A 144,179-nucleotide genomic window follows, 5' to 3' on the forward strand; every position below is an offset into this window, starting at 1 on the left:
TTCAAGTCCATGCTTGTTTGTTAGTATTTTTGGTGGGTAGTTGCTTACGGAGATCAAGGTGCAAAATTATGTACAGTTCATCCTATATTTACAATAGAGGACTTAGATATATAAATACATTACTGTAATACAATGAGAATTATTATACTTAAAGAAGTATTATAGAAGCACCAAAGAAGCAGTTCTAATTCTGCTTTAGGCAGACTGTGAAGTCCTAACTGGGGTCAAAATTAAACTTTATTTTTCAGGACCAGAAAGATTTACCTTCCTTTATCCGCTTTGATGAAGTATATATTAAAATCTGGCACTTGAAAATTTGGTTTTTGTGTTTTCTTATAGTATTTGGAAAGTTCTTTATACCATCTACATGCAAGTCATTACAACAAATATAACTTGAAAGTATTTCTCCTAATTTGTGCTTTATATTTTCATCTCAAGAATATCTTTCAAAAAGTAGAAGTTTTTTATTTTTATTTTTATGAAGTCCGACTTTTCATTTTATTCTTTAATGGATTGTTTATTTGGTGTTTTTACCTAATACACAATCAGAAAGATATTCTCTATGTTTTATTCTAAAACTTCTACATTTTAGGCATCCGATTTAAGAATGATCCATTTTGACTTAATTTTTTATATAATATCAGGAACGGACAAAGTTATTTTTGGCATATGGATATACAATTGTTCTAACAATTGAAAAGATTTTTTACTATATTTTTACACATTAGTTGAAAATCAATTTACCATACATATGTGGCTCTATTTCTGAACTATTTACTCTGTTCCATTGATCTAATTGTCTATATGCCAATACCATATCATTCTGAGAAATGTAACTTTTGAATAAATATTAAAATAAAGTACTGTTGGCCCTCCATCTTCTTCTTTTTAAGTCATTTTATATATTTTATGCCCTTTGCATTTGCATATGAGTTTGAGTGCAGGTTGAAAATTTCTTCTAAAATTCTGCTTGTAATTATATTAGAAATGTACTTAATCTATACATGGATTTGAGGAGAATTAACATCTTAACAATATTGAGTTTCAAACCTATGAAAGACATGGGGAAGGGAAGCCACATCAATGACCAAAAATACCGTAATTGGAGAAAATGCAGAGAGAGTGGGTCCAGATTAGATATGCAGATCGGTTTATTGCTTGCAAAATGAAGGAACTCCTGATTGATTGTTTTGACTTTCACAAGGAAGTTTGAGACAATGTTTTAGTTCTTGCAGGTGAAAAGTTACAGAATATAGAACTGCAAATTTGCAGTGTGAGGAGAAAGTAGGAACTAGTTGCTTTGGAGACAGAGAAATAACATACTAGCGAAATGTGGGAGAACTTCCAGGCAGTGTTGAAGAGCTCTATGAATTGAAAGACCTGTATGAAAGTCAAAGGGTCTGTGTGATTTTTATCAGACAATATTTAATTGTTTACCCTAGTACAGGCACCAGATAGTTAACAATTTGATTGAAAACAGGCTTGGAATTTAGCCGTTTTATGTATAAAGAAAGGTAAGAAAGAATTGAGCTTTTAGAGAATTTGTTGTAGGTGAATTATGTGAATGGGCCAGAGTCAATGTATTCCTAGTCCCTGTCGGGCACATAAACCATGTTACTGAGAGACAGAATGTATGTCTGGTGACTCTGACTTGATGACATCTACATGATGATGCTGCTGAATACTTATATACAACTAGTAATTGGGGAACTTCTACTTTAATGGCTGCGTTTGGCAACCAGGTCCAGTGAAACAGGTACTGTACCAGCAGGATCCATGATATTAACAGAAGCAAATATAATAAAAATAGTAGGTAATATTTATTAAACACTTGTGTGCAAAGCACTAAACTAAGGCCTAAACCCACTGTACTTCCAAACTTGTCTTACATAATTTTCACAAAATCTTGTGATGCATTATTATCATCACTCTTGTTTTTTTTTTTTAATTGTTGCTTTTCTCGTAATAACTCTGAGAGAGGTTACATGACTGGCCAAGGGCAAAAAGCCTGTACAATACAGAATTAAGATTTTAAAAACTGCCATGTCTATAGTCCATGAATATCTTGCTATTGTACTGCAAAAGAACTGGATTCCAGCTTTGTGATTACCTGGTTTTGTGACTCTGAGAAAGGCACTTATTACTTTAAATTTTCATTTTCTCATTTGTGTTGTAATAAACACTCTAATGTCTCTTTGCCTGTGATATGATCTTTCATTTTCTAAAAAGTTATCCTAAAGAATTTTCCATTAGGAGCATGAAAAAAACTCCAGGTAACTATACTGTAACATAGATATGGCACTTTAGATAATGTTTGAGATTTTACATTAACATTCACCATTAGATTTCATATTTTACTGTAATTCTTCACAGTGCAAATCTAGTAACTATTTAAACTCAAGCTTTCTGTTATTATAAACATAATTTTCTCTTATTTTTACAGTATAGCATACTTATTGCTATGGCATAATAATTCATGTAGTCATGACAATTAAGGAGCTATTTGAGCTATAGTAGCAAAGTCTGCACTCAAAATATTTAGTGATGCCAACATATTTATAATAATACACAATTCGCAGAGTATTAAATTGACATAATGTTTTATAATATGAGAAGTTGGTGCCAAAATATCTTGCATTTCATACACAAGATGAAATATAATTGCTTGCATGACACATCGAAGTACTAGATTTTAGGCTCAGAAATTAATTGTTGAAACAGGGCAGTAATTTATTTTTGAGAAAGTGTCATATATAAAATCAAGCACATGCATTCCCTAGGTTTCTTATGCAATTTTTAGTCTAAATATTATGGATGCTCTCTCTCTCTCTCTATATATATATATGTATATATATATATATAAAATCAAGTATATAGTGATATATAATATACAACACAGAGTAAATATATTGCATATATTCTATATTAAATAGTTATATATAAATATAGTAATATTTTTAGTATCAGAAATATATATTCGCCTGTAAGGATTTATATATATATATATTCCTTCTGCTTTGATCTTCACTATACATTCTAGGAACTCAGTGCAGCTCATATTGCCTCCTAACTCTCCAAGTTTATAATAGAAAGAACATAAACTTAAGTTATTATATTTATTCATGTTATGATTCCCCAGAAATTGCCACAATATTATATGTGAAGGAATAAATGCCTTTTCTCTCAATTGCATAAGGTTTGTGATTTGGGGTTATAAGTTACTAGCTTGGCTTATATAGTAGCTTATAAAACAGAATCATGAAGACCAGAGTCTCCACAAATTACAGGATGCTAATACTCTTCAAACAATGAAGTACTTGGAAGTATACATTGTTTGCCCTGGTTGAAAATATCTAATAGATGTTGTTTATAGAATATCAGGGCTACATATTCAGGTAAAATGTTTGTGTCAAGTGGAATGTATGTGACTGCAACAGAGCTTGGGTGCTACTGAAGTTCTTCATTTCCTACTTATGTCCCTGAAATATTTGTTTTTTCTTCCTGAAAAGCATACAAAGGGTCCAAATAGATAGATAATAGGTACTTATTAGACAAAGACTTAGACCCATGTGGATATTCTAAATTGATTTCAGTAAACAATAAGAAATTAAATTTGTTAGTACATTTTATTACCCTCTGAATATTCCTCAGAATCATTCACTCAGAGACAAAGGTAAATGTATTTAATGTATACCCACATTGGCATGAAACTGTACCCAAACTAACCAGTATGTAGATTATAAGTAAAAGGTAAAAGTTATTAATGAATATATATGTTTTATAATAAAAGACTATAAATGATCTCAGAATAATAATGTTCGTCTCATTTAATTATGTACATTTGAAAATAAGGCTTTAAGAATAATACAATTTCTAATTTACGGTCTGTCCTGATTTACAAAAAAATTGTTCAAAATGATTTATGAGCATGCTTCATATGTAAAGACAAATCCTATATATCTGATGTAGACCTAAATTTCAAAATGCTATCTTGTGCTAAATAGCAATAGATCACACGGAAAATTCTACCTGGAAAGAAAAGACCAAGAGATAATACAGCTCTGTGGCTATAAGATGTGATGACTGAACTCATTTAATCAAAGTTTAAGTAAAAATAGTGTTTACAACTTAGATATATCTGATACCAGCAATGACTTCAGCAATATAGACAGAATAATATCAAGAATTTCAAATAATCATAGAACAGAAAGAGACCTTAAAAATTGTTTTGTTCCATCTCCTGTCAGGAAATTATGTATCATTGAAGCTATTTAACTTTACCTTTACCTTTACTTTTTTTTTTAGAATTGCCCCCAATATCTTCTAAAATTTAATACAGAATGTAAAAATGCTTATTATCCATCAAATGTATCTGTTATGTTTTGAATTATTTTTAAACAACCATATAAAGGACTTTGGAAGAGACCAGCTGGAAATATATCTCATTTATTTTATGAATAAATATGAAAATTATCTTTAGTATGAAGTAAGTATTGTTTTGATACCATCTAATTTGTGGAATAAATTTCCACTCTAGTTCATTGGTGCTATCTTAAAAATCTTTTAATGGAAAGTTATAAAATATGAATAATTCAGTCACATACATCAGTAAGTTTTTTTATTCTGCAATTCTTCAAATGGAAATAATAATAAAAGGGTGATAAATTTTCACAAAGGTGTTGACTAAAAGTATATGTTTCAAATTCTGGATGATTACATATTTAGCAAGGATGCATAAATTAATGCATATTTTTAAAAAAAAATGGCCGGGCGCGGTGGCTCACGCCTGTAATCCCAGCACTTTGGGAGGCCGAGGCGGGCGGATCACGAGGTCAGGAGATCGAGACCATCCCGGCTAAAACGGTGAAACCCCGTCTCTACTAAAAATACAAAAAATTAGCCGGGCGTAGTGGCGGGCGCCTGTAGTCCCAGCTACTTCGGAGGCTGAGGCAGGAGAATGGCGTGAACCCGGGAGGCGGAGCTTGCAGTGAGCCGAGATCCCGCCACTGCACTCCAGCCTGGGCGACAGAGCGAGACTCCGTCTCAAAAAAAAAAAAAAAAAAAAAAAAAAAAAAATGCCCAACACTGATATTCAATGGAATTCATTCCAGCATTGCAGCTGAAGAAGACAGCTATGGAAATAATGAGCAACAGCAAAGAAAAACAATGTTTTTTTTTTTTTCTTCTCTCTGAGCCAATAAGTATTTCCAGGGAAGAAGACTTTAATTGGTTGCTGCAGCCAAGGATAATGGGAGATAATTTCTCAGATCCATCTCCCCAGCCAACTAAAGTTGAGGGATTTATACATGAAATAGCTGGGAAGCTCAGAAAGCAGGAATTAGGGAGGGGTAAGTAAGGAAGCAATCATGATGGGTGAGGGTTCTGGCATCTCATTCTCTGGATGCGATTAACAGTAAGTTTCACTTCCTTGCCTGAGGATTGGTTTCCTGATGAAGGAATTTAAATGAGACAAATATAAATTTTAAGTTTTAAGACTAGGAAGGGCCAATTTATATGTTTATTCAAAAAATTATAAGTGTTCGTTCTATGAGACAATTGTGCCTTTTCATTAGGAGATAATGAAACTATCTCCGTACCACTTTTTGGAAAATGACAGTTATTAAAAATATCCTCCTTTAAGGAATTTTTAAAAGACAGTAAAAGGATCACTGGATATTTATTTTTTGTAATCTATAGGATAAAACATGGCAAGAAATTTAGCACCAAACAATCAGAGACAGAAAGTATTATGAAATGCTTACTATTAGAACAAAAATCAAAAACCCTTACACATTTTCTAGAAACTTGAGAAATTAGGGATTATTTCATTTAAAAATAATTAGAAATCAAAATGAAATACATGAAGTAACAGGTTAAAAAATAAATTTGGAAAAATAATTCCCTTAAAAAGAAATGGAAACAATATGGTATCAGAATTCTAATAGCTTACAAAGAAAAAGGCTTTCTGATTATAAAGGTAATTGTCAAATATTCTTTTTCATCACTACATTTTAAACCTTCTCTGTCATTTGATATCTTTGGCATAGTTCTTATCTTTTCTGATGAATTTTATTTGTTTATAAGCAGTCTCATTTTCAGGTTTAAGAATATATAATATCAATATAATGTAATATCAATACAATCTAATATAAAAATTTCAATCTCTCATGCTATTTAAAGTGCTTCCCACTTTGTTAAATTCCTACGCAATTCTCACCTACTCTCCCAGCTTAGGCCTGGTCTAGGCTCTGAAATTTTCAGGAAGAAATGTCAGCACAGATCATTTCTATCCTCTTTTATATTTCACCTTTTCCCATACTCTCTACGCACTATTTCAGTCCTCCTGCAGAATCAGGATCAGAGGGGACATGTGATGAAAAAGACAAAATTGTATGTGGCTGACGCTATTATTACTGTTCTTCAAGTCTCCTGGCAAGGCAACCTCTAGCTAACTTCTTAAATCTCCCCCATGCATTCCTTGGACAAGTCAAACAGCCTTTCTAATAAAAAAGGAAATCAGCCTTTCTGATTCCCTCTGGTAGGCAAATCTCTTTTAGAGATTCTCAAATTGCCTGTTGAATGACTCAGGCTTTGGTGTCCATGTTGTCCTTGGGAAAATGTTTGCACCTTTGCTTTGCATAACTAGGAACTGAAAATGCAAGATGCACCCACCGCAATCCTCTTCATTTCTTTTTTAATTCTTTTTATTTTAATTTTTTTCTATAAGTTATGGGAGTACAGGTGGTATTTGGTTACATGAGTAAGGTCTTTAGTGGTGATCTGTGAGATTTTGGTGCACCCATCACCTGAGCAGTATACACTGCTCCATATTTGTAGTCTTATTCCTCGCTCCCTCTCACTCTTCCCCCCAAGTCCCTAAAGACCATTGTATCATTCTTATGCCTTTGCATCCTCATAGCTTAGCTGCCATATATCATTGAGTACATACCATGTTTGCTTTTCCATTCCTGAGTTACTTCACTTAGAATAATAGTCTCCAATCTCATCTAGGTCACTGCAAATGCATTAATTCATTCCTTTTCATGGCTCAGCAGTATTCCTTTATATATGTATACTGCGGTTTCTTTACCCATTCTTTGACTGATGGGCATTTGGGTTGGTTCCACCATTTTGCAGTTGTGAATTGGGCTGCTGTAAACATGCGTGTGCAAGTATCTTTTTCGAATAATGACTTCTTTTCTTCTGGGTAGATACCCAGTAGTGGGATTGCTGGATCAAATGGTAGTTCTACTTTTACTTCTATAAGGAATCTCCACACTGTTTTCCATAGTGGCTGTACTAGTTTACATTCCTACCAGCAGTGTAGAAGTATTCCCTGATCACCACATTCATACCAATACCTGTTGTTTTATTTTTTTTTTTATTATGGCCATTCTTGCAGGAGTAAGGTGGTATTGTATTATGGTTTTGACTTGCATTTCCCTGATCATTAGTGATGTTGAGGATTTTTTCATATGTTTGTTGGCCATTTGTATATCTTCTTTTGAGAATTGTCTATTAATGTCCTTAGCCTACTTTTTGATGGGATTTTTTTTTCTTACTGATTTGAGTTTGTTGTAGATTCTGGATATCAGTCCTTTGTCAGATATATAGATCGGGAAGATTTTCTCCTACTCTGTGGGTTGTCTGTTTACTCTGCTGACTATTCCTTTTGCCATGCAAAAGCTCTTTAGTTTAATTCGGTCCGAACTATTTATCTTTGCTTTTATTCCATTTGCTTTTGGGTTTTTGGTCATGAAATACTTGCCTAAGCCAATTTTTGGAAGGGTTTTCCCAATATTATCTTCTAGAATTTATATAGCTTCATGTCCTAGATTTAAGTCCTTGATCCATCTTGAGTTGATTTTGTATAAGGTGAGAGATGAGGATCCAGTTTCATTCTCCTACATGTGACTAGCCAATTACCCAGCACCATTTGTTGAATAGGGTGTCTTTTCCCCACTTTATGTTTTTGTTTGCTTGTTAATGATCAGTTGGCTGTAAGTATTTGGGTTTATTTCTGGGTTCTCTATTCTGTCCCATTGGTCTATATGCCTATTTTTATACCAGTGCCACACTGTTTTGGTGACTATGGCCTTATAGTACAGCGTGAAATCAGGTAGCGTGATGCCTTCAGATTTGTTCTTTTTGCTTAGTCTTGCTTTAGCTATGCGGGCTTTTTCTTTTTTCTCTGTCTCATTTTTTTTTTTTGGTTCCATATGAATTTTAGAATTGTTTTTTCTAATTCTGTGAGGAATGATAGTGGTATTTTGATGGGGATTGCATTGAATTTGTAGATTGATTTTGGCAGTATGGTCATTTTCACAACATTGATTCTACCCATCCATGAGCATGGGATGTGTTTCCATTTGTTTGTGTTACCTATGATTTCTTTCAGCAGTGTTTTGTAGTTTTGCTTGTAGAGGCGTTTTGACTCCTTGGTTAGGTATATTCCTAAGTCTTTTTTTTTTTTTTTTTTTTTTGCAACTATTTTAAAAGGGGTTGAGTTCTTGATTTGATTCTCTGCTTAGTCGCTCTTGGTGTATAGAAGAGCTACTGATTTGTGTACAATAATCTTGTATCCAGAAACTTTGCTGAATTCTTTTATCAGTTCTAGGATCTTTCTGCAGGAATCTTTAGGGTTTTCCAGGTAAACTATCATATTGTCAGCAGTGACAGTTTGACTTCCTCTTTACCGAATTGGATGCCCTTTATTTCCTTGTCTTGTCTGATTGCTCTGGCTACAACTTCCAGTAATATGTTGAAGAGAAGTGGTGAGAGTGGGCATCCTAGTCTTGTTCCAGTTCTCAGAGGGAATGCTTTAAACTTTTCCCCATTCAGTATTATGTTTGCTGTGGGTTTGTCATAGATAGCTTTTATTATATTAAAGTATGTGCCTTGTATGCCGATTTTGCTGAGAGTTTTAATCATAAATGGATGCTGGATTTTTGTTGAATGCTTTTTTTTCATCTATTGAGATGATCATGTGATTTTGGTTTTTAATTCTGTTTATGTGGTGTATCACATTTATTGACTTGCATATATTAAAGCATCCCTGCATCCTTAGTATGGAACTCACTTGATCATGGTGGATTATCTTTTTGATACGTTGTTGGATTCAGTTAGCTAGTATTTTGTTAAGAATTTTAGCATCTGTATTCATCAAGGATATCGGTCTGTAGTTTTCTTTTTTGGTTATGTTCTTTCCTGGTTTTGGTATTAGGGTGATTCTGACTTCATGAAATGAATTAGAGAGGTTTCCTTCTTTCTCTAATTTATGGAATAGTGTCAAAAGGATTGGTAAAAGTCCTTGTCCAACAGTAAAATATCACAATCCTAGACATGAATGCACCTAACACTGGAGCTCCCAAATGTATAGAACAATTCTTAATAGACCTAAGTAATGAGATAGACAGCAACACAGTAATAGTAAGGGACTTCAATACTCCACTGACAGCATTAGGCAGGTCATCAAGACAGAAAGCCAACAAATAAACAATGGATTTAAATTATGCCTTAGAACAAATAGACTTCACAGATACGTACAGAACATTTCATCCAACAGTTGCAGAATACACATTCTATTCAAGAGCACATGGAACTTTCTCTAAGATAGACCATATGATAGGCCATAAAACAAGCCTCAATAAATTTAAGAAAATTTAAATTATATCAAGCACTCCTTCAGACCACAGTGGAATAAAACTGGAAATAAACTCCAAAAAGAACCTTCCAAACTATGCAGATACATAGAAATTAAATAACTTGCTCCTGAATGAACATTGGATCAGAAACAAAATCACGATAGAAATTAAAAAATTCTTTGAACTGAATGACAATGATGACACAACATACCAAAACCTCTGGAATACAGCAAAGGCGGTGCTAAGAGGAAAGTTCATAGCCCTAAAAACCTACATCAAAAAGACTGAAAGTGCACAAATTGACATTCTAAGGTCACACCCCAAGGAAATAGAGAAACAAGAACAAACCAAACCCAAATCCAGCAGAAGAAAGGAAATAACCAAGATCAGAGCAGAACTAAATGAAATTGAAACAAAACAGCACAAAAGATAAATGAGACACAAAGCTGGTTCTTTGAAAAGATAAATAAAATTGATAAACTATTAGCAAGATTAACCAAGAAAAGAAGAGAGAAAATCCAAATAACCTCATTAAGAAACAAACAGGAGGCATTACAACTGACACCACTGATTTACAAAAGATCATTCAAAGCTACTATGAACACCTTTACACATATAAACTAGAAAACCTAGAAGAGATGGATAAATTCCTGGAAAAATACAACCCTCCTAGCATAAATCAGGAAGAATTAAATAACTTGAGCACACCAATAACAAGCAGTGAGATTGAAATAATAATTTAAAAATTATCGACAAAAATGTCCAGGACCAGACGGATTCACCACAGAATTCTATCAGACATTCAAAGAAGAATTGTTACCAATCTTCTTCATTTCTTTTCTTCAACCATGACAGGCATTCCTATCTGACTTCTGTTTTTCACTTTTTTGCATTCTGATGTCAGGCACAAAACCCAGTGTTTCCTGTTGCACAGGCCATGGCTTAGGAAGTCTGTTCAGACTTGCTTAGATGGCTAAGGCAGTAATGGGTATTTGGGAAGTCTTCAGAGCACTATCTTCAAAGAAATTCTCACTCACTGACAATTTCTATTTAATCTTTTTTCATACTCTTATATTTAAGATAAAATTTGGTGATGAACTGTAAGGGCTGCCAAACCTTTTCTGAGCTACTGTTTTGAATCTCTAGCAAAGATGTTACAGTAGCATTCTTTAGGACTATTCTCTTCATTCTGGGGCTTCAGCTGTTATATCTAGGTAGGAAAAGGCAAATTTGAGCATTTTTAAAATAATGGGGTGTTGGTTAATTTACAAATGGACACTTTATTTTTGTTTTCTTTAATTATAAATTGGTTCAACTTTATTAAAGACTAGTTTGGTATAATTATAAATTGTTTCAATATTATTAAAGTCTAGTTTGGAAATATGTATGAAAATATAATGTGACAAAAATAGACAACACATTGATATTCTAAAGAAAATCAAATATTGTACCTAAAAATTATTTGACTAATTTATACATGTATAATTGTAACACTGTGACATTAATAATTATCATCATATTAAGTATACTATTAAAAATAACCTGATGATAATGGATTACTTTCTATATCATCTTTAAAAATTAATTAATGTGAGTATTACAACTAAAAGTACCTATTCCTTAAATAGTTTATCAAATGGCTGCTTTAGATTGTCCCATTTGTTCTGCCTCTTTTTTGGCAATCTAACTAGAATCCATAGCAACCAGGGTATCCATAATACAAAACAGGCTGGCAAGTGGGGACTCAGTCTATGGCCATGAAGTTTTTGCACTGCATAACTCCAGATGACATAATTCATGTAGATATTAATTGAAGGAGTCTCCCTACATGTGTGCACCACAGCAGCTCTGCTGTCCAGTAATATTTCTGAGGATTGTCAGATTATAATAACTGGAAATAACTGGAAATCTCAAAGAAAATCTAACCATTCAAAGATGTAGGAGCCCTGTTTGATTTAAGTGTGACATTGGCATGCAACTCCAAAAGAGAATGCAGTTAAATACTCATTAAAGAATTTCCAATCCTTGTATTTGAAGCAAGTTTCAAGTTCAAGAGTTAAGATGGCCCCTGTTCAAGGGAAAAAGGCAGTGACTCCTCTGTAACTGCTATGAGGTTAATTTTTCATTCTGATCTCTGATTTATAAATGAAGAATAAATAAATAAATAAAATAATCCCAGAAGAGCAGTAGCACTACCATACTTGGTTCATAATGGCCAAACCTGTTTATAGGATTCCAACCTTGTTCTTCAAGCTATTCTTCCTTTCTTTTTGGAATATGCAGGTGATTTTTATTCTATAAGAATTCCAAAAATGAGACAAAAGATCTCAAACCCCTTTATCATAAGAATGGATTTTAAGTTGCCAGGACATAACACAAAATTCATATGGTGTCCCTGCATATGGATGGTTAATGTGGCATGCTGAGGCTGCTGCTGCTGTGTTTCCCTGCAAGGAGCTGCACGCTCTGAAGCCTCCTGGCTCTGAGGACTCAGAGGCTGCTGGCTCTGCTCTGCTGTGTTGCCCACCAGGCCTCACCATGTTATTTTTCCAGGATGCAGATTGTAAGGACGCAGGTGGTGGTGAGATTTCCTTTTAATTAAGGTATAAACAAGACAGAGTTATTGATCTTATAGTGCCAATTTAGCAGCATCTAAGTTGAAGTGTCATGCTCAGTTTCGAGTGTGTGATTCAAAAAAGCCCCATTTTCTGCATGTGAGGAGAATAATAATTAAGAGTATGGCAGACTGCCTGTGTTCAGATTTTGTCCTCACCATTATTGCTGTACATAAATGAGTGAGTTATCCAACTATTCTAAGCCTGAGATTTCTCATATTTAAGATGGAAATAAGATGATTAACAACAGTATCTAGCATTAATTGAGTATTTATGCTTTACAGCTCCATTGAAATAACTTTATATTTACCTCATAAATAGCTATGCTGAGTAGGTGCTGTATTCTCCCTAATTTTGAGAGACATATACTCACATCATTATTTATTATTCTCCCAAAACCCAAATCCTGAAATATGAAACCAGAATTTATTTTCAATCATAAACAAACACAGAGTCACTCTATTTCTTAATCTGTAACACAAACTCTGGTGGACAACACAGCAGAGTAAAGACATGGTTAAAATATCTTTACTCCATGAACTTGGAGTTCATGAAGCTCCAAGAATGTGGATGAGAAAAAAAAAACACGTATTTTATTTCACACATCTTTACTTGAAGATTAGCATTTGCTATTGTAGATGATAAGAGACAGTAGTATTAATGTATCTATGAATTTGTCACTAATATAAACCAGACATCTCTCAAAATAGAATCTAACTTAGCACTACCTCAAAATTGCAGTATCTACTAAACCCACTACTTGATCTTGTTACTGAATGTATTAATAAAGATGTTCATATGCTACTATATCAAGGGTTTTATTTGGTATTTGAATGACTTTACTTCGGTGTAATTGTTTTTCATTTTGTAATCCTATGCATCACTGTGTCTTCTGCTTTGTTTATAATTATTCTAGCAAGTTCAATAACATATTCAATAGGAACTATACTGACACATAGTAACACATGCTTATATATGTTAGACAAGCCCATTACATCCTCACACCCACACGTACACTTACATATTTAATTCTTAATGTTAGTGTGTATGCGATATGCTACCTGAAGAAATTTCTAGGAGTGATAAATACAATGCTTAAAATCTTAATTATGTCCACAATATTACTGTGAGAAGTTTGTTTTCATTTTTTAAAAACTATTATATTCTCTCTTATGTTCATTTATAAGCTGAATTGTGTCCCCTATATGCTATATTTATATTTACATATATATATATATGTAAAATTCCTAACTCCCAGTACCACAGAATGTGAGTGTATTTCTTGATAAGGCCATTAATCAGGTGTTTAAGATAAAATGAGGCCTTACAGTGGGCCCTAATCCGATCTGACTGATATTCTCATGTGATAGTTAATTTTATTTTTCAATGTGACAGGTCCATTGGGTGCCCAGATATTTGGTCAAACATTATTTTGGGTGTGTCTGTGATGGTGTTTATGGATGAGATTAACATTTAAATTGGTAGACCAAGTAAAACAAATTGCCCTCTTATGTGGATAAGCCTTATTCAACCTGTTGAAGGTCTCAATAGAACAAAAAAGCTGAGTAAGAGAGAATTCACTTTGTCTGCCTAACAGTTTTGAGTGGGGACATTGAATTCTTCCCGCCTTTGGACTCAGACTAGAATTTGCACTATCAGCTCTCCTAATTCTCCTCCCTTTGGACTTGAACTGGAATCGTACCATTGAAATTTCTGGGATTCCAGCTTACTGACTGCAGCAATTGGGTTTTGTCACTTTCATAATCATGTGAATCAATTTCTTATGATAAATCTCTCTATTTCTATCTCTATCTGTGTGTGTGTGTGTGTGTGTGTGTGTTTGTATGTGTGTGTATCTCCTTTTAGTTCTGTTTCTCTGAAGAAGCCTAATACGTCTTATAAGAAGTGAAAATTTGGACACACAAAGAAGCACCAGGATTGCATACTTACAGAGTAAAGACCATGTGAGGACACAGAGAGGTGGTGGCTGTCTGCAAGCAGAGGAGAGAGGCTTCAGAGGAAATCAACCCTGCTGGCACCTTGACCTTGGATTTCTAGCATTCAGGACTATGAGAAATGAATTTCTGTTTTTTTAAGCCACCTAGTCTGTGGTACTTTTTGATACAGTTCTAGCAAACTCATACAAGTTTTGCTTATTAATAAATTATATACTCAGAAGAATAACTACAAAGAATACAAAAACCTGAAGAAGGCCAATGGCACGGTACTCCAAAAGCAAAAGCTAAAGTTCCATGTTCTCCGATTCAGGGATATATAGGAGGACCAGCAGCTGGTATCCAGGAAGCTGTCTGATGACACAGAGGACTTTTCTAATCTGCTGTTGATTTCCTCCTTTAGTGGTGGCAAACAGAGAAAGAGGGGGCAACATTTTTATGTTAAAATTCTAACCCACAATGTGATGGTATTAGGAGATAAGGCCTTTGGGAGACAAACGGGTGAAGAGGATGAAGCCCTTATTAATAAGATTAGTGCCTTTATGATAAGGGGCCCCAGAGAGAGCTTGCTTCCCCTCTCTGCTCTTACCACTATGTGCAAATATAATAAGAAGACAGGCTTCTGTAAACCAGAAAGAGTACCTTCATTGGACACCAAATCTTCCAGCACCTCGATCCTGGACTTCTCAGACTCTAGAATAAAGTGTGAAATAAATGTTTGTTGTTTGACCCAATCTATTGTATATTTCTTAGAGCAGCCCAAGCTGACTAAGACAACAACTGCATTAGTCTGCTAGGGCTGTCGTATATAATACCATGGACTCTGTGGTTTAAACAACAGAAATATAACTTCTTACAGCTCTGGAGGATAGGAAATCCAAGATCAAGGTGCCAGCATGGTAGGTTTTATTCTGAAGCCTCTTCTTTGGCTTGTAGGTCACTGCCATTTCTTCATGTGCTCCCATGGCTTTTTTGTATGTATGTGTATACTTCTCTCTCTGATTCTTCTTATTAGGCCACCAATTCTATTGGATTAGGGTCCCATGTTTATGACCTCATTTAACCTTAATTACCTTCTTAGAAGTGCTATATTCAAACAAGTTGCATTGGGTTTAAGGCTTCAGCATCTGAATTTTGGAGAAAAAAAAGTCAGTGCATAGCACCAACTGAAAAACATCTGAGACATTTGTCAGTTAATGCCTGCCCACCATTTATCAATTGTTATTGGAAGATGGGCATTTACTCCCCACACTTCCAAGTTTAGTTTCCCTGTGAGCAAGTTCCCGCAGCTAAAGAGAAGGCACCGAGAAAAAAAATGGTACCCCTTATCAAGATAATATGGGGCACAATATCAGAGTAGGTTTGAGCTTTCAGGAGGCTGTAAACCACATCACAATTGAAATCAGAGATGAGCTGATGGGGTATGCCAGGTGGCACAAAAAATATTATGATCATTATATTATGGACCTCATATGTTTGGAAAGGTGGCAGCTGTTTTTCAGTTCATGTGGGCCCAATAGAAGTAGGCTTTTCATAAACGGAACATGGATTTATCTGGAATCTTTGAGCGCAGGCCATGATAGATTTGTTGGAGACTTCAAAACTAGTGAGGATTTTCTCTTGTAAGGAGATAAAAAATTAATTCTTTCAATCAGTATAACTCTCTTGCTAATTTGAATTAGAAGTATCCTTCCACATCTCCAGGGATTTCAAATTCCTTCATGGAAAGCCAGGAAAAGGGAACATACAGTAACTTATATGTAATGTAAGATTAATTCAATATTGGTGATTTTAAACTGTGTAGAGGTTTTGTTTACATTACCCCTTTATTATTTATTTTATTCAGAAGCATATAATTAGTTATGTATGACATTGCATCATACTATTAAGTGTATAAAACTTTGGCTTTGAGATTGTTAAAAATAAACATTTTAGATGGCACCAGATCCCAAATTCTACCCATTAGCTTTATTATTATTATTTTTTGGAAATGTACAATGAAGTACAAATTTTAGAGAAACTTGAACTCAGATCATCAGAACACAGCACCTCTCTCTGTGACCCATTCCTATTAGCCACCATCATTTTGATTTTAGAAACTCAGATGGTTGATGTGTGATAAAGTTTATAAAAACACAAAGCTCATTGCAGAAGCCTTATTTTGTAAGCATGAATTGTATTTTGGACCTATTAAAGTTTAACATATTTTATAAATATTTAAAGAAGTATTGCATCTGTATACTCTGAAACTAGCAATTGCATATCTAAAAAATCTCAAGAGGAAACAGAATTTCAAAAATCAAATAAGCCCAAGCAAACAAGAAGCTAAAATAATACACACACAAATGGGATTTGACTTTTTAACTCCGAATAGAAGCTGGAGGAAACAAGGAAGATATAAGAAATCTTGGTGGTCAGGCTAAAGAGAAAAAATTGAAGTATGAACATATCTCAGTACTCTAAGGGTTATATCAAGAAAGAGAAGATAATATTATTTTTACTATTACAGGAACATAAATGCTGACTAGCATGCAAGTAAGTTTAAAGTGAGAAGAAGGAGATGGTTCATGGATCTCAGGGAGCTTGGATTCAAGAAATGAATGAAATATCCTCATTAAAGTCATGGTATAGAAATATTCTTTGATGAAAATAATCTATATTGGGTGGTTACACAATGAATTAGATATAATTGGGAAGAGATTATGTGTTATATCACAAACACATACTTTAAGCAGTGTTAGATGACTTTCAAGATGATGTAATTATTGGAGGAGGAAGGGAGACCATGGCATGTTTCTTCACAGAACATGTCTGAGAAATTTCTTGGGTTATGAGCCCAATGGAAGTTATAGCTGAGACTACCTAAATGGGAAATAGGCAGGGAAACAATAATATAATCCAGCATGTGTTTGATTTTTGTCTGATGGAATGGAACCAACTGCTCATAAGTATTATATTTAGTTAGATGAAGATGGAGAGATTTTGTTCGAATAATAGATTACTTTTTCAGACCCCAAAATTATTAACTTCTTATCTTACTCTGTGAGGAATCCTACCTAAGGGAGGAATGTATTCAGAAAGCAAAACGTCTGAGTTTGAAATAAAATGAAAAGAAATGGTAGGAATGCATGTAATGAAGGAATCAATGTTGGTTGCACAAGTATCAGAAAAATTAATGGATACACTTAGAATAAATATCCTAAAACTCAGCAACCTCTATTTGAAGGAAGTGAAGAAACAATGCAAGTACATGAAAGAAGTATTTTGATCCTCACTGGATAATTGAGGTTATAGGATTTGAAGAAGGCTTTTTAAATTGTTTTTTGTATTTCACTTTCAATTGCATTAGTGATCATTTTCTAAAAAATGGTAACTAATAATATTTAAAGCAGACTTCCTTGCTTCTTTTTAATATTAGTATGATGTAACTGCACACTGTCATTTTGGCTATTAGTACGAGCTACACATTCCTCACTCTGCTACATAAGAATACATATACTATAATATTTTGAGAGAATTTCCTTATTAAGTATGGCATTGGATTTTATTGAGTTTTTTTATGTCTGTTGGAATCATTAGTCCTATCCATATTTTATAATGTATTGATATTAATATCAATATTAAATCATCATTAGGTTCTTGAGCTAAATAAATATTTGACTATGGTAAATTATTTTAAGAGATTACTTTATTTTACATGTTAATATTATATTAAGGAATTTAGCATCTACATTCATATATGGGATTTGTTTATACCAGTATTTCTAAAATTCTATACCATAAAACTGTTGTTCTTAAAGGTATTTGCCAAAAACAGGGTCCTGTAGTTCAACAGATGTTTCAAATTCTGCTTTATCTAATCTCTCAAAATATATGGTATACTCACATATTAAATCCTTCTATAATCTTCTATTTAATCTTCCATCATTTTTAATTTTCCATTATTTTTCTCTTTTTCTATTCTTCTAAGATTTGCCTAGATTATTGTTTTAACACATCTATCTTTTCTCTAATAGAATATGCGTAGTAGGTAGAATTTTGATTCCCATGACCTTTGCCATCTGGTGTCATGCCCATAAATATGTTACAATACATGGTGAAAGAACTTTGCAGATGTAATTGAGTTCCCTTAAACTAGGGAAGTTATTCTGGATTACCTAAATAGGTATGAAATAATCACATGAGCTCTTAGAAGCAAAGCTTTCTCCTGTATATGAGCAGAGTTGAAGTCAATGGAAAAAGCAGAAGTCAGAGATATTCATCACATCACTGCTGGTTTTGAAAATGGAGGGGGCCACAAGCCAAGGGATATGGGAGGTCTCAAGAAGCTGAAAATAACCCCTGACAGACTGTTAGCTCCCTGGTCAAGGAAAGGTGCACCTCAATCCTACAACAGAATGAAATTGAATTCTTCCAAAAACCTGAATAAACCTGGTAGTGATTCTCCCACAAAGCCTTCAATGAAGACTACAAATTGACTGACATTTTGAATACAGCTTTGTGAGACCCTTAGCAGAATATTCAGCTCAGCCCATCTGAACTTCTGAAATAAAGAGCAGTGAAATAACAAATGGGTGTTATTCTAAGCTGCTATGTATGTGGTAATTTGTTATGGCAGCAATAGAAAATGAATGCAGAATGTATAACACAGGTATACTTTGGAGATATTGTGGGTGACCAGGTACATTGCTAATAAGCAGTAATATTTTAAAAAGAATATTTTTTCTAAACAGTAAGTTTTAACCATGAGCTTCACAAATTCAGTAAATCATGCTATAAACAGATGTGTTGTCATCTAGGCTTTCTTATTCCCTTTAGAGAGAACATGCAGTGCAGATTTAGCATAAATCTTAAGGGCCCTAGAGTTTCTGGGATGGTAAATGAGCATTGGCTTCTACTTAAAGTCACCAGTTTCCCCTAAGGAGAGAGTTAGCCTGTCCTCTGAAGCTTTAAAGCCAAGCATTCACTTCAGCTTTCTAGCTATAAAAACCCTTAATGGCATCTTCTTCCAATGTATGGCTGCTTTATCTACATTGAAAATGTGTTTGTTTGTTTGTTTGTTTGTTTAAGCATAGCCAATCTTCATCAATGATCTTCTGCATACCTTGAAGCAGCTTCTACATCAGCACTTATTCTTCACATTTCACTTTTATGTTATGAAAATGGCTTCTTTCCTTAAACCTCATGAACCAATCTTAGTTAGGTTCAAATGTTTTTCCGCAGCTTCCACACTTCTCTCAGCGTTCACAGAACTGAAGAAATTTAGAGCCTTACGGCGGATTAGACTTTGACTTAAGAGAATGTTGTGGCTAGTTCGATCTTCTATCCAGGCCACTGAAACATTCTCCATTTTGGCAATACATTTTACTTTCTTAAAATTTGTGTATTCACTGGAGAAACACTTTTATTTTCCTTCAAGAACATTTCCTATGCCTTCACAAGTTGGCTAACTTTTTGCACAAACGGCCCAGCTGTCAACCTGTTTTAGCTTTCAACATGTCTTTCTCAGTAAACTTAATCATCTCGAGCTTTTGATTAAAAACACAGACATGTGACTCTTCCTTTCGCCGAACACTTAGAGGCCATTGGAGAGTTATTAATTGCCATAATTTCAATATCAGTGTGTCTCAGGGAATAGGGAGACCCTGGGAGAGGTCTTGAGAGGGAGAGAGACAGAGAACAGCTGGTCAGTGGAGCAGCCAGAACCCACACAACATTTACTGGTTGAGTTTGCCTTCCCAGAAGAGTATGGTTTGTGGCTCACTAAAATAATTACAATAGTATCAAATACAGATCACTATAATAGATATGATAATAACAATAATAAAGATTGAAATATTTCAACAATTTCCTGTTATGTTACATAAAGACACAAAGCGAGCACATCCTATTGGAAAAATGGTGCCAATAGACTTGCTTGACTCAGGGTTGCCACAAACCTTCAATTTATGAAAAATGAAATAGTTGCAAAGTGCAATAAAATGTGGTATGCCTGTACAATTTTATTGAAACAATAAGTAATACAGAAACAAACTTTAAAATTTAATTGTGTTAAAATAGGGAACTTAAACTTGAGAATGCCTATAGAGAACAGTTTTAGGTGTAGTACGATGATGCTAGACTTTACTTAAGAGATAAGGAAAAACCTAGAAATGAATTCATACATTAAATTATAGTTTAAGTTTTAGGTTAACACATTTAAGTAGTTACGTTTAACTGTATTTGCAACAATTGAGAGATTGCATATGAGAAAAATAGCTCATCTTCAAGAGATTCTCCTACTTTTTACATTACAATGACATATTCAATGTATAATGATGACGGTGATACTACTCTATAGAGTATACAAATCATGCCTGTTGAAAAGTATTTCACAATTTTGGTATTTACTGGTCATCGAAGCATATTTATTCCAATGAAAATAATGTCTGTGAAATGCCCATCAAAGCATTTCTGCCATTTCAATATTCCTTTTCTGAAATCAAATCTTTGGGTGTAATAAAATAAGTGAGAACATTTTTAAAAAACTATTATATAACATTTTTTGAAAATTATTATATTTAACTATTGTTATACATACCACATGAGCCAATTTTTGGTGAACGTTGTTCCTACAATTGCTATTGAAAGATTTAAAAGTTTTAAAAATTATTCCAAAGCAGTTGCAAGAGATGCTATTCAAGGGAAAGAGGGAGAGAAAGAGAGAAAGAGACAGAGGCAGAGAATGAGAGGCTCACTCATTTTTGCCTTCCTCCTGCCCTATAATTTGGAAGGCACAGCTGAGTTCAGCTGCAAGTCAGTTGACAGGACAAACTGGGAACTACAGCCAGCAGAAATCAGCCCTTATGCCACAGAGCAGAGCAGGCATGAGCAAGAAATGGAATCAACAAGAACAGGGCAAGTTTGGGAACAAATGACAAATCAGTTTTTGGTGAATTGCTTTCAGGAAATAAGTTAATTCACATCATAACCAAAATATTGGGTACAAAATAATGACAAAGTGATATCTTTCCTGAGCAATAACATATACACATTTTGATTGATACATACAACTTTATATTTTTTGCAACTTGCTTTAATGTGATAATCATTTACATCTTAAAATTATGCAGTTTAAGAATTTTAGATAGTTTTTTAGAGATCATTTAATACCCAATTAATAGGTGAGAAATTTGAAAATGGGAGAACTTAAGTGATTTTTCAGACCCTCATTTTCTTACTTTCAGTTATAGGTCATATCTACCATACTGCATACTCTCTTTTATTTTTTATTTTTATTTTTTGAGACAGAGTCTCACTCTGTCACCCAGGCTGGAGTGCAGTGGCACAATCTCAGCTCACTGCAACCTCTGCATCCTGATTCTCCTGCCTCAGCCTCCCAAGTAGCTGGGATTATAGGCACCCGCCATCATGTCTGGCTAATTATTTTTATTTTTATTTTTTAGTGGAGACGGGATTTTGCCATGTTGGCCAGGCTGGTCTTGAACTCCTGACCTCAGGTGATCTGCCCACCTCGGCCTCCCAAAATGCTGGGATTACATGTGTGAACCACCATGCTCGACCCATATTCTCTTTCAAAAGTTCTGAGGAAATATATGGTTAACTTATAATAAGTGATACACAGATCATATAGGTGAGATTATAGCAATATTTATACAAAATGTGCATATGAATTCAATTTAAGAGAATTGTGAATACAATCTAAAATCTACATGTTATATATAATACAAGTCTATAAAATACATACAAAATGATAATTACACATTTTAAAAGGCGTGTCATTGATGGTCCTGCTAACCCATTCTTCTGACAATAATCTGTCAGTAGAAAACTACAAATCATTTGTATTGATAATGTTTTCTGTAGCAATTAGAAAGCTTAAACATCATTCCATTTGTAACATGTAGGACACTTAATTGAAACCAATAGAAATCTTAGCTTATTTAAACAAAAAAAAAAGAAAAAGAAAAAGAGTATTGTGTAGCTCAAAAATTCTGGAAAACTATGCAGAATCTATTTTGGAAACTGAGTATCACAAAAAGGAGGTTATGGAGCCAGTCACAGCCAAATCATGCTGCACAATTAGGATGGCGAGAGCAATGCTGACTCTGAAGCTGCAGCTGAGCCCTGAAGTCCATAGCTTGCACTGGGACACTTGGCTCCGAACTGACACTCTGCCAGCAATGCTGGGCCTTAAAAATGTTTGCTGCTACTGCTTCATCGAGAAAGGAATCTCTGTTGCCTCTCATTATTTGCATCACTTAATCGTAACTCAAAGTAGGCAGCTGATTGGCTAAGATTAGTTTAGTAACCACTGGGTGTGAAATGCTTAGTAACTACTCCCCAAAATATCTGGAAGAACCTTTTGAATTGAAGAGGCAAGAAAACTACATACTACATTTCTGATACCCTTTTTTGCAGAAAGGATACTTGATACTTCATTTAAAGCTGAGAGTTGTGTCTGTATCTTCAAGACTTAGATTCAGAGCTGAGTTACTTGGCTATATGAGGAAGCCTCTTTGCTGATACAGATCATGTAGTGATGGTGTGCGAAGTCCTAGACAGCAGCAATTTGATTCAACAACATTCTGACAGTGGTGAGAGGCAGAAGCTCTCTTCTCTACACAACTCTATGGTGAGATTTTGGGAATCAGTCCTAGAAGCGTAGCCTTTAATCTTCTTAATGCTGCTTTGGGCCACCTATGCCTCAATAAACTTCTTCATGTTTAAATATGGTACAAACAATTCTATTGCCTGTAAATTGAGAATGCTCATTAACATAATAAATGGAATCTGTCGTAGTTCCCTGTTACAGACTCCAAGAAAATAAGAATTTACAGATTGTTTCTCCGGGTTTGTTTGAAGAGTGTGAGAATCCATTAACCTTAGAAAAAGGGACTGGACTCTGGAATTGCAGGACACTCAAAACAGTTACATTAAATCCTGCGGTTTCCTGCATGAAGTGTATTGAAAACAACCTTTGGGGCATCAAGTGGCTGGTGCAGTAAACAATTATGGGGACTCACGGAATACGTATAAGAAGAGAGGAGTAGGTCAATTGCTTATAATTACAATCAAGAATTTAAGGTGAAAATATTAGGCTCAAAGTACAAATTCTCAGCTCAATTCAGAGTACAAGAAGACATGGACAATCTTATAGTGTCATAAAATATTCTCTCATCTTTGTTGCTGCAGGGCTTACATATCTGAAATTCAGTTGAATTCAGACAAAATTCAAGTGATATAGTGAAACGGAGTTTGTGATGTCAACTTGCCTAAGGTAAGTAGAACTAAGGATCCCAGAATTCCCTCGCAATGGTTTCCATGTTTTTGCCCCTCCAAAATTCATGTTGAGACTTAATTCCCAAAGCAACAATGTTGGGAAGTGGAGCCTTCTGAAAGATGTTTAGGTCATGAAGGCTCTCATTTTCATGAATGGATGAATGTCACAATGAAAAGAGCTTGTCAAAGTAAGTTCACTCTCCTCTGCTATTCTACCATGTGAGGAAAAGTGTTCCTTCCCTCAGGAAGCAATAGTATTCAGCTTGCTATCTTGGACACACAGAGCAGGCTCTTACCAGATACCAAGCCTGTTACAGTGCCTTGATCATAGATTTTTCAGTATTCAGAACTAGGAGAAATAAAGTATTGTTCTTAAAAATTACCCAGTCTGTGGTATTCTACTACAGCAGCAGAAAACACATTAAGACATCCTTTTTGGCATGGTTCCATGTTACAGTTGCTCAAAAGAAAAATTTGCAAACAATTTGGAAAGCAGAAAAGAGTAACAGTAACCATTACTCTCAGGAGGCCATTATGGATAGAGGTGATAAGAGACACATGTAGAAATACTAGCAGATTTCAGCTTGTCTTTCTTATCTACTTGGAGACAGACAAATGCAGGAATACCAATAGATTGCCATTTGTCCTCACTACCCAGCACTCCATGTCCAAATTTTGTTTTATTACGGTCCCAGCTGACCCATAATAACTCCACAGTCATTCTCATCAGGTGCCTTTAGCAGCCCTCTCTGACACACCTGGCAATAGGAGGCTGGCAAGTGAACTGCCTTTCATCCTTTATCTTCCCTTTTAGATCCTTGCTTCCCCAGCTTCCTCCACAGTAGTGCAAGAGAGTATTCCTATTTAAAAATCCTTATTCTATATTACTTATAGTGTTTTGCCTTTCTGACTGCAACTTCATTGACACATCTTGCAAAAGGATATCGTCTTTAGCCTCATCTCAACAAACCCTCATTACCAATCTAGAGCCCAGTGTCACTCCATGGACCATATAAAGTCAATATCAGAAGCAAATTTTTGAATATCAAAAGAGCTGCAAATTTCCCACTTATATTGGCACAAATTTGAGGAATGTGTGTAGGGATTGATTTTGTTGGGGGCTGCACAAAACAAAAAGGAATAGAACTTAAAATTGGGTTGAGTTTATCAATATGGGTACTCCTAAATGAATTGCAATGTATCATCTCATTTTGATTAATAGGGGATGATTCAAATCATTTGCTTGGCTGGTTAATTAAATCATAATCTCAGCATTTGCCTATATTGAACTTAGAAAGAGATAAACACAATTAATTAACCCACTCATTAATTATGTCCACTAAGGGGGCCAAAATAATCCCCCTTAATAATGACATTGACATATATTTTGAGTAGGGTCAATATCCTTGAAAAGTACTTTAGTAACTCTCATGGCCATCAGCTTTCCATTACTTAAATAAGTTTATATATCCAGAAGTCATTGAGTTAATATATCCAGAAGTTTGATATCTCTATGGAAACACCCTACAATATCACCAAAATCTTATTTCCGGTTTTGTATTCAGTCAAGTTATAGTCTCATGTCAACAAAAATTGTCAACATGTCTACTGATTATTGAATGCTGACTTTAGAGAATGTTAATCCCCGAGTCACAGAATAAAGACATCTAGGGTTCAGGTGGTAAATAGAGTTTGGCCTGAGTCCATCTATAGTGGTGTGGTGATACCAGGAACCCATTATGTATTGGTAGCAGACATGTGGACTGCCCTTGCCACGGTTGATCCCATTATATCACCACTACCTGCCCAATCTGCCAACGGCAGAAACCAATACAAATCTTAAAAAGACATCACAATTAGAGTAAGGGGAAAATGTAGGATCAGCCAGCCACTTGACTACATATATATATTTGTTTTTTTTTTTTTTTTTTTTTTTTTTTTTTTTTTTTTTTTTTTTTTTTGAGATGCAGTCTCACTCTGTCACCCAGGCTGGAGTGCAATGGCATGATCTCGACTCACTGCAACCTCTAACTTCTGGGTTCAAGCAATTTTCCTGCCTCAGCCTCCCGAGTAGCTGGGATTACAGGCATGTGCCACCACATCCTGGCTAATTTTTGTATTTTTAGTAGAGATGGGGTTTCACCATGTTGGTCAGGCTGGTCTCAAACTCCTGACCTCGTGATCCACCCACCTCCGCCTCCCAAGTGCTAGGATTACAGGCGTGAGCCACCGCGCCTGGCACACTTGACTATATTTTTATTTATTTTTTTACTATCTTCTACCATGGAGGAAAGAATCTGTTCTCCTTAAAATAGATATTTGCTCTAGATATGGGTTTGCCTTCCCTGCATACTGTGCTTCAGTTGTAATGCTAATCACAGAATTACTATAAATGTCATTCTAAGTTATGCTACTTTATACAGCTTTGCTTCTAAGCCAATAATAACTCATTTTATAGCAAAAAGCATGCTCTAGCATTGAGAAACAGCTGGTCATGTAGAAAGATGTAATGACTTACTGAAGATTCAGTTAGTGTCAGGTAGGAAACAACTTGTGAGCTTGAGTTGCTTTCTGCTAACATGAGATATATATTATGCATTAGTGAATAGAAGATTGTTTCTTCAGGAGTCTGAGGAATCAATAGGTGAAATAGAGGGGATGCCTCTGACTGTTCTGCCTAATTATCAGTGTCTCAACTTTTTGATTCCTGAGAACATGAAAAGAGTTACATTGTACTGGGACCTGAGACTGACATTTGACAATATTGGGTCAATTGAACTCAAGACCAATACACTGAAGAGTTGTGTTGATCGAGGTGATTAAAGTGGTTTATCAAGAGAAAATGAGGTTTCTGCTACAAGATGGGGATAGGGAAGAAAATACATGTAACCTAGAGAACTCTCTTAAGCTATCTCCCAGTATTTGTCTAATAATAAATGATAATAAAGGATCTGGAAAATCTAATCCAGGTAGGAACATCAAGATATGAAATATTTCAGAGAAGATTTAGGTTACTCACTAAAGGAGGTGCAAACTTACAGAACATTGTCAGCATGAAGAAACTTTTCAGCGTGATACAATTTTTACTATTGTGTTGACTGTTTCATAGCTGTATACATATGTGTAAATTACCAAATTGTTCAATTATAACATTTACTTTCTATTAAATGTCAATTATTAGTAAAGCTATGATTTTAAAATAGACAATTTTATAATCTTATGTCTATTAAGGAAATTAGAGTATTTAAAGATATTCCTACAAATAAAACTCCATGTCCAGTTGTCTTTACTGATAAACTCTATGACAATTTTAAAAGAAGAAATAATGCCATTCAATTCAATTCTACACAAACTTTTCCAGAAAAATTAAATGGAAGAGAATACTTTTCCTTTAAATCACAAGGTAAGCATTACCCTTATTAAAAAACAGTTTCAGAAATTATAAGAAAATAAAACTACATAAACATAGAAGTAAAAGTATTACCACAAAATTTCAAAATCAAAGCCAACTATATATACAGGAAATACACCATGATTAAAAGAGATTTATCCCAAGAATGCAGTTGTTTTGACATTTAAAAATTAATTAGTGCAATTTATCACATTAGCAAACTGAGAAGAAAAATCATATAATTATCTACATGAATATGGAAAAAGCATTTTACACTAATACTTATTCCTATGAAAATTTCCAACAAATAGAAACAATATTCTTCAATATTAAAAGGAACATTTACCAAACCTTGCAACTATCTGCAGATCCAATGGTAAGATTTCATACCTCTTTATAAACTCAGGAACAAGGCAAGGATGTTAGCTCTCTCACCACTTCTTTTCAATGTTGTACTGGAGACCTAGCCAGCACAAAACAAAACAAAACAAAAAAAACAAAAAAAAAAAAAAAGAAGAAAAAAAGAAAGAAATGAAAAAAAGTTATCTAGATTCATAAGAAAAAATTAAACTCTTTGCACTTTCTTGTCAATGATCTGGTAATCATTGAAGAAAATCCTATGGAATCTACAAAAGTAGTACTTGAAATAATATGTGAGTTTAGCAAGTTTGCAGACTACAAAACAAGAGGATAAAAATCAATTGTGTGTATATCTGTGTGTGAATAAAATAATCTGATATTGATATTTTTAAAAGCTACCATTTTTTATATTTAAAAATATTATTCCCTTGTTCCAACCTTCAGTATTCACATACTAAAAAAAATAAATAAACTAATAAATTTTAATGACAAAAGGGAGGTTTTTCACTGTCAGGGAAGAAATAGGAAGTAAGATAGGACAGACAACTTCAATTAACTCTGTGGTAATGAATTAGAGTCAGTCATATATGTACAAATTCATATTGATTTCAGTTTACATTCTAATGGATGGCTACAGAAATAAATATTGATTTGTATGCATACATGGATTACTAAACATACATATATTTTTTAGCTGTATATGTTGGGGGGATCTAGAGAAAGCAGCATTCGAGTGGCAGTGAGCATGCCAGCACCTGGATGTGGTTTCCACATCCAATTCTTCAAAAGGAGAATTGGGGCTTCCTGGAGAAATGGATGACTTAAGGGCTGGGGCAGGAAAATTCAAGATGAGACTTGAGCATCCTGTAATACCATGAAGTAAGGGAGTGTTAAATGAAACAAAAAAAATGAGGGCATGCCAGACGGATACAGGTACAAGCTTTTGTGAGTGCCCAATGGTCTAACTGGTAACAAAATAAAGGACAATAGTGTTGGATTACAATCCATGGAATAATAGGTGTTTCTACCAGTCATACTTATATAAATAAGTAATTAAATAATGGAATGAATAATAAATGAGAGGGCAGGATAAGAAGGTGTCTAATGTAGATATTGTCTAGTTGAATTCTCACATTGCTTTAGAGGTAAGTAATATATTCTCATTTTATATTGGAGAAACTGTAGGGTCAGTGTAGTTGGTTACACAACTAGTTTGAGGAAGTACAAACATAGTAATTCATGTGTTTCTACTTTAAAAATCACCCTTTTATTTCAATATTTTCACTCTTTTTAGCTGATCCCTGTTAAAAGCTTTTTTTTCTGAGTAAAAATTGAATTTATAAGGTATACATTGTGTTTAAGAGAAAAAAAAATCCCTTCATTTAGCACAGGAGTAGCTTCTTGCAGTTCTCCATGTGAGAGTTGGAATTTTATGTTCAAGAAATTAAGAATCTCCGTTTTCTACATATTTGGTCATGGGAGAACCATATCTCCAATTGCACATACGGTACTAACATTAGGTGGTGTGAATATTTGCCACCTGCTGGCTTTTAGATTAGAGGTATCCACAATACTGTGTCTTAAGAAAGCATTTGTGTTGACCGTGTTCCCACAGACCAGAAAATAAAATATTTTTTAGTGCTATTTATTTCGCCATTTATTTTATGACATGTTCTATTAAATTCCAACACTAAAAGTAGCCATATGCATTTGTGAAACATTGCTCTGTTTATAACAATATTTCTATTTTTAGTGACCTGGAAATATTTGAATCTGGAATATAAAACAACTTTTTATTTACTGTGAGGGATTCACATTTATTTGTTTTGTTTTACATGAAAAAGGGGGATACTATTTTACTCAGGAAAATATGTATAAGATATCTCTTAAATATATTATACAAAACTGCCTTTAGTCAGCATTTCTTGGTGTCAAATGTCTAGTATCTGATGTTTTATAATAGATGATAAAGTCTCTACTATCAAGTTACCAAAAAGTTATAAAAATAACTACAAAAATAATACTAGGTGTATATGTGGGAAGTAATTAAAATAAAACTAAATATTTATTCCTAATAAAGAAAATTTGAGGATTAAGTTGAGAGTAAGCAGGCCGCTTAGATGTTTGGTAATGGAAATAGACATGCTTTTCTAAATCTCAGCGTCCACATTAGTAAAATGTAGCAACTTACAGTACAGTACCTACTTCATGGAGTAATGGTGAGAGTGACATGAAATAATAAAAGGATCTTCAAAAATCCAGATAAAGGCATAAGCAAAAAGAAACATAAATTTGTAATCTAGTTTTTTGAAGAAAGACCTCTGAGAGGGAGTTAAATTATTTACATAGTTTACAGTTAAAGTTCTGTAGAGAAAACATCAAATCCTATCATTGCTTTCATTCTGTGTATAACACTATCTTTAATCAAAATCTATGACTTTGGTCATAATATGTAAATTGTTTGAATAAGGAGATATTTATTCTTGTCATTTATTTATTAATTTTGTAAACACCTGTTTTGTCAAATTTGTTTATGCTAGGTCTGGAAGCTGTAACAACAAACTATTCTATTTGTCTTGAAAGAGGTGGCAGTTTCAAGAAGTAACAACTTTAAAACAAATTATAATTTATCTACTACATAATAATGTGTGGAATAGAAATTTCCCTCAGAGAACAAAACAAGGAGCCTCACCTAATTTAGTACTCACATACCAGGGAATATTTTCTTTCTTTAAGAAAATATTCTATGTCGAGGGCTAGAGGTGATTAAAAAGTTAGCAAGATAAAGGGCAGGGACAGGGATGGACAGTGTCGGGAAGAGAGACAAGAATGAGTGTTCCATTGACAGAAGCTTAGACACGGCCTAACAGAGAGTGACAATGGGAATCGTTGGAAGAACCACAACCAGAATAGCACTGTAGAAATGTTTACAAGTGGCCATACTAAGAAAGAAATAGGGAACAAATATTAAAAGGACTTATAATCATTTGTACGGAAATAGAGCTTAGTATCGAGATTAGGGATATTTTTGAAGTGGTAGACTTAACGAGGTGAGGTGATATAATTAGCTATGCAGAATGGCACACAGCACTGGTGATTGGTTTGGACAAGTGTTGGGGTCATGTTCTAAAAGGAGGCGAATTTTTCAAGGGGGCTGCAGGGCACTGATGAGATTACCTTTTAGCCTACTGAATTTGATTGGCCTACTTTACATCCCAGTGAAGATGTCCACCAAGAACTTGGTCTGGAGCTCAACAGAGAGTTCTTGGAAGGAGACACAGATTTAGCTCATCATATTATATGAGTAATTTAATTCACAGGCAGTACATTACATTTCTCATCAAGTTTGGGTCTAGCAATAATGGAAGAGTGCCTAGAAGTCTCAAAAATGTATTACATAGTCAGAAAAATAGTTCCAAAGGGATAATTTGAAGTGTCACATCAGCAAAAGGAAAATAAAAGGAGTATAATGTCAATGATGTTAGGGACAAAAATTATTCCAAGGTGTGAGTATTCAACCATCTCAAGGGCTACAGAGACGTCTGTAAGACGAAAAGTGTGCAGTGGATTTAGCCACTGTGTGCTGTTCATTAAGTCGGTAAATTCAGTACTGTAAATCTGAAAGCAAGGGTAAAAGAGCACAAGGGTAGTAGCATTTGCAGTATTCAACTCACAGTAATCAACTCTAAGTCAGTCACTATTGAATATTTGTTGAAAGACTGCAAAAACATGAACTTGTTTATCAATTCTTAGAGCATAGAACTTAGGTTTAAACTATCGAGCTTCAAAGAAAGTGTTCTAAAACAAATTTAAGCAAGTATTCAGTAGGATTGTGCAGTAAATAGTTTTCTCTGTCTGGACTAATATCATATAGATTATATTAACTATATCAAGGAAAGATGAAAGTTCTCATGCAGTAAGAAATCTTATAGGAAAGGTTTTTAAAATGGTCTGGTAGGCCTACTCAGGTAGAATGTAGTGATTGAGATAATAGTTTCAGACTTTGATTGTTACATTATTAAAATTTACTTGCAATATCAAAAATTATTACCTATATGATATTAACAGTTTACCTAATTTTTCTAAGACTCTAAATCTCAGTGTTCACTTTATTAAAATGTAACAACTGATACTACAGTGCCTACCTCATGGCGTTATGGTGAGGAAGGCATAAAATAATCCATAATAAAGCACTCATAAATTAATGTCTGACATATGCTAGAGTCTCAATAAATATTTGCTCTATTGTTGTTATTATTGTTTATGATGAATCACCATAAAATCTTCTAAAAGATTATATCTTCAATTAAATGGCTAAGGGAATGTATTATGCCTGAGTAAACAAAAATCACTTCTTAGTTGTAGTTTATTATAATTATTATCATTTGTGAATTCAAAAACTTTTTTTTTGAGACTGGGTCTTGCTCTGTTACCCGGCTTCAGTGCAGTAGCACAATTATAGCTCACTGTAGCCTCAACCTCCCAGGCTCAAGTAATTCTCCTACCTCAGCCTCCTGAGTATCTGGGATTATAGGCATGTGCCACCACACCAGGCTACTTTTTTGTTTGTTTTTCTGTAGATACAGGGTCTCACTGTGTTATTCAGGCTAGTCTGGAACACGTGGGGTCAACAGATCCTCTTGCCTATGCCTCCCAAAGTAATGGGATTACAGGCATGAGCCACCATGCCAGGCCCCAGATTCTTATAGAGTAAAATAATTGCATATATAATCCCTGCTTCCTCTCCATCTCTCCAACATGAGGGAACAAACATAAAACAAGAAGTAACAAAATTTATCTATTGTAGCCTTTGCCCTCTGCCCAAGTATAAAATAACTGGAAACTGAAAGTTTCATTTCTCACAGAGCATTTGCTTCAAGCAGGAAACTTTATTGTCAGGACTAGCATCCTCAAGGATGTTTATTAGAGTGAGAGGCTTCATTTATTCCTCAGATTATTTTTACAGTCATTCATACTGATTTCACTTTGCTAACAGTGTGGAACTTCAGGTTACTTTGAGTTCCCCAGAGAGTTAAAGACTACAGGGCAGAAGAAATTGCCCCCAATCAATTTATCTGTCTTTCCACTATTTTCAATATGTTTAGTCCTAAACTGAAACACATTTCAATAATATTAAATTATAGAAAATGATAAGAAAATCTGTATTTATGTTGTTATGGTAAGCAGATATAAACAGCATATAAAAAGTGTCCATTTTTACTGTTTTACATAACTTTAAGTAGCTCATAAGTTTTCTGTTCAAACTTTTTGTTTGTTTGTTTTACCACAGGCCAAATGAAACCATTTTATTTTTAGTTTATGTTTTATAACTTTGTTTTGGAAATCATCACCTATAAATTATTCATAACAAATTCCTATTGCTCAGTCTTTTCATGAAGCTATCCATAATATATTATGAATGCTTCTGTTCAAAAACATTTTAAGAACAGAGACTTTATAAAGATGTGAGGAATGGAATCCATTAGATCATTTTTGAAGAAGTAATGCAGTGGCAACACTAGCAAAAAGAGAATGATCACCAACTATAATGATGACATATATACATATATTTTAGGTGTTTATTTTTTTTTTTACTATTAGGTTCTGACTATAGAAATTGCAATAATAAATCACATTGATTACAGTTCTTAAAATAATTTTGTTTTTAATAAACTTTATGTGGAAACAGAAAATACATTTGGACACTTTGAAGAAACTTTGCAGTAATATGTTCTTTCACTTTTCTTTAGTTTACAACTTCAGCAATGCCCCATTCTACTGCTATCAATATACTATATTAGTCCATTTCCACACTGCTGGTAAAGACATACCCAAGACTGGGAAGAAAAACAGGTTTAATTGGACTTACAGTTCCACATGTCTGGGGAGGCTTCAGAAGCATAGCAGGAAGCCAAAGGCACTTCTTATGTGGCAGCAGCAAGAGAAAATGAGGAAGAAGCAAAAGCAGAAACCCCTGATAAACCTATCAGGTCTTGTGAGACTTATTAACTATCATGAGAATAGCAGGGGAAAGACCAGCCTCCATGATTCAATTACCTCCCCCTTGGTCCCTCCCACAACACATGGGAATTCTGGGAGATACAAGTCAAGTTGAGATTTGGGTGGGGACAGAGTCAAACCATATCACACATTGTTACATTTCTTCCCTGTTTTATAAACCTCTAGTTTAGTCAGTCAGAGAGATGGATTTGAGACGGAGCTCCTATCTCTTCAGTTGCAGCACCAGATTAAAGAATTCTTCCTTGGCAATACTTGCGGTCTCAGTGATTGGCTTTCTCTGCGATGAGTAGCAGGACCTAGCCTGAATCCCTGATGTTTTGGTAACAAATGTGCTAACAACTCCCAAATGTGCACCTCTAGCCAGACTTTTACACTGAAATCCAGACACATCTATACAACTGTCTACAAATTACTTGTCCAACTTTTAAACTCCATTTGTCTCAAACCAATCTTCTGCTTCTCTCCACCAAAACCTACTCCTCTCCTCATCTCTCTAATCTCAATAAAATCTCTTTACTTAGTTCACAAGTCTTAGAATCATTATTTGGTTTCTTTCTTTCATGTCTACAAATAAAATAAATTAGTAAATCCTGCCAGATTTTTCCTCAAAATATTTTGAGAGTCTTACCACTTTTCGTGACTTACATTTCTACCACTCTATACAAAAATATAATCACCTATGAACAGGACACCTATTAACAGTCTCTGGACTGTTCTTCCTGCATTTATTCTTGTCCCTGTAGTCTTTTTGTTGTTGTTGTTTTTTATGTGGCAGCCATGACGAGTCTCTTAATAAATTCAATAATATAATGCTATGTTATAGCTATTCAAATGGATTCCCGTCCTAATAGAATAAATATCAGAATCACTTAAAGCAGCTTACAGAATTCAATTTCATCTACTTTTCTCAATTTATTATCTGTCAAAACACTATCTCTCTTCTTCAGCTACATTTGTCTTCTTAGGTTTATTTAACATGTTAAGCATGTTCTATATCTTAGCCTTTGAACTCATTCTTTTTCTCTTTTTGGAGTGTACTTCCTATGGATATGCACATGTCTGGTTCCTTCAACTCTTACCCTTTAAGTCTTTTTCTTTGTATATCTATCTTTGTACACATGTATATAGATATTGTATACAAATGCTTTATTGTCTATATATTCTCACCAAATGTAGCAGGTAAGACAGTGCTAATAATTCCTGATATATAAACAATTTTAATACATTTTGAATGAACAGATAAATGAGGAATTTAGTTCTGAGGCTCATCTTATCATTTTGGGAATTTGTATATGGTCTTCCTGATATTTTAAGTCATGTTTTTTCCTAATGGGATTGGACTTGGCTGCTCTCACAGAAGACCTGTGATTTCCTGGCCAGAAATCTGTGCTCCAGCCTGTCTATGAAGAACTTCACCCTGAATCAAGTCTCACCATCATTAATCTGGCTAGGTCATCCTACACCTTGGAAGGTGGAATTAATTTAAAATTCAATGATGTCTTCTCTGCATTCAGATGCAGGTGGTGATATATCACCATCTAAACAGAGAGGTGACTTGTTTTTGTTTTAAATAGAGTTTCTTTGTTTTAAACTCCATCAAGAACCTATTACATATTCATTTATTTGGGCAGGTTTGATATAAAAGGTTGTAGATGTCACAATTTTTCATGTCTCCTGGTGTAAATTAAGTCTGACTTCTGATCTATTTGGGTGAATGTCATAAAAAATCATTATTACTAAATAAACATATTGAGATATGTAAGTAAATAGCAAATTCAGGATTAGCTTTTTTTTTTTTTTTTTTTGAGATGGAGTGTGATCTCTGCTCACTGCAACCTCCGACTCCGAGTTTCAAGCAATTCTCCTGCCTTTGCCTCCCAAGTAGCTGTGATTACAGGCACGCGTCACCAAGTCCAGCTAATTTTTGTATTTTTAGTAGAGACGGGGTTTCACCATGTTGGCCAGGATGGTCTCGATCTCCTGACCTCGTGATCCACCGGCCTCGGCCTCCCAAAGTGCTGGGATTACAGGCATGAGCCACCGTGCCCAGCCAGGGCTAGCATTTTCTTACCATTTTGCCTTTTTATTCTAATAACTTTTGAGCAAAACTAAACTTTTAACAAAATGCCATTTTTAAAATTCTGGGATTAATGATTCCGAATTTAAAAATCATACATACTTGAATTTTTTTGAAATGAAATAATGATATATGATCTCAATACATCTTAATAAAACTACAATGAAAGTAGAATGCTGCTGATCGAATGATACATGACATGTACTATATCAATTCAATTGGAAAAGATTCACTAAATAGTAATATTGAATTGGATTTCTATTTGGAAAAGAATGGTGTATATAAAATAAATTTCAGATAGATTAAAGACAAAATTTTAACATTTAGATTACATAATCAGAAAATGATTCTATAACCTATGAAGCAGTAGTCATTCTAGATGAAAATTTAAATCTGTAACCCATGAAGATGAAAAATTCTATTAGTCATCTATATCTGCATAATAAACACCTCAAATCATGGTGTCTTTTTTTTTTTTTTTTTTTTTTTTTTTTCCAGACTGAGTCTCTCTCTGTCGCCCAGGCTGGAGTGCAGTGGCGTGATCTCGGCTCACTGCAAGCTCCGCCTCCTGGGTTCACGCCATTCTCCTGCCTCAGCCTCCCTAGTAGCTGGGACTACAAGCGCCCGCCACCACGCCCAGCTAATTTTTTTGTACTTTTAGTAGAGACGGGGTTTCACGGTGCTAGCCAGGATGGTCCCGCTCTCCTGACCTTGTGATCCGCCCACCTCGGCATCCCAAAGTGCTGGGATTACAGGCGTGAGCCACCGCGCCCAGCGAAATTATGGTGTCCTTTAAGAAAAGAAGTATGTGTTATTATTCATGCTTCTGTTGCTATCTGTTAGCTCTGCTTGTCAGAGTCAGACTTAATTGATCTTGACTGAACTTGCTTCTGTGCGTGTTATCAAATATTAGATGGCCTGGGGACTGGCTAGTCCTTAGCAGCTTCAATTTCAAGGCAGAAAGTAGACTATTGGCTGAAGGAGCAGAAGTAAAAGGGCCACTTGTCTCTCCTCATCCAGTAAAATAGTCTGGGCCCGCTCACATGGTAGTAGCAGGTTTCTAGAAGAATAAGCTACAGTGTGTAAAGCTTTTTAAGGCTTAGTCTCAAAACTAGAACACCATCTTTTTCAGGAAATTCTTTTGGCCAAAATAAGTTACAAAGTGAACCCATATACAAATTGTGTGGAAATATACTCTACTCAATAACAGAGGAACTGAAAACTAGGTTGCAAGGAGTGTGGATAGAGAAAATGATGAAGAATTGGGGCTATTTTTGCAAGCAGTTTACTATAATACATGCAATTTACATACCATTTCAAAGTTTAATATCACTAATACACTTAGAATTTCTAAACTAAAGAAAAGAAATTTGTTTTAATTAGAAGAATACTGGAATTCAGTTCATAGAAAAGGCAATATAGGTAGGCAATGATCCGAACATTTTTTTCAACCATATTAGAAGTTGCTGAAATGCAAATTTAGGAAATGAAATACCAAATTTTCAAATAGACAAAAACAAACAACTCACCTAATAAACATAAGGAGTGAAAAATGTAGGGACCCTAATACACATCATTACTATATTGACAGAAATGTAAATGAGTAAAAAACCCTTCAGAAAGAATTTAATACACTTATTAAAATTCAAAAATGGTTGTATATTTTGATCTCAGAATCCTCCTCCATAAATTTACTCCATAGAAATAAATCAGTTTATAGTTTACTATATTTTACAATGTTTTTTAATGGTGTTTATTGTTCAAATAAATATAATTTAATCTAAATATTTATCAAAAGGAAGGTGATAGAATAAATAATGATACTACCATAAAATAAAAAATTTTGTAACAACTTAAAAATAATAATAAGTTTTACAAACATGGATATATGATAATAACAACCCAGTAGGATCTACAGAATGGTGAAATAATGATAATCTTTGTAATAATTTTGAATAAGCTAGTTCCCAATTGAAGGAGGTGAAAAACTTATTCCCTACCTCACAGCAAATACAAATATCAATCAAAATAATTTTTACATCTAAATATAAAAAAACAAAATAATACAATTCTATAAATAAAATAGGAAAATATCTCTTGACCTCTGGATAGGAAACATTGCTTGAACAAAAAACATTTCCCATACAGGAATAGATATCAAAATTGAACACAATTTTGAAAAATTGAAACAAAAGAAAGAATCACAGCTTATGAATGATAGCATTAAAATAATATGGAATAGAAAGAAAAAAGTCACATAATAGGAGAATATTTACACCAAAAAATAACAGAAAATTTCACATCTAATAATATTTTTTAAAGTGCTACAATTTAAGAATAAACACCAAAATAGAAAAACAATTAAAAGCCTTAAACAGGCATGTCAAAAAGATTAAATATATTAATCATTATTATTTATTAGAAAAATATAAATTAAAAGCTTCAATACCTACCCCCACCACCACTCTGTAATGTTGAAAGAAAAAAGGGGAGGAAGTAAGAAAGGCAGAAAGGAAAGGAAGAATGTGGAAACAAAGGAAAGAAGGCAGGCATGGAAAGGAAGGAAGGAAAGAAAAAGAAAAACAGAAGGAAGGAGGAGAATGAGGGAGAGAGGGAACAAGAGAGAGAGGGAGGAAGAAAGAGAACAAAATGCTACTAAGTATTGGCACAAATAGGAATCATGGCAAATTGCTGAATATATGGTGATTACTCACTTTGTAAAACTAGAACTTTCTATGAACCTTAGAAATATGTGGTACCCCTATGACTTAGCAGTGTTTATCCTAGACATATACCCCAGAAATTTATACAAATGCAAAGAAAGAAAATATTTTAATAATGTCCATAGAAGTATTATGCTAATAGTCACAAACTGGAAACAATTCAAATTTTCCTAACCAGCAAAATGCTTGAAAAGTGAACATGACTTCCTAAGATGGAATAATATACTACAATAAAAATGGAGAAAAACGGTAAAAAAAAAAAGCCACATAAAAATGATGCATACCATGTTATTGTATTTTTAAAATAAAAAAGAGAGTATTAGAGATACAAACTCAGATGGTAAAATCATAAGGAAAAAGAAAAAATTGCTATAAAAATTAATAAAGAGAGTATTTTTGTTAGGAATATTGGTGAGTAGGAGAAAATGTGAGAAACTTTTAGAGTTGTTAGTAATGGTCTTTTATATAATTTTGTGCTTATTCAAGTGTCTGCTTTGTGATAAAACATAGATCTGTTTTCCTTTTTGTTCAACTCTTAGAAATATAAACCATTTTTCACATTATAGAGGTTACAAAATTTAGCTTGACCTCTTATTCTCTGAAGCGGTTTTATAAAAAAAAGGCAAGCATTAATATTCTAGCATTAAAGGATTCACAGTATGAAACAAATGATGTTATTATCTTTATTCAATAATTGATAATAGCTTAGTATTTTACATTTAAAAATATTTGTTATTATGAATTCCATCTACTCAATCTCTATGACAAGGAAAAAAATGCCTTAGTATGTTGATGGCAGAAATGTTGGAGCACATTTTTTTCTATAAAAGAGAAATTGAGCTTTAGTTTCGTTGAATGATTTGGCTTAAGATACACAGATACTTGGGGGCAGAGACAGAAAATAAAGCAAGGTGCTACAAAGTCAGTGTGTTACTAATATATAGTACAAGCTTTCCATAATATAGATATGCCCAAATGTCAACTCTTCTATATGTTTATACTTCCTGTGCCTCTATAAAATTATTGTTTGCAGTTAACCTCTTCATGCTTTCTACAGATTTTCATATCTAACCAGGTTGGATTATGGGGAAAAGAAACAATAGACTTTAAATGTTTGGAACTGGCTAGAAGAGTGACATATAATTAAGTTAAGAAAAGATTTGATGAATAGAAAACAGGAATACTAGTTGCTCTGTTAGTCAATTTAAAAGTGTCAAATCTCTGGAAGGAATTACCTTCAGCAGAACACAAACTTATATGGATACTATGGACTTCATTGGCACAACCATGTAAACTGTCTATATGTACATTTTTCCTCTCTGTTGGAAGGACATTTTGTAATTCCAAGAGAAAATTTGATATTTAAATATGATTTGAATTGAAATGGGGCACTGGAAATAAAAAAATAGATACTATTCACAAATTATTAAATGTGATAGAATTAGCGACGTTTCAAATTCATCTTATGTTTAACATAAGTGGAGTATTGACAGTTTTAAACAATTTCTTATTATTCTTAAAAATCATTTATTTGATGTTGATTTTATCTTAAATATTACCCTCCTATATATTTCACTTCTCATCCAAAATTTTTTAAAGAATAACCCACTATTGTCATCTCCATTTCCCTGGCTTCCAATCATTCCCCAGTTTCTTTCAATCAGCTAACTGCCCCACCCTAATTGTGCTGATTGCTTAAGGTCTTTTTTTTTTTTCTTATAGTTTTCTAATCTAATGGAATAGCTCATCATGTTTCACTCTTCTGAAAGTAATTTTTCCAAAGTTATGTGAAATTATAACAAAGCATTACTTATGAGCTTTTATATATGTTAAATTTTTTCTAAAGTTGTGTTTTTACATTTTTATTTCAGTAAGAACATTTAACATAAGATCTACTCTTAAAATTTTTTAAATATAGAATACAATATTGTTTAGTATAGGTACAATGTTGTACAGCAGATCTCTAGAATTTAACCATCTTGCATAACTGAAATTTCATATCCATAGAAGGGCAACTTCCCCCTTCTTACCACCCAGCTCCTAGTAGCTGTAATTCTATTTTCTCCTTTTAGGAGTTGGACTATTTTTGCCTCATATAAGTGGAATGTGTCCTTTTATAACCAGCTTATCACTTAGCATAATGTCCTGAATCCATGAATTCCATGATGCCCCACATTACAGCATTTCCTTCTTTTTAAATGGTGAACAGTATGCAATGTGTGCACATACCACATTTTCTTCATCCATTCATCCATTTGTGGACATTGTTTCCACATATTGGCTATTGCAAATAATATGGTAATAAAATATAGGAATATGAATATCTTTTTGAGATTCCAATTTCAATTCTTTTCTATAAATATCCAGAGATGGGATTGCTAGATCATATAATAGTTCTTTTTATTTTTTTAAGGCTACTTCCTACTGTTTTTCATAGAGGCTATAACATTGCACATTCCCATTAATAGTGTACAAGAGTTAGCAACTTCTCCACATCCTGGGAATACTTATTATCTTTTTCTGTTTATAGTGACCATTGTAACAGGTAAAAACAGGTAAAGTGATATCTAATTTTGGTTTAATTTAATTTGCATTTTCCACATGATTAGTCATGAGTATCTTTTCATGTTGGTGATTTTCATGTCTTCTTTGGAGAAATGTTTATTCAAGTCCTGTGCCCAGTTATTAATCAGGATTTGTTGTTTTGTTGTTTGTCTGTTTTGTTTCACTATAGATTTCTCGGAGTCCAATCTATATTTTGAATATTAAGCGTTTATTAGATATATGGCTTGCAAATATTTTCTCCCATTCTGTAGATTGCCTTTTCACCCTATTGTTTCCTGTGTAGAAGCTTTTCAGTTAATGTAGTCTCAGTTGTCTATTTTAGCTTTTGTTGCTCACGCTTTTTGTGTTATATCCAAGAGAGCATTACCCAGACCAATGGCATGAAGCTTTTCTGCTATGTTTTCTTCTAGAGGTTTTACAGTTTCAAGTCTTAAGTCTTTAGAGCATTTTTTTCAATTGAGACAGGGACTTGCTCTATCACCCAGGCTGGAGTGCAGTGGTGTGATCTCGGCTCACTGCAACCTCTGCCTCCTGGGTTCAAGCGATTCTCCTGTCTCAGCCATCTGAGTAGCTGGGATTACAGGCACCTGCCACCATGCTGTAGTAATTTTTTTGTATTTTTAGTACAGATGGGGTTTCACCATGTTGGCCAGGCTGGTCTCAAACTCCTGACCTCAAGCGTCCGCCCACCTCAGGCTCCTAAAGTGCTGGGATTACAGACGTGAGCCACCGTGCCCAGTCTTTAATATATTTTGAATTGATTTTTGTATATGGTGTAAGACAAAAATAACTAATGGGTACCAGGCTTGCTACCTGTGTGATGAAATGGTCTGTGCAGCACACCCCCACGACACTAGTTTACCTGTGTAAAAAACCTGCACTTTTATTCCTAAACTTAAAAATTAAAGAAAAAAAAAAAGAAAAGAAAAGAAACCATGGGCCAATATCCTTGGTGAATATAGATGCAAAAATCCTCCACAAGATACTGGGAAGCCAAGTTTAACAGCACATTAAAGTGATCATACTCCATGACCAAGTGGGATATAACTCTGGGATGCAAGAATGGTACAACACACGAAATTAAATTGATTAGAGCACATTAGTAGAATGAAGGATAAAATTATTTGATCATCTCAATACAGGCAGAAAAAGAATTGGAAAATATTAACACCCTTTAACAATAAAAACCCACTCTGAACAAACTAGGAATAATAGAAAATTATATCAACATATTAGAGGCCATATATGAATATCCCACAGCTAGTATCATACTCAATGGTGAAAAACTGAAAGCTTTTACTCTAAGATTGGGATGGAGGCAAGGATGCCCACTCTCATCATTATATTCAACATAGTACCGAAAGTTCTAGCTGGAGCAATTAGGCAAGAACAAAAAGACAACTAAATTGGAAAAAATGAAGTAAAATTATTGGTTTCCAGATGACATGATATTACATTTAGAAAACCCTAGAGAGTTCACACATACACACACACACACACACACACACACACACGCCATTAGAACTAATAGGTCTAGTTACAGAATATAAAATCAACACACAGAATTCAGCTGTGCTTCTATATATCAAGTCACTATCCAAAAAGAAAATTAAGAGAATAATCCCACTTATAGTAGCATCAGAATGAATAAAATATTTAGAATAAACTTAACTGCGGAGATGAATGATTTGTGCAGTGAAAACTACAAAACATTGCTGAAAGTAAGTAAAGAAAATACAAATAAATGGAAAGTCATCATATGTAAATGGAGTGGGGATTTGATTTTGTTAAAATGCTGATACTTCCCAAAAGAATCAACAGATTCAGTGCAATTCAACAAAATTCCAATGGCATTTTTACGGAAGTAGGAAAATGAAATTCCAAATTTCATGTGGATTCACTAAAGACCCTGAATAACTAAACATTCTTTAGAAAGAAAAACAAAGCTAGATGCATCACCTTTCCTGATTTCAATCTATATTACAAAGATACAGTAATTAAAACAGTATAAATCTGGCATTAAAACAGACATATAAACCAATGGAAGAAAAGCAAGTCCAGAATTAAAATCTTTGACAAGGGTACCAAGAATGCACAATAGAGAAAGGATGCCTTGAATTCACCTCATCAATCCACCATCTTTTATCATGATAAATCCTATTGTATTTGAAGCCTCAGCCCCTAGGCTTTATACTTTGGAATCCTTCTCTTTATCTCTCACGGAAACAGGCTTCTACTACTTTGCAACTTATTTAGAAATTAATACTTATTTAGAAATTAATAGTTTTGCCATAATTTTGTAACTTCTATTTATATATAAGAATAATTGATTCATTTTTAAATTATTCATGTAACAAATATTTTTGAAGATATATGTTGGCTAGATGTTGAGAATATTTCAGTTTTGAATCCTAAACACAGAAAAATTGTATCTTTAAAAAATATTTGTTATTTGGATAAGAAAAATGAATTAACTATTCTAAAATTCTGCCACCCCTTAAAGTTAGAACCTAAGTAAAATTTTAAATTACTTTATAATAACTTAATTTGACAGACATCTACATATCATCTGATGTGTTCAGTATTTATACTGTCTAGTAGATTCTTTTTACTGCTTGTCTGGAAAGAATAACATATTTTACTTTTCTTAACTTCTAAATATAAGTTTAAGAAATATCAAAGTAAATTCTAGCAATATTTGTCATGATTCACTGAGTATGTAAATGTAAAACATTCTAAGAAAAAAATGTTTCATTAGGAAAATGCAATCAGTCTTCATGTACCCAAAATCATTAGCACAGCACGATACTATTCAGTGGTTGATTAAAAGTATATATTAATATATTTGTATTAATTATATGTGCTACTATGTTACATTGTGCAATGAAACCAGAAGGAGATATTTCTGACTTTATACAAGACTCTTTTATGCGGTAAAGGCAAAAATTTAGCATTCAAAGATGTCTAGTTAGTAGAAATCGATGAACAGCAAAACACAACAAATGTATTGTTTTATTGAATAACTTGTTAATGAAGGAAATCTCATATATAAACATTCATGGTTAAATATGACATTTTAACAGTAGCTGCTTTCAAACTAGCACAAAAATATATACACAAAAATTAGAGAAACCATACAGTTACTAAAAACCATAATGGATAAGGCTTCCAGAATTTAAGAGACGGTAATAACATATAATGTCCAATTACATATAAGATTATTTTTATTACATGAAAATGAAAAATCACATCTAGATATTCACCATGAAAGGGAATAGATGATCACAAGATTCTTTATACAACCATTACTCTCTCATCCCTATATCAAAACCATTATTCCTAACAACTAAAGATATTTGTATATACGTATTTTCCATGTGGGCTCTCCTTCAGATATTGCTTAAATATTTTTCTGCAACATCTTTCTGTGTCCACTCTGAAGCAGACAGAAGGGAGTGTTGTTGCAGAGGTTAGAGGCAAGAGTACAGAGAGTTTCCACGATACAAATGACAAAATATAATAGGAACAAAGAAGATTTTGGATTCAACATTTGAAACTGAAAAAAATAAACCATAGTTACAATATTAGCTGCATGCCAGAAGAATGGAAAAAAAACTGAAAAGTGTAAAGGCAGCTGAAATAAGCTGATTTCTGTTCACACCAACTTGCAGTTATAGATTTCAGAAACTTGTTTAACCCCACAACAGAGAAATGACCCAGGCATTATGCAGTTACATATATGTTTATACACAAACATGAAAATTGACAAACAAAAAGTTAAATAGGATTTCCTTTGTTAGAAGGTAATTACTGAAAATTTTAAAAATAGGTATAAAGAAAAAGTATTTTATTCTATGAAATAGCCAGCAGAACAAGAAGAGGAAAATAGAAATTTAAGGACTCCTAAAAATTATATTGGTAAAGTTTTTGCCCATTTTTAATCAGTTTTGGGATTTTTTCCATTTGCTTTTATTTTTTCATTGGGTTACTTGTTTTTTGTTGTTGCTGTTGCTATTGTTGAAGGAATCCTTATGTATTTTGGAAAACAACATCTTGTCAGATACACATTTTGCAAATATTTTCTCCCATTTCACAGGTTGCCTTTCCACTCTGTTAATGGATTTCTTTGCTGGGAAGTAGCTTTTAGATTTGGTGTAATTCCACTTGTCTATTTTATTTTTGTTGTCTGTGCTTTTTGTGTCATAGCCAAGAAATCTATATCTACAATTAATATCAAGAAGCTTTTCCCTTATGTTTTCTAAAATAGTCAAAATTATAGAAGCAGAGAATAATATATTAGATGCCAGAACCTGGGAGTGGGGTGGCAGAAATGGGGGAGTTGTTCAACACACACACACAAAAGGGACACAAGGAAACTTTGGGTATTCAAAATATGTCTATTACCTTCATTACAGTGATATCATAGGTGTTTGCATATGTCTAAACTTATCAAATTGTATACATTAAATATGTGCAGTTCTTTGTATATCAATTGTACCCCAAGAAAGCTGTTTAAAAATTACATTGAAAAAATCTAGCCCTAAAGATCCAAAAAAAAAAAAATGTTATGAACTCATGTGGTATCTCAGTGGATCCCAAGAAGACCTACTGTTTATAAAAAGGAACAGAATGCTATAAGAAGACAATAATCTGGAATGAAAATGCTCGGAAAAAGATAAATAGGAAGAGGGGTAAAATAAATAAGATTTTCAAAATAAAAATATCCAAATTATAATACACTGGATTCAGGAAATAATAAAACAGGAAATGCTGGAAATTAGACAAATTATTAAGAAAACAAACTTGGATAAATAACCTAAAAGGCAGAAAAGGGATACAGAAAAAAAGTACTGGAAAAGAGATATACAGAGGAGGAGAATAGAGATGAAAATTGTGGCTGCTATATTTTCCTTCAAAAACAGACTAGATGCCACTGCACTAAGAAACTGTTAGAAAGGACAAATAAAAAGGAAAGAAAAAGAGATGAGTGAAGGGAAAACAAATCAGAAAATGTTTAAAGTTCAAGAGCAGGGGAGAATCCTGAGAGCCACATATAGTCCCAAGACCCCTAGAGCCCTCAGACATCTGGGGTGACACTTATAAACAAACAGTTAAATAAAGTCATTGATTTGAAAAATGAACTAATAAAAAATTGTCAGAAATTTCAGATAATACCTCATAACAAGGTAAGGCTAGTTTATAGACCTGAATGAAAGGAATGCTCTGAATAGCTTTTTATATCAATGTCAGATAGCTCTAGAGAAGTAATAAGACCAGATTATTTTTGAAAAGTCTCAGAAAGAAAATACGTGTAAGAAATTGATGGAACCAGAATGTGTGGGGTAGATTCAAGTGATGATTGACAGTGAGCATCAGATAACAGAGAAGAGAACAAAGGAAATAAGGAGATAGAACTTCCAGCCTGGAGGTTCCTGTGAAGCAATCGGCTGTCCATAGCTCAGTTGTCCATAACTATAAAAGCAGTGTATAGTCATAAGTGCAAGTTGTGAATGCACAGGCTCACCCACCAGCATAAGTCAGGTCCTGTTAATCTATTCATCATGTAACATAGCAACCACCTAGCGCAAGACATAATATTCCTATCAGTTTTAATGGGCCAAATAGAAAGTTAGAGCACCGAGTTATCAGGAAAATCTTACCAACCAGAAGAATTCACTTTCAGATGATTTCAATGTTAAATGCTATCCATGCTTGTGATTTTAATATTCTCACTTTTCTTCAGTGAGTCTTCACTATTTTAAGAGGGAATATTAACGGCTACATTGTATGTCTGTGCACATGTGAGGACTAAATATATGCAAGCATAATTTTGAATACATCTTAAATATAAAGCCTCTAAAATATTGACTAAACATTAATGTGCCCAAATTCTGAATTAATTAATATACATATAGCCATTAAGCTGAGGTTAACTACCTGCATAGCCAGGGTGCAGATATAATATGGGCCACATTAGAGCAAAACAGATTCACAGCTCCGTACTCATAATCATTGAAAAAGAACACTGTGCCTCTGAGCACCCTCAAAGAGCAGATGAAGAAGCCAGATTGTTGCATTCAAGCAAATTTCAAGGTAATAGAAAAGATGGAAAATGAGGATTTAAGAATTGACAATTAAGTGAACGAAATGCTCAGAGGTAGCTAGAAAGTGACAAAGGCAGAATTTAAATCCAATACTTAGAATTATGAAGATAATCTTTTAGTTAATTAAATACAATATATTTAAATTCATTATACCTTGTGTGAAGACGGCCAACTAGACAAAGCCAGGAGGAATGTCTCCCACTGAAGGACCATGACATTGGGAAGAATGATACATTCTGATCAGATCGTCAGAGAGAAGGCAATAAGAGTGGATGGATGGAGGCTGCAGACACTGAACTGAAGGGAGAGGAGGCTGGGAACCTTCTGCAGGGCTGTCAAACGCCAGGACCTGCTCCTGACCCCCAGCGACTCATAAAGAGGGGGTGAGTTGAGCAGGTGAGGGGGTTTCCCACTGTCACCATGAAATTCCTCAACACAGGAGAAGCGATGACCACCACAGACACTTGAGTTGTCAGGGAAAGCAGTTTAGAGAAATGACAGAGGCAGGACTCCAGTCTATATAGAGTCCAGAGGGTTTGGCACAGGAATGTCTGTGGTGGAGCACAGCAAGACCCTCAAAGCTCATCATGATCCTCTAAGAGACTTTAATCTTGGGGTGAGTATCAGTCCTGGAGAGAAGGGTAGTCTTGCCTATAAGACAGGGCCAGTTCAATCAGAGCACCTCCCTCTCCGCCAGCGTCTCTTAGGGTCCCAGCCTGGCTGCACCCACTTACACTGCCACCTTGGAGATGCAACCAGGGTGCTTCCTGGAGGGCCACATCAGAGCTTCTTTGCTAGCAGACCTCACCTAACTGTTGGAGAGCTCCAGCTGACTGGCCCCTGCCATTGCACATCCATCCACCAGGATCCTCAACCCACTGCAGTCTCTTCCCGCCACTTTGCCAGCATGCACTCACTCATAGACCATTCCCCACTGTTTTGCCAGTGTCCCCACGAGAGCAGACTTCACTCCCCTTCCCTTGATGGCTCATGTGCATGCACACCCAGCTGCCCAACCCACCCCTGCCAGTGCTGCTGCCGGCACAAGTATGTGCCCAGATGCCAGAACCCCACACCCAGTATGCCATCACCACTGGGGTGAGTGCATGCACAGACACTAATGCCCCCTACTCTGGCCCCACTGCATGCATCCCACCACACTGCTGTGTCTAACAGGATGTGCGAGTGAGCATGGATTCTGCTGCCACCACCTGTAAGAAGTGCTTTGGCCAGCACCCCAACATTGGAGTGTTGGAGCTAGCAGACTGGGAACACATCAGCTTCTCCTGTGCAGCAGATTCCTAACCTTGAGGAGCCACAGAACAAAGCTGTGGGTCCAGTACCAGCCCTGCATAGTTAGAGCATGCAGCCCAGGAGTGCTGAGCTGAGCAGTTGGTCCCATAAAGTCTTCCAGAATTAAAGCCAGTAGACCTAACCTACCTTATACCATAATCAAACTGTCAAACTCCCAAGGGCATCAAAGAAGGAAAAGCAAGAAAAAAAATTCAAAGCACAGGTACTTCAAAGATTAAAGGAACATCAGCCCACACAGTTGAGAAAGAACTAGAGCAAGAACTTTGGCAACTCAAAAAGCCGGAGTGTCTTCTCACCTCCAGGCTATTTAACTAGTTCTGCAGCAATGATTCTTAACTAGGCTGAAATGGCTAAAATTACAGACACCATATTTAGAATATAGATAGGAACAAAGATTATCAAGATTAAAGAGAAAGCCAAGACCCAATAAAATGAATCTAAGAAATACAATAAAATGACACAAAAGCTGAAAGATGAAATGGTCTGTTTAAGAAAGATCAAACCTGATCTCATAGACTGAAAAACAGCCTACAAGTATTTTTTAATACAATTGCAAGTATTAACAACAAAATAGACCAAGCTGAAGAAAGAATCTCAGAGCTCAAAGACTGGTTCTCTGAATTAATTCAGTTAGACAAAAATAAAGAAAAAAAGCATTTAAAAAATAGAAAAATAAAGAAAAAAGCATAGAAAAGAAAAAAGCATAAAAAAGCTTGAACAAATCCTCTCAAATATGGGATTATGTAAAAAAAAAAAAAACAAATCTACGACTCAGTGGTGTTCCTGATAGAAAGGGAGAGAAAGCAAGCAACTTGGAAAACATATTGGAGGATACTACCCATGAAAATTTCTTCAACTCTGCTAAAGAGGCTAACATTTCAAATTAAGGATATACAGAGAACTCCACTGAGATACTATACAAGAAGACTATCCTCAAGACACGTAGTCATCAGATACTCCAAGGTCTGCAAAAAAGAAAAAAAAAAGTATTAAAAGCAGCCAGAAAGATAGGGAAATTCACCTACAAAGGGAACCTCATCAGGCTAACAGTGGACATTTCAGTAGAAACCCTACAATCCAGAGGAGATTGAAATCCTATATTCAGCATTCTTAAAGAAAGGAAATTCCAACTAAGAATTTCATATCCAGCCAAACTAAACTTCATAAATAAAGGAGAAATAGAATCCTTTTCAGACAAGCAAATACTCAGGGAATTTATTACCCCCAAACCTGCTCTACAAGAGGTCTTTAATAGAGTGCTAAATATGGAAACAAAAGACTGTTACTATCCCCCTCAAAACCACATTTAACTACATAGATCATTGATACTATAAAGCAACTACACAATGAAGTCTGCATAACAACCAGTTCACATCAGGATGACAGGATCAAATACACACATATCAATATTAACCTTGCCTATAAGCAGGCTAAATGTCCCCACTTAAAAGGTACACTGTCAAGTTGGATAAAGGAAGAAGACCCAACTGTAAGCTGTCTTCAGGAGACCCATCTCACATGCAGTGATTCCCATAGGCTCAATGTAGATGGATGGGTAAAAATCTACCAAGCAAATGGAAAACACAGAAGCAGGGGAGGCTATTCTAAATTCAAACAAAACAGTTTAATATAACAATGATTAAAAAAAAAAAAGAAAAACATTACATGATTATATAGGGTTAAATTCAACAAGACTTAACCATCCTGAATATATATGTACCCAACACAGGAGCACCAAGATTCCTAAAACAAGTTCTTAGAGACCTACAAAGAGACTTAGATAAGCACACAATAATAGTGGGAGACTTCAGTACCCCATCAACAGTATTAGACTGATCGCTGAGACAGAAAACTAATATTCAACACTTGACCAAATAAAACTGACAGACATCTTCATAATTCTCTGCCCCAAAACAAGATAATATATATTCTTCTCATCTGTACATGGTACACATTCTAAAATCAACCACACAATTGTCCATAAAACAATTATCAGCAAATTTTAAAAAACCAAAATTATGCCAACGACACTCTCAAATTATAGCACATTAAAAACAGAAATCAACATTAAAAGGTTACTCAAAACAGTATAATTACATAGAAATTATATAATCTGCTCCTGAATGATTTCTGGGTATGCAATGAAATTAAAGCAAAAGTCAAGAAATTATTTGAAACTAATGAGAACACAGATACAACATACCACAATTTCTGTGATACAGCTAAATCAGTGTTAGAAGGACTATTTATAGCAGTACATGCCCATATTAAAAAGTTAGAGCTCAAATTAACAACCTAATATCATACCTTGAAGAACTAGAATAACAAGAGCAAACCAACTCCAAAGCTAGCAGAAGACAAGAAATAACCAAAATCAGATCTGAAACAAATGAAACTGAAATGAAAAAAATATACCGAAGATAAACTAATCTAGATATTGGCTCCTTGAAATAATAAATAAGATTAATAGACTGCTATCTAGACTAATAAAGAAAAAAAGGGAGAGAAGATTCATATAAACACAATCAGAAATGAGAAAAGTGACATTACTATCTACTCCACAGAAATATAAAAACCCCTCAGAGACTATTACAAAAACCTTTGTGCACAAAATCTAGAAAACCTATAAGAATTAAGAAGATTCCTGGAAACATATAACCCCTTAAGATTGAACCAGGAAGAAATGGAAAACCTGAACAGACCAAAAATGAGTTACAAAATTTAATTGGTAACCAAAAGCCTTCCAGCCAGAGAAAATCCACAACCAGAGGGATTCACAGCCAAATCTACCAGACATATGAAGAAGAAATGGTACCATTCTTACTGAAATTACTCAAGAAAATTGAGGAGGAGGCACCAGTCCCTAACTCATTCTATAAGGCCAGGATCATTCTGACAGCAAAACCTGACAGAATTGCAACAACAATAACAACAACAAAAAAAGCATCAGGTCAATATCCTTGATGAACATAGATGCAAAAACCTCTACAAAATACTAGCAAACCAAATCCAGCAGCACATCAAAAAGCTAACCCATTATTATTAAGTAGGTTTTATGCCTGGGGTGCAAGATTGGTTCAAAATATGCAAATCAATAAATAATTCACCACATGAACTAAAAACCAAAACCACATGATCATCTGAATGGATTCAGAAAAGGGTTTCAATAGCATTTGCCATCCCTTTATGTTAAAAACCCTCAATAAACTAGTCATTGAAGGAACATCCATCAAAATAATAGGAGCCATCTATGACAGATTCACAGAAACATCATACTGAATGGGCAAAAGCGGGTAGCACCACCATTGAGAAACCAGAAAAAGACAAGATTGCCCACTCTTACCACTCCTATTTAACATAGTCTTGGCCAGAGCAATCAAGCAAGAGAAAGATATACAAGGCATCCAAATAGAAAGAAAGTCAAACTATGTCTGTTTGCAGGTGATATAACTTGGTACATAGAAAACCTCATAGTCTTTGCTCAAAAGCTCCTAGATCTCACAAAAGACTTCAGCAAAGTTCCAGGACACAAAATCAATGTACAAAAGTCAGTAGCATTTCTATACGTCAATGAGATCCATTCTGTGTGCCAAATCAAGGATGCAATCCCATTTACAATAGACACACACACAGACACACACACACACATACACAAATAAAATACATGAGAATACAGCTAACCAAGGAGGTGAAAGATCACTACAATGAGAATTACAAAACATTGCTTAAAGAAATCAGAGATGACACAAACAAATGTAAAAACATTCTATGCTTATGGATAAGAAAAATCAATATTGTTAAAATGGCCCAAAGCAATTTACACATTCAATGCTATTCCTGTCAAACTACCAATGACATTCTGCACAGAGTTAGAAAAAATATACTCTAAAATTAACGTGGAATCAAAAAAGAGCCTGAATAGACAAAGTAATCCTAAGCAAAAAGTACAATGCTGGAGGCACCACATTACCTGACCCCAAACTATATTACAAGGCTACAATAACCAAAAAAGTCTGATACTGGTACAAAAACAGACACATAGACAAAAGGAACAGAATAGAGAGTCCAGAAATAAAACCACACATCTACAACTATCTGATCTTCCACAAAGTTGACCAGAACAAGCAATGGAGAAAGTACTCCTTATTCAATAAATGGTGCTGGGATAACTGGCTAGCCATATGCATAAGATTGAAACCGGACCCCTGTCGTACACCATATATAAAAATCATCTCAAGATTGATTAAAGATTTACATTTAAAACCTAAACTTATAAAAATTCTTGAAAAAAAAAAAAACTAGTAAACACCATTCTGGACATACGCCCTGGCAAAGATTTCACAATGAAGAGACCAAAAGCAATTGCAACAAAAACAAAATTGATATATGGGACCTAATTAAACCAAAGAGCTTTTGCGCTGTAAAATAAACTATCAACAGGGTAAATGATCAACTTATAGAAAGGCAGAAAATATTTGCAAACTATACATCCAAGAAAGGTCCAATATCCAGAATCTATAAGAAACTTAAATTCACCTGCAAAAGTAAAAAAAGACTGCATTAAAAAGTGGGCAAAGGACATGAACAGACAATTTTCAAAAGAAGATATACACACAGCCAACAAGCAAATGAAGAAATACTCAATATCACTAATTATTAGAGAAATTCAAATCAAAACCACAATGCGATACCATCTCAAGCCAATCAGAATGGCTATTATGTAAAAGCCAAAAAATAACAGGTACTGGTGAGGTTGCAGAGAAAAGGGAATGCTTATATACTACTGGTGGGAATGTAATTGAGTTCAGCCATTGTGAAAAGCAGTTTGGCAATTTCTCGAAGAACTAAAAACAGCACTACCATTCCACCAGCAATCCCATTACTGGGTATATATCCAAAGAAATAGAAATTATTTTATCAGACACATGCACACATATGTTCAGCACAGCACTATTCACAACAGCAAAGACATAAAATCAAGTGGAATGCCCAACAGTGGTAGACTGTATAAATAAAATATGGTACATATACATAGAATACTATGTAGCCATAAAAAAGAACTGAGATTATGTCCTTTGCAGCAACATGGATGGAGCTGGAGGCCATTATCCTAAGCGAACTAATGCAGGAACAGAAAACCAAATACCAATTCTCACTTAAAAGTAGGAGCTAAACATTGAGTACACATGAACAAAAAGAAGGGAACGACAGATACTGGACCCTACTTGAAGGTGGAGGGTGTGAAGAGAGAGAGGATAGAAAAACTACCCATTTGGTACTATGCTTATTACCTGTGTGATGAAATAATTTGCACACCAAACTCCGTGACACAAAATTTGTCTATATAACAAAACTGCACATTTATCACTGAAACTAAAAGTTAAAAAAATAAGTAAAGGTATTTTATATAGTAACTACCTCATTTATCTGCATGTCAGTATTTCAGACAACTCAGATGAGAAAAAAATAATTGTATGTTAAAAGCATCTCTGAGCAACTAAAAGTTCCTAATGCATAATCTTACGCAGCATACTCAAATTATATTAGTAATATTGTTTGACAAATGAATTTTTTTTTTTTTTGAGACGGAGTCTCTCTCTGTCGCCCAGGCTGGAGTGCAGTGGCGCGATCTTGGCTCACTGCAACCTCTGCCTCCTGGGTTCACGCCATTCTCCTGCCTCAGCCTCCCAAGTAGCTGGGACTACAGGCACCTGCCACCACGCCCGCCTAATTTTTTTGCATTTTTAGTAGAGACAGGGTTTCACCGTGTTAGCCAGGATGGTCCCGATCTCCTGATCTCGTGATCAGCCGGCCTCGGCCTCCCAAAGTGCTGGGATTACAGGCGTGAGCCACCGTGTCCGGCCTAACAAATGAATTTCGTAGAAAAATTATTACTTTCTGATATTAGACAGCTGGGGGAGTAATAAAGTTGAGCCTGTTCTAGGTAGCCAGACTATCCATACTCTAGAACTTAGATATGTTCCTTACAAAAGTATTTTACACATTTTAATTTTTTTACTAAATATTTTATTTTAACAAGTTTTTGTTATAACACGTGAAACAATGAGAAGATGTGTAAATAGGCAAATAATCCTCCACCCACACATCAAACACACCTGCTTCATAGAAGTAATATAAACAGACTAGTGAATACAATCCTATATTTTCCATGCTGTGTGTGTGGTTTGTGTACATACACACTGGGTTTTGGAGGAGCTTAAAGACAACAATATAATGCTATTCATATTTCACTGATACCTACTTTTTCCAATTATTTTATTTTAGGTATCATTTCAGGTAATCAACCCAGATTTATTGTTTCAAAGCTGTAAAATATTATATAACAGAAATGAATTTCTTCAAACATTTCTCTATTTTGGGATATTCAGAACATTTCTAATTTTCACAGTGCAAACAAATGCACCTACTTCTACCCTTATTTCTATTTAATAAATTTCCTAAAATTATCATGATGAGGCAAAGGACAGTCAAACTTTAAATTTCAATATTATTGATATATTGTTTTTCAAACAAATTTCCAATGTCTTTAAATCATGACATCATTGTATACTGAAAACGTGTTTTTCCTACTAGTATGCTATACCTATGAGATCTCATACATCATACATATGTGCTACTATTTCTAGCCTGATTTAAATTGTATTACCTATTTTTTTTCCAATATCAGGTTTTTGATTAAGTAAATTCATAATAATTTGTAATGTCTGGTAAAAAAAATATATAACCCACCTAATATTTCTTTTCCACATGTATTGGGCTCTACTACATGTTCAGCTGAACAAAATAACAAAATATGGGAAACTATCAGGTATGTATTAATTTTTAAATTAGTGAAATTTAAATTTATTATACTGGAAAAAAGACTAAAATTCTGATTGTAATTAGTATTTATTAATTTTGACATATTCCTATTTAATGTTATTGTCTTTCAATTCAAAAATATCCTGTCTCTCTACATTTATATATACATTGCTTTGTTCTTTAAAAAATAAATTTACATAGCTATCCACATATGTTCTGTATATGTCTTTTAACATTTGTTCCTTAGTATTATTTGTTTGGCCATTTGTTTTTAGCATTATGTTGAATTTTGTTTTTTTCTACCTCATACCCTAGCCATTATTTCTGATAAGATTTTAGCATTTTAAACACTTAATCTTTTCAAAATACATATTATTCTATTGTTTGCAAGCTAAAGTGTGGCTTTATTTATACATGTGAAAGATAATAAATACTACTTTTAAAATATGCAAAATGTTTGGTCTTGCATGTGAAATAAATTAAGGATCATATGCTCCATGTTCATGCCAAGCATGTTCTCCATATGAATGCCAGTTTTAAGAAAATAGTATTTCTTAGAAAAGCAACTGTGTTATCAGCATATTACCCAAAATAATGATGAATTATCCTAGAGAGTTAAAAATAAATTTTTGTATGAGTTCAATTCATTTTTGTCTTCACATCAGTTTGTTACAATTACGTGTCTTTTTTTCTTTTTGTTTCATATAAGAATATGAAGACTATACCTTTTATTTTCAATACAAACCATTTACTTTCAGATATGAAGATATTTTGTTACTAGGCTATTGTAACTGAGCTCAGTTATTTTTATTTTTTAATGTACAAAACATAAAACACCTTTTAAAAGTTACAATAGCTATATTCATTCATACCCAGAATATTTTAAAGATATATTTTATTAAATTGGTAAACAGATAATAAAATGTTAAAGAACAGAAAAGGGAGCAACAGGGGCTTAAGAACTGATAATATAAGTATAGGAACAAGTACCAGCATCAAGAAAGTGTGGTGTTGGTGAAGGAATAAATAGATCAATGGAAGAGAAATAGAGTACCCTAAAATAGACTCCTATAAATATGGGCAACTGACCTCTGATAAAGGAGCAAAGGGAATACAATAGAGAAAAAAATAGTCTTTTCAATTAAATGTGCTTGAACAACTGAACATCCACATGCAAGAAATGAATCTAGATGCAGACCTTACAACCTTCACAAAAATTAACTTAAAATATATCATGGACATAAATGAAAGAAAAAAAAAACTATACAACTTCTAGAAAATAACATAGGAAAAAGTCCAGATGATCTTGGGTTTGACAGTAAATTTAAAAATACAACACCACAGCCATGATCCATGAAAGAAAGACCAATAAGCTGGACTTCATTAAAATTAAAAACCTATGTTCTGCAAAAGACACTGTCAGTGAAATGAAAAGAAGAAAAGCCACAGGCTGGGAGAAAATATTTGCAAAGTCTTACCAGATAAAGAATTATTATCCAAAATACACAAAAAACCTTCATTCTCAACAATAAAACACAACCCAATAAAAATGTTGGCCAAAGACCTCAACAAAGATGACACACAGATGACAAATAGATATATGAAAAACTGTTCCACATCATATGTTATTGAGAAAATGCAAATTAAAACAACTAGATACACTACCTACCTATTAGAATAACCAAAATCCAGAGCTGAATGGAGGCAAGTATGTGAAGCAATAGGAACTCTCATTCATTGGTGGTGGGAATGCAAAATGGTACAGTTACTTTGAAGACAGTTTGGCAGTTTTGTAGAGAACTAAATATATCCTTATGATAGGATCCAGCAATTATGCTCTTTATTATTTCCCCAAATGAGTTACAGTCTAAAGTCCCCACAAAAACCTGCACATGAATGCTTATAAAATCTTTATTCACAATTGCCAACACTTGGAAGTAGCCAAGATATCCTTCAGTAAGTGAATAAATAAACTGTGGTACATCCAGATAGTGAAATATTATTCAGCACTAAAAAGAAATGAGTCTTTAAGCCAAGAAAAAAAAAATGAAGGAAAAGTAAATGGGTATTACTAAGCAAAAAAAAAAAAGCCCAACTACATACTGTATGATTCCAACCATATGACATCTGAAAAACTATGGAAAAAGTAAAAATTATCAGTGGTTGCTAGGGATTAGAGAGGAGGGAGGGATGAGTAGGTGGAGCACAGAGAATTTTTAGGGCAGTGTAACTACTCTGTATGTTACTATAATATTAGATATATGTCATTATAACTATTTCCAAACAAATAGAACGTAAAAATTCTGGGTGACAATGATGTGTCAGCAGAGGTTCATCAATTGGGACAAATGTGTCACTCTGGTGAAGGATGTTGACAATGTATGTGTGGGGAAAGAGGGTATATAAGATATCTCTGTATCTTATGCTCAATTTTGCTGTAAACCTGAAAGTGCTCTAAAAATAGTCTTAAAATGTGAAGGAACAATGAAGGGGACAAAAGGGATTTAAGAATTTACAAGTACCATCATATCTTGTCAAACAAAAATACAACCTTTATCAGTACTACCTTGAATTTTTAAAGCACAAATTAAAGAATATATTTCATGGAGAAATACATAGAGCAAATAAACAATATGTGCATAGCTACACGTATGATAAATATGTCATCAAACGCATTTATCATAACAATGAATGTGAATGCACTTGTTTCACTTATTAGAAGAAAACGATGTTTAAGAGTGTTGCAAGTCAGACCCCAAGTTTCAGCTTTTTACAAGGAGCAATTCTAAAATGAAGGTTTTGAAAAGACCAAAAAGAAATTAGCAGAAGTATACCAAGCAAGTGGGATCAAAATGAGAACAGAAGTATCAATCTTGTTATCAAAATAGGATACAAGCGTCAATGCAGTAACCATGATAAGAAAGGACAAACTTAATTGCTAAGAGCTATAATCCATAATGAATATGTAAATTTATTACTACTTATGGATCAAAAAACACAGCAACCAACTCTATAAAGCTGGTAATAGGAGATCCAAGGAGATATTGATATAAACATACTAGTAAAATCACTCTTTAATACATCACTCTCAGTACAAGACAAATGAAGTGGACAAAAAAAAATAATTGAGGAGATAAAAGATCTAATCAATATAATAAATGTGGTAGATACTATGAAAATAAATCAAACTTCAAACATTTTTAGTAAAACAAACACCTTCTTCTCAAAGTTCAAAAAATACACAGAAAAATGAATCATATATAAGTCACAAAGAAAAAATCAGTAATTTCCATAAAGTAGGAAGATTATAAGCAACACTCACTGATTACAGTGCAATAAAACTAGAATTTACAAACAAAAGAATAAAACAAAAAGATTCTTCCCCTGGGAAATTAAAACAAACAAAACAAACATAAAACCTTTCATTAAATAACTGCTTGGTAAAAGGAGGAAAATAAACTAAAATTAAAGAACATTTGAGAAATAAGGACAGAAGGCTGGGCGTGGTGGCTCATGCCTGTAATCCCAGCACTTTGGGAGGCCTAGGCAGGTGGATCAAGAGGTCAGGAGATCGAGACCATCCTGGCTAACATGGTGAAACGCTGTCTTTACTAAAAAAATACAAAAAAACAAAAATAGCAGGGAGTGGTGGTGGGCACCTGTAGTCCAAGCTACTCAGGAGGCTGAGGCAGGAGAATGGCATGAACCCTGGAGGCAGAGCTTGCAGTGAGCCGAGATCATGCCATTGCACTCCAGCCTGGACAACAGAGCAAGACCCCATCTCAAAAAAAAAAAAAGAAAAGAAAAGAAATAATGACAGAAGCTTTGTATATCAGAATCAATGAAATTCAATTAAAACAGTTCTCAGAGGATGATTAATTATATAGCATTAAATAGTTTTATCAATAAAGAGAAAAGAAAAAATATATCAGTTAAATTTCTAGTTAATAAAGTAAACTAGAAAGTAAATAATAAACAAAAAGTATAATAAAGGAAATAAAAGTATATCAAAGAAAAGTTTTTTTGACATTTTTGATAAAAACAATTACAGAGACAAGTAATCGATCTAATGAATAAATCAAAATCATGGTATTTAAGAAAGTTAAAATACATAAAGCTGTAAGATAAGTTAATCATAAGAAAAGGGGAGGAAACATGGTGATACAAAATAAGAAATGACAAAGGAATAATCATTGAAACAGAAGAAATGGTTAGTAAATCATAAGAGAAGACTTTGTAGATCTCTATTAAATGAATTTGAAAACCTCAGTAAAATGGGAAGTTTCCTAAGAAAAGCAAAACTGACCCCATCAGAACTGAAAGGAAAGATAAGCAAGAACCTCATGAGATTACTTACCTACAAGGAGTGGGTGGGAAAGAAGTGGAAAGAAGAATGGAATGGAAGGTCAGTGTGTCAGGGATAGTAAAAGGTCTGAGGATCTCTCAGTATATATATTTTATACATAGTAAGACAGGAGAATAGAGTCTAGAGGCAGGAAAATTATGACCAATTTATGCTGAGTCAAGGAAAATCACTAAGGTCTGGGGCCAGGGAATCTAAGGCCAATTTGTGCTGACTTCCTTAAAGAGAAACCACCAAGGTCTGTGGGCAGGAAACATAAGGCTAATTAACACAAACTTCCTAAAGCTAAACCCAAAGGGAAAAACCCCATGCCCCATGCTGAGTAACAAAAGATCAAAGGCTACTCTCCCTACAATCTCCTCCTTCCACCAGATGGAAGGGGAAAGTGCCCTGGATTGGCCTGGGGGCCAAGCACGGACCATCCGTTCATCTGCATAGAATGCCAATTCATCCACTTCAGCCTTTAATTAGCCACAGACCAAATCCTTCATCCGGGTAAGTGGTAACCAATAGGGACCTCAAGAAGAAGTTCCTAAAACCCAGAAAACTTTGTAACATGTAACCTGGCAGTTGAATTGCTTACTTGCACCCACTTCCACCCTATGGAGTCCTTTCTTGCTTTGATAAATTTCTGCTTTCACTGCTTCATCCCTGTTTTGTTACATTGTTACTTTGTGCATTTTGTCCAATTCTTTGTTCAAAATGCCAAGGATCTGGAAAACTCACACTCAAGGTCCTCCTTGCAGTAACAATATGACCCTTAGAACCGTAGTACTATTTTATTTACTCTTAATATACCCCCAAAATTAACAAACAAAATTAAACCATAAAAGTGAGCATACCTGGCAATCACTTTTAGTTTCTAAAAACTAATCTTCAATAAAAGGAACATGGGATCCTTGGAGAATTAGGTGATTCCAGGGAAAGTACAAGTTAACCTGGAATATCTTTTGGCATCAGAAAGTAATAAACTGTTCAAAAAATGAATAAATAAAATGAGGGCTTTAAAAAAGAACCAAAGTGGTCAACTTGGAGGAGCCCCTAGTAGTCAAAGCTGTATTAATTTGAGCAACAACATTAAGGATAACATTAAGTTATAACCTCATGTATAAAATCAACGTGAATGAGACCATGCTGATATAAATTTATAAATGAAGGCAAATGAACAGTTTTTTCTAACAAGAGGTTTTTATATGTGTAAAAGGAAAGAGGGAAATAAAGAATCACCGTTATGCAAATCCCCCTAATAATTATTGAAGACAAGATTTGCCAGTGAATGTTAAAATCAGTGTACAAGGGTTATAAGAGAAACGTGTCCATATTCTCAAATATATTTCCCAAAATATTTATTAAACACAAGGGTCAAATTAATAACCTTACACTTGATAAATCCAGCAGTTACCAAGTTAACAGAATGATCAAGAAAATATCCCCAGTACTAAAACATTGGCATGATGAGCCCCATGCTATGATATACTAGTAAGGGCACCATATCAATTCTCTGGTGTTCTTTCTGAAAATGATAACCTCATTTCAATCATGGAAATATATCAGACAAATCAAAGTTGAAGGTCATTCTAAAAATAACTAATTAGTACTCTTCCAAAGCGTCAGATCATAAAAGACAAGGAAATACTGAAAAGACTGAAGGTCTGAAAGAGATTAAGGAGAAATCATAATGAAATGCAATGTAAAATCCTCAGTAGGATTCTTGAAAAAAAAAATAACATTAGTAGAAAAAAATGATGAAATTTAAATGAGGTTTCCATTTTAGTTACTAATATTGTACCAATATTAATTTCTTCTTCCTGATAATTACATATAATCATATAAGTTGCTAACATTAGGTGAAGCTGGTGAGGAATATATGAATACTCCATGTAACATTTATGCAACTTTTCTGCAAGCCTAAAATTAGTTCAAAATTAAATGTTTCAGAAAATGAGCTTATTGTTTCCATCTGCACATTAACATTACTAAATTAGGGTGTTATATCAGGGATCCACATGATTTTATTCTTTCCCCACATTTGTTTCTATATTTAATGTTGATTATAGATCTAACTCTAGTGATTTATTCATGACAATTCATTACTTTCAACACCTCTTTTCTGCATAGAATAATTATTTCATTTATAAAATAATCTATTTTAGGTTTATACATATCAAAATTATACATTAAAATGTCACTTCTTTAATATAATAAACTAATAAAACATCAGTGATATATTCAAACTAGGTGAAAGGAAAACTTCAGAACACATTTTTGTAAAATATTTAATTATTAAATAACCAATTAAGCTAACAATTTCAATTGTGGCTTTCTAACCTAAGTTTAATTAGTTTTGACTGGGAGCTGTGGAAATCTGAGAACTACACATGAACTAATTTTGCAGAAGATGTCAATGAAAATACTCAGTTAAAAAGTTTAAATTATCACCATTTAATTATGACCATTTAAATCAGCTTTTCTGTCTCAATTAAAAATGTATGCTCATTGCATCTTGTAAGAATTATATGTATTTGCACCATTATTTTTCAGATTGTAGGGTTTAAATTCACTTTCTACAGTTGTATTTAAAATACATGCTATCTGCTAAATATTAACACTGATGAATATATTTGGTAATCTAGTAAACAAGGACAAACCGTTATTATATTGTAATAATATTTAAACAATTTCATGGACAATGACATGTTATAATGAGAAAAGCATATAGTTAAGTCTTATATCTTAATAAATATAAACTATCAGCTATATTTAAAATGCCTTTTTATGTATACAAAATAAAACAACACCATAATAGGTATTCTAAAACAATGATATTTTAATTTATGTTACATAAATCCTTCGATTTATTATAGAATTTGTGGGTATATATCTATTTTCCTTACAATAGTTTTTTAAAACTTAATACTATAGCCTGTGCATTGAACTTCACCAAGAAAGTAAAAGCAGTAAATATTAAAACCTATTTTAGAATTTCTAAAATGAGTTCATTTCTACCACATCAAAGTTTAAGTTTTTTCAATTCAAATTTACATTAGAAATTCAAAAGCTCCTTATATGCATTAAAGATTATTTAATGCATTTTAATCACCACAGGATTCTTCAGAATCAATAGGTTAGCAGTAATTGAGGCTCACTATTTATTGCGAGGTTTAAATACTGTGATAGAAAAAACACTTTCCTTAAAATTTTAGATAATTAATCAGATGAATCAGACTACTAGCTAGGGAGAATTCTGTGTTCTTGAATTTTCTTTAGTAAAACAATGTCTTTAACATTTTAAATCTATGCTCCACAAAAAAAAAAGTTCAACTGTATGTTTTAATATATTTATTGTATCACCTAATATCTAATTTATGAGAGTTGTCATTGAAATTTGATATTCTTCAATAAGATATAAAGTATTTAGATTTTAACAATTTATGGTGATTTCTATAGCCTGCTATGTTGTGATTTCTGCCACATTTTCTTTTGCTGCTTATGTGAAACTCATAAAACAAAATAATCTCAGGATTTGTTTGTATGCATTTGTCAAATTGCTTTTCGTTTAACTCTTTTTTAGGACAATTTCCTAAATTGAACACTCTTTCATGGAAAAAAGTAAATTGGAACCTGCACTTGTGAGGCTTGGAAACTACCACCTAAGATGTTTAAAAGGAAAACTGTCGTTTGCCTCAAAATGTTTATCCTTGGGAAGGAATCAATATTGTGCTGACTTTCTCCCCATACCTAAGTTGGCTTTGCTCCAATAGTATTATTTCCCTCTTTACAAAGTAAAAGTCCAAACAAAAAAACTGTTACTTAAATAAGTTCCTCTCTAATTTATTTGTTCCCCAATGTCACCAGCTCAAAGACATTTACAATAAACTCCATATTGGAAATTGCAAATCTTTCCACATTGCTAGCACTCATGGTCACTTTATAAATTATGTATTTCTTCTTTCATTGTTTCATGTGCTTATATATATGTGCATGTGTATATATATACATATACACACACACACAACATACCTGTTCAAACATTTATTGTTTACTATTAATATTGTTTGGCTCTATGTCCCCACTCATATCTCATCTCGAATTGTAATCCCCACACATCAAGGGAGGGACCTGGTGGGAGGTGACTGTATCATGGGGGGTGGATTCCCCCATGCTGTTCTTATGATGGTGAGATAGTTCTCACAAGATCCGGTGGTTTAAAAGTGTTTGGCAGTTCCCTCCTCACTCTCCCTCTCTTGTCGCCTTATGAAGAAGGTCCTTGCCTCCCCTTTACCTTCCACCATGATTGTAAGTTTCCTGAGGCCTCCCCAGCCATGTGGAACTGTCAGTCAATTAAAACTTTTTCTTCATAAATTACCCAGTCTCAGGAAGTTCTTTATAGCACTGTGAAAACACACTAATACAACCATTCACCAATGTAGTTTTGCCGGCATAATTTGTACTCTCTCTGCCCCCACTCTCAGAAAAATCATAATACTCCTTCAGTGTTCTAATAATCTTAGACAATGGGCTATATCTGTTCTCCAGCTTGGGTTTCAGCTCACTATTTACTGCTTTGGTCTCTTGTCATATTGTCAAATGGACATTAGTGGTGGGGCTCTTTAATCCAATTCGAAATGCAGCCACAACATTCAGATAACTTTGGGATTGCTGAAAGAGAAGACCACATACCTACATCTACGATTATTTTTTTCATATATTTAGTCAGAGACACAGTATTTAATGGGACTATCATTAATAGAGTTACCATCATTGGTGTACATACAACAAATCCTAGTAATATTTTTTTTCTCATCTCTTGTATCCCTAATGCAGTGAACATCAGTTGGTAACACTTTTTAAGCTGATAGAGTCTTGTCAGTTTTTTAAAAATAAATCACTTTTAGCTATGCCAATGCCCTTTTATCCAGCAAGTCATGAAGCCACTGTGGGGATTTTTCCAGTGACTAAACATGCCTATCCCAATTACAGATTCAGGTACTGGAGTGAAAAACACAGGATAGACCTCTGGACCCACTGGGCCCACTGTGAGTTTGACCTCAGTCTCCATCTATCACCAGAGCACTTTATGTTCCCTCTCTGGTGGACCACAGTGCAATTTTTGGTCCCCACAAATTAGTGTTCATTCAAAGTCAGGGCCTCGTAATCTCCAAAAGTTCTGCTCATTTTATTTTCCCCTATGTAGTCACTCTTGTAAATGGCCACAGCCCTTTCAGGAAGGCTAGATGGAAGATTTATTGTGTGTACATATGGCAGTGGTCCATTATTGCAGAACAGGTAGTAAAGAGTAAATTTGTAGCTGAGAGGCAATAAATTGATAACTGGCACAAAGTGTGAAGAGAATATAGAGCATTTCAAATGAAGGACTTAGACCATTATAATAAAATGTGGCAAAATTTATATCAAAGACAATTTAGTCTCTAAGGAGAATAAATGTCAAATAAGAGGAATGCTTTCTTGAGGAGCAGATATTTGATGCCATATTGTAAAACATTAGAAGAATATATTCACCCCTATTCAATAGTCTTATAAGGTTAATAATATCAAGGGATGTGTCCTAGAAATATTATCCATCCTACCAGGGTTGAAAGTATACTTGACACATAATAAGTTTGTACTGAATCTACTTCTCTTTTCGATGAGCTTAGAATGTACAAATATTTCTAATGATGAAACAGTATGAAGGCACATGTTCTGTAGGGGAATAAAAGTTTCAGCTGTGTACATTTCTTATAAAAATAGTATTATTGTACTATAAGCACTTTAATAACTGCTTTTCACCTCTCATTTAATCATGTCTGTTAACAACCTTCTATTACCATCAGATGACAAATATTTATCAGTTGTCCCCAAACAGATAAACCTTAGGAAATATATTGTTGTAGCCGACACTAATACTTTGTTAATGATAATTCAAATATTAATGAATCTAAAGTAAGTTGGAGTCTTCTTTATTGATGGAGTGTAGTTGAGAATAAAGGAAGAATGAGAAAAAAACAGTTTCATTATTTCTATATTCAAATATTCTGCAAATGATATATATCTCTGAGGTGAATGATAAAACGTGATTTTATACCACTATGAAGGTGAAACTATCAAAAATATTTTCATTTCTTTACTTGATTGTAACTAAGCTATTTATTAGTTATTGTAAGGAAAACAGGAATATCTGCATTAATCGATTTGATGTATTTGTCCTTTATTTAGAAAAAACAAATAAATTGAGCACTTGTAAATCTCTCTGACCCAGTGTTTAATTAATCAAATCTAGTACATTTAATAAGCAGAGATAATCCAAATGCTAAGCTTTGTATTTAATCAGTTTGTTGATAAATTGAACATTTAATAGATAGAACACATATAAGAACTGCTCTAGAATATTATGTAGGCAATTTTCATAGCCAAAAAAGCAAATCAGTGAGCATATGTTACTAGCAGAGAGAAAACACAGAATTAAGCACATGGTCAATACATGTGTGTGCTTAATACCTGAACTAGTGAAAAAAGTGACAAATTTTCTCTATGCTAACCATTAAGTACTAAAGAATTTTTAATTAATTTATTACAGACTATACAAAAAGCCCCTGTATATTGTGGGTTACCTACATGCTCCATAGTCAAATTGAGTAAGATGCAACGAGTAGGTGACTCTAATTTTCAACAGGGTTTTCAGAAAAAAAAAAAAAAAAAAAAGTATTTTAAGGCCATGCTACATGGCATGCTCTTATGCATATATCATGATCAATTGGATGTGGCTCGGTATTTTAGTTCTATTCAAATTATGCACATGCACAACCGTTGTCATATAGATAAAAGCAGCTCTGAAATAATGGTGTTTGACAATGAACCTTATTTAGAGAAGCCATACAACCAGATAATTAACACAACATGATAAGAGAATTGTGGTACTTTTTCCAAACCAGCTAAACTTATTTATGATGATAGAATCCAAATAAAATAAGCTTGGAAAGTAAGCGTTTAGGGAGTAAATTGTTTCCTAGCTTATTTTGTTAAAATAGTCAAATTGGCATGGAATTCCCAGAGATTTAGAATATACTCTACCAAAAATGCCCCACCACCTTTGCGTACATCATCTAATGCTGACTCTTCCTATTTTTGCTGTTTTGCTTTTCTCTGTCACTGCATACAACGGAGACCACACTTAGCAGAATCTATTAATTAACCAGGTTAGCTTTGAAATAAAATGAGAAGCTGTCTGTCATGTGAATCTAGCATGTCACTGCACAGAAACAACTCTCTTCCATCTATAAAAAGAAATACTCCATTTTCCTATACAGCTTTCTCTAGCAAAATATTTTGCTGACCAAACTTTGTTTCACTGTTTAAATGGTATTTCTATAAAATCTGTTTAGCAATGCATTATTCAAGAAGTTAAGGTCTTTACTGGCAATATAGCAGGGAGACTAATGATGTTAGGATGGTAATTAATCTTCTTGGAAAAACTTAAGGTTTTATGCATTTTTGTTACATCTAAAAAAAGATTTTATATTCCCCCAAGCATAATTGTGCCACCGATGTTTCTGAAACAAAATCAAGATGGGTAGAGGTAAAGAGTTAGCAAGTTTTTGGGTGGTTTTGGAAAAGGCAACATTCAAGTGGAGAAACAAGGATGTAAGTTCTCACTTTGGGCTGCAGTTTCAGGCTTGAGGGTGGGGTTTTGTTAGGGATCTGCCCTTTTCTGCCTAGAATTTCTCTGCTTCCTCTCCCTATCAATAGCTTAGGAAATACCATTCTGGACACAGGCCCTGGCAAAGATTTCATGAAGAAAACACAAAAAGCAATTGCAACAAAAACAAAAATTGACAAATAGGGCCTAATTAAACTAAAAAGCTTCTGCACAGTAAAAGAAACTATCAACACAGTAAACAGATAACCTACCAAATGGGAGAATATATTTGCAACTATGTATCCAACAAAGGTCTAATATCCAGAATCTATAAGGAACATAAATAAATTTACCTGAAAAAGCAAATGATCTCATTAAAAAGTGAGCAAAGACATAAACAGACACTTCTCAAAAGAAGACATAAACATGCCCAGCAAGCTTAATGAAAAATGCTTAACATCACTAATTATTAGAGAAATAAAAATCAAAACTACAATGTGATACCATCTCACACCAGTCAGAGTGGCTATTACTAAGAAGTCAAAAAGTAATATGGTGATGAGTCTATGGAGAAAACTGAATGCTCATACACTGTTGGTGGGCGTGTAAAACAGTTCAGTCTCTGTGGAAAACAGGCTGGAGATTTCTCAAGGAACTTAAAACAGAACTACCATTTGACCCAGCAATCCCATTACTGGGCATATACTCAATGGAAATAAAACATTTTACCAAAAAGATACATGCCTTCATATGTTCATTGCAGTACTATTCACAATAGCAAAGACATGGAATCAACTTAGGAGCCCATCACTGGTGGACTGGAGAAAGAAAATCTGGTACACATACACCATGTAATACTATGCAGCCATACAAAAAAAAAAAAAAGATGAGATTATGTCCTTTGCACCAACATAGAGCTGTAGGCCATTATCTGAAGCGAATTAATGCAGGAAAAGAAGACCAAATACTGCATGTTCTCACTTATAAGTGGGAGATAAACATTGAGTACACATGGACACAAAGAAGGGAACAAAAGACACTGAGGTTTAATTCAGGGTGTAGGCTGGGAGGAGAGTAAAGATCAAAAACCACCTATCAGATACTATGCTTACTACCTGTGTCATAAGCATAATGTCTGTAACCTACTGGGTACACCAAAGCCCCGTGACATGCAATTTACCTCTATAACAAACCTGCACTTGTACCCTTGAATCTAAAATAAAAGTTAAAAAAGTAAAATTTAAAAAGAGAAGGCTATAAAAACTAGGAAAACAATTTAGGAAATGCAAAATCTGACTTACAGCCATTCCAGAAAGAATGAAAAAAATGATCAAGAAAGTAACAGAAATGTTTTCTAGATCTAATATTTATGAATCTCCAAATTGAAAATACAATCTAATTACTTTGCACAACAAATTTTAAAAACCTAATGCCAAAGCACATAATTATCTGATTTTTAAATGTTTCAGATAATAAGACTCTAACAGCTCACAGAAACAAAACAAGTCCTATTACAAGAACTGAAAAATCAAATAGAGTTCTCAACAAAAAACAAATAGAGTCACTGGGATCTGGAAGACAATTGTGATAGTAGCTTCATTTGTTACTTAACTGGATCATGCTATGCCTAGATATCTGGTTAAATATGATTTCTGCATGTGTCTATGAGGATGTTTCTGGAAGAGATTATCATTTGAATTACTAGACAGAGTAAAGAGAATTGCTCTCCCGAATGTGGGTAGGTCTCATCCAATCAGTTCAGGGTGTGAATACAACAGAAAGGTGGAGGAAGATTGTATTCGCTGATCTCGCACGTTCCGTGCTCCTGGTTCTCAGGCATTCAGAGTCAGAACAGAATCTATGTTATTAGCTTTCCAGCTTCCCAGGCCTTCTAACTACACCAGTGGCTTTCCTGGTTCTCCAGTTTGAAGATGGCAGATTGTGGAACTTCTCGTTTTCCATAACCTCATGAACGAATCCTTCATATAAGCCAATATCTCATGAGTCAATACCAGACACACAGACGCAGACACACACACACACACACACACACACACACACACACACACACATTCTATTTGATTGTTTCTTTGGAGAATCCTCACTAATACAAAGATGAATTGTTTTTATCATTCTGAGTAGAAATGCTTTTTTTCAAATATGACTTATATTGCTGGCCACATTATCAATCAAATGTGATAATATAATAAATGTTGTCATGTATAATGTCACACTTACCATCCGTACAGCTTCACAAAATTCTGAAATAATGTGTTCTTCCAAATATGTGTAACTAAACAAGGAGAGAAAGAGAAGAAGGGAGATCACACACACAGAAAAATCCCTAGAATACTGACAAATCCCTAGAATACTGACAAATATAGAATACTGACAAATACTGTCCTGCTGTTCTTGAACAGCAGGACAGCAAGTTCTAGAGAGCAAAGCATTTGAAACAGAGCAAGACATTAGAGGGCTTAAGAAAGGGGTATGAAATAAAATTATGTTTCTGCTTTAAAGCTTATAGGATATTAAATCACAATATCTTATAGAATTGGAAATGAATTAGCAAAGATAACACAAAAATAAAATAAACAAAAGGAAAATATAAAGACTAACTCCAGTAAAAATAAAAGTTATTCAAGGAGGAGAATATAAGTATAGAACTGCTGGAATTTAATATCAGTATAATAACCAAAATACTGAATACGAATTTAACCAGAACCGAAGATGTAATTTTATGTGGAGGATGGATGAAGAAAAATGTGTGTTTGAAAGTGAGATAAAAATTTTTATCTCCCATTAAAAAAAATCACTTAAATGTTTACAAGTAAAGAATAAGGATATGTAAGAATTCTTTTTGTTTTGTCAACATATAGAGATAAATTTCAACACACACACACATACACACACACACACACACAAATAAATGCACACTTCTAAGTTATTTTCTTCTCTGAAAAGGAAAGTGTTGAGGAAGAGATGAGAGAGGAACTTTAGTCATTGTTATTGTTACTGACGTCGTATTGCCTTCTGCGTTTTAAGAGCTCACATTTCATAATGCGACAAAAATTTAAACTTAATGAAAATTAAAGAATGATTTAATGTTTTCAAAAATACTAAAATCAGTAACTTAAATACCTTTAATATTTAATCTGTCTGCTATCTGGAAATTACAGCAGTAAGTTTAACTTTTTTCATTAATTTGTGAGATACCCTCAACTCTCGATTTTTCATTAATTATCTTCAGCAAATTATTATCCCAGTTTGACATACCTTAGGTACTATCCTGCTTAAGGCCTCTTCTCTCCAATACTAGTTGGTAAATTCCCATGGAATGTAAATTGATTTTAATATTAATATTACAAAAAATATAATTAGGAAGTTGAACCTAGAGCACTATCATCAAACTTTTGCATAAAAACCCATAAATTTATGGGCGTCTTCTACACCATAATGAAGATTTTTAAAAAGATGTATTTTTACTTATTTCATCTCTAATGGCATTATATTTAATGATTTATTGGGTTTTTAATGACATTATTAATATTACATGATACTCATCTCTGGTAAAGTCCCCAAATAATTTGTATTAAAATGCTAAAAAATATTGCAGTGGAAGCAAAATTAAACACAATGAACAAATACAAGTCATAAAATATAATTTAAAATGCAATGAATTATTTACCTTTGAACACATCTGTAGGAAAATAATATACAGTCCCAAAATCTTTTTTTAAAAAGTCATGAAATAACTGGTAAATATAAATAATGAGAAAAAAGTTTCTACCGTCAAATTCACAGAACACAGAAATTATTACAGTCATGCTATAATGTTGATGTGAGTACATTAGAAGCACTCACAACTATAACAAACCATATTTTATTCAACAAAAACATAAGTTACCAAGAAAATTACACGATGGATATTAAGTTGATCAATACATACTTGAAAAAATTATTTTCTTCCTTCTTCTTCCTTTCCTTTCTTTGACAAACAAAAGGATTAGTATTTAATAAGCATTCATCTTGATGTTTAGGAATACACAGATGAATGGGCATGCTTCCTACACCCACCTGACTCACACCATATTTTAGGAACCACTCAAGAAAATAATTGTTTTATATAAAAATTGTATAGGTGCCACAAAAGAGGACCATAATCTCTGTGAGATTAGAAAACTTTGTCTTGTTTCTGGCTGTATCTAGTATCTAAAACAGGCATTGCAAATATTTTCATAAAGTGTCAGACAGTAAATATCTTAGGCTTGCTGGCCTAAGCCTGGCAAGCAACAGTCTCTGTGGCACAGAGTCTCTGGCCTTACAGTGTTGCTGGCAACTGTGAATGCATCAATACACAGAAACAAACTCACCCACTGTGTTGTGGCCAGTAGTTGATTGATCTTTGATCTTGAAAAATGCCCAGCTCATTTTGGTGCTGGTGATAAGCATGTGAGTGATACACATATTTATTCAGTGCCATACCATACTGGTACAACTTCTTACTATCTCTTATATGCACATATATGTGTGACATTGAATTACACATAAAGACAACTGTCAAATAAAGACAAATTCAGACTTAGAGAAGAAGAGACTTTCTTCAAAAAGAATATTGCAATAGGCAGAATATTCTTATCTCATAAATCTGCAAGCATGTGAAAATAAAAAAAGAAAAAGGTTCATTTTGTAAGGAGAGATAAGCAATGCTTAGCAGAAACTTTTAAGGAGAAGTTGAGTAACCAAAAGGGAGCATAATCCTGGTTCGACAGAAAATTTGTCTTCTATCATTAGCAAGCACACAAGATAAGCTGACAAGAGGAGCAAGCTAAAGTTCAAGGGCCTGTGTGAAAGAGAGATGCCTGACTAATGTTTTGTCAAGATAAAGCAGAGGGTTGGTGACAGACAGTAAGTATTATGTTAGCACTTCTGGATTCTGGAACTCCACACTCATCTGAATTTCATATTACACTGTTAGCTACTCCCTCTCCATCTTTTTTTTTTTTTTTCCAGAGAGAGGATCTCACTCTGTTACCAAGGCTGGCATGCAGTGGCATGATCACAGCTCACTGCAGCCTTGAACTCCTAGGCTAATGAGATCCTCCTGCTTCAGCCTCCCAAGTAGCTGGGTCTATAGGTGCATGCCACCACATCCAGCTAATTAAAAAAAATTTTTGTAGAGACAGGGGCTTCATTATGTCACCCAAGTTGGTCTTGAACTCCCAGACTCAAGCAATCCTCCTGCCTTGGCCTCCCAAAGTGCTGGAATTACAGGCATGAGCCATGGTGCCCAGCTCGATCTCTTTGCTGATTCACATTGTCTTAGTGACTCAACATCGGAGGAAATCTCTGAATCACAAAATGTATTCTTCTCTAATTTTAGATAGAGGCCAGGACACTTAAGTAAGAAGGTCTACCTTTCCTGTTTTAAAGTCATGGTTGCATCTACTTTCATAAGAACTTATTGTGTAATGTTTCTGTCAGTAACCTGGGAATAAAGAGTGGAGTTTCTCCTGCACTACAGATCATGTGTGAGCTGCTCTTTAATAAATATTTATTTGTGAATTTGACTTTGGTCAGGAACTTGTTTTTACAGTAATATACCACTTGGTTGCTGAAATTGTACAGGGAGGAATATATAACACATACCTGCCTGTAACCACAGGAGCTGAACACAATTTACCAGAAACAACTTATTTCATCACAGCTTTAGAATTTCCTAACTTTAAACATTTTATTCTTATATAAATGTACAATTTAGTTCTAGAAAACTAAAAAAAAATAGTTTTAAAAGAAATTAAATTAATTCAAAGAAATAAATACACTTTTGCTTTCATCCATGATAAAACAATAGGGGACTCAATTTACTCTTTGACATTAAACAAAACAGCTAGAATATTTTTTAAAGACAGTGTTCAGATATTGAAAAGTGGCCAGTGTCACAATATTAGTGAAAGGAGAAGGGAAATAAGGCAAGCCCTACAATTATGCTAGCTTTCTGCCTAGAGATAATTTCCAGATAGCAATGTGAATGGAAGAGGAATTTGAGATGATCCAGATGTTTCCTTGAGTTTAGGAAACAGAGTTTAAGAGTTCTGGAAGGCCAAGGCAGAATGCATGGAGTAATTTAATGAGGAAGAGACAGAGAGAGAGAGAGAGAGATTGAGAGAGAGAGGGAGAGAGAGAGAGAGAGGGGGAGAGAGAGAGAGAGAGACAGAGAGAGAGAGAGAGAGAGAACCAGAGAGAGAGAAAATGCAAGTGCATATACACTCTGGAGACAGATGATTCTACTGCAGTTTTCAATGCAGTACTAACTAACACGTGTATGAAAAACATTCTAACAGCAGTAAAAGCTTCTCCAGAAACGTGCGTAAAATCCCTAGGGACAGGAAAAGTTTGTAATTCCAAACAGCCAGAGTGGGAAAAACTTCATAATATATGAGAAACTGAGTAGTATACTCACAATGGTATTGCCTTCTTATCATTTTAGCCCTAAAGTCAGCTCTGGACCTCTCTAGCAATGATAAAAGACAGCCTCAAAAGAATCAAACTGTATTTAGTAATTCAATTACATTCCACAACAAACTCCATAATAAAAAATAATCCTTTAAAATATAGAGAAAACATGTATAATACTTGCCACCTGGTTTGAATAGGTGCCCCCAAAAGCCTGTGTTGGAAACTTAGTTTACAATGCAACAGTGCTGGAAGCTGGAACCTAGTGAAAAGTGATTAGGCCCTGTGGGTGGAGTGAATGGATTTATGCCATTAGTGTAGGAGTAGGTTAATTATCTCAGAAGTGAGTTTTTTTTTTAATAAAATGGAGCACTCAGTCCCCTTTTCCTTTGTGTTCATGTGTTCACTTGCCCACATGATGCTTCCCACCATGTTGTGAACATGGCAAGAAGGCCCTTACCAGATACAGCTCTTTGACCTCAGACTTCCCAGCTTCCAGAGCTGTAAGTCAAATAAATTTCTGTTTACCATAAATTACCGGGCTCTGGTATTATGTTATAGCAGCATAAAACACAATGCTATTTTATAAAGAAGAAAGAAAAAAAGAATTGGGGATGCAGGGCAGCAGGAAAACCAGAAATGAGACAAATGTTAGAAATAGTAGGCAAGTGTATTCTTACAATAAGTTTAATTTGTTCAAAAATAGAAAAACATGTACCTCATGAGAAATAGAGGATATATATGAGTCATATTGAATTAATATTGATCAAAAATATTGTCTGAGATGGAATATACCCACCAAATGAGATACTGCAGGATTAAAGTTAGGGAACATAAAGGCCTACAAACAGAAACAATTTGAAATGAAACACAAAGAAAAAAATACTAATCAAAATAGACAATCGGTGAGTGGTCTGAAATATCAAGTGGTCAATATAAAATGGTCTAAAATAAGTATAATTGGAATCCCCTCCAAAATAACTAATGGCTAAGACTATTTCAAAATTTAATGAAAACCATAAAGCCACAGATGAAAGAATTTTAATGAGCATCAAGAAGAAGACACTTGAAGAAGACTACAGAGATACAAATAATTAATTTTCTGAAAATCAGTGATGAAGAAAAAAATCTTTAAAGCAACCAGAGGAATAATACACATTATGTACAGAGATACAAAATTAAAATAACAGACAATTTATCATTAGAAACAATTCAAGGCAGAATGGTAGAACTATATTTTGAAAGTTCACAAAATGAAGTGTATTTGCATTATGTACCCACCAAAATTCATCCAAATATATTTAGCCAATTCATTTATTGGAATATGTATTTAAAATGTTTCCACTCTTCATAATTGAATCTTACTTATAAATGGAAGACGAGCATTAAACAAAATAAATTTTTGAGTAAATAAAAATGTATTGTATGTAAAAGTGTTAAAGACAGAATGAGAAATATAAGTTTACATTTTATTCAATTTGAAAGAGCTGGATTTTTATTTTGTTTGTTGTTGTTGTTCAATATAATTATTTTTCCTCTTACTTTTCAGTCCTCTTTTTTTTTTTTTTTTTTTGAGACAGAGTCTTGCTCTGTCACTCAGGCATTCTCAGCTCACTGCAACCTCCACCTCTCAGGTTCCAGCGATTCTCATGCCTCAGCCTCCGGAGTAGCTGGAACTATAAGTGTGAACCACTGGCTGGCTAATTTTGGTATTTTTAGTAGAGATGGGTTTTCACTATGTTGGCCAGGCTGGTCTCAATTCCTGGTCTCAAGTGATCTACCCACCTTGGCCTCCCAAAGTGCTGGGATTATAGGCATGAGCCACCGTGCCAGGCTCAGTCCTATATTTTTGATTGATTGTGGAAAATTTTAATGCTGTCACTGAAATGGATTAGTTTTCTTCTAAGCAAATCACTTAGCCACTTGATATTCTACTGTATTGAGAGATTTATATGACGACATGTTTCTTTGGGTAAACAAGTGACTGACATAAAGAAAGTTAAGTGGAATATTGGTGTTGAGGAAGACATTTAATTTCCTCTCTATGTGTAAACATTTTAGTGTTGGCTTGGTCTGCACAGTAAACATGAAGGATAAAATAAATATACTCTTCTTTTGATTTTCAGCCAAAAACGTCAAAAGAGTGACATTTCCCTTACATGTATTTGTCTACTTAGTTCTAAGGGCTATAGTTTAAATAAAAATTGTAATATAGGTGAAAAGTCAGTTCAAACATTTTGTACATTCAGAACAAACAGTAGTACAAGCACAGGTAAAATAATACAAGAGAAGGGATTAAATATGGAACATATTGATTGTTATTATCTAAACATTCCCTAACTTGGTCTTTTAAAATTTACACATAAAGAATGTGTCATATAAGCAGTTTTAGACTCTCATAAGAAAAGATGATAATTTGGATGAACACTTGAATCTGATGAAATTAAAAACCTAAAACTCTCCATGTTATATTCATTCAATATTTCTATATAGTTTCTATAGACTTGGTTTTTATTAGGATCTTGAATATGAAATGACTGAATAAATATTTTTACTTCCTATTTTTTTCAAAGATTAAGAACTCTACTCTGATTTCTTATTCAAGTCAGTCAGATAGGTGAAATTGTGCTTTTTAAAAAATCTTGAAGTAGTTTATAATTGAAAGAAACCCTGATAATCACCAGTGTGATTTTTAGAAACTCTCATAGTTGGCCTAAAGGGCCAAAACACTTGACCTGATTCAAAAAGTGCCATATAAATATACCATTCATTTTCTAGCAGTCTCAATTTCTTGAACATATTATTAATAGAATATTGAAATCCCCAAGTCTCTCAATGTTTCTCAATAGGGTAAAGCACCAATGTTTACAATAAAGAAACAACATACATAAAAAGAAAGGTAATATAGCATGAAGCTGTACACTTCAGGATATGCTTGAGTTCTCGCAGAAAACAAGAAAATGCTTTGAAAAGTCAATTCATGTTAAATGAATAAGGCCTGTCTTTTGTGTTCTCCCATTTGATGAGTGATTTTAAGTTGCCTGAGTTGGAAACTTATGTGATCTGTGTTTGCTTTCAATTTTTTATCCAATTAGTTATACACTCCTTCAATATTGCTTTTAAAATATCATTCAAATTTGCTTACTTCTCTCCATTCATAACCCCCGTCGAGAGCCCCATCACCTCCCACTAGAATTTTTCAACAGTTTCTTTAGTTCATCTCCTTGTGTACAATATTGCCCACAACATCCAATTTAATGCACTGTAACCTTAACCAGGGTTTATCACACTTTTTGACCTCATTAAGACTCCTATAGATGATTAAAATTTATTAAAAACCTTCCAACATATTTGGTCAGCTATATGTATTAATATTTATGATATTAGATGTTGAAACTTAAAAAAGCATTTATTAACCGATTAAAAATAACAATAAACCCATTAGCTGTTGTTGGGGATTGGAAAACAATACCCCAAAATGAAGGCCTCAGAAGTAGCCTCAGAGGCAAAAGTTTTTCTCTTTTTCTTGCCCTCCTTTCTCTCAGTCCCACTCCTCACTGCTCCGTCCTCCCCGCCCCTGCCAGGCTAGCCATAGAAACTAGAATCCCTCCTCCCCATGGTGGGTCATAGAAACTAGAACCTCATTTCCTCAAAGCTAGTCATAAAATCTAAAAATATTACTCTATTTTTTTCTCTACCTTTTTGTGTAAAAACTGGCCTAAAGGAATTATCTTACCTATCCTGTTTGACTATGGGTCACAAGGCTCCCATTCCAGAGAGGGTCCTATCCCACACCCAAAGGAAGGAATGCAAGCTCACATGGACACAAAGAATCTAGACAGACAGGGCTTGCTGGGTTTCCCTACTCAGTCTATTAGCATTAGATCATATTATTTTTGCCCAATCAGATTTCTATACAGCTGTCCACACTTTGTGGAACCTAATCATAAAAAGAAACTTTCTCCTGTTATCTTTGAGTCTTCATTCTGAAGACTCCCATATATACACATTATAGAAATTTGTTTGACTTTTCTCCTATTAATATGTCTCATGTCAGTAATTCTTGAACCTCCAGAGGGGTAAGGGTCTTGGCCCCTAGAATGTAAACATTATATATTTTTTAAAAACTTACTTTCCAATTCAAAAACAGCAAGGAGAATGGCAATAATTTTACATTTTTGACAGTCTCCTTAATGGTTAGCTTAATAGAAAATAGCTACATTCTCATATATAATTTTGCATTTATGCTGTTGCAATATAGTGCTTGGTTTAAAGTAAATGAAGTCCATTCATCCTTCCATAGATATGTACTTGGTGTTTCAGTCAGTATTCTTCAGAGAAAGAGAATAAAAAAAAATATTTTATATAAATATATTATATATACATATATACACATGCACACACATATGTATGTGTATATATAGGTATATTATATATAGATATCAAAATATATGTAATATACCTATATTATATATAATCATATATTATACATAATTTATATATAAAATAAATTTATATTTATAAAATATGTCTATAAATACCTATATATGTAGATATACAGGTATATACTTATGTGAACCTATTTTTATTTCATATATTATATAAATTATATTATATTAATATAAATTTTATATATATATATATAAAGAGAGAGAGAGAGAGAGAGAACCCCAAATATCTGAAACAGGTCTCAGTCAATTTAGGAAGTTTATAGTGTCAAAGTTAAAGGCACATGCCCATGACAGAAACTCAGGAAGTCCTTACAACATGTGCCCAAGGTGGTCTGAGCACAACTTGGTTTTATACATTTTAGGGAGACATGGGACATCAATCAATATATGTAAAGAAAAGATGGGACAACTCAAAGTGGGGACGGGGTCCCAGGTCCCAGGTCGTAGGTAAATAAGAGACAAATAGTTTTATTATTCGGAGTTTCTGATTAGCATTTCCAAGGGAGGCAATCAGAAATGCATTTATCTCAATGAGCAGAGGGATGACTTTGAATAGAATGGGAGGCAGGTTTGTCCTAAGCAGTTCTCAGCTTGACTCTTTCCTTTACTTTAGTGATTTTGAGGCTCCAAGATTTATTTGCTTTTCACATTTTCCCCCTTTTGCAGAATGCATTTTAGAAGAAAATAAGTCTGATATCAGGTTTTGTCTGATCTCTCATGGTTAGGATGGTTTATTCCTAGATGGGTAGGTCCCACATTATTAGGAAAGCTCATTTTTAACAGGTTGTGAACTCTCATGTCCTACGAAGAGAAAATGGGGGCAGGGAATGGAGAAAAACAACAAACAAAAAAAATAATTCTGGAAAATTGATATAGACTATATTACTCTTAAGTCCATACATCCATAGGCAGGTAAGAAAGTAGCTTATGTGTGTAAATAGGTTGCTGTTATTTTCTTCTGAAGCTTAAGTTGTCTAGCTTCAGTTTGTAGGGCTTTAAGAAAGCACAACTTAGTTTTAAGTGATTTCAAATTAGAAAAAAAATGGTGGAAAAAAGAAAAGAAAGAAGAAAAAAATTTGAAAACATTATTTTTGAGAACTGTAGCCAGGAAAAATTATAATTCAGTTCAAATTGGAAAAACTAATAAGAATTGAAAATCATTAGGCAAGACTAGAATCTAACAACAGGTGTACTATAGAGTTTACAACATAATTTTTCTCTCTCCAGTTTTTCATTTTTATTAAACATAAATTATGATAGGACCAATTTGCTTAATTATACCTGGCCAGGTTTTTTTTTTTTGTATAAAGTGCAGAAAGAATAATTATTTTTCACAGAGGCTTTTTAAATTGGCTTTGATGGAACTTTGTTCCATAGAAGGAATCTCAGGTAAGACTTTCTTAAAGCTGAACTCAGCCATGGATTTATACCATCAAATACCTATGAATTGGGTAAATTCCTCTCCTCCCGAGGTCCCAAGATAACTTGGTGCTCCAGGGCTAATCAGAAAGTTACATTATTTACTAACTATAGGTCAGGAACCCTGTACAGGGAATGTGTAGACAAGGTATGAAGCCAGTTTTCCTAAGGGGTTTTTATTGGCTCTAGAAGTCAAGTTTGATTCTTTAAAGGAAATCACACCATTCCAGTAAAAGTCTTGGTAAAATAACCAGTTTCTCCAGTGGTGTCCTGCTGCAAAAGAAAATATTTTCATTGCACTTTTGCAAATAACTCTATTGCCATAAGTTAAGAATATTCACTAATAGTTTCCAAATTCTGGAGAAATAAGGTAGAGAGAAAAAAATATGCTCCAAATTTTGTTCACAGGAGTATAATTTACTCAGTTGCTACAAGCTGTAAATAGGTCAAAAGAGAACTTTTTTTGATTCTGAAAAACAAAACAATGTTTCAAGCAAAAAAGTCAAAAGATTACTTAGTCCCCTGTTAGTTCAGTCCATGCAGTTAACTCCTGTTCTGCATGATATTCATGAACATTCCAGCTCTCCATGAGAGTCCTGAAAGTTTCTCCTCTATTCTAATGTCACAACCTCCAAAGTTATCAGAACCCTGCATTTAAGAACACCTGTCAGAATTTTATAGCTAATTATAAAACCACCTTCTAAAGAAGAACAAAACAACACAACAATTGTTTGTGGATGAGCAAAAAGTTTTAGGGCAGCTCTAGTTGAAGACATAATTGACAGGAAAATTTGTTTCCTCTGTGGCACAAAATAATTTAACATTGCAATTATAATTAATACTGATAATGTACACTAATTCATATCAGAATTATAGGAGTTTCATATAATTTTGGAATACATACCAATAAGATTTATACAAACACATCCCAAAGAAATCCAAACACCATTTCATATTTGACAATGATTGCTGTATGATTTATATAGCAAATAAGCCAAATATGTTATTTTTGGACTTTAGGGAACCTAATAGCTTCAAGGATTAATTAAGTCAGAAAAAGACATAACTTATAATTTGATTTTGGAACGTTTGTCAAATATCAAAGGTTTCAAACACTTGATATCACAAAATAGGTTAGAGGTCATCATAAAATAAGTCATTCATTTAATCAAGGTGATAACTCAAGGATTTCAACAACAAAAAGGCAACACCTTCATTCTTGGGAGAGGAGACTTAATTTTCCTAATAATAAGCCGTAATAAAAACAGCATAAAGCCAATTAAGTTTGTTTTCCAAAATTGTACAAATATTAATCTATAAAATTTTAATCACATGAACTATAAGGTGTAATTTCCATAAAACGTTTATAATTTTATTATAACCTTTATTAAGGAGTCAGTTAATGCTCCAAGAAAACCTTGCTAATCTGACAGATGGGCCCATATGCTGGTCCTGCATCAGTGTGCCTTTCACATTAATGTCAAATAATTTATAGAGAAACTGACTTGTTTGATCTCTCAAAATCGGCCCTTACAATCTCAAGCACCTACCTCTTCCATGCTAGTCCCTGAGGAGTTGAGTTGCTTTAATTTCTGGCCCTGTGTATCATGAACACAGTTTCCTTTGATTGGTATCTTCGACGGGGTCTGAAGATAAGGCTTTAACTGCTCTCAGTGTAAGATTTATCAGGACTTTGTGTCCTTTAAGACCAGGATTCAAAGCCCTGTAACTTAATGACACAAAGACTGTAAAAGGGCATACAGGCAGGGGCACAGTGGCTCACACTTGTAATCCCAGTACTTTGGGAAGCTTAGGTGGGCAGATCACTTGAGGTCAGGAGTTTGAGACCTGGCCAACTTGTTGAAACCCCATAACTATTAAAATTACCAAAATTATCCAGGCATGGTGCGGGTAGCTGTAATTCCAGCTACTCAGGAGGCTGAGGCAGGAGAATCACTTGAACCCAAAAGGCAAAGGTTACAGTGAGCTGAGATCATGTCACTGCACTCCAGCCTGGGTGACAGTGAGACTCTGCCTTAGAAAAATAATAATAATAAATAAAAGCACATACAGAAAGTTACATGGATGTAAGAACCTTAATTAAAAAAATTGTTTTCATCTCAGTTTTTTCTAACCAAACCAAACTTTGTATTAATGATATAGAAATTATTTTGATAAAGTACAAGATCAGTTTATTAGGCCAGATTACCCAACACAAGAGAAGATACCTTTTGCAGTGTGACTGCTGTTCCTTGTGGGGAATATTGTATTGCAAGGAAACACTTCTTTCAGACCTTTAAGAGAAAATTTTTGTTTTTCTAGCATCAGGTCAGAACAGTTGGAACCCAAAGGGAAAACAAACTTACAGCAACTGAAAATGATTTACTATTCCAGGCCCTTTAAAAAGGGAGAGAAACCTGAAAACAATGAGTTGCAATAACAGTTGAACTTTGAGTAAAAAAAAATATATATATAACGTCTGTAATTCATGAAGAGTAAAACAATACCTTAAGAAAATTTCACAGGTTCAAACCAATTATTTAGTATATAAGTGCTTTCTTTTTAAAGAAAATGCAATTTCTAGAAAGACCATTATAATTTCCCTTTAATTATAGCCATCTTGATCATATAAAAATTTTTAAAATAAATCACCTTATTATGACTTTTGCAGACTATTTATGACATGCTTGAACTTTCTCATTTGTCCTGAACATCCCTCTTTGTTAAATAACCAGTCACCTTATTCTAGGACAAAATTCACCATACGAGATTCTTTCTCATATAAAATTATTTCACTTTAAGCTTTCTTGCCAAAAAATTACCTCCTTTATTTCTATAAATTTCTTTCTATCTCTCTTATTTCCTGGTTCCTTTTACCTTGTTTTATATATAATCTTTAAATAAGCTTTGAATTAAACAAAAATAATTCACCTTTATTAAAAAACACTTGTTTTTTCTAGAATGAATGTTTTCCTACAATATATTTTTATTGGAAAATACCCAAATAATGAAATATCTATTACTTAATATAACTAGATTTTAAATTATGGCATGTTTGCCTACAAGTATTTATCCTATTGCAGTCACCTAATTATTTTATTTTAATTATTTACCTAGTTTATAAAACCTATGACAGTCATCATTTAAAGTTATGAAACTGCGATTGCAAAATTATAACTGAGACAGTGAAACATATCTGACCTAACTGACTCCACCTTACTTCTAACCTCCAAGCTGTCTTTGTTTATTCCTGGGCATAGGTCAAACTAACTTTTCTGAGGAACTTAGTTTAAGTTTAGCTTTGAAACAAACAAGATAACAGTCCTTTCCCGAAACAAACCCTATTCCTGCCTGGGGACTAGATTGCCTAAAGCCACAAGATTAGAAGTTATGGTTATTTTACTAAATAATTCAAGATTTAGCTATTTTCATTAAGCCAATATCAATGTCTTATTTATTAAAAATTACACAAGCAAAGATCATTCTTTGATCTTTGCTTGGGGCTGGGTTTATAGTTTTATAACACCTATTTTGACATCTTGTAGTATTTGGCAGGGGTAGGTATTAAATTGCTTCATCAATAAATGCAAACAAAAATGTATGCTGCCAATTCTTAAGACATTTCTAATATTGTTTTACCAATAATTTTAAAGTTAGCTTATTATTAAAGATTTTACTAGAGTCACTTAAACTTTAAAAAGCATTTGACTAGTCTTTTTTTCTGATAAAGTATTTGATTTAAATGCTTTCATTTTTCTTAAGCCAATTAATTAGAGCTCTTTTATATATTTTTAGTGAAATATTGTGTACACAAAACACATATACATAAAAGTATTAGGCATGCTGATAGAAGTACATCTTACAGATTCATAAGACCTCTTTTTTTGTTTTAGACTTTCAAATTCTTCATAACCTGTTTTATCACCCTTGGCAACTGTCAGCTAAATAGCCCTAAATTTGCATATTGAAGAAAACAACTCTTAGGTATAAAATCAGATAAAAAAATTTACATCTCAAGGTACAGAGAGAAAGTCTGGTGTGCTAGAGGGAAATTAAAATCCATCTAATTGCCAGTTAAACGTAAAATTATACAAATGTATTATAAAGGTCTTTTAAATATATATATACAGGTATATATATATATATGGGTATATATATATATATATGGGTATATATATATATATATATATATATATATACACACACATGTAGACACACTCACACACAAAGTTCCTATAACTTTTACTTCAGAACTCTAGCATGAGATATTAATACAAATTTACCAAGTTGCAAAAAAAAAACAAAACAAGCAACAAACAAAAAATGGTTAGATTCAAACAGTGGCTTTTATCTCAGTAGAAAAGTATCAGCAGATCTAAAGCAGGCGGAAAAGAGAATAGAGAAAAAGAGAACTGAGGAATTCTATAGTTTGCAGGTCGACTATTTCTCTTTCACTCTAAGGAGGAACTGAGCTACGGACTAGGGTTTTTTGTGGAGTGGGTCAAAGCATGGTAGTTGTGGGCGGGACTTCAAAGTGTGTCACCATTGAGTCATTGCCATCCTCTTACAGGTCTCAGTTTTTCTTTCCAGAGGTCTAAGCCCTTCCAGGAGGGCTCAAAGTGCAGAGGGACCAGCTCCTATATGTGCTTACTGGATAATACTTTTTTTTTTATTTTTTTTTTATTTGAGACAGAGTCTGGCTCTGTCGCCAGGCTGGAGTGCAGTGGTGCAATCTTGGCTCACTACAACCTCCGCCTCCCAGATTCAAGTGATTCTCCTGCCTCACCCTCCAGAGTAGCTGGGATTACAGGCGCATGCCACCATGCCTGGCTAATTTTTTGTATTTTAGTAGAGATGGTGTTTCACCATGTTGGCCAAGGTGGTTTCGATCTCCTGACCTCATGATCCACCCACCTCGGCCTCTCAAAGTGCTGGGATTACAGGCCTGAGCCACCACGCTCAGCTGTCAAGACTTTTTAAAACTAATTTTGTTAAGGGTTCCCTGTAGGGCTGCTGCATGTCATGAGGGGGTCAACCCCCCCAGATATCCCATGAGGCCCCTGGTCACCCAGGGGCACCTTAAGGCTGGGAGGAGCAACATGCCCTTTCTCACTGGGGCTGAGAAAATTCAGTCTCTCATTAACCTATGAAAACAATTTAGCTCCTCATGCAAATGTGCACAGGCAAGCCAAATTGAAATTAATTCTCTGAGAAAAGGCAATGGAGAAGACCTTTTAGAATACATCTCTGAACTAGAAGTAGGATTCTTAAACAACAACTTCCTAGGAGATAAAACAACAGCCAAGACCATTTTCTGTAGTGTCCTCAGCCACCCCTAACTTTGTAGCTCTCTCCACCATTACACATTCCAAGATCAATACTAGGTCATCTCTGGTACGCCCAAAGCCAAAGAGGTCAGGTCATGCAATACAGGAAAATAGAGCTTTAGACCAAAGAAGAATCATCCCATGATTCTTAAAACTTCACAAAGAAATAGAACAACCCAAAAGGGGTGAGTGTTGCTTTTGTTCTGAATTCCTTAAGAGGTTCAAGTCATTAGAACCCTTCTCTAGATTTTTTATTTTTTATTTATTGGAACTAAAAATGGCAAAGGGGGAAGAAGGTATATGGTTGAAGAAAAGTAACTGAAAGAACAATTTTTTTAAGGTGGTACTTCCAAGCTTCAGCAAATTGTCTTATTGGTTTGAGCCATCAAGATAGCTCAAGGTGGTACGAAGCACCAACAGGAAGTTTGTTAAACATCAGGGGTCACCTCAACTCAGAATCACTCAATGGTTATCAAAATGTGAATCCAGAATATCTGAGACAGATCTCAGTCAATTTAGGAAGTTTATTTTGCCAAAGTTAAGGACACTTGCCCATGACACAGCCTCAGCAGGTCCTGACAACATGTGCCAAAGTGGTCTGAACACAGCTTGGTTTTACACATTTTAGGGAGACATGAGACATCAATCAATATACATAAAGCAAAGGCTCCTGCCTTTGGGGAGGGGGCTTCCAGGTCACAGGTAGGTAAGAGACAAATGGTTGTATTTTTCTGAGTTTCTGATTTAGCCTTTCCGAAAGAAGTAATCAGATATAAATTTATCTCAGTGAGCAGGGGAATGACTTTGAATAGAATGGGAGGCAGGTTTGCCCTAAGCAGTTCCCAGCTTGACATTTCCCTTTAGCTTAAAGATTTTGAGGCCTCGGGATTTATTTTTTCATTCACAATACATTATATATATAGAATAGGTTCACATGATTATGGAGGCTAAGTCCCAAAATCTGCAGTCAATAAGCTGGAGATCCAGAGATACAGAAGGGTCCAAAGCAGGAGAACATGTCCCAGGCTGAAGGCAGTAATTCAGAGAGAGTGAATTCTCTCTTACTTCACCTTTTGTTCTATTAAGGCTTTCCATAGATTGGATCAGGCTCACCCACATTGGGGAGGGCAATCTGCTTGACTCAGTCTACCTATTCAGATGTTAACTTAGTCCAAAAACACCTTCACAAACACACCCAGAATAATATTTAACCAAATATCTGAACATACGTAGTATCCATTAAAAATTAAAGAGCATCTAATGAGTAAAACTGAGTTAGAAGAAATAGTGAATGAAAGAATAATAAAAATATCTTTGTAAAAATCTTTATAAAAGTAGAGGTAGATAATTAAGACTCAATAAATAGTACTCAAAATAATAATTCAGTGAATAATTAAACAGAATTCTAATAAATTATCAAACACTATGTAAAACATATTTCCAGTTTGAGGTAAAGTGAAATGATTTACTGAATACTGCAGTGAAATTAAAAAAACTCATACAACATTCACATATGCTTCAATGTGTCTATATATTTATGTCTGAGTCATTTTCAAATGATCCACTTATGTAGTAAGATAATAGAATAAGTGCAATTTCTAAAAAGATATAGCAAAAAAAGCAGTAGAAACACATAAAAGGCAATAACAAAAAAGTAATAAGAAATTCCAATAAGCAATTCATAGGTTGAAGCTGACTGAAGGATTTACTCTGAGAGCTGCCAATTAATGCTGATTATCTTTAAAATTCACCATCAAGAGGACTGATCATCATGTTTTACAAATCCATGCCTAGATAGAAAAGAGCTTTTCAGAACAATAGTTGAATAGAGACAGCTACCTAAGACTTATAATGGGTTGCAATGATATGTTTCAGAGAAGATTATTTATATACTGATGGCAACAAGAAATGAAAAACAATTAAAATATTCAACAATGTCATTGGCATAAGAACCAGCAATGGAATTCTTGAATTCTATGTTATTATTTTTAAAATTAATATCTTATTTTAGAGCAGTTTTATGTTTACACAGAATTAAGCAGATAATGCAGAGAGATTTCCAATATTCTCTCTCTCTCTCTTTCTCTCTTATAGTTCCTCTTTTTATTAACACTTTGCATATATTTACTACAATTGCTAAAACAATATTGAAAATTTGTTATTAACTAAAGGTCATAGTTTGTCATGCATCCACCATTATAGTATCACACAGAATAGTTTCACTGCCCTAAAAATCGCCTGTTCACTATAGGTTGAAGCTGACTAAAGGATTTACTCTGAGAGCTGCCAATTAATGCTGATTATCTTTAAAATTCACCATCAAGAGGGCTGATCATCATGTTTTACAACTCCATGACTAGATAGAAAAGACAGCTTTTCAGAACAATAGTTGAATAGAGACAGCTACCTAATCCCTCTCTCTTGCCTAACTCCTGGCATCCATGGATCCTTTTACAGTCCCATAGTTTTGCATATTAAAAAATGTCATATAGTTGAAGTCATGCAGTATGAGGCCTTTTAGATTGGCTTCTTTAATTAAACAATATGCATTTATGGTCCCTTCATGTCTTCATGTGGCATGATAGCTTGTTTTGTTTTGTGTCTGAATAGTATTTCTATTCAGTGTATGGACACACCACAGCTCCGTTGCTTTAGTTTTTGACAGTTATTAGGGCTACAAACATTAGTGTGCAACTTTTTGTGGACATAGGTTTTTAACTAATTTGAGTAAATATTAAGGAACACAGTAGTTGGATTATATGATAAGACAATATTTATCTTAGTCAAAAAGCTGCCCAACTGTCTTCCAGTGGCTGTGCCATTTTTCATTTCAACCAACAATGAATGAAAATTCTCATTGCTCTGCATTCTCACCAACATTTGATGCTGTCAGTTTGTTTTTTTTCTTTTTTTTGTTTTTGGAGTTAGCTATATGCTTATAGCAGTATTTCATTGTTTTAATTTTCAATGCCCTGCTGACATATGATGTTGAGTATTTTTTCATTTCTATATTTGACATTTATATATCTTATTTGGAGAGGTGTCTGTTCAGATCTTTTGCCCACTTTTTAAGTGGGTTCTTTTCTTAGTTGAGTTTTAAACTCAACTAGTTTAAAACAGACTCTAGTTCTTTACAGATACGTGTTTTACAAATATTTTCTCCCAGTCTGTGTCTTGCCTTTTATTTTCTTAATGAGTATTTGTGATGGTATAAAATGTAATGCAGTCAGTAGTGAGAATCTTTGCAATTTTTACGATACTCTCTCAATGTTTAATGGAAGTAGTTTGCGGGGAGGTTAGCAATTTACCTAGATTAATATATGTGCATCTGTGATGTTAACTAATATAAGCAGTATCATTCTACCTTGGTAATCTTCTACTTATTTTGCAACAATTTGGTGTAAGTTGTCATTTCAAGAATTGTGTAGGTGTTATAAGTTGTCTACACCTACATGCAGACCCATTTTTGCGGTGGTTCAGGTTCACTTAGGTATGTTGCAGTTTCATTTCACATTTAGATCTCAATTAATCTAAATCCTATTTTCCTGCTCTTCTCAGATACATATTATAAAAATATATAAAAATTTCAGTTACTTTTATTTGTATTTAAACATAACCTTGTATACCATAAATGATTTGATTAAGATACATAGGTAACCACTATAGAATTATCATAGCAAAAATGTTAACATTTTTATAGGAAAACAACTCAATACCAAATAAAAATAACTTGAATTAAATATATACCTTCTATGAAGTTTGACAAGGTAGAAAAAGTATAGGAAAAATCTGTATTTTCATAGATTTGCTTGTGGGATTATTTTCTTAATTATTTGCATAAGGGAACAATATTACTAATAATGTATTTCCTAATCCATTTGTGTTTCAGGTTGCTGATGAAAAAAACGTGCATATTTCAGATTGATATGTAATAGCAATTAAATATAAAGTTTCAGGATTACATGTTTCTGTTTAATCATGTTTCTTCATTTAACAAAACTAAAATTTTTTATGTTAAGAAATGTAACTTGATTGATGAGGATTATATAAATAAGCCACTTATAATTTAATCTTATAACCTTATTTTGGAAGAAACCTCTACATATCTCTATAGCAATTCTGTCATTCTTCTCTTATACTAGAAACAGAAAAATTCTTAGAATGTAAGTTCTAAGAGTTTCTTGGACATTCTTCCTAATTTCCCGTTTGCCTAGCTTACTCCCAGTGATATTTCAAGTGTCACTTGAAAGATATTCTGTCTCTCAATACATGATTAGCTACTGCTTCTATGTGTTTCAGCAGTATCAAAGGAGTACTGTATTTCTTTTCCTGTTTGTTTGCTTGTATATTTCTATAGGGGGTGCAATAAAGTTACTTGTTTCCAAAAGGAGCCTAACGGATTCTGCTGAGATGCAAGAAGAAAGTATAAGAACTTGTATTTCTACCTATTTTTATCTTACAAAGGTAAACTTATATTGAATACACTTCCTTTGTATGCTATTAATAGTAGTGTATACATATGTGCCATATATGCTATTAATATTTACAATATATCCATTTCTTCCTATTCTAAGCACTTGAGAAAGTCTACTAGGCTTTCACAGTTAGGAAGGATCATGTGAGTACTTCTGACTAATAATATGAAACTAGAAGTGATGGGTCACTTCTAGACTAAGGTTGAAATAAATCAATGTGCAGTTGTGTGGTTCCTATTTTCATCTGCTTCTCCAGTCATAAAAAAGGCCTTCTATTGAAGTGATAAAACTAAAAGGTTGAAAATGTCTATATTGATTTCCATTTGATGATGGGCAATTGCCCTAAAGTTTCAATATTCAATGATATATATTTTTTCATAAAGAGAACTTAACCTATGAATAAAAACAGCAAATGACATCTCCTAAAGAAACTTACAAGTACAGAATGGTCAATTGCCTTATCCTAACTAGTTTCTTCAGATTTAATGTATTTTAGTGTACTATAATTTATATATACCTGATTAATGGATTTATAAATTATATTATCTTAATGGATAGATATTTGTGAAACTTTGTAATGAGATGGGAAATAATCATAATTATCTATTTTCTTTTTACTCTACACAGCTTTAATATTTATCTCAGAGCAAATCACTAGAGTTATTGGACAACTGATTTCAATTAAAGATGTAGTACATTAGAAAGAGTATTACTGCTACTGTTACAACAACGAACTCAACAAACTTCAAGTTTGTAAATTGACATGAATTCAACAGAGAATTAAGATTACAAGGAAAACAACTAGACTCAAATTTAAGGACAGGGAGGCTAGGATGAGAGAAAAAGAATGCTTGAAGTATTGTGTCGAGACCGCCAATGGACCATCACAAAAGTTTAATCTAAACTTGGTCTCATAGTCTTCACAAATGCTCACTGAAGAAAATTCCCAGGATGATTCAGGGGTCTCTTAAAACTTCTGCTCCAAGACATTGATAAAGAACCTTAGTAACTTGACTATCAACCCTAGTACTGAATTCCCTTCCTCTCTACCAGAAGGTTCACCCCAATGGTATACAGGAGCAACAATCCTCAGGGAAGCCAGATGACTTGCTTTACAGGGGGAGGGGAGTAAGAATTTTGCTGTATGTGTAGAAAGAAAGAATGGCAAGAATAAGATACATGTTACTCAGCAGAGTTCCTAGGCTTGAAAGAGAACTAAGAAATATTAGTCATAAGGGAGTTCAGAATGAACCAAGAAGTGGGTGATTCAGATGGTGTAGCAGTGTCTGCATGTATAACAGTTGGGATCCTTCTGAGAATGCTAGAATAGAATTATGACACTGAGCCACTTCAGCCATAAGCCTTGTTCTTGTGATTTTTTGTTTTTTCTTTCTGGTAATTTTATGTAGCAGGTTGAAAAAGCTACTCTATGCTAGGATAGAATATATACAAATAATTTCAATAATGAGTTCTAGGATGTATTTTCCTTCTTGTATCTTCCTTGCTACCATGATACTAGTAATTTATAAGGGATCTGTGTATTTTGAAAGTATTTGAATAACTTCCGTATTCTTTAGTTCTACTGTTTGATTAGACCCAAAGAAGTCAAGAGGACATACGTATTCCCATGTGTTTTAGAAGCTCAAAGTCAGTGAGATGAAACCCAATATCAAGAATTTGAAGCAAAGTCACTTGTGGGTAAAGAAAGCTTTGAGTTTTTTGGCTAGAGCATAAAAAATAGATTTTCTGGCTTTCAAAAATGTGGATTGCAATTACAGGAGACTGTGCTATTTTTACAATTTTTAGTATAAATAAAGGTATATATAGAAAAACAATAAAGTTGTTGTATTAAAAAAAAAAGAAGAATGCTTGCTTATTACAACAGATGTAGCCAGACACAGGTAGAGAGAATTCAGCTAAAATCATGAATTGGTAGCAGCCAAATGTGTGCTAAGAATGGAGTATGGGAGGTTAGGGCATAGATATAGGGCGAATTAACATCATTTTGCAAGCATTTTTTTCTTTGAATCTCCCTGATGCTCAATTTAAAGTCCTGGCAAAGCATCCATCATTGTGTAGGCTTGAGAATGGGAAATATTAGCTGCTGGTAGAGGGGCAGAAATCTCTATATATACCTTTTGCACTATATTTTCCATGGAACGAAGCTTTAATATGCAGGACAAATGGCAAAAAAACACAATTGTCCATCAGCCACTTTTGACAATCTATTGCAGTTATGGGAAAGAAACATTTGAAAAACAAACAAACAACAAACCACTGTAACTCTGAGAGAGAAGAAGAAATACACTATACAGGGCCCAGAACTATACCAGTAAGAAGCATAGGATTACTGAGTTATGTGAATTACAGTAAAGGGGATGAAAAAAATGCTTTCAAGATGTTTATTTATCAGCACACTAATTACAACTTCAGGTAAGAAACCTATTTGTGCATTCAAGACAGCTAAATAGAAATATATAGACGAAAAGAAAAAAACTAAATGCGTGTTTCCTTATTCTTCTCATTAACTACAACTAAAAACCCTGTATATTTTATATGAGATAAATTCAAGAGCAATCTGAAAAGAAGAGGAAAGAGCTATTACATAATCATAAAATGGTGAATTATCATGGAAAATACAGCAATATTAAATATGTATGTACCTAACAACAGAACTTCATAATATATGGAGCAAATTTATCAATCTGAAAGAAAAAATAGACAAACTCACAAATGGAATTAGAAATTTCAAGACACTCATCTCAGTACAAGACAGAAAATGTAAAGATAAAATGAGTAAGGATACAGAATACCTGAAAAACCCTCTATACCAACCCCACTGAACAATAGTTGATTGTATCAGTTTCAATATGTTAAATGAGTTGAATGTGTTTAGTAAAAAATTTCTTAATTAAGATCATATTCTGCACCTCCCCACCCCATCCCAAAATTTTAACACATCAACTAGAATAGAAATCATACAAAATACTTCCTCCCCAAAAATGGAATAAAAATCCTCAAATATTTGGAAATTAGGTAGCAGTTATAAATAACCCAAAATAAAAAAGAAATTGTTACATATGCTCTACCAAAAATGTACAACATAATTACACTATACAGGACAAGGAAGAAAATAACTAACCTAAGTAACCAAAAAATAGTAGTTAGAAATAATACTGAGGGCTACAGAAAGAAAAACTAGAAAAAAATATTATATTGTAGTAAGAAAATTTGCAAGAAATTTTGAAACTACTTTTCTATGTACTCTACGTTTAAATAAATAACATTGTAAATAATAGAAGGCAGATTTCTTACTCATGGAGAAACATGTTACAAATAGGAAAAGGAAGAAAGAATGAAAGTTGTGGTATTAGATTGAAATCAGAAGTATCAGTATGAACCCATGATTTTTAAAGACATAGTAGATAGATAACAATGATGGTAAAGAGAAAGAGAAAATGGGTACGCGTTGGGTAGTGCACCTATTGATATTTCTTAGGATTTAGGAGAAATGACACCCTAGCAGCAATGAGCACTACTGCTGAGGTGTGATGTCTAATTACCATTCTTCAGTAAAAGAAAGCAAGTCTCCTTAGAAAACCAGTAGGTTCCAGTACTGTGGACAAGAAAATACAAAGTAAGGCTAGAGTATCTTGTAGTAGGAAGAGTTTGAAAAAGTTTAGAGGCATCATTGGCAGGGCACCGGAGCTAACCAGAAGAGCTCCTGACAAAACTGGAACAATTTTATTCACAAAATAAATTATCATCATATTGTAATATGCTTATATTTATCAAATATAAAATATCAGAGTACATATTGACATAAATAACTAAATAAGTACATTAAGAGAGAAGGGACAGCTGGTTCTTACAGAATATTCCAATTAATAAAATATACTGGAACAAAGGGAAGAGAGAATCACCATTGGAATACCATCATAATTTTTATAGTGAGATGCACCCAGTGTTGCTGTCATTGGTTAAAATGAAGCTTTCATGTTAGCTTTACATTATTGTGCAAATATTTGAGAGAAAAGACAAACTTGCAGTATCAAAGTCTGTACCTCAAGATGTTTATTAATCATAAATTTTAAAATAATGACTATTGTTCAGAAACCAGCAGACACTACCTAACAAAATGATCAAATTAACATCAACTGTCGGAAGACATTTATATTACGTAATCCTTATCATATCCCTTTTGTGCTACTCTTGCCAAAAGTTGAGGACCACAATCAAAACATGCGATAATATCAGATAATCCAATTGAGGAACATTCTAGAATATAACTGCTGGTACTCTTTAAAATTACCAGTGCCATAAAAGACAAAGAAAGCCTGAAAATGTCACAGAAAGGATGCTGAGGAGATGGGCAACTAAATTCAATATGAGATCCTAGTCCGATCCTGGAATAGAAAACAGACTTAGTGGAAAAACTGATGAAATTTAAATAAAGTCCTCCATTAATTAATAGCTTTTACTGGTGATAATTTTTTAGTTTAATAATTGTGCTATGGTTATGTAAGATGTCAACATTAAGGGAGATTAAGTTAAGGGCATTAGGGAACTCTGTGCTATTTTGGCAATTGTTTTATAAGTTTAAAATTGCTTATAAATTTAAAATTGTTATTGAACCCTATGATAAATCATTTATGTGTTTTTCTGTATTGAAAAGGTATTTTCAATTGTCTACCTTTTCTGTGATGGCAAATAACTGTCAGTAGTATGTTACACAAACAGTCTAAAATTTATCCTTTTAAGATAAATATAGTGTTGAAAGTGAATAGAAAAATAATTGCTTTGGGAAAAAAGTACAAAAAAATTAGGAAAAAGAAATAACTTATAAATGTCTTACTTATGTGACGTAGTTGCCAAAAATGATAGAAGGGTGTAACAAACTACAATATTGGCACAGTTTTCAACTAAACTAGGAAAGGTAATTTATTAACCTTTATAAAAAATTATTTTTAAAATTCATTGGGTTTTCTATGACTTTTTGAACATTTATCTATATAATATTCTCTAGATGCTTTGACAGAAAACTAAAAAAAAATCAAAGGAGGAAATGTATTGGCTAACAATGATAAATTTCTAAGTGATTAATGTGAGGAACTGATGAAGAAATGTCATATCTACTTCTTGAAATCAACTACATACTTTTTCCATTAGAGTGTGTTTATCATCTTTTAGTAAAATTTTCTGTTTTGAAAGCCATGAAAATTAAAATTTCAAATATAAGATTAAAACTCTAGAATTATTATATCACAAGATTCAATGCAATATTTTATAAGATCATGAGATATTCAATATTTATATTTTAAAATGTTATCAATACTAATGTATAAATAACAAAATACTTATATATTAAATATTTTTAATATATAAATGTTAAGTAGTATTACTATTACTATAATCTTATTAGTAATGTTAATATGACTACAGGCCTATAAGTGGATGAGTATTTATATTTTTAAATGTTATCAATAGTAATGTATAAATAACAAAATATTTATATAACAGATGAAATTTCTTTAAACTACTATTTACTTAATATGTATTTTAACTGTTCAATATATATTTTAGGTTTTAAAAGTTACGTAGAATTACTATTACTATAATCTTCTTAATAATGTTAATATGACTACAGACATATAAGTGGATGAGTTGTAAATATTAATAAAATATATATGGCATTAACAATTTTCAAAAACTAAGATCTACTGCCTTAATGGATTATAAAAACCTTTAAGGCAATTTTCATGGATTGTCCTCAGTTGAGCCCTGCAAAGACTAGCTCATGTTTTGGTATTTAGTAGGCTTGAAATAAAGATTTATTATAAAAAAGCGATTACCTTAATGTTGAATGGATGAATGAAGTGATGCCATTATAATACAGATGAGAAAAATATCTATTTGTTTTCTCAGATGAGAACCAAAATCTAGGATTTCTGAGTTTCTTAGGGCTAAATCTTCAGGAACTCGGCTTCTCAATTATTTTATTTTTTTCCTTTTGATGTCAAGATAATTTGAGAATTGTGGTTGATTGGGCATAAAAGGAAATATCAAAGAGAAGGATAATTCAAACAAAAAAGATATAGAGATTGATTTCTGTTAATTCATACAGATTTTCAAAAATATGGTTAAGAATTTACAGATCGTGAAGAGAAAATAATGTATGTGCTTTCTCTTGATGCATAATAGATAGACTATGAAGAAATTCATCTTGATGGATCCCAGAGGACTGTTACTATGATAAAATATCCTAAAGCTGTGTTGACAGAAAAATAGGAATGGTGTGCTATTATCTGAGCTTTAACAAAAATTCATCAACTATGTCAAGAGCTTCCTATCAAGGTGGAGATAAAATAGTTATATTTTATAGACATATATAAATCACAATAAAAGGTTATACGTAAGTTGACTTTACTTTTATATCATGCTATTTCAGAAGTCTAATTCTCATGTTTCTGATATTTGTCAATTACAGTATTTTGCATACATCTTTTTGTTATTAAAATATGATTATGAATTAACTCTCCGGTTTCTCTTAAATTGTACATTTAGAGAAAACAGGAAACCTCTGAAGGTTTCCTTATGCTATTTTCATGAGAAAGACCATCAATCCTGTAACCTTGCAAAATACACCCCCTTTTGTGCATTTCTGTAAGTGCTCAGTCTCAAAAATATGTAGGAGAAAGAGTAAATTAACTTCAATGCAGAAAGTAAATATTCAGAAATATCTCAAAGCATTTCAAATAATTCATAGACCATTTCTAAAAGCACCATGCTCTAGGCTGGATGTAAAATTACCTGCTATTAATATTGAATCTCTGATGCAGTGGATTTCATTCTTTCCGACTAAGTTAATGCCTATGTGGTGAAAGAATAATGCTCTTTCACATTTCTAACCCTTTCAAATGGATTGAAGATATGCATGACATTAAGCAAATACAAACCCCTGAGTCATTTTATAAGAAAAAAATGTAATACACCATAGATATACAAGTTTGTTTTGTTACATTAATCCTATGGAAAACAATTTGTCTGAGAACACAGAGTTCACTAGCACACAATGATTTTATTTTTCTTCAGGGGTTCCAGTCAATGCTTAAGAAGAAGCAATTTACTAAGTTGTACCTTAGGGCATTGTAATTCACCACACATGAGTGAACATTTTACTTTAGGAAGGTAGTTACTCACAGCAAGATCAAATCTATCCAGTTCTATTTTGCACTGACAACAGTACCTTGTATAAGAATGGCAATTATTGTGTAAAGTCTACCTTTCTTTTGTAGCAATTCTTGAGTTCCTTAAAATTTTAGATTGCTTTTTAGCACCTTCCTAATTGATTTTCTCTGTGTAATAGTAGCACGGTAACAATGTGACATAAAGTAAAAAAAGAATTACTAAGGGATTTTTGTGTATATGTGTGTGATTTCTACCTCTTCAGTAGAGCTTTCTTTTGATTCCACAAGACTACACTGATCTTCTTTTCATACTGTGTCTGAAGGCACAAATAGTGTCTATCATTCACAGTACATTATATCAAATACAGGTATATATTATTTTGTTATTTAAAGAGAGACCTTTGTATATGCTATATCACTTAATCTTTTCAAGAACATTAAAAGGTAAGTAGTGGTCCCTTTCTCACATAAGGAAATTGAGCTTAGTAAAGATGAACATTCCCAAGATCACATTGTTTGTAAATGGCAAAGTTTGGGTTAAAAACTTTTCTGTCCATCTGAGATGAAATTCTTATGTCCATTTATCAAGTTAATTAAAACCGAACTAATGTGTCCTAATGCACTTGATTTGAACCATACTAGGCATTCAAAAAAATTAATAGAAAGGAATCCAACTCAATCGTGGTCTTTTTTGTAGCTCTAGGGCCACTCAAGTACATTGTCATAAAAGAAACATCAATTTTATAACTGTGAGGCTGACAGAAATTCAAATAATAGTTGAATTTGGTAAGTATTCCTAATATACACCTCTAAATACACAATTCCCAGTTTCTGGATCCATCAATGATCAAGATCCACATGGTGATCTCTCAAAGATGAAGAGCTTGGAAAGTGATAAAAATTCCTGTCAAATATTCTAGTTGCCTGTAACTGAAGATTTTTGTCTTCCTCCCATAGAATTGTTGTGTACTTATGTTCTGATATGGCTTTGTAACTATAAATTAGTAGATACCATTTCATTATTGACGGCACCATGCTTTAAAGCCTCTCTACAAGTGGAAGAATGAGGTAAGTCATGTTTAATACTACTAACACTGCCTGATCTTTTGAAAACTGATTATTACCTGGGGAATATAAGGGATGCATTAGTAGTAATTTCCTTTCCCACTTTTTTTTCTTTTTTGCCCCATTTTTAAATTTCATATGATGAATCCTGTTTCATTTGATAAATGGCTCCCAAATCCAATCCCATTAGCTTGGCATACCCTTTATAATCTGCCTCATGATTAGTTCTCCAGCAACACAATTTGGCAATTTCCTCTCACACCTGTGCTCCAGGCACATTGAACAACTTGCTGTACTTTGGCGTTACTGTGTTTTGTCATGCCTCAGTACCTTCACGAGTTCTACCCAGTGAGTACTTCCACTCATTTCCCTGCATAGCTAATCCTTTTCATCTCTCAAAACCCAGTTCAAATATCGACTAGAAATATTTCCCACTTGACCCTAGCTGGATAAGGTAACTACGTATAGATACAAATATGGAATTGGATACGAATTTGGGTACAGTTATATATACAGATATAGACATATATTAGAATTGTTTTATACGGTACTTTGTAAAATGTAGTTGGTCCAAATAAGATTTTAATATTCTAATGATAAGAACCATGTGTGTGCAAGTACTTGTTCTGAACAACATTGTTGAATGTTGTCAGGTAGGAAAAGATGCTTGGAGACTTAAATAATTATACATTTTGACATAAGACACTGTCCATTACCTTGAATCAAAGATGAATATAAAATATATGACTTCAATTTATCTTTTCACTGGCAGGGTAAGATGCAATTTGTCTTTATCAACCTGATTACTTCTAATACAGCCACCAGAGACTAGTCAGTTTTATTTAAATTATTCTGAAGATATAGACACCTAGAAGACTTTGAAGTCTTTTTGTTTTTCCAAAGGACATTGGATCAGATTTTATTTTTCTAATTAGAAATGCATTTTATGCCACTGAATCTTTTAAATCATATTATTTATGATTTCTAAAATCAGAGAATCAATGTTTCTTCTGCAGTTTACATAGACCTTCTTTGATAGAATATATTTTAAAAGTAATGCTGTTTTGTACTATTAGGAGCAAGGGGCTTTTCAAGGTAATAAGGTGCTTGACATATAAATGCCAATATAAAGAAAGTCCTGCAGAAGATCATGTTAATTCTATATCATTTTATTGTTTAAAAAGCATTCAAATCAACCCATTAATTTGTGAGTTTTCCATATGGTTTAAATATCAAAATATGCTTACAAATGAAACTCTAACTTTTCTTAAACTTTCTGTTTTTCTGTATTGGCTTTTTAGCCATAGAATTATATCCTCTTTTTTGGATCATTCTACAAATATTGTGATATGCTTTGGCTGTGCCCCACTCAAACCTCATCTTCAATTGTAGTTCCCATAATCCCCATGTGTGGTGGGAGGAACCCAGTGGGAGGTAACTGAATCATGGGGACTGTTTCCCCCAGGCTAGTCTCATGAAAGTAAGTCATGAGATATGATGGTTTTATAAGGCGCTTTCCCTTTCACTCGGCTTTCATTCTTCTCTCTCCTGCTGCTGTGTGAAGAAAGACAGACATGTTTGCTTCCCTTTCCTCCAGGATTGTAAGTTTCCTGAGGCCTCCCAAGCCATGCAGAACTGCGAATCAATTAAACCTTTTTTCCTTATAAATTACCCAATCTTGGGCAGTTCTTTATAGCAGCGTGAGAATGGACTAATACATAGTGCCATTTAGGCTATCTATTTTGTGTGTGTGTGTGTGTGTGTGTGTGTGTGTGTGTGTGTGTGTGTATGTGGAACAAATTAACTAAAATTGTAGTGGTTTAAAAAAACTATAACATTATAATATCTTAAGATTTTGTTTTGTGAGAATTTGGGCAGTGCTCATTTTGTGCTTTTTCTGCTCCATAGGGCCATTTACAGATTGAGTATCCCTTACCTGAAATTTTTGAGACCAGAATGTTTCAGATTTCAGTTTTTTTCAGATTTTGGAATATATTCATATGCATAATGACATACCTTAAATATCAAAATATGCTTAAAAATGAAACCCTATCTTTTCTTTAAACTTTTATTTTCTTTATTGGCTTTTTAACCATAGAATTATATCCTCTTTTTTGGACCATTCTATAAATACTGTGATATGGTTTGGCTGTGCCCCATCCAAATCTCATCTTCAACTGTAGTTCCCATAATCCCCATGTTTGGTGGGAGGAACCTAGTGGGAGGTAACTGAATCATGGGGGCTGTTTCCCCCATGCTAGTCTCGTGAAAGTAAGTCATGAGCAGGATCAGAGTCTAAAAACAAAATGTATTTATGTTCCATACATATCTTATACACATAGCCTGAAAGAAATCATGTATCATATTTCTAATAATTTTGTGCATAAGACAAAGTTAATATATATTGAACCATTGGAAGCAAAGTTGTCACTATCTCAGTCACCCCTGTGAACAATCTATGGTTATTTGGCATCACTATTATTCCTGACTTTGAGTTTATATGCTACCAATGAGCAATCATTTTTTATACTTATTCACCCATAAGTGCTTAACTGTAAAAGAAATATGACAAACTCTTAATAGAAAAGATAATGCATTCAGGGTAACTATGCAGCACAGTAGTATCACCAGAATACCTGTATCAGCTATTAAACAACAGCAATAAAAAGCAAGGGCAGGCTTTCAGTCTCTATGATGCTGCGTTTTGATTAAAATGTTACCTATACTGTATTTTATTTTTGAGATGAGGAGAAACATCAGAAGCAGTGAGAAACCAGGAAGTGGGTTCTCCAGGGATAAGGAGGCATTTTGCTGGATAGTTTTAAAAAATGTTTCCTCAAGTCATCTGCTTCATTAACAATGGTTTTTGTCTTTGACATTTCTCTTTGATTATATAAACTGATATAATATGATTACTTGTTTTGTTATGAATGCATGCTGCTGCAGTCCTTCAATAAGCCCATCACATATTTTTACCTCGCCATCTTTAGGCATTTTTTCTGCCTTGTTAACGTCATCATCATCATTGCTATTATCACAATTGCCTTAATTTGGAAGCATTTTGGCTCTTCCACCACGGGTCAATGAATGAAAAACTGGACCTTCATTATCAATGTTAAAAATTTCTTTAACATCCACTTCCAGCTTCCTAATGGACTCTGAGGTATATTTGTTGTATATGTAAGAAAGCTAGATTTTTTTTTGTCACTTGATGTACAGAATTCTTCAAAGTCACCACCTTATTCATCATCATCACTCAACATAGTTGCAGAGGAGAGCAGGCCAGAGGTTGTATCATTCATGCACAACTGTGTCTTTAGTCACTGTGTTTCAACCATTGGCAATGGCATAAACAGCATATTCATGCAAAACTCCTTTTGAAAATCTTCCACACCCATGACTCTGTTAGCTTCTGCTACCATGTTATTCAAGAAAGTGTATTCATGTTTACTATTCATTGATATCAAGATAACTTGGTCACATGGCTGAATTAATGAAGTCACATTTGGGAAAAAGTACATGGCATACTCATTATTTTTTATGAGAATTTCAGCAAGATGATGAAAAGAACAGTTGTCAAAAAAATAACAAAATCTTGCAGCATGCAATCCAACTTCCCTGCAGTGAGCACACGTTGTTGGTACAAAATATTTGTGAATCCAATTAGAAAGATATCCCTGGTAATCTATGCCTTTTTGTTAGCAAAATAATGCACTGGTAGGACATTCACTCCTTACAGACAGCAAGGATATACACTTTCACTTATGACAGCAAGTTTACACTTATTTATTTCTGCTGTATTAGCACACCCCAGCACAGCTATTCTCTCCTTGGCATCTTTAATCCCTGTAGTGATTGTTTTGCCAATTACAGTCAGTGTCTCTCTGAGACAATAATGCCAAAACAGTGATGTTTCAGCACCATTATAGACTTGTACTTGTGTCAGATTTTCATTAACCATGACCTTGGCAAACTTGTCAATAAATTTCTCTGCTGCTTCACAATCAGCAGATTCTGTATCATCATAAATCCTTTATACATTTAATGTCCTGTCTTTTATTAAATTCTGCACCTAGCCTGTTGAATTTTCAGTTTTATTCAATTTTCAGTTTATCATAATAGATCCTTGCTTGTTTCATTATCAACACAACATTAAGTGACATCTAATGGATGTGACACTGATGGATCCATTCTTTCAATACACAGTCAAGATCTTCATTTTTAGCTTTATGCAGAGTTTTTCTATATTTTATTAACTTCTGTTTATCACTTTCACAATAGAACTTCAACAGTTTACCCTTCTGTTTCTTCAGGTCATGCATTGTGGTCATTCCAACACCACTTCTTCTGTAAGTGTTTTCACACTTACACCAGTGTCCAGTTTTGCCAACAACTTGACTTGCTGTGCTATCTATAAACAGAAACACTTCCTTTTTCTTATCACTGTTACCCATAGAAGTATTTGCAGGCCTTTTTGACATTTTCAACAATATTTTAGATCACAGAGCAGAGCATAAGAAAAAAATCAAAACAAAACAAACAAAAACAATAATATATATAGGCCTTGGCCCCATGCAGGGCATTATGGGGAACTGGCCATTGGTGTGTCTGGCATGAGCAGGTGCCATTTTATTACCCTTTTTTGTGGGTGTGCTTGAGAGGGAGATTCTGGGTGGGCATGAAAAATATATATTAAAGCTGAAGGGGGCTAGGAGGGTCTTCTTTTCCTTGAGGACACTGAATAGACTGTGTATTGTACATGTGCTTTTTGACTGCAACACATTACGTGAGGTAGGCATGAAATCTTCCACTTCTGGTGTCATGTTGACTTCAACAATTTTTGGACTTCGAAGCATTTCTGATTTTCTCTTTTTGGATTAGTGATGTTCAAACTGTATTTATATCATTTGATAGTTTTCAGCTGGCCAAATGCTGTTGTAGAAGTTTCAAAATTGTTTTACTCACATACTTGTAATTTTAGTAGCATGGTAGAAGGCTAATGTCAGATGAGACTGTGGAATAAGCATCTACATGGGACCTCTCCAGCAGCAACTTCAGGGTAGTTAGAGTCCTTACATGTTATCTGGTTTCTCCCTGGAATGAGTATTGCACTAGGCCTGAGCAGTCAGGCTTCTTATGACCTAGGTTTGGAAGTCTCAGAATGTTATCTACACTGCATTCTATTTGTCAGCCAATTACTATATACTGTTCTTCAGTATTTCTGAAGAACAAAGAGAAGGTTGGGGATTTTCAAAAAAAAAAAAAATAGGAATGTTACCACAGGTCTTGAAAGAAAGTTTATTGGTGTTAGTGAAGGTTTTAGGAGCTGACAACCTCCAGTTGGTGGGTGACGGTGGTGGGCAAAACTAACCCTAGAACTGCATGCAGCATCTCATCTCAGCCAATTACTAAGGAGAGAGGAATTAGACTCAACCTCTCAGTGAAGAGATAGAAAGTAATCTGTGGCCATCTTAAATTTAACACATTCCTCTCTTCAACCACACATTATACGTTACCGCCACATTCAAAATACATGACTTTAGTTGGGCGTGGTCATGCATGCCTGTGATCCCAGTTACTCAGGAAGCTGAGATGGGAGGATCACTTGAGACCAGGCATTCAAAGCCAGCCTGGGCAACATAGCAAGACCCCATCTCAAAAAAATCGTATATGAACTTTTTTGCTTATAAAATAAATAAATTAGCTATATTTTTTAAAATACACAATTTCTCTCCCAGGAGCCCCTAGATTTTAATCTATTATGTCATCATCTAGATAAGCTGCAGGTACAGTTGATGACCCTAGAATTCAGTGCTACTTGTAGTGTCCTTTAAAATATGAAGACATCTTAACCAAACAGTTGAGTTTTATGTTCTCCATAAACCCAATATTCAATGGTGCTGCAGAGAATGCACTACAAAAAACTGTTCATTTCCAAAAGGCAGTTTGAGTACAGATCAGTAGAAGGCATGTAGTGGTCGCTGGTTCATAGCGATTATTAAATCTAGTCAGACACAGTAACTAGTTCCTTGAAAGAATTCATTTTTTTCTCCCTAAAGATAATTGTCCATGGCACTTGGCTCCATATTCTAGGATACTGATTATTTCTGCTAAATCACTCTACATTTTCCATATGAAAAAGCTTATATTTGTAGCTAAGCAACATTTTTTATCTTACTTCCATAAAAAAAATGGGTGTCCCAAGCTTTTTACATTGTGTACTATCTCTTTTTTTTTTTTATAAAGTCTGGCAGTACTTTTGCTGATACAATCCCTAAAAACTCTATGAGCATGCTATGAACCTTAGTGAGATTTACTCCATTAAGCTGAATCCAAATATTAGATCTATGTCAGCCTTTATATGTGTATGTGGTTTCTATGGAGCTATACCTTTACGATTCTTAAAAGCTGTGTTCTTTCCCAAGGTATAACTACAAGCAATACCTTCAAGACCTTTAGTATCCTTTTTGACTTTCTGAAAGAGATCATGAGACACTAACAAGCTATTTCTAATGTCATATAACAGAATTTATAACCTAGCTTTGAGTTTCACCTTTATCCTAAAATCATTTTTTCTTTATATTTTCTATACAGTTCTCTTCAGTTATGCTTTTAAAAAGTTTATAATTTAATCCATCTTTTACAACTCAAGCTTTATCATACACAACTAGCAAAAGCCAGTTGGTGCTTTGTATATTCTTCCTGGAAATAGCCCCGCTCAGATTAAAAAGTTCATTAGGAATGTTTTGTATGTTCCAAATTGCCTCAAGTGAAAGTGTTGCCAAAATGCCTCCTTCCTCCCCTCCAAAACCATTTTCTCATTGTTTGCCAAGCCCTCACCAAGAGTTTCAGAGTTCTTCAATATTTCACTAACAGTCTCCTCAAGGCACCCTCTATCTTTTCCCAAAGCTAATGCCATATACTATAGTTTTTATTATGGCAACACACCACAACTTTCAATTATCAAATTAATTTTTAGATATCAGTCACTGCATAACAAATTATGCAGCCTAAAATGTAGCATTTTTAAAATGGTTTTATTATACTTGACAATTGTGTGGATAAGGAATTTGGGCAGATTTCAGATGCACAATTCTGTTGCTCCAAATGGTGTCAATTGAGTTGAATTGGTGGTATTCCACAGGCAAATGGACTGGTATATCAAGCACCCGGTGGGAAGGATTGGAAGTCTAAGTTCAGCTGAATATGACCATCAGGGAATATACATGTAGCTTGTCTTGCATCACAGTCTCAGATTATTCGGACTTCTCATATGCAAACTAGTTTTTACTAGAGTGAGTATTTGAAGAGGCCCAGGCAGAAGTGGCAAAAGTTCTTTGTCGTTAGCATTTTCAGTGTAAAACATCAGTTATGCTGCTTTCTATTGAGAAAAAAGTCATTAAAATCAACCCGCATTCAAGGGAAGGGGAAGTAGGTTCCACCTCTCGAGGGCTGGGATAGCAGTTAAGTTGTTGCCATTTTTGAAATACGGTGATTTATAATTACTGTTTACTATCTTCTTAAAAATTATTCTTTCCTAGTCCCTCAAAATTTAGCACTTAAAATACTCTGTTTATATACTGTTGATTTTATACAGAGCTATCCAGGCTAAGCTTAGTAAGTCATAGTTTTAACCATTTCACCAATCTTTAATCGCTTTGTTTCTTACATTAAAATTAGACCTAGATTGTAAGTCATCTATTATCTGACCCCAAATAATCTTTAAAGCCCTATTTTTCTTTACTTTTACTCTCTATTGTGAGCAAACTAAATATGCTATACTCATATATCCTACCTTTATCTCATCTACACTGTTTCCTCTTTCTCCAATCTTTCCCTTTATCTCTCCCTGGCTTAGAACACAATATTTATCCAACGTCTCTATCTAGAGATGTTCCTCATATTATTTGATATCTATTACTCTTATTTAACACTTGTTAAACACTTAATAGCTTTTTTATGTACTGATCCTTTATCTTGCTTACCAAATTGAAAATAAGGAAAAGTTGTGCTCTTTATTACTGCATATACATAACTCTAGGAACTTCATTGTTAATCATAGCTCAAATTATTTTTGTAACACACAAATTAATTCCTAAATGTAGGTGTATCTTTTCATTTAACATTTTATTTGAAAAGAAAGAATTGCAATTCATGGCATACATACAGAGTGGGTGCTCTTCAGTATTTCTGAAGAACAAAGAGAAGGTTGGGGATTTAAAAAAAAATAGGAATGTTACCAGAGGTCTTGAAAGAAAGTTTATTGGTGTTAGTGAAGGTTTTGGGAGCTGACAACCTCCAGCTGGTGGGTGACGGTGGTGGGCAAAACTAACCCTAGCACTGCATTCAGCATCTCATCTCAGCAGCCATGGATAAAACTGGTTTCAGGTTACAACAAGCAGTTTCAGTAGCCAGGCTCACAGAAAACTTTGTTCTTGGAGCAATGTCATGTTCCCTGTGTGCTTTTCTGCCTGGCTTCTTGACTCTGTTTTAGTTGGGTATGACAAAATCACCCAATTCAAATGATCAGCTTTAACAACTGCATATTCATACAATGTTTTAGATGAATAACGGTCTAAATGGCAAATGCTAAACAAAATTAATGTGATCTATTTTTTTCTGCAGCAATTTTCTGGGTATAATAAACAGATAAAGTGAATCTTCTTTCTCAGACACTGTATATACAGTTTATATTTTGAAATACCAGAACTGCAATTATTTCATTTTAGCACCCTGATACATGTTGGTGAGGTACTTATTGAATCTCAGTAATAATGTTAATTACTGTTTTGGATTTTTTGTTTGATTGTAGGTTTTTGAGACAGTTTCTGACTCTGTTCCCAGGCTGGAGTGCAGTGGCACCATCACAGCTCACTGCAGCCTCAACCTCCTGGGCTCAAGGGATCTCCTAGCCTCAGCCTCCCAAGCAGCTCTAACTACAGGCAATGCCACCACGCCTGGATGGGTTTTTTTTTTTTTTTTTTTTGGAGAAACTGAGTCTCCCTATGTTGCCCAGGTTGGTTTCAAATTCCTGAACTCAAGCGATTCTCCTGCCTTGGCTTCCCAAAGTGCTGGTATTACAGACATAAGCTACTGCACCCAGCTTACTTTTTTTCTTCTAAAATGTCACATGATGAAGACATGCTGCTACTTGCTTATAATAATGTATTATCAATTTAGTTATTTTTTTTTTCAGTTAAAATTAATATGCTTCTCATGTGACAACCAGGAACCGGTAGAGCTGGGGTGTTTTTCCTTAACAGTTCCTTATAGGTTATTTACAAAGATGAATCATTTTCACAACATTGAATGATGTCACAAATGAAGCTGGAAGGCAAGGCTTTGATTATCCTAAGCATCGGAATTTGTAAAAAGAGTTTAAAATGGAGTATGATTATAGGAAGTTAAATACAGAATATATCATTTAGACAGGGAGAAAAATGGCCGATAGGAAGCAGAACTTGCAGCTCCCACTCGGATGGACAGAGCAGTGTATGGAGATTCATATAGTAAACTTTTGCTTCGAGAACTACCACAGGAACATATGATGAAGGCTGGGAGGATCCACAGATCCTTTGAAAAAAGCAGTTTACCTCTGCAGGTTCCGTGAGACAGTCAAAAAACTGTGAGTGCTTAAATTGTGTGGGGGAATGTCTTTCCCCGGGCACACATCCTCACTGGGGAACCTGAAGGTCCAGTTAATGGGAGAATGACCTGATCTTACCTGTAGCTGAGACAAATTTAGAAAGCCAGGCCAAATATAGGGGTAGAAGAAGCAGTAGGAAGAGCCCCGTGGGCATTCTCTGTCCCCAGAGAAGCCATTCCTGACTTTGTCTCACAGGGATCCTTGGGGAGGGCTGCCAGTAGAGTTGGAAAAAGACCACAGGGAGAAGAAAACTTCCAGCTGCACTTTGTAACAATTTTGACAGGAAGTTTCCTGAACAGCATCTGGGGGAGGAGCCAAATAGGGAGTAAAGATACAAACGCTGAAACAGTGGCAGGCTGGGAGGTGTGAAACCTGAAAGCCCTGCTTGCTTTCTCAGCGGGGATGCTGGTAGCCTTGGGCAAGTTCTCAGTCTTGTTCACCAGCTGCCTGGAAATAAACTCAGTGCTGTTGGACGCCGGGGATGATGGGAGTGAGACTGGCATTTCGGACTATGTGGGAACTGGGTGAGGCCTGACACTGCTGGCTTTGCCCCACTTCCCTGGTGACCTATATGACTCAGCAGAGGTAGCCATAATCCCTCTGGAAACATAACTCCATTGGCCTGAGAACCACACCCCCATCCCCCACAGCCACCATAGCAAGCACCACCCAAGGAGAGTCTGAGCTTTGACTGCCTAAACCTGCCTCAACTTGATGGTCTTTCTCCATCCACCTTGGTAGCTGAAAACAAAGGACATACTATCTTGGGAGCTCTATAGTCCTTCCCACTGCTGGGAAACACAAATATTTATCTAGGTGACCCCAGGGCAAGCTTGTAACCCCCCTGTACTACTGCAGCTGATGCTGTCTTGAAAGTGCATCTCCTGGCTGGAGGCCAATCAACACAAAACCAGGTCACTAAACAAAACTATAATCAAGGACCCTCACAGAGTCCACTTAACTCCACTGCTACCTCCACTGCAGCAGGTTCTAGTATCTGTAGCTGAGAAACCTGAAGACAGATCACATCAGAGGACTCTTTGAAGACACTCCCCATTACCCGACCAGAGCCCGGTAGCCCTGCTGGGTGGCTAGACCAAGAAGAGAAATAACAATCACTGCAGTTCATCTCTCAGGAAGCTCCATCCCTAGAGGAAGGGGAGAGCACCACATTAAGGGAGCACTCCATGGAATAAAAGAATCTGAACAACAGCCCTTGAGCCCCGGATTTTACCTCTTACCTAATCTACCCAAAAGAGAAGGAACCAGAAAAACAATTCTAGTAATATGACAAAACAGCGTTCTATAACACCCCCAAAAGATCTCATTAGCTCACCAGCAATGCATCCAAACCAAGACAAAATCTCTGAATTGCCAAAAAAAAGAATTCAGAAAGTCAATTATTAAACTACTCAAGGAGGCACCAGAGAAAGGTGAATAAAAATTTAAAGAAATTTTTTAAAAGTTACAGGATATGGATGGAAAAATCTCCAGATAAATAGATAGCACAATTAAGAAAAAAAATCACAACTTCTGGAAATGAAGGACACACTTAAAGAAATGCAAAATACACTGGAATGTCTCAGCAATAGAATCAAACAAGTAGAAGAAAGAACTCCAGAGCTCAAAGACAAGGCTTTTGAATTAACCCAATCCAACACAGACAATGAAAAAAAAAATTTAATGAACATCTTCAAGAAGTCTGGGATTATGTTAAACAAACAAAATTAAGAATAATTGGTGTTCCCAAGGAAGAAGAGAAATCTGAAAGTTTGGAAAACAAATTTGAGGGAATAATTGAGGAAACTTCCCTGGCCTTGCTAGAGAACTAAACATCTAAATACAAGAAGCTCAAAGTACAACCGAGAAATTAATTGCAAAAAGATCATCATCTAGGCACATAGTCATCAGGTTATGTAAAGTCAAGACAAAGGTAAGAATCTTAAGAAATGTGAGGCAAAAACATCAGTTAATCTGTTAAAAAAAGAAACTATCAGATTAACAGCAGATTTCTCAGTAGGAGCCCTACAAGCTAGAATAAATTGGGGTCCTATCTTTAGCCTCCTTAAACAAAAAAATGATCAGCCAAGATTTTTGTATCCAGTAAAATTAAGCTCCCTAAACACAGGAAAGGTACAGTCTTTTTCAGAAAAATGCTGAGATAATTCACCACTACCAAGCCAACACTACAAGAACTGCTGAAAGAAGCTCTACATCTTGATACAAATCCTCAAAATACACCAAAATAGAACCTTCTTCAGGCATAAATCTCAAAAGACCTGTAAAACATTAACACAATGAAACAAAAATACACAAAGTATTCAGGCAACATCTAGCATGATGAAGAGAATAGTATCTCACCTCTCAATACTAATGCTGAATGTAAATGGCCTAAATGCTCCACTTAAAAGATACAGCATGCCAGAATCAATAAGAATTCACCAAACAAGTATGTGCTCTTTTCAAGAGACTCACATAACACAGAAGAACTCACATAAAGTTAAGGTAAAGGGTGGAGAAAGATATTCCATGCAAATAGATATCAAAAGTGAGCAGGACTAGCTATTCTTATATCAGACCAAACAGACTTTAAGGCAACAACAGCTAAAAAAGACAAAGAGAGACATCATATAATGATAAAAAGACTAGTCCAACAGGAAAAATATCATAATCCTAAATCTATATGCACCTAACACTGGAGCTCCCAAATGTATAAATCAATTACTATTAGACCTAAGAAATGAGATAGACAGCAACACAATAATAGTGGGGGACTTCAGTACTCCACTGGCAGAACTAGACAGGTCATCAAGACAGAAAGTCAACAAAGAAACAATGGACTTAAACTGTACACTAGAACAAATGAACTTAACAGATATTAACAGAACATTCTACCCAACAACTACAGAATATATATTCTATTCATCAGTGTATGGAAAATTCTCCATGATAGACCATATCATAGGCACAAAACAAGTCTCAGTAAATTTAAGAAATTCAAAATTACATCAAATATTCTTTCAGACAATATTTGAATATAATTGGAAATCAACTACAAAAGGAACCCTCAAAACCATGCAAAGACATGAAAATTAAACAACCTGCTCCTTAATGATCATTGGGTCAAAAATAAAAGCAAGATAGAAATTAAAAAGTTCTTAGAACTGAATGATAAGAGTGACACAGCCTATCAAAACATCTGGTATAAAACAAAATAAGTGCTAAGAGGAAAGTTCATAGCATTGAATGCCTACATCGAAAAGTCTGAAAGATCACAAATAGACAATCTAAGGTCACACCTCAAGGAACTAGAGAAAAAAGAACAAACCAAACACAAACCCACCAGAAAATAAACAACAGATATAAGAGCAGTGCTAAATGAAATTGAAGCCAAAAGAAATACAAAAAATAAGTGAAACAAAAAGCTGATTATTTGAAAAGATAGTGAGATTAACCAAGAAAAGAAGAGAGATGATTTATATATGCTCAATTAGAAATTAAATGGGAGATATTACAACTTATACCACAGAAATACAAAAGATCATTCAAAGATACTATGAACACCTTTATGCACACAAACTAGAAAACCTAGAGGAGATGGATAAATTCCTGGAAATATACAACCCTCCTAGATTAAGACAGGAGAAACTGAAGCTCTGAATAGACCATAACAAGCAGCAAGATTGAAATAGTAATAAAAAATTGCCAAGAAAAAAAAGTCCAGGACTACATGGATTCACAGCTGAATTCTATCAGACATTCAAAGATGAGTTGGTGCCAATCCTATTGACACTATTCAAAAAAATAGAGAAAGAGGGAATTCTCTCTAAGCTATTCTATGAAGCCAGTATCACCCTAATACCAAAACCAGGGAAGGACATAACAAAAAAAGAAATTACAGGCCAATATCCCTGAGGAACATAGATGCAAAAATCCTCAACCAAATACTAGTGCACCAAATCCAACAGCATATCAAAAAGATAATCCACCATGAACAAGTAGGGTTCACATTAGGGATGCAGGGATGGTTTAATATAAGCAAGTCAATGAATCTGATACATCACATAAACAGAATTAAAAACAAAAATCACATGATCATCTCAACTGATGTAGAAAAAGCATTTGACAAAATCCAGCATTCCTTTATGATTAAAACCCTTAGCAAAATGGGCATAGAAGGGACATACCATAGGGTAATAAAAGCCATCTATGACAAACCCACAGCCAACATTGTACTGAACATGGAAAAAGTTGAAAGCATTCTCCCTGAGAACTGGATCAAAGCAAGGACACCCACTTTTAACACTTCTATTCAACATAGTACTGGAAGTCCTACCAGAGTGATCAGACAAGAGAAGGAAATAAAGGACACCCAAATCAGTAAAGAGGAAATCAAACTGTTGCCATTCACCAATAATATGATCATATACCTAGAGAACCCTAAAGACTCACCCAGAAAGCTTTTAGAGCTGATAAATAAATTCAGTAAAGTGTCAGGATACAAAATTAATGTACACAAATTAGTAGCACTTTTATACACCAACAGTGACCAAACTGAGAATCAAATCAAGAACTCAATCCCCTTTGCAATAGCTGCAAAAAAAAAAAAAAAAAAAAATACTTAGGAATATGCCTAACCAAGGAGGTGAATGACCTCTACAAGGAAAACTACAAAATGCTGCTGAAAGAAATCATAGATGACACAAAAGAAAATACATCCTATGCTCATGGATGGGTAGAATTAATATTGTGAAAATGACCATACTGCAAAAGCAATCTACAAATTCAATGCAATTCCCATCAAAAGATCTTCATCATTCTTCACAGAACTAGAAAATAAAATTCCAAAATTCATATGGAATGAAAAATGAGGCCACATAGCCAAAGCAAGACTAAGCAAAAAGAACAAATCTGGAGGCATCACATTACCTGACTTCAAACTATATTATTAGGCTATCATCACCAAAACAGTATGATACTGTTATAAAAATAGGCACATAGACCAATGAAACAGAATAGAGAAACCAGAAATAAGCTGAATACTTACAGTCAACTAATCTTTGACAAAGCAATAAAAAATATAAAGTAGGGAAAGGACACCCTATTCAACAAATGGTGCTGGTATAATAGGCAAGTCACATGTAGAAGAATGAAACTGGATCCTCATCTCCCACCTTATATAAAAATCACCTAAATATGGATCAAAGATTTAAATCTAAGACCTGAAACCATAAAAATTCTGGAAGATAACATTAGAAAAACCCTTCTAGACATTGGCTTAGGCAAAGACTTTATGACAAAGAACCCCAAAACAAATGCAACAAAAACAAAGATAAATGATTGGACTTAAATAAACTTAAAAACTTCTGCATAGCACAAGAAAATCAGTAAACATACAACCTGCAGAGTGAGAGAAAATCTTTGCAAACTATTCATCCAACAAAGGACTAATATCCAGAATCTACAAAGGACTAATATCCAGAATCTACAAAGAACTGAAATCAGAAGAAAAAAACAAACAGTCCCATCAGAAAGTGGGCTAAGGACATGAATAGACAGTTCTCAAAAGAAGATGTACAAATGGCCAACAAACATATGAAAAATGCTGAACATCACTAATTATCAGGGAAATGCAAATCAAAAACCACAATGCGATACCACCTTACTCCTGGAAGAATGGTCATAATCAAAACACCAAAACATAAGAGATGTTGGTGTGGAGGTGGTGAAAAGGGAATGTAAACTAATAGGACCACTATGGAAAACAATGTGGAGATTCCTTAAAGAACTAAAAGTAGATCTATCATTTGATCCAGCAATCCCACTCCTAGGTATCTATCCAGAGGAAAATAAGTCATTATATGAAAAAGATACTTGCATGCACATGTTTATAGCAGTGCAATTCACAATTACAAAAATATGGAATCAGCCCAAATACCTATCAATTGAGTGGATAAAGAAATTGTGGTATATATACACCATGGAATACTACTCAGCCATAAAAAGGAACAAAATGATGGCATTTGCAGCAACCTGAATTGGAGACCATTATCTAAGTGAAGTAACTCAGGAATGGAAGGGTTTAATCAATCATGCCTATGTAGGGAAGTCTCCATAAACACCCAAAGAATAGGGTTCAGAGAGCTTCTGCACAGCTAAACATGTTAGGGTTCCTGGAGAATTATGTACCTAGGGAGGACATGGAAGCTCTGTGCCCTTTCCCATATCTTGCTCTATGCATCCCTTCATTTGTATTTTTTGTAATATACTTTATAATAAACTGGTAAGTATAAGTGTTTCTGTGAGGTCTGTGAGCCACTCTAGCAAACTAATCAAACCCAAAAAGGGGGTTATGAGATACCCAATTCATAGCTGGTCAGTCAGAAGCATATGTAAAATAACCTGGGGCTTGTAATTGGCATCTGAAAGGGGGGCAGTCTTGGAAACTGAGCCCTCAGCCAATGGGATCTGATGCTATCTCTTGGTAGATAATGTTATAATAGAACTGAGTGAGAGTACACATAGCTGGCATTCTCTGCAGAACGGTTTACTTGCTTGATGGTGGAGAGAAATCCCTACACATTTGGTCCCAGAAGTCCTCTGTATTGATTGATGTTGAGTAAAAAAATAGAAAAAGCACTTTTATTTTGTGTATGAGTTTCCTTCTACTCTCAGAGATAATTTGTGAGTAGTCCAAATTCTATACCTAATCACGTATATAATCTTTAAAAAGGAATGCCATTTTCAGAACTTCAATTTCCTCATCTTTAAAATGGATGGGTGACCATAGGCAATACTTGATGTCTCTTTTATATTACATTTAAATTTTAGTACAATCATGGCAAATCAAAATAAATCTGATCTTTGGATTTTTTCCTCCATCTTTTATTCTTCATTCTTAGCTATAATTTCACTTATATTGTTAGGATAGTTTAACAAGCCCAAAGATTAACATGAGACAATGAAATATCTTCTCTTTCTCATTATTATTATTCCTAGAAATCATAAGCTAATTAAACATTTTCTCATCACAGCTGAAGAAAACTACAAAAAGTAAAATAAAAGTAAAAAACTACAAAACTACAAAAAGTAAAATAAAAAGTAACTAATCCTTAACATTAAAAATGTGGTCACACATATAAAAAGTATTTCATAGTCAATACTTAGAAAATGCTTTTTTGCTGATCTAAGTTTTACCCATATTATTCATTGAATTTGTCAATTTAGTTTTTCATCAAATAATAACTGAATGTCTCATATCACAGTATTTAATGGGAACTTTTGAGAGGATGTATAATATTATTGTAGCATAAATTAAAATAAGACAAATAACACTACATGAAAAACAAAAATCTTTAATAAAATTAAAATATTTTCAAACTGATAATCAGGTCACTTTAAAATGAAGAAGATGATCCTGGATTGTCTGAGTGGCCCCATCTAAGACATGATTTCTTAAAATGGAAGAAAAAGGGGTAGGGGTAGTAGAAAAGGGTCAGCTATAGTTGTGATGTGAAAAAGACCCAACTCTCCATTGCTGGATTTGAAGATGTAGAAGGTACCACAAGCCAAGGAATGTGGATGTCCTCTAGAAGCTGAAAAATAGAAGGAAATGGATTCTCCCCAGTGCTACCAGCAAGTCACACAAGCCCCAGCTGACACCTTGATCTTACTCCAGGGAGACTCTGTGTCAAACTTTGTGTTGTGTTTACAAGCAATAGATGACAAGTATTTATGCATTTAATTCTACATGTCTTTGGATAGAGTAAGCAAAGAGGAAAGAAAGCTACATTTTTTTCTGAGTTAACACAATGTTTTAACAACGCTTTATTAGCACAATGTTAATAAATAAGTTTGAGAAGAAATAGCAGAAAAAAATGCAGCAAGTTAGATGTAGACCTAGATATACTACTGACCATCATTATTCTTCGTCAGATTCTGTATGGGTTTATTTCCACTTATATTGATTCTTTGGTTTACAATCACAACAACTTGTCTGCTTACATGTCTAATTGGTTTTAAATATTGGAATTCAAACGCTAAAAGTGATATAGATAACCTGAAGTTGACATTACTTTCTTCCAGAAATTATTTACATTTGCTTTTGGCAAGCAGCTGATGTAGGGGAAATAGCAACCCTATCTCATATTAATCTAATCAATAATTGGTATGATTTAAAGCTGGGCCTTACTTTCTAAAAGGGCTGGCTTATGTTTCACTCTTCATGGATATAGATGAGTCTGGAAGGTTTCCCAATACTTGAGATGCTTGGTGGGTGTTTTATTGCAATTTTGATTTGTCTAGCCTTGAGGTACTGTTGCAATATCTGTTCATTTTCTTAGCCATGTCTGTGGGCATCAGTTAGCATCTTGGGAAAAGGTATCTCAAAATGATAGACTTAGCTCACTGGATTTCCTTCTTCTACATCTTAGCCCTATAATCCTATACTATCTTCCTGCTCTTACATTTTCAGTTAGTTTTTGATTTTTTAAATTTTTGTCCTGCTTTCTCAATTTTCTTTCAGTGAGATGACCTGCTCAAATCATTCATCTGCATTAATATATGTTTATAATTATTCTAAAGGTTTAGTAGTTAGTAGAGGAAAATATTACATCTGTGTTTTCTTATCTAAAATAATGAATTGCTTTAAAAATTTAAATATATAGAAAAAATAAAACCTTTTTTACAGTACATCCTGCCCCCACTTTTTAAAAAGATTTTTGAAAAACCTGAATACAGTGATTCCTATCTTCATCCGGAAACAAACTTCTTTCATTTTTGAAATGAACAAAGGTTTCTCAATGAATAGAGAACATCTTTTTTACTGCAGCTTTAGGTTTACTGTAAAATTTTAATATGATTTAAGAAAAATGAACATTAATTTGTACAGAGGACATAGATTCAAACATATCGTTTGGAGTGTGTCCTTCAAAATAGAAATGACAACACAATTGTACTCTTTTTTAGGAGAACATCACTTTTAATTGAAAAGTAAAGCAGTATATCTCAAAACTCTGTGTTTAACAAAATAAGCCCATAATTTGTTGAGAGAAATAGTTCTTTTAAGTGGTACTGTGAAATTGAGATATCAGAGTATCAACACAGTTCCCCTTCTTTCATCCTGACTCATCTCTAAGCAATATTAAAAATAAGAACTATTTTCCATAAATTTAATTGCCATAAATTAAATCTGTTAAAGCCTCTTCTTATTCCCAATTCACTGGCAAAAGGAAGGGAGATTTTAAATAATCATTTCCATACTGAGAAATTCCCAGATAAAAGCAAATAAAGTCACTATTTTCCTTATGAAAAAGCTACATGTGAGACACACAGGAATACTGACGATATTTAATTCATCCACAAAACTTCAAAACACAAACATTCTTTATCTCCAGCATTATAACAAGATTACATTGTATTTACAGGAGGGGCAAGTAGAGGCAATAACTTGGTAAAAATAAATGGCCAGAAACTTTCTAAAATAAAACAAATGAGGAGACAAAGTCAAAGGCAGATGCAAGCCTGATGAAAGTGATGGTTTATTATCTTTCTTTTTCCCACTGAAACTAGGTCTACATTTACACAGATGGCTTTTCTTTTAGTAAGAGCTTAGTTGTCATTCACATTGCATTTGATACATTTTGGAATGAATCAAATATGATATTCCTCCATATGTCTAGCAGATCAAGCACATTTATAAACATTGACCACACCCACTTCAATCTGGTTTCACCAAGTGTAACTCCCTGGAGATAAATGAATCTTCCATAAGTGCATCAGATGACAGTAATGATATACTTTAGTCATAATTTCCCTGGAAAATAGTATGATATTCACTGTCATATTGGTTCTTATGAACTAAAGGAAAAAAGGTGTCAGCAATTTGAAGTATTTCATTTTATTCACTGGCATTAGTGAAGAAACAACTGTTCTATTAGTTGAAACACAAATGGATGCCAATAAATATTTGTATTTCTTATCAGCATTTGGAAAAAAGGGAAGGAAAAAAATAGATGAGTTTTTTTTTTTATCTTTAGAAAGCATTTTAATCTAAAACTTCAAAAGACAATTAGAGGTCACTATTTCAAATTCGTAGACTACGCAATTGTCTGCATTCCAATCCAGGCAAGTTGTTTGAATACGCTTGAACACCTCCACAGTCTGAGAAGTTGCTTCCTTATTTAGAGCCATTGGGGAATTACCCTTATCTGTACTTATTTGATCCATCCCAAACTTTGTTTTATGAATGTGGCAGAAACAAAAAGATGTTTACTAGAGTTCAAAAGTACGATATATCATTAAAGTTCAAAAAAAGTATTATCCTTTAAGTGTCCAAAATATATGGTCCTACTGTAACATGCAAAAATATAAAATGGTTTTCAGATTTTGGGATTGCTTGATTTTTAGTTTCTGATGTATTACTGAAGAAATTAAGTGTTCTTAATATTTAACATTGTGCCACTCACCACAAATATTAGTTCCATGTTTTATTTTGTCATTTGTTTAGCTCTAATCACAACTAAAAGATGTGCTCTACAGGGGTTTTTATTTGCCTCTACTTTTTTGTTCATCTTTAGGATTATTGAAAATCTTAGTCACTTCTCCCTTGAGGCTTTCGTCCTCCTGGCACTGCTCCTTATAAATTCATATCAATCTACTCCATGTGCCCTCCTTTTTAATACAAATCCTTTTTTTAAATTAAAGCTGATTGAAGATTTCCCTGTGCAATCACACATAATTTAATGGGCATGTACCATATTTTACCTAACTCATAAGAAGCATTTGTGTTTCTGAAGTCATAATCATTATTTGAGAGCTCTTTGAATTCTTGAACAATCCTTTATTGTAGAATGGTATTCATAATTGATTTCAATAACTATGAGTAGGGCAATAACTGCCACCCACTGTCTTCTCACACTCTTCATTTTCCATTGTTCCTATTCTCATGCAGTGAAAGAGATCCTTTTAAAACCTCTTGTTTTTCTCAATTTATAAGTTTTATTAATATGCATGAGCACACAGCATGGCAACAGTGATAAAAAGGTTGTGGGGTGGGGCGAAATGATGTCTTTATAATACAGTTTGATCTATTCCTCCAAAATAGGCACAAAGTCCATTTACTTCCATACCACCCATTCTTTAGGAGACTGGACCTCTGATGCACAAACAAAAAATATGGCATTAAACTAATGAGGTGTTACTCAGAGCAGAAACTACAAAACACATTATAATTTTTTGTTCTCTCAGACCAATTGGGACATAATATAAGCACAACTGAGAGCCAGTATAAAATAGAGGTTAAGAAAATCGATTTCAGAGTGCATTCATGAGTAATTTTTTAAGGAAAGAATGTAAGATTCGCATACTTTCTGATTTCTAGAATGTCTAAACTGCCTTTCTTCTGCCTGCATATTTGAATATCTTAGCTGAATGTACGGTCCTTGGATCCCAGTTCTGTTACTTTCAAAATTTGAAAGCATTACAATGCCATCTTCTAGCCTACAGTCGTATAGATTAGAAATCTCATAGTTGTCTCTCTCACTTGCTCTCTCTCTTTTCATTATTTCTCACTGACACTCATTTGCTGAGTATGCTTTCAGCCTAAAAGCTAAGCCATACGTTAAAGCTCAGTTAGTCTGTGTCTCTCTGACTTGACTTCTGCTGGCAGAGGCACAGATACTGTAGAGAGGAGGTGTTACTCTGAGTATATGAGCACTCCTTTGACCCATAATGTTAAAAGCCTAAAATGGAATGATCTTACCCCATCTCTGATTTCTGCTGACAAGTCTCCTAAGCTAGCAGAAGAGCAGTCTTGTTCTGAAGAGAGAACTCTTGATATTCACATCTAGAGAAATAGTGTTTCTCCGTGCACATAGGCTTGCTTTCTGCAGATAAAGGTCTCCAAATAAACAGAGGTGTAGTCTCCCTTTCCAAGGAAGGGAATATGTCTTTGATCCTTGAGGGAGTGTTTGTTCATGTGTTTATACAAGCTTTTCTCTCCACCCATGGCTGCCTCTTTCTTGGGGGAAAGATTGTTATATCTCCTTGGTTAGAATGTGACATTTTCCACTACTGTGTAACTCTTGACCTATCTTTTCCAAAGGTGCTATATAGGAGTCACTAATTTTTCTTCCAACTAGTTGGGTTAATTTGTCTTCTTTAAAATTCTGCTTTCTCCTATAGTATGCACAGAAGTCTAAACTCATTGATAGGTCATAAGAAGAAGTCTATTTTGGATACAAAGATCAATCATCGATTTGTATTTACTAAAATTGCAATGAAAATAACATTTTCATTTTCATATTTCTGATTCCTACATGTATTTCACATTTGGTTGGAAAATAGTATATAAATGAGAGATATGATTATCAGAGTTTGAAAGTATGGTATGTTCATTAGAGTTCAAAAATGTAATATGCTTTAAGTATCCAAAATATATGATCTTACTGTAACATGCAAACATATAAAATAGTTTTAAGATTTCTGGATTTCTGAATTCTTTCTTTCTGATGGACAAAATGTTTTATGCAGACTTCCTAACAAATGAGACTCCAAATGGCGGAAAGGATCAAGGTGAAGCAAGAAAAACCAAGGGAATTGATTCTGTCTTGTAATTATGCATAGGTACTATTCCTGTCTGAATAACATTATACAAATCATTTATGTGTAATTTACATACATTAAAATGCACCATTTTTGGTATATCGTTGAACAACATTAAACAAATGTTTTCATTAATACAGCCACTGTGAAGCAGGTTCCCTGTGCACTGGTTACCAACTTTGCTTAGTTCAATGAGAGATAATACACTCATATATGCCATGTAACATGGAGTTAATTTATTAGATAGATGCAGCAAGGACAAAAGCAGCCATGGATCCACCATGAGCTAATTCCTCAAGAAATCTTCCCTGGGCCAATTGACTGTCAACTGTGGGTGCCTCACTTCGACCCCAGTGAAGGGACTCTGAAAGGCAGCCTGCCCTGGTTTACTCACCACAGGAGCAATGTGAGCCACTGGGCTAAAGCTTTGAAGGACATCCTGTTTCCATGAGAGAAAGGAACATAACCTAGAAGGGAAAGGAACAGGACTTGAGCTATTTCAGGAAGTGCCTCCCTACCTCAAGATACTGCATGCCCAGCATATTCTGCAGTTATTACTAAGAATGACAAGCAAGAAATGGAGGAGAACTGTGTCAGTCCAAGGTCACTCAAAGAACTGTTTGTAACTACCAGCATAGTCTATATAGAGAATAATTTGTTTCCTTGTACCCTCTTTAAAGTCAATTCTTGTGCCTGGGAAACCACTGATATGATTTCTGACACTATATGTTAGACCTGATTTTTCTAGAATGTCATATTGATGGAATCATGACATATGAATCCTTTTGTATTTGGCTTCCATTGTCCAACACAATGTTTTTGATATTCATCCATGATTTTGTGCATATAAGTAGTTTGTTCCTTTTTATCACTGAGTAGTATTCTGTAATATCAACGTACCACACTTGTTTCATCATTTTCTTTTCCCTGTTAAGGATACTAGTTGAAATATCAGCTCCAATTAGCGTAATAGAATAGAAATAGTGTGTAACTCAAAAAACAATTAGAGGATAAATTTTCCTTTGTGGTTGCTTCACAATTCATATTATAAACCAAATTAACAAGTTACAGACTTGTATTTTTCCATGATTTCCAAGCATAGACATAGAGTTTATTACACGTAAGCCAGAAGGAACAAAAATGATCTCTTGTTAAAACATCCCATTCCTTATAGTGCCAAAATTGTTGTTTTGAAATGGCCATGCCTGAAACCAAAATACTGAAATAATAGAACCTTAATGAATGTAAGTCACTATTTAAAATGGAAGCTAATCAGTGGGATTAGTACCGCAAATGTTTAAAGATGGATATACTGCCATGTAGTAACACCAGTCATATTTCTAAAGCATTTTATGCATATGTTTGTCTTAAATATATTACCATCATTTGGTTCTAAGAGGTGTATCATTTAGACTGCAATAACCCCAAAATAACCAATAAAAGTGAGAATAATTCTAAAACGTCCTAGCGTTTTTCCTTTATGCCTTTATTTTCTTCCTTTCAAGTGTGCCTCATCTCAGTACTATCCTTAAACACAGGCAAGAGGGAAATAAGCACAGATGCATTTAAGTGCATATTGAAATTTAAGGAGGCCTTCTCTTTATATTAAATGCATATAAATTTCAATATGCATTTAAGTGAATGTTGAAATTTAAGGAGACCTTTCTATGGGGAAAGGAGTTAAAAGGCCAAGGGGAGCTTCCCACAACTGCCTTAATCATTCTTAACGATGTTTCTGATACATGGCATCTTCTTAAAAGGCCCTAACCCTGCTTCTGATTCCTGTGCTGCCCTCTTCCCTAGTACCTTCTTTCCAAAAACATTTGTGCATACTGGGCCCCAGTCTCAAAGAGTGGCTATTTGAAAGGGGTGGGGCATGAGCAGAGTAGATGCTTAATTTGGGTGCTTCTCATTTACATATGGGATTGCAGAAAAAGAGGCATGGCCCATGGGTTAGAGGCCAGAAGGCAGTAGCCAGTTCTCCATTTGCTGCTATGTTCTGTCATGGATATATGAGGAACAGGGAACTCAAAACTTGAGCTTGGCCGGGCGCGGTGGCTCACGCCTGTAATCCCAGCACTTTGGGAGGCCGAGGCGGGTGGATCATGAGGTCAGGAGATCAAGACCATCCTGGCTAACAAGGTGAAACCCCGTCTCTACTAAAAATACAAAAAATTAGCCGGGCGCGGTGGCGGGCGCCTGTAGTCCCAGCTACTCGGGAGGCTGAGGCAGGAGAATGGCGTGAACCCGGGAAGCGGAGCTTGCAGTGAGCCGAGATTGCGCCACTGCAGTCCGCAGTCCGGCCTGGGCGACAGAGCGAGACTCCGTCTCAAAACAAAACAAACAAACAAAAAAAAAAACAAAAAAAAACTTGAGCTTAGCTTTGCAGGTAAACATAAAGATAACTTGTCAAGGTGTAAAATTAAGCTATATTTTACTTACAAGTTTGATGACTTCATTTAAAATTTAAAGTATTTATACCTATTATATGTGAGTTCCCATTTCTATTCTTGCCCTAGGCTAAAAAATCTCAGGGGCAAACTGAATTTATTTTTGTTTCTATTGTTAGTTGAGTATTAAAAGCTAAGTATAAAGTACTCTCTCAAGTAAGTCTGTGTTTTGAATGAGACTTTTCTGGGACTTCATTCAACTAGATTCACTCCATATCAAGGAGGTGAGAGTAAAGTGACCTGTTTCTTTCCTCCTCCTTCTGCTTTCTATCAGTGAGAGGCAGGAAGGGAGGGTCTAGGCTGTTTTTATTTCGTTGTAGTAAAACCAGACTTCTTCTTATTCCAGTCACATAACCACTATCTTTCTCTTCGTTTCAAGAAGACAATCACATCTCTCATCTAGCTGCAGTTGTTCTTGTTACATAAGTTTTTTTGTTTGTTATATTTGTTTGAAAAAGACCATCCAAAGGCTAGAGCAACAAACAAAAGAGTTAACTTCCTTCATTAATTTAAATGTGGATATTAAATATGAAGTGGTTTAGAAAAGATGAAGGATTTGGGAAAATTGTGCTTTAGAAGTTAAAGTTTTACACAAAGAGTTTTATAAGGATATAAAGTATCTAAAACCATAGATTTGCAGTAAAATTTGAAACTATGTTTGCCAAAAATACCATAAGCAATATTACAAGGAAACAAGACAAATATGTGTAATAAATGATTTAAATTTGTTAATATATCAATTATAAAGCACAATTAGAAGGAATAAAACTACAGTCATCTTTAGAGAGTGAGAAATGGCCAAGAAAAAATTATTATGTGGAAAAGAAAATAGCTAAAAAAAAATTCAATATATTACTTCCTACTAAACAAAAATGACAAAATGAAAATAACAAGAACCAATTTTTTAATTATCAATTTATATAAGATGTTATAGTGAAAATAGTGTTCAATGTTTGAAACTATGCAGTCAGATTTGGAAAAAAATACAGTCTCATTTGGTTTGTTAATTCATCAAAAGCAATTTAGTAGCATATATTAAAAAACATATCTAAAATATAACTAAGGAAATAATCTCACATATAGAGATGTATGAATAATTTTTATTATCTCAGCATTATTAATATGAAAATATATATAAGGACATTTATAAATAAATTATACCACAGACAGAAATTATTCTGCAACCATTAAAATAATGCATTTAAAATATATTGATGCTATTGAATAATTTTTAAAAATGCTGTGTTCAAAATTGTATTGAGAATTATCACATTTTTACAAATAAAAATCACCAAAAAGATAACCTTTTTTTTTTTTTTTTTTTTTTTTGAGACAGAGTCTCCCTCTGTTGCCCAGGCTGGAGTGCAGTGGCATGATCTCGGCTCACTACAACCTCCACCTCCTCGGTTCAGGTGATTCTCCTGCCTCAGCCTCCCAAGTAGCTGGGATTACAGGCACCTGCCACCATGCCCAGCTAATTTTTATATTTTTAATATAGACAGAGTTTCATCATGTTGGTCAGGCTGGTCTCGAACTCCTGACCTCTGGTGATCCACCCACCTTGGCCTCCCAAAGTGCTGGGATTACAGGCATGAGCCACCGCACCTGGCCCAAAAAGATAATATTTATTCTCTCTGGCTGTTTATATATTTTTTAGATTTTATTCAGTGTATAAATTTTTAAAAGTAATTTGAATTGTCATTTTAGATTCAGGAGGTACATGTGCAGGTTTGTTACATGGGTATATTGCATGATGCTGAGATTTAGGGCATCTCATCACCCAGATAATGGGCATAATACCCAATAGGCAGTTATTCAGCCCTTCCTCCCATCCCTTTCTCCCCTCTCCAGTATTCCCCAGTGTCTGTTGTTCCCATCTTTATCTCCATGTGTTCTCAATGCTCAGTCCACATTTACAAGTGAGGACATATGATATTTGGTTTTCTGTTTCTGCCTTAATTTTCTTAGAATAATGGCCTTCAGCTACATCTCCATGTTGCTGCAAAGAACATGATTTCATTCTTCTTTATGGCAGCACTCTCTGGCTGCTTAGATGATAGGTTAATGTTTTGTTTTCTTATGCTCCTTTATATTTTGCAAACTATTTGCATTACTTTTTAAACAAGGGAAAATATCTTATTTTGAAGAACCATGAATTTAGCTTCTTGTTTTATAGAGTTTGAGGCACAGGATTAGGAACTTGATCAGTTACTCAAAGAGAATTAATTGATCAAATAGATCCAAAACCCGGTATTCCAAACTAGCGTTCTCCCTAGGATAGCTTTTTTCTTCCAAAATCTGATGTCCCAAGTCCTTATGTGGTATTGCCAGGTTTGATCTTTAGCTGAAGGTATCCAGTTTAGCAATCCACCTGCACTAATTGCTTGTTTTGAACTAAATCCAGCAGGCTTGCAGCAGATAGACACTGAGTTTAATATAGAATTGAATTTGAAATGTTGATATATTAAATAACTTTGCAGTAAAACTTTAAATCAACCTGCTGAGGAGGCACATGAAGAGTAATTGATGCAAGAAATTATGGGAGAAAGAAGAATGATTCCCTGAAAAATGAGAATTTCTGAATTGTATGGTATAAAGATCAAAATAAAATTTATAGTGAAAGTCTATGTGAAATGGTAAGCTTGAATCATAGAGCAACCAGATAGCACAAATTGCATAATGAAAAGTAATCATTTGACATCATTAAAAGTTAAGGAAAAAAGATATTTCTTTCTAGGAAAAAAATAAATATATTCTTATTTTCTAAAGTTTATGCTTTTTCCCATTTTAGTTAGGAAAACACATCATTAAATAAAAATGAAGATTTGTATTTTTTAATTTCATGTTTTAAAAATATTGAAGTTGATGCATATGTTCCAGTAATAAAAAATGTTAATTAATTTGCACCTAATTCTCCTCTTTTTCTTGTCACAGAATTCATTTAATAGTTAAAACAATGAAAATAACCTGCTAGAATACACTAGAAATAATGTATGAATCTTTTAAAGCTGGGCAATTTATGACCCATTAGCAGCCTCCTTACTAAGATCATTTGGTTCAGTATACCAACCACATAGAGATACACTGATCATACACCAGAGTCAAATAAAACCTTTTTGTGGTTTTATATTTATTTTTAGTAATACTGACTATTCTTTGCATTTCTTCTAATCTATGAGTATTCTATTCATAAAACATCTCATTTAAAAAATCGGATAGAAGAATACCTCAAAGATAGATAAATTTTATTTATCAAATAAATTTAGTTTTATAACCATTTTTGTTTAACAACTTAAAAATCCTGTGTTTCAAATATAGGATAATATGAAGCAGTTTTTGACTCATTATTTATTCTTCCATTATCTTACCAAAAATTACAGCTATCACAGGAAATTTCCAAATAATTTATGGTGAATCCTATCATGAACAAACTTGCAGAGTTCTATTATTCAAGAAGAATCTTTTGTTCAATAATATTTATAACAATCTCATATTTGGTTATACAGAGATAAAATTATCCTCACATCCCATGTTTGTATCATTTGATTTATAGAAAAAAATACACATTTTAAAATAAAATTGTCCATATGTATCTATTCTACAAATAATTGTGATAGATTCTTATATGTTTTATTTTCATTTATTATTGTGAAATTTCATATAAATTGAAAAATTCACATTGGATTCAAGTTATGTTATTTGAATTACTTATAAGTATCTGAAATGTTGCATTACCTTATATGCAACTTAAATTCCCTTGCAAATACATAGTTTTAATATTTGCTAAATAAGTGGTATGATTAGACAAGTGTGTTCACAAATCTAATACACTGATTATAAACTAATATTTTGTCTGCAAGCTAAGTGATACTTAGCATTTTTTGTCTTTACATCTAAAAACATAAACAATGAACATACAAACAAACAAAAAATCTTGGCAAACAGGAACCTATGATGACAAGAGAAGAACCAAAGAAGACAATATTCAGGCTTATCTTTCATGCTAAGAACCACCATGTGCAACTCAGATTTGAGGCATGCATTATAATTTCTATTTTATAATTAATGACTGATCATGTTGAATTAAGAATGCTTATAGAACGTTTCTGGAAACATACATGAAAGATAGGAAATATGTAATAGGCACATACAAGACACAATTTATATATATATATAAAACATAAATCTAGGTGTCTGCAAGCTGTAGCTGTCAACGCTATAGAAAAATAATTGCAAATATACCTACCAAAAAGTTGTATTATCTATTTCTCATTATCAGTAATATTAGAAGTGGGATAACTCAATTCATGTTCACAAATAAAAGTTCCTTTAAGGGAAAAAACAGGAGGCCTAATATTCCCTTGATCTCATCCTGCCTTCTGATATCTATGCTACTATCACCATGCATTTGAATTCTTTTATCATTGTTTCAATTAATCAATAAACATTTAACTTTGCAACACACTTATCCATTATTTTGTTTTTCATTCCTGTTTGAATCTATAAATTTCCATTTCCAACCAATTTCTCTTGGCTTGAAGAACTTCTGTTACTATTTTCCTTATTGCAAGTCAGATGGTTACAGACTTTCTCCAGCTTTTAAAAAATAAAAATGCCATTATGTTACCTTCATATTTTTAATATGATTTTCACTAAATATAAAAATCTAGGTTTGCAATTTGTTTTGGAATTTTAAAGGTATCTGTATTAGTTTTCTCTGTAACAAGTTACCATAAATTTGGTGGCTTTAAAACAAGACAAATTTATTATCTCACAGTTCTTTAGGTCAGAAATTGCACTAGGCTAAAATCAAAATATCAGCTGAGCTGCATTTCTTTCTAGAGGCTCTAGAGGAGAATTTGTTTCCTTTCCTCTTCTAGCTTCTAGGGGCTGCCTATGTTTCCTGGGTCCTTTGGTTCCCCCTTTTTACATTTTTAAGACCAGCAACTGCAGGTCTTGTCCTTCTCGTATTACCACCTCTTCACATCGTTTTTCTCTGACACTGCTTCCACATTCACATCTGTCTCACTCTCTCCTCTGCCTCTCTGTTCTACTTTAAAGGACCCTTGTGATTCAGTGAGACCTACCCAGATAATCCAAGAACATTTCCCTAATTTAAAGACATTTGACTCGCAATCATAATTCTATTTGTATTTAATTCCCCTTTGCCATGCAATATATTCATCGTTTTTGGGGATTGAAGTTTAGACATCTTTATAGGTGTCATTGTTTTACCTACCACAGTATCATTTCACTTCTTCTACCATTTTTGTTAAAATAGGTGTCAGCATTATTTTTTTCTCTGAATGGTTTTAAAATTTTTCTCCTGGTTTTGATTATCAGTAATTGATGTAAAGGTGTTCTTTGTATTTATTTTGCTTGGGATTTCATTGATTATTAAATCTATAAGAAAATATTTTGTTGATTTTTGAAAATTCTCAGTTATTTTCTCTTCAAATATTGTTTCTGCTCCATTTTCTTTCTCCTGTTTTTCTGGAATTTAAGTTACAAGTACACTAGAGCTGTTCAACACACTTATCTATTTACCTGTCTTTTATATATCTTGCAGCTTTTATCTTTTTGCTTCAGTATGAATAATTGCCTATGATCTATTTTCATTTACTACTTATCTGTATAGCTGCATCTAATCTCTTTTTAAACACATCAATTGAGTTTTTAATTTTATGTATACCATTTTTCACTTCCAAAGTTTACTTTTCGTAATTTTCTATAAACTGTTTTTCTTCTTGAAAGTATCAGTTTTGCTTATAATTCCATAATACATGTTGACCAAAAAATTTCTTTAAGATCTACTTCTAAATATTCTGTTTGATTGTATTCCTTGTTAGTTTGTCTGCTTTGTTTGTTGCTTCTCTTAAAGCTTACAATTTCGTGTTTATTCCTGATTAAGTGCTCAATATTCAATATGATACATTTTAAAGATAAATTGAAGCTCTGCTTGATAGTATAGTCTTCCAGAGAGCATTTATATTTGCTTCTCACAGGAATCTAGACTAAGTGACTTCTAATCCAAATTCTCCATAATCCAATCAGAGATAGAGAAGGGTTACAGCTGAGTTTTAGTTCCTTTGAACTAAAATTTAGTCTTATTCCTGGAGGAAGACAGGAATTTGTGATCTCATCTAAAAATCTGTATTCTTTATTAATGTGTTTTATCTCTGTTATCTGGAAGGCTTGGAATGACAATATTTTTAAAAAGGTAAATTAATATTAACAATATTTAAACTCAATGGATCACAAATATTATTTCAACATGTAACCAATATACAAATTGTTAATGATTAACTAACCTTATTTTTTATTCTAAGGCTTCATATCTGCTGTATATTTAAAACTTACATCACAGTTCAATTTGGACTGGCCACATCTCAAATGATTGAAAGACACTTTTGGCTAGTGATTACATTAGAAAGCTCTGATCAAGTGAAAAATAATTCCGGATGCTGGTCTGCTTTTCTTCCTAAGGTCTTGGTCATGTGATTTCTTACAGAATTGTTAGCTCTACAATGCCACATTTCATAATTTGCTTAATTTTTCCAGTTGTTTTTATTGTTAGAGTTGGTCTGAATTCCCTGTTCTACTATTAATAGAATCAGATTCCTTTCCAGCTTAGTTGGCCATTCTTATTTTTCTTTTTATATTCTGTCATTTTTTTCTCTTTGACTTTCTTACCTTTCATTGATTTGAGTACATTTTATTAATTACAGAATATTTAGTGTTCGAGTTTCTTTTTTTTTTTTTTTTAATATGGAGTCTCGCTCTGTCACCCAGGCTGCAGTGCAGTGGCACGATCTAGGTTCACTGCAAGCTCCGCCTCCCGGGTTCATGCCATTCTCCTGCCTCAGCCTCCCAAGTGCCTGGAAATACAGGCACCCACCACTGTGCCCGGCTGATTTTTTGTATTTTTAGTAGAGACAGGGTTTCATCGTGTTAGCCAGGATGGTCTCGATCTCCTGACCTCCTGATCTGCCCGCCTCAGCTTCCCAAAGTGCTGGGATTACAGGTGTGAGCCGCCCTGCCTGGGCAGTGTTTGAATTTATATTACTTTTGTCCTAGAAATTTTACCATTACTTACCTAACTTATCAAAGCAAAAATTCAGTTAATGTATTCAATCAACTCCTCCCTGATATTGTATTTGTGTTAAAATATGTCATAGGCCAGGCATAGTGGCACATGCCTATAATCCCATCATTTTGGGAGGCCAAGGCAGGAGGATTGCTTGGGTCCAGGAGTTCAAGATCAACCTGGGAAACACAGTGAGATCCTGTCTCTACAAAAAGAAAAGTAGCCAGGCATGGTGGCATGGGGGGCTGAGGCAGGAGGATCACTTGAGCCTGGGAGGTCAAGGCTACAGTGAGCCATGATGGCACCACTGCACTCCAACCTAGACAACAGAAGGAGACATTGTCTCAAAATTGTTTTGTACAGTAAGTACAAAATTAGCTTTATTCACATTTTTATTTTACTTTTTCTCCTTTTCATGTCTTGTATCTTAGGCATTATACATAGAATAACTACTCTTCTGCTTGAAGTTGATCCCTCATAATGTCCTACAATGAAAATTCTCTCCATTTTTCTGGGATTGGTGAATTTGTGTTTGAAAATACTTTTATTTTGCTTCATGCTTGGAAGGTAATTTTTGATAGATATGTTAGCTGATTAAATCATTCTAAACCATATACATATGTCAAATATCACAATGTGTGCAATTATGGTTTTTCACTCAAAACCAATATTAATAATATAGTTGCCTAACTCACTTGGGAGCTAGGGAAGGAGTAAAACTGATCCCTACCACATATTTCATTATTTCTAAATTTCATAATAGGTTAAACATTGCATATGTATTCCTGGTGAGGCTTGTAAATATGAAAAGAGAAGGAAAACAAATGAATTAAAAAGGAAATAAAATATATACATGCAAAGTAAGAGAGAACAAAAAGGAAAACAATACAGGAAAAGGTTCATGGGAATATGTTACTCTTAATTGCTTCTGAAACCAGGTTAGTGGGAAACACATCCTGGGGTTGGGGGCAAGATTAGAAAGTTTTGCTTCAACTTGCTAAAGATAATTGGTATATTATTACACTTCCCAACATCTCAGTTACACCAACATTTGCAACATACTGTGTCCTTTTTCTACACAGTGAAATTGCTAGGAAGAGGAGGTAAGGGCTCTACAGGAGGAAAGGGCTCAGCAGTTATTATGTATGCACTCTGTGTCCATTGCCATGGAGATATTTTATTTGGTTCTAAATTGGTTGATAGATAATTATTTTCAACTTGTGGAAAAATATGATTCCTTTTTCTTCAGCTATTATTTTTGTTATCTTCGCCATCTTAATTGCTCATTCTTTGTTGGCAAACTGTCTAATAGAACTAATAAGTATTAAAATATTGTGCTTGCTTTTTTTTATTTGTAGTTTCACAATGATGTGACTAAGCGAGGATTTTCTTTTTAATTTTATCAATTTGTTTTTAATGTGATTCTCCAAACTGGATTGAAATTCTAAAAGATTCTCAGTAATTCTTCAGATATTTCATAACTGCATTTTATCTGCTGTTAAATTCATCTACTAGCTTTTGAATGCTTTGCTGTTTATATCTGATTATACTTTTAATTTCTAGTGATTCCGTTTTATTTTTAAATGTGATCTACTTTAGCTTCTCTAAATTCAAATGATGTGAAACCATTATTATTCTAGTTTGATAATTCTAAATTTCTGTGGGTATATTCTGCTGTTTTTCATGTCCCAACTGGTTCATTCATAATGAATTATTTTGTTTAGTGAGGTATTGTTTGTTTACCATAAACTTATTCTCTTTGAAACATTGTCTGCAGAAATATTTAGAAGTCTAAGACATAGTTAGGTTCCTCCCAGAAATATATATGTTTCTGTAAAATATTTTCATATACTATGTTTATAGGTTTTTGCATTAAATTCTTAATGTGGCCTTTTCAGGCCACTCAGGAAATATGAATTAAAACAAATATCTTCTTAAGCTATATTTTTAAAAATTACATTTTTGTTTCTATTATTTATTTTATATTTTTTCAACAATGCCATGCATTTTAATAGTACTTTAAAGTTGTCTCAGATTTTCTAGTTTTTTAGAAATTTAAGAAGGTATTTTATATTATTTATCTAACCTATCCAATAATTGAAATTTTAGCAAACCTAATATGTAAATATGTTTCTCCCTTATGCAGGTGTAAAACTTTGTTGACTTATTTATTTTAAATTTTGGAGTGTGCACCTCTATTTAAGTGAAATTATTCTGAGATACTTTTTTTTTTTTTTTTTTTGAGACGTAGTCTCGCTCTGTTGCCCAGGCTGGAGTGCAGTGGCACCATCGTGGCTCACTGCGAGCTCCACCTCCCGGGTTCATGCCATTCTCCTGTCTCAGCCTCCTGAGTAGTTGGGACTACAGGCACCTGCCACCATGCCCAGCTAATTTTTTGTATTTTTAGTAGAGACGGGGTTTCACCATGTTAGCCAGGATGGTCTCAATCTCCTGACCTCATGATCTGCCCACCTCAGCCTCCCAAATTGTTGGGATTACAGAAGTGAGCCACTGTGCCCTGGCCTCTGAGATACTCTTAAAAGGCACGTTTGGATGTTTATTGAAAAAGAGTTTAATTTTTTCTGCTATACATGGGCCACATTATTGTTTTAACTTCATCTCTGGGCTTTTGGATTATGCTGTTTTTATTTTTCATACTAAAACAGGTAGTAACAGGTGAGTAATTGTGAATTCCTAAAGGATATTTAGTCTATTCTTCTTGTCAAGATGGATTGTCTATATTTTTGATGATCATAGATTTTCAAAGGTATCTATTTTCATCTTCCTGACTTGTCTGTTATCGTGTTTTGTCTCTCCCAACACCCAAAGTAGACTTTAAAGACATACTCCAGAGTGGGTAATTTATAAAGACATAGATTTAATGGACTCACAGTTCCACGTGGCTGTGGAGGCCTCACAATCATGGTGGAAGGCAAAAGGCACATCTTACATGGTGAAAGACAAGCGAGAATGAGAACCAAGCGAAAGGGGAAACCCTTTATCAAAGCATCAGATCTTGTAAGACTCATTCATTACCATGAGAACAGTGTTGGGGAAATCACCCCCATGATTCAGTTATCTCACATTGGGTCCCTCCCACAACATGTGGGAATTATTGGAGCTACAATTTAAGATCAGATTTGGGTGGAGGCACAGCCAAACCATATCATTCCACCCCTAGCCCCTCTCAAATTTCATGTCCTCACATTTCAAAACCAATCATGCCTTCCCAATAGTCCCCCAAAGTCTCAACTCATTTCAGTGTTAACTGGAAAGTCCACAGTCCAAAGTCTCATCTGAGACATGGCAAGTCTTTTCCACCTATGAGCCTGTAAAATCAAAAGCAAATTAATTACTTCCTAGATACAGCGGGAGTACAGGCACTGGGTAAATACAGTCATTCAAATGGGAGAAATTGGCCAAAACAAAGTGTCTACAGGATCCATGAAGGTCCAAAATCCAGCAGAGCAGTCAAATCTTAAAGCTCCAAAATCATCTCCTTTGACTGCATGTCTCACATCCAGGTCACACTGATGCAAGAGGTGGGTTGTCATGGTCTTGCACAGCTCTGCCCCTATAGCTTTGCAGGGTACAGCCCCACTCCTTGCTGTTTTCATGGGCTGGAGCTGAGTGTCTGAGTCTTTTCCAGGTGCACAGTGAAAGCTGTTGGTGGATCTACCATTCTGGGTTCTGAAGAGGGCGACCCTCTTTTCACAGCTCCACTAGGCAGTGCCTCACTGGGGACTCTGTGTGGGGGCTTAAACCCCATGTTTCCCTTCTGCACTGCCTAGTAGAGGTTCTCTATGAGGACCCCACTCCTGCAGCAAACTTCTGCCTGGACATCCAGGCATTTTTTATACATCCTCAAAAATCAAGGTGGAGGTCACCAAACCTCAATTCCTGACTTCTGTGCACTGGTAGACTCAACACCACCTGGGAGCTGCCAAGACTTGGGGGCTAACACCCTCTGAAGCCACAGCCCAAGCTGTACTTTGACCCCTTTTAGCCATGGCTAGAGTGGCTGGGACTCAGGACACTAGGTTGGTAGTCCGCACACAGCAGGAGGGCCCTGGGACTAGCCTACAAAACCAGTTTTTCCTCCTGGTCTTTGTGCTTGTGATGGGAGGGTCTGCCATAAAGTTCTCCAACATGCCCTGGAGACACTTTCCCCATTGTCTTGGTGATTAACATTTGGCTCCTCATTACTTATACAAACTTTTGCAGCCAGCTTGAATTTCTCCTCAGAAAATGGGTTTTTCTTTTCTATCACATTGTCAGGCAGCAGATTTTCTGAACCTTTATGGTCTGTCTCCCTTTTAAAATTGAATGGCTTTTAACAGCACTGAAGTCACCTCTTGAATGCTTTGCTGCTTACGAATTTCTTTTGCCAGACACTCTAAATAATCTCTCTCAAGTTCAAAGTTCCACAAATCTCTAGGGCAAGGGCAAAATGCTGCTAGTCTTTTTTCTAAAACATAGCAAGAATCATCTTTATTCCAGTTCCCAGTAAGTTCCCCATCTCCATCTGAGACCTCCTCAGTCTAGATTTCATTGTCAACCAAACTTTCCCACATTTTCTTGTCTTCTTCTGACCCCTCCAAACTGTTCCAACATCTGCCTGTTAGCCAGTTCCAAAGTCACTTCTACATTTTCCACTGTCTTTTCAGCAGCGCTCCCCTCTACAGGTACCAATTTACTATATTAGTCCATTTTCATGCTGCTGATAAAGACATACCCAAGACTGGGTAATTTATAAAGAAAAAGAAGTTTAATGGATGCACAGTTCCATGTGGCTGGGGAGTCCTCAGAATCATGGCAGAAAGCAAAAGGCACATCTTACATGGCGGCAGACAAGAAAGAATGAGAACCAAATGAAAGAGGAAACCCTTTATCAAACCATCAGATCTTGTGAGACTTATTCACTACTGTCAGAAGAGTATGGGGGACACTGCCCTCATGGTTTAATTATCTCCCACTGGGTCCCTTCCACAACATGTGGGAATTATGGGAGCTAAAATTCAAGATGAGATTTGGGTGGGGACACCAGACCTCAAAAAGATTCCAATTAATTACACATTAAATTGTTTTGTAGAAATCACTGACAGTTTCTAAAAATGACTCATAGCTTAATTATCTTGCAAATAAAATATTTGTAGTGGTGATGCAGGATTTTCTGCTCCTTAGCTCAGCTAAATCTGGTATCTTATCTCATGACCAGGAAGAAGTAGGCAAACAGGCCCAATGAGGGGTGAGGAGGGCAAAATTGATTGAGTGAAAGGAAAGCTCTCAGTATGGAGAGGGTTTCTGCACACAATTTTCTACCTCACAAAACTGAATACCAGGCCACCACACATGCGTTGAAGAGGACTGGCTTCTCCCCTGCATAAGGCATGAATTCCTGGTGCCTCCAATTCATTCTTCCAGTGCATATGTGGGTCCTTAGTCTGAGACACTCCACATTGATTTATTTCCCTTACTGCACAAGTGTTAAGGGACAGAATTTTTCACCATGGGCATATTTAGGTAAGCCCCCCATGCACAATGACCTGGGCGGGTCAGAGTTTCTCTGGGGACAGTTCCCTATCTGCTAGGCATTTGTCTGCCTCCTGCCTCTATCCGTGGTGTAATATAGTGGAAGGTTTTGAAACTTTGAGTCTTAGTTATGTCACTTATCTGTAATTGGCATGTTAAGAGTATAAAAATAACCATCTAATCTATCTCACCTATGTTAGAAAGAAAAAGAAAATTATTTTATAAAAACCTATATAAAAGATAGATAATTTTGGATAAAGGAAGAACCCTTGATGTCTATAGTAGGTTAAGACAGATTCATTTTGGAAACAGGTCAAAAATGAACTAAGAAATAAAAAATCATTTGTATGAATTAAAAGAACAGAACAAAATTGGCAATATTTTGTTTTATAGGGGTTTCATGTTCTAGATGATAGTGAGATAGTGAGAATTTTCTGTTTTTACCTCTGACTCCAACTTTTCAATCTCTCTCTTTTTTTTTTTTTTTTTTTTTTTGAGACAGAGTCTCTCTCTGTCACCCAGGCTGGAGTGCAGTGGCCCCATCTTGGCTCACTGCAAGCTCTGTCTTCTGGGTTCACGTCATTCTCCTGCCTCCTGAGTAGCTGGGACTACAGGTGCCTGCCACCACGCCCAGCTAATCTTTTTGTATTTTTAGTAGAGACGGGGTTTCACCGTGTTAGCCAGGATGGTCTCAATCTCCTGACCTTGTGATCCGCCCACCTCAGCCTCCCAAAGTGCTGGGATTACAGGCATGAGCCACTGCGCCCGGCCTTAATCTCTCAATTATGACTTCAATCTTGCTGTTTGCAGTAGATATATGCTTCTTATATGCTAGGTGTTTCTTTTTAGTTTTGTAGGGAAAGAAGCAAAGCAGTGTATAAAAAGTAAAAAACAACTAATTCAGAAAATGATATACTTCCAAGTGGCAGAGATTGCATATTATGAACTAAGAAGTAGGCTGAGCATTCAAAACTTCCACTTTAATGCCAGAAAAGGTAAACATGCAATAAGCAGATATAGAAAACTGGTTGTGTATCCTAGTGCTATAGAAACAAATTAAAAAAGGAATAATTCATGTTTAGCATCAGATTATTCAAAAGTTGAGGGGTGGCAAGTTTTTGTTGTCTGAACAAGAGACTATTGGTCTCTACTGGATCATTCTAGTCATGCACTTTAGGATACCAGTTTAAGTTCAGGACAAATATGATTAAATAAGGAGAAACTCTTCCCTAGAAGGCAGTCTCATTGGCAAGATATTCTAGTACAGGAAGCAGCAATAGCAGTTATTATAATTCTGGCTCACAAACTTGGGATTCTTTTTGAGGTCTTAGACACACTGAGACAAGATCAAGACATGGAAAATAAATGAAATGCAAAAGCATAGCGTCTGAGAAATTGCTCATATTAAATGTTGGCTACCCTACCCAAAATAGGTAATCAATGTTGTATTATGATTGAGAACAATACTTAATGGAACATCAGAGGGCCAAGAATGTTCTTAAAGAAAAGAGGGAAATGAGAAGTTTTTAAACATATGGGATAGTCACTGAAAGAAAGAAAGAATTGTCTAAAACACCTGGAGAATTCAACATGTTGCCAATACCCATTCTAAATGTTTCAAGATGTTGGGAGTGTTTAAAACACCACAGCTAAAGCTGACATGTGCATGAGTTTGTATGCATAAGGTACATGATATTTTTTCAGAGTGTAAAAGGCATAGTGACACATTAAGCTCCCAATGTATGTCATAAAAATATGTAACAAAATAGATATTTTTGAGAAAGGAGGATCCCTTGAGGTCTACAGCGGTTAAGATGGATTCATTTTGGGGGAGAAGCCAATTACATTTAAATTCACAAAAGTTGCAAAACCCACAAGACTGTCTGGTTTTCTAGTGAAACTAAACTTGAGATTTATTATTTTCTTTCTTCCATTTTATCTTCTTATGCCTGTTCTCTAATACAACTGGCAACAACAATGTCAGAACATCACTTTTACTTGGAGTATCAGTCAGTGCATAGTCATTGGGAGATAAGAGAAAATAAACAAATGGTTGGCACTTTGGATAAGTCAGAAGGTTGTGTTTGATCAGTAAGAAGGATGTGTTGTGCTAGTTGGTATGTGTCCTTAATGCTTCACAAGTTGAAAAATTAAGACATAAAAGACAGGTGAAATAGGATTACATTAATCAATATTTAGAGAATTAGAAAAAAATCTATAAAAGATAGCATTGGCTAAAATTGCTGAAGGAGAATATATTTTCCTGAGACACTGAGTCTGATACTTCCATGATTGGAAATGAGAAAAATATAAATAAATGCACAGGTACATACATTAGAGAAGAGTTTTGGAATTTAATTCTTCAAGATAGATATTTCAATAATGGGAAACAGGTAATGGAAATGGGATAAGGTTAGTATGGGTCAAATTATTGTCTTTATTCTGCTGTGTTTTATTATGCGGGCTATGCTGTCATGAGTTGTTCAATGCTTGAGTTCTAAGAATGCTCTTTTGAGCTGCATTTGATGACATGAACACAGCTTGAGATGAGACATTCAATAGCAAGTGGATTTTAGATTACTATAAAATGTGGCTTTACAATTTATTTAATATTGTATTCTCACTAATTTGAAAGTTTTCAAAGGCAATGTCAAAATGGACTGGGCTTCCTTAATGTTCTTTTAATCTCCTCCCTAGAATGGGCAGCCATATTTTTGGAAAATAATTCTATTGATTAAGTGGTATGTATATGAGATATTAAAAATGAGTGACTAATGCAAAAGAAGAGGGTGAAACATCAACTTCAACCCCTTTTGCTTACTTCTCTCTAAAGGAAAAATTATTATCCAGATTGCATAACATTACTTGTTTGGCAATTGCAAGTAAGAAATGGAACAATTGTCTTATCTAAAAAGAACAAGACAATTGAGAGATTGTCTTAATTGCCAAATAAGACAATTTCTTGCTCTCTCTCTTCCCACCACCCACTCACCCATCCACCTTTCACACATACACATCTTCCCCCTTCATGTAATAAGATATTTAGAAATTACTGTCATTACTAGTGAGAATTGTTCTTGGTATTATTTAGATTTAGAAAAAAAAAAAAAAAAGTTTTGCTTGTGCAGTATTCATAAAACAAACTCCAGGACCATTTTCAAAAGGTTCTGACTAGGGTTTGGGAGCTACTCTTCAAATTTAAAAAGTTATTTTTGACTTCTCACAGGCCTAATATATACAGCATTTGAAATTCTATGATGAAAGAAATATTGGTCAGCTAGGAATAAGCATTTCTCATCCTGTAACTTTAACAACAGCCTAATGCTGTCATAAATCCATAGTTTGTATATAGACATACATAAGAAACCAGAAAAATTAACTAGAATTATATATACAAAGATGAGTGTGTGTATATATACATATGTACACTTCATCATATGGTTATACTTTTATGCAGATAGATGGATAGACAGAGAATACATGAACAGTTTTTGAGTGTTCTTCCAGCAAAAAAAAAAAATAATTTTCCATTTTAATATTTAACCTGACTGTAAAAGTACATGGTATATCTTTGTCAGAGCAAGCACTTGAAGCATGCTCACAATTTACAGAGTGCTGCTTAGACTGCTGTGCCTGCATGATTCCTAGTTACTGAAAGTTCCATTATCATAAGCTAAAAATACTATGAATAGGGTACTTTTGACTAAAAGGTTCACATTCATTCCCATTCAGAATTTTCAAACTTATGTTGGTGATAAAAAATTATCTGAAATGTAATGAGAAAGGGCAAATATTAATAAAACATAAATTTGTAAATGAATAGCAGCATTCCTGATTTAATAAAATATGGTGTGCTATTACTACAAAACTAAATAAATTACTATTTATTTTTATATCTACACTCAAATTATTTTTATAATGTTCTATTAATTTTTAAATAGTTAAATATTTTGCCTTGGATTACTTTTTTATTTGATTTGTTTTACCTCTTTTTCACCCATATAGTATTTGTTCAAAGCTGTCACTTTTCATGAATCTACTGGTCTCCATTATTTTCAGAAATCTATATTTACTAATCAGATTTGTATATCTATTTTAAAAATGAAGACATTTTGTTTAAGAATCTTTGAAATGACTGTTACAGATTCTCCCATCTGCCAAATCTGTAACAAAGTTATAGTTGTGAATATAGATGTAGGTCAACTGGTGACCTGTTATATCTGATTTGACATTCTTTGCTGAATTTCTTTAAAGTGTAAGTAGCAACCCAGCAAAAGAGCCTAAGTCTTTTCTTTAATAAATACTTGAAGATGTATGAAAAACATCTTTTCTTGAATAGATGCTTGAAGATGTATGACAAACATTTCACTTTTTCATTAAATGGAAAGTATCACAGAAAGAAGCATTTAACATATTTTCCTAAGTAGACCCAAGTTATTTATAAACAGCAATGCTGCAAAACAAAATTTACAGATTCAGTACTATTCATTCAAACTATCAATGACATTCTTCAGACAACTAGAAAAAGCTACTTAAGAATTCCTATGAAATCAAAAAAGAGTCTGAAGAGTCAAGGCAATCCTAAGCAAAAAGAACAAAGCTGGAGGCATCACATTACCTAACTCCAAACTATAATATAGGAGTACAATAACCAAAACAGCATGGTACTGATACAAAAACAGACACATAGACCAATGGAACAGAATAGAGAACCCAGAAATAAGGTCGCACACCTACAACTATTTGATCTTCAACAAAGCTGATAAAAACAGGCAATGGGGAAAAGATTCCCTATTCAATAAATGGTTCTGGGATAACTGGCTAGCCATAGGCACAAGATTGAAACTGTACCTGTTTCTTATTCCATATACAAAACTCAACTCAAGATGGGTTAAAGACTTTAATGTAAAACTGAAAACTATAAAAACCCTGGAATACAACCTAGGCAGTACCATTCAGGACATAGGCGCAGGAAAAGATTTCATGACAAAGACACCAAAAGCAATGATAACAAAAACAAAAATTGACAAATAGGATCTAATTAAACCAAAGAGCTACTACACAGCAGAAGAAACTATTAACAGAATAAACAGACAACCTACAAAATGGGAGAAAATTTTTGCAAACTATGCATCCAAGAAAGGTCTAATATCCAGCATCTATAAGGAACTTTAACAAATTTACAAGAAAAAAACAAACAACCTTATTAAAAAGTAGGCAAAGGACATGAACACTTTTCAAAAGTGTTCATGCAGCCAACAATCATATGAAAAACAGCTCAACATCACTGATCACTAGAGAAATGCAAATCAAAACTACAATGAAGTACCATCTCACACCAGTCAGACTGGCTATTATTAAAAAGTCCAAAAATAACAGGTGTTGGCGAGGTTGCAGAGAAAAGGGAATGCTTACACATGGTTGGTGGGAGTGTAAATTAGTCCAACCATTGTGGAAAGCAGTGTGGTGATTCCTAAAGAGCTGAAAAACAGAATTACCACTCAACCTAGCAATCCTATTACTAGCTATATACCCAAAGGAATATACATCATTCTACCACAAAGACTCATGCATGCTGTTCTTTATGTATGTTCACTGCAGCAATATTTACAATAGCATAGTCATGGACAAAACCTAAATGTCCATCAAAGGTAGGATAGATAAAGAAAATGTGGTACATATACACCATGTAATATTATGCAGTCATAAAAAAGAATGAGATCATGTCCTTTGTAGGAATATGGGTGGAGCTGGTGGCCATTATCCTTAGCAAACTAATGCAGGAACAAAAAATCAAATACTGTATGTTCTCACTTTTAAGTGGGAGCTAAATGATGAAAACACATAAACACATAGAGGAAAACAACACACACTGGGGCATTTTAGAGGGTGCAAGGTGGGAGAGGATGAGTAAAAATAATTAGTAGTTAATTTTAAAAATGGGTGCTAGGTTGAATACCTGGGTGATGAATAAGCTGTACAACAAACCTCCATGACACAAGTTTACCTATATAACAAACCTGCAAATGTACCCATGAACCTAAAATAAAAGTTGAAAAAAGAAAAAGACATCAGTGTTGATGTTGAATTAAAACTCTAGCACTTTGAATTAATTGCTTCATTTATTTGATGATCTTAAACACTTCATCTACATGGCCTCTTTTATTCCTGTTCAATGTGGAATGGGAAATTAAAAATATAAGGAGGAAAACACATACTTATCATTGTATAAAATGCAATTTATGAAACAGTAGCCCTCTTTTGGCTCTATTTTGTATTATCTACAAAAATACTACAGTGACTTATTAATATGTAAATTTTAATAGTTTCACTCTCCGTTTCCTTTCTCGCAAGACAAAATAGAAAACACTAATATCAACCCAAGGTCACAACAGGAAAAGAGAGAAAAAGAATAAGAAATAAAGATACTAATAAAAAGGATGAAAAAATCCTAATTGTATACTGCAGTATGCCAAGAATTAGTCTTGATCTGCTTGGTTTCTTTTGAGTAGGATTTTTGCATTATTTAGAAGTTTTCTCCATTATATATGTCTGCAACTTACTTAAATTCTTTCCAATTCAGTATTTAGTGCTCAGGAAGAAACAAAAATATCCCTGTCTCCTTTACCTCTACCTCCAAAATTTCAAGATACAAATAAACAAAACAGTTACTTAAAATAGGGTTTCAAAAACTGTATTAAGGCATAAAAATATTTTCATTCACTTTGTTTGGAAATAAATATTTTTGTGGAGCATTTTTTTTCTCCTTGAGAGTCAAATACAAATCCACTTTGAGAGGTTGAAACTAATACTTTTGAAGCTAACATTGTTTGAAGCAATTATTATTATTATTTTTCATGCCGTTTGGGAACAGCAAAGAAGACCATGAAAATCTTCAAATTATCTCAATACCAAAGAATATGTGATCCTAAAGGTCAAGATCACATAGTATATGGTGCTCCATTTTTCAACAAGACTACATTGGGTATTTAGAATCGAAAAATTATACACTTTTAAATGCATGCCACTATACATTTTTACATTTTCCTTTAAAGACCGATGAAACAGTATTTAAATTCATCTGGCAAAAATTACATAGACTTACCTTAAACTTTAATAAACTTCAAGATTTTTAATCCTCAGGATGGTTTAAAATATCAATTTTTAAAAATGCTTAAACGGTGTTATTGAGCAAATGTTTATTAGAAGTATTATTGACTTTATTAAAATATTTTAAAGGAGAACTCTATGCATTGATACATAGATTGACAAAGCTATAGAGGGGGAAATACACAGGAAGAGAGAGAGAAAATATTCATTTCTACAATCATTTTAATGTCTGAGTGAAATTTTTGAAAATACAGATTAACATATAAATGAAAAATAATAGATACTGAATGAACTGAAAATAAGTCTCAAGAAATGTCTAATTGTAAGAAATGTTACAATTGTTACAAATGTTAAAATGTTTACATTATGAGATGCATCAGAAGACACTCATCATTAAGATAATGAAATAGAAGGTGAAGAAATCATACACAGAGAACATCTTCAATGTAGTTAAAAAAACACATAAACTGAATACTTGACGAATGTCAAAGATAGTAAGTTATTCTTGTGTTTGTACCAGCAATCTAAGGTGACATGTCAACTTGACACAGCCTATGAATAGCTTCTCAATAATCATATCATTTTACAGCCTATAATAGTAACGTTGTCACTTGTAACTGGTGATTTTTTTTTACATTAACAGACTTTATTTCTTCGAGTACTTTTAGGTTTACAGAAAAAAACGTTGTGAAGAGCCCCCATATATTAACCTTCCCTCCCCAGGCCACTGTCCCCTATTATTAAAATCTTGCATGGTGTGATACATTTCTTATAATTGATGAACTAATTGATGCATTATTTTTAACTGAAATCCATAGTTTATACGAAGGTTCATTATTTATGTTGTAGCATTCCATGGATTTTGACAAATGCGTAATATCCTGTATCCATTATTACACTCTGGTATAGAATGCCATTAAATCCTGTAATCCACTAGTGTTCCCCTTAACCCCCATCCCCTGGCAAACCACACAAATACTGTTCTTTTTACTGTCGTCATAGTTTTACCTTTTACACAATTTCATGTAGTTGAAATCACACAGCATACATGTAGATGTTTTAATTTGGCTTCTTTCACTTATCAATGGGCATGTAAAGTTCCTCCATGTCTTTTGTTGCTTATTAACTCATATAGTTTTAAAAATTTTCCCCAAATTTATTTATTTTACATTTATGTATTTTACAAATACATATGTATAATATGTATAATAATATTTACATATTATATTTACATATGTATTTACATATTTATAATATTTACATATGTATAATATTTACATGTGTATAATATGTATATTACATATATGTAAATATATGTGTAATATTTACATATGTATAATAATTATACATATGTATAATATGTGTAATAAATACATTATGTATATGTATGTATTTTACAAATACATACATATACAATTGTATGTATTTGTTGTATACATAATGAAGTTTTATTTGTCAAATAATATTCCAATGTATGGATACAGCATAAGTTTGTTTATTCATTCATCTGTTGAAGGATATCTTGTTTTTTTCAATTTTTGGATACTATTAATAAAGCTGCCATAAACATTTGTGTGGACATACTTTTTTCAGCCAATTTGGGTAAATACCTAGGAACATAGCTCCTGAATTAACTAATGTTTAGCTTTATGAGAAACTTCCAAAATGTCTGCACTGTTTTGCATTTGCACCAGCAGTAAATAATTCTTGTTGCTGTGCATCCTCCCTCAGCACTTTGAATTGTCAGTGTGCTAGATTTGGGTCATCCTAATAAGTATGTAGTGGTAGCTCTTTGTTTTATTTGCAATTCCCCAGTGACATATGATGTGGTTTATCTTTTCATATGCATATTAAGCATCCGTATACCTTCTCTGCTAAAGTGTCTGTTTAGATCTTTTGCCCACTTTTTAAAAGTTGTTTGTGTTCTTACAGAGTTTTTAAAACTTTTTATATGTTTTGAATACCAGATCTTTATTAGATATGTTTTTTGCAGCATTATTTTTCACTCCCTGGTTTGTCTTTTCATTAGCTTAACAGGGTTTTTCAGAGGGCCAAAAATCTTTTAATTTTACTGCTATTCAACATAACAATTTTCTCATCCATAAGTGGTGCTTTTTGTGTTGTATCTAAAAAGTCATTGTCAATCCAAGGTATTCCAGATTTCCTCCTGTGTTGTTTTCTAGACATTTTATAGTTTTGCATTTAAGTCAATTATCTATTTTGAGTTAATTTTGGGGAAATGTGTGATTTTTCTCTCTAATATTTTTTGCATGTGGATGTCCAGTTTTTCCAGCACCATTAATTGAAATAACTATTACTTCTCCAAACAATTGCTGTAGCTCCTTTGTCAAAAGTCAGTTGACTTTATTTGTATGAGTCTTCATCTGGTCTATTATGTTGCATTGAAATTTTTGCTTTTTCTATTGCCAGTACCATACCATGTTGACTTCTGCAGCTTCGCAGTAATACTTAAAGTAGGATAATGTCAATTCTACTGTT

General features: G+C 34.1%; 1 long non-coding RNA gene and 1 pseudogene across 1 annotated transcript; both read left to right on the forward strand.

Annotated features, from left to right (window-relative positions):
* The first annotated feature begins 22,574 nt into the window (after positions 1–22,574).
* LOC101927141 (uncharacterized) lies at positions 22,575–72,395 on the forward strand. Its single transcript, NR_134295.1, has 4 exons — positions 22,575–22,849; positions 23,410–23,494; positions 71,667–71,780; positions 72,256–72,395. It is a non-coding gene; the product is annotated as an uncharacterized LOC101927141 (long non-coding RNA).
* DPPA3P9 (DPPA3 pseudogene 9) lies at positions 89,882–90,357 on the forward strand (annotated as a pseudogene).

Source organism: Homo sapiens, chromosome 8 (genome assembly GCF_000001405.40).
Source record: "Homo sapiens chromosome 8, GRCh38.p14 Primary Assembly".
In the NCBI taxonomy this organism is placed as follows: Eukaryota; Metazoa; Chordata; class Mammalia; order Primates; family Hominidae; genus Homo; species Homo sapiens.